Source organism: Aulonocara sp. 'chitande type north' Nkhata Bay, linkage group LG8 (assembly GCF_057382095.1).
Source record: "Aulonocara sp. 'chitande type north' Nkhata Bay isolate Kocher_YH1m ecotype deep benthic linkage group LG8, A_spYH_male_GT1.1, whole genome shotgun sequence".
NCBI lineage: Eukaryota > Metazoa > Chordata > Actinopteri > Cichliformes > Cichlidae > Aulonocara > Aulonocara sp. 'chitande type north' Nkhata Bay.
The window spans coordinates 5,296,001-5,421,383 of record NC_141351.1 but is presented as its reverse complement, the minus strand read 5'-3'; the positions used below and the strand labels follow the sequence as shown (position 1 = coordinate 5,421,383).

The window sequence follows — 125,383 nt, the reverse complement described above, 5'->3', positions numbered from 1 at the left end:
ACATGCTGAGGAGGTAGTTTAGCCATTAAAATCAGCTGTGTTGGATCAAGGACACATCTAAAACCTGCAGGACACCGGCCCTCGAGGCCTGGATTTCCCACCCCGTCCTAAAGCAACCCAGGTGGTGCTGCTGAGAGAAACTACAGGAAATGTCAGTAAACATGTTCAGTATCTCACATATTACTGCAATATGTCAGATTGATTCCTTTGTCTTTTTTCCTTCCCTCACCCACAGCTGAAACTGGAGGTTTTCTGTTAAAAGGGAGTTTTTTCTTGCCACTGTTGCTAAGTGCTAGCTCATATGGGGTCATCTGATGGCTGGGGCTATTGTACAGAGTTTACCTTACACTATAGGGCAACTGTTGTTGTGATTTGGCGCTGTATGAATAAAATTTAATTCTACCGAAGAGCTGATCACCATTGTTAAAAAATAGATATATGTTCTTATTTGGTTTTTAACAGGCTTGACATCTTGTATTAGTTTCAGCGACTCTTTATGGGGCGATCGTGGCTCAAGAGTTGGGAGTTCGCCTTGTAATCGGAAGGTTGCTGGTTCGAGCCCCGGCTCGGACAGTCTCAGTCGTTGTGTCCTTGGGCAAGACACTTCACCCGTTGCCTACTGGTGGTGGTTAGAGGGCTCGGTGGCGCCAGTGTCCGGCAGCCTCGCCTCTGTCAGTGCGCCCCAGGGTGGCTGTGGCTACAATGTAGCTGCCATCACCAGTGTGTGAATGTGTGTGTGAATGGGTGGATGACTGGATATGTAAAGCGCTTTGGGGTCCTTAGGGACTAGAAAAGCGCTATATAAATACAGGCCATTTACCATTTATTTACCATTTAAATTTTGTGGCGTTTCCTATAAAGTTTTTTTTTTTTTTTAACCAGATGTGTTTAGTGGAGTTTCATGTATGCACGCATAATCAGAGTATAAGAAACAGGAAATCATCGCAATCATTGCTTTCGTGTAAGGTAACTAATACTCCTCAGCTGTACATGGACCCAAACCACAATATAAGAGAGACTGAAGCCCCTCACTGAAAGGGGTCAAGGGTCAAAGGGGGTTTCTTTTATTCGCCACCCATCTGTACCTTTTTAAATGATTACTAAAAACAGATTTACGTTTAAAAAAAAAACAAAAAAGAAAAACGATATTTTTTTACAATGAAAATGTTATTTCATTTTGGCTCTTACCCCCTGTGTTCAGCGGTCCACAGAAAGTGGGAGTATTTATACCATTAATGGTAACAGCTCAGGTCTTTCCAGCTCTTTAATTGCCCATTTTTGTGACGTGTTCACTGATTATTTAAAAACCTTGAACGCTAACAAAGCAGTCATAGAAAAAAAGTACAAAATTGAGTTTTATTGACAAATCAAACAAAAGTTTTTTTGTGAGTTTTAAAGAAAATCTGAAAGACTAAACGTTGCACTGGGTCGTCGTGGTCGCGTTCACCTCTTCTTGAAGCCGTACTTCTTTCGTTCATAGAACAGATCTGTTTTGGAGCTGCCCAGGTTTACAATCTTAGGACATCCATCTCGCTGGAGAGAGAAGAGAAAGACATTTTTTATCTTAAAGAACAAGTCTCTTGGATATTTTGCTGCTTCAGTATCCGGTGTCAAAGTGAAGAGAGGAGCGGGAAACTCACATCTTTCTCCTGGATGGTGCATTCTTTGCAGTAGTAGGCGTCGGACACACCAGGCCCCCCACATATGACGCAGCGCCCCTGATAGGAGCCGTAGTTACACTCATCGCAAATACGCACCAGTGTGCAGGGTCTGACGTAGGAATCACAGATGACACACTTTCCATCACCTGGACAGAGAAGAGAGGAAGAAGAAAGGTTTAAACTTACACCGGAGGAATTTGAGTTTAGACTTGTTTGTGCATTTTGGGGTTTTTTGGACTAAATAGCTGAGACAATAGGAATTTACAGATATAGTGACTATGTTGACTGTAGAGTTTACAAATAAAACAACAGCAATAAAATCAATGATTAAAACTAGAGATTAACATCTATACTCTGACTTATTTTCAAAAGCAAAAAGGTCATGTCTGCCGATACACCCCCTGGGTGGTCATAGAGAGTGGTGGGGTTGAGAATAGTTCCCTCCCTGCTCTTCTTTCTTCGTCCTCTAATCAGCGAACCAAGGTCAATCATTTTATAGTTTCGAACTGCGTTAAAATCTTTAGTCAGATCAAAAAAGGTTGTGCTCTACCAGACACTTCGATCCATACACCAATATATTGTAATCATGCATTTCCACCCTCATGTTTAGTCGCCTCTTTTGAGGTCTGGACACAGAAAGGTATTATTACTCTCAAAGACTTATATATTGACAGGCAATTTGCATCATTTACTCAGTTGCAGAACAAGTTCTCTCGCCCTGCGTCACATTTTTTTCATTATTTACAGATAAGAATACTCTGACGAACATAGTTTCTTAATTTTCCATCTCTTCCGGGAGAGGGGTCAATTTTTACACTCCTTCTGAGCTCCCCGGATTCTAAAAAGTTGGTTTCTGGTTTTGTGAAAGCTTTTTCAGAGTATTTAAATTTTAAATATGACTTTTTGAAGATGGCATGGGAGGAGGAGCTTGGTTTGCAAATTGGAGATGAGGTGTGGGAGAGGAGTCTGAGTAAGATTCATTCTTGCTCTATAAATGCAAGGCATCAGTTAATTCAATTCAAAGTAATTCTCAGACTTCATTACTCAAAAACTAAACTGCATAGGATTTTTCCTTCTATCAGTCCGATATGTGATCGTTGTAAACTTGGAGAAGGCTCTCACTCATTTATTTTGGACTTGCCCCAAACTGCATAACTATTGGTTGGACATTTTTAAATGTTTTTCTGATATCTACAATTGCACATTAGATCCGGACTCAATAACGGCATTGTTTGGATCTTCCTCTTCCCTTTTACACCTCAGCTCTGCTGCACAAACTACAGTTTTGTTCAGAATAGTAATTGCTAAGAAAATTATCTTGACTCTCTGGAAGTCAGATATTGTACCTCAATTCAAAATGTGGCTAATAGAACTGACTGCTCTACTGCACATGGAGAGGATTAGGAACACATTAGCGGACAATCTTAGTAATTTCTTTGTTGTGTGGCAGCCATTTTTAGATCATGTATTAAAACAAAGCTCTCTTTGATCAATCGCAAATAATTCAGTCTACCACCATAGCGTTTTATTTCTGTTTATTGTCAGTGTTGAAGTAGTATTTTTGTTGTTGCAGTGTAATCTTTTGCATTATATGTGTGTTTTTGCCCTTGTTGTTGTGTTGTTTTATTGGTTTTTTTGTTTTTGGGGGGGGGGGGGGGGTTGTTTTTGTGTCTGTTTTGTCTTTTCTTTTATATCAAAAAAAATAATTAACATACATTAAAAAAGTAAATATTACTGGTGTAATAAATAAAAAAAAACCCACACAGATTAAATACTGATTGTTATGAACGTGGTTATAAAAATACAATTAGGTGATTAAACTTGAAGTTAAATAAATTAAACAAAAATATGACATAAACAGACTTTAACACTAGTTTAAAATACATGCCGTTAGTTGTTCCAGATATTCCTCACAGATAAAACACTTACATTTCTCGCAGAGTCTCCCGATTGCTGCGGGATAGAAACGAAACAAAGTCAGTCAATGTGACAGGAATTCACACAAAAAACAAACCCCACTTTCTTCTAGCCACCAGAGCCCACAGACCTGCAGACACTTCCAGGCTAACACATTTTCAATGAAATCCACGCCATGTTAGCATGGATGCTAACGCTATGACCTACAAAACAACAACAAGGGACTTCCAGACTGCAGCAAAATCCACTGTGCCGAATACTGAAACGTAAAATGAGTCCAAACTTACCAACACCAGCTTGTTTTCGACAGAAGATCAAATCTGGATGATGTTTAGCCATCTTCGATTTACGTAGGTAAAACGCTTCTCTTTCTTTTTCTTCTTCTTCTGCTGCTGCAGCTGGTTCTTCTTCTTCTTTGTCGTTTTTTGGCAGTTGGCAAACAACGATGTGGTGCATTACCGCCACCAACTGGCTTGGAGTGTGGGCCGGAATTCGCTCATATCAAATAATCGGAAAATAAATAAAATAAATAAATACTACAGGATATATATATCCATTCATACAAATGAGTTTCTTTTAGAAACTGAAACAAAGCCATAAAACGTTCATATCTAGAATTCCTTTGCAATAAATCCTTTATATCTAGCTTAATCCCCACCAGATTTTGAATCAGTTGTGCTCTTTCTTCCTGATAATTTTGATTTTGGTTTAATTTATTCCACTGCGATTACATTTCCCTGTTTGACGTTGCCCTATAATGAACAGTGTACTGTTTAATCCAGTGTGGCCAAATCTGAATCAAGATATTATTGTCTCCTCTCTCCTGGTCCTCCCTATGCTTCTCATGTTTCTTGTTTTCCTTTGAATGGAATAAAACCATCTCCCTGTCCTCTCCTCCTCCCACAGCTTTTTGCCCTATTTCCCACATTATCTCTTTTATCGTACTCTTCATTTCAGCTTTGCTAATACTGACAGTTAAACTTGATCTCCTTTAGCAGCCTAATATTAATTTGATCTATTTGGATTTCTATTGTTTTCCGGGTTGCTGTCCATCCAAAACTCTTTGACTCCTTCACCTCCTTCTGCCAACAAGGTTTAATTGTTTCCATTGTGGGGTGATCTTTTCATGGGAAAATATGTTAAATGGTAAATGGCCTGTATTTGTATAGTACTTTACTTGGTCCCTAAGGACCCCAAAGCGCTTTACACTACATTCAGTCATCCACCCATTCACACACACACACATCCACACACTGGTGATGGCAAGCTACATTGTAGCAACAGGTGCCCTGGGGCGCACTGACAGAGGCGAGGCTGCCAGACACTGGCGTCACCGGACCCTCTGACCACCACCAGTAGGCAACAGGTGAAGTAGGACACAACAACCGAGACTGTCCAAGCCAGGGCTCAAACCAGCAACCTTCCGATTACAAGACGAACTGCCAACTCTTGAGCCACGATCGAAAAAATTTAAGATATGACACATTGATGCCATGTAAAGTAGTCAGTGTACAGCTCTAATAACAGTGTAAATTTGCTGTCGCCTCAAAATAACTCAACATACAACATACTCAACATCTAGACCGCTGGCAACAAAAGTGAGTACACACCTAGGTGAAAATGTCCAAACTGTCCCCCAAAATAGCAATATTTCGTGTGGCAACCATTATTTTCCAACACTGCCTTAAAGCGTTATGGCTTGCTAATCACCTGCATGTGCTCCAGAGCAGCGCATCTTGAGATGCTTGACGATTGCTCTCCAGATTCCTTCATCAACTCCTTACGTGCATTCATAGCCATCAGAGGTACAGTTCTCCAGATAAGATGCAATCGAGGCACAAACTATGTCAGCACGAGCAATGATTTACTGAAGAATTTAAAGAAAGACATCAAGCAGAACTTTGAAAACTGGACAGCGAGTTTCTCATCAACACCCCAGCACCTAGTCATATGAGTTGTGGCTGGGAAAGACAAATTATCATTCGCAAAGTGTACTCACATCAGCCCTTGAACAATGAGCCAAACAACTTGACAGCTCCTCTCTAAAGACATTCCAGTATGAAGTCATGGCAGTGATTAATAGCATTATTATTTTTTCCCTCCTCCCTCTTACCTGCTATTAACAAGTTCCTGTCTCTTAGGATTCTTGCTTGTTGGACATCCCCTTGGACATCTTCTTTTTCAGTTCCCTCGATACTGCACTTGGACTTAACTGCATGTTCTCATCCTCCTTCCTAAACTTCAGTATTATTTTGAATTCCTCTCTTACTATCTTCTTCCAAACTACAGCACTCCCTTCATCTGAACTTCTGCTATCGCCCGTTTCTAATTTGGCATTCCAACCAAATTTTCATCCTCTCCCCACTTACTACCTCGTCCTCGTCCTTTCCTAACTCCGTTCAGTCCTCTATACCCATATCATCCTCATCCTCTACCTGAGTCGACATTTCAGTCCAGTCACGACCCAGCTTATGCCATCCGCCGTTCACCTTCTTGCCCAGCTGCTGAGATCGGCAGCACCACCCGAGTCCATAACATAGAAAATTGGGGGCAATTTGACCAGTTCAATTCAGTTATTCAAATAATCTCCAGCTGCAACAGTGAAGTGGTTTACATGTGAATGAAAACCACCACAGCTATGAGTCCATGATCTAATACGAAGTCAGGTGAAAAAAAAGTTCACCCTTACTGAAGCAGTCATGTGAATTCAGAAGGATGCTCTCTGTTTCGTTATCATCAAGTTGTTTCTTAGTCGTTGTGTTTTTCCTGCTTCGTGCTTTTGTTTCAGTTACTGTTACTTCAGTTTACCACGGGCCCCGCTGTTCCCTGTGTGTTGTCAAGCCTCTGTCGGTGATGTTACCCGATTTTAGTTATTTCCTGTTTCATTTTGGCAACCTTTGTCCAGTGCATTTGGTATTTTGTTTTACCTTCCCTGTCTTCTTTTCCTCATTAGATGCACTTGTGTTTCCCGTTACCTGATGTGTTTTTATTGTGTCAGTCTCCCGTTTGTCCTTTGCCATGCCCTCCCTGGATGGTTGTGTGTTTCCTTATTTCACGGTTCCTTGAGATTTCTATTTTTTTTTTATTTTTTGCTTCTGATCAGCCACTCCTTGTATTTTTGTCTTTCTGAAAGTTGAGCGTTAAAGCTGTCCTTTGAGCTGATGTTCTGTCTCAAGTCGTGCATTTGTGTCCACATCCTGCCTGGCACACACGAATTTTGACACTCAGACTAGCTTCAGCTAGTGTTAAAGTTCATGACAGTACAAGTAGACTTAACAAAGATGGCTTGTTTGTAAGCGTTACCAGGAAAAAGCCTCTTCTCTCTATAAAGCAGCACAGCTTAGCCCTCTACTGCATGACTTGTTTAATTTTTTTTCTCCACTAAGCGGCAGCACGCTTCGTGTCACAGCTGGACGTTAAACTCCAAAGAAGAAGAAGAAGAAGAAGAAGGCCGCCTTACAGTTGTGTTACGTCATCACCGACCCTCACATCTTTGTCAGTGAACAAAATGGCAACTTACTGTCTCACGGTCGCTCGGCTCCAGGTAAGAGACAAATTGACTAATTTCATCGCATTTGTCCAGCCGAGGCGGATGCCACCTTCTTTATGAGATTTAATAAATCTGACTGAATGCTGTGCTGACCCAGTTCAAGCACCGAGAGGCTGAAGTGGAGAGATAAGCTGAGACACTGCTTAGTTGTCCAGGTCATCGTGTCCCGGCTGCTCTGAACGCATCTAGCTAGTTTGACTCAGGCTTAATAAATCACGACTATAGTGACTCCGTTTACCGGGCGTTACAGTGGCTGTTCGGAGCTGTCTAATGACCGTGGATGGCTCGGCTGTAATTGACAAGTTTTAGTTTTAACAGCAAGGTTAACCGCAAGGTTAGAGCTCCCCGCATACGCACAGAGAAGCAGCCTGCAAGACAGGGAAGTAGATATGAAATAACAGAACATATTCTAGGCCCAAAGCAAACATATTTATTCAGCTAGCTTTAAAGCCGAGTGATGTGTGTAATACATGCAGTAACCGCAGGTTTTCTTGTTGGCCAAAGAGACCAACAGGTGTCAAAACTCCCATTATATGAACCCGCATTGAACTGTCACTGACGTTTATTAGAAGTCACATGCGGCTTAAAGCGAGAGAGAAGCAATAATAAACACTCAACCTTGTAAATCAAGTCTCTCACACACATTTTATGGTTTTATTGAATTACTGTACTCACATTAAAGAGCTTCAAATTTTTGAGGGGACGTTTGACACTCTTTCCAAAGGTTGACAAAGTATTTTTGGCAAGTCTTCTGGGGAGGGGCGGTGACTCTCACATGTGACGCTTGAGAACTGGGAGCAAAATAGCATTCCTAAGTTAACTTCCCATTCTAGATGGTTTTGAGCTTAGCTGTTACAAATCCTGCTCTTCCAGCTGTGCCTCACAATGATTTTCAAAAGACGACCAAAGTGCTAAAAATATTTACACTCAAGTAAATCCAGATTTGTGTCGAGGAATGGTCATTCTCTGCTTTGTTGTTCTGCTAACACTGTGTTTGTTTTTATGTCTCCAGCTGGCTCTGGGCCATGGTGCACGGCGCCTGCACATCTCCACAGCGTACAGAGCGAAGGCCAAAGTGTCCATGAGCCGCTTTGAGCCCACTTCCTTCATCAGCTACGAGAAGCTCCAGTCCAACATTGACATTGTGCGAAAAAGGTCAGCACTACCCTGATCTGCTCTATATTTGCTCTGGCACACATCAATGTTTCCTGCAACACTCGGCTTATCTGTTTGAATGCTTGGACTGTAGTGTTTGTTTTCCCTTTAACAGTTTCTCGTCATAGTTGTAGTGCCATTTGTTATCATCAACTACACAATCCTCCCTCCAGGTCCCTTTTTTTAATGTGTTATCTGTGTTTTGGGAGATTGTAGTTCTGTCACGCATCTACTCATTACATTTTCCTCACTGAATCTTCTTCTGTTGGATCTTACAATCTCCCGAATATTTTTATTTATTTATTTTTTCCTCCAGGCTCAACCGTCCCCTCACCCTGTCAGAGAAGATTGTGTACGGTCACCTCGATGATCCCCACAACCAGGAGATCGATCGCGGCCGCACCTACCTGCGCCTGCGTCCTGACCGCGTGGCCATGCAGGATGCTACTGCTCAGATGGCGATGCTCCAGTTCATCAGCAGCGGGCTGCCAAAAGTGGCTGTGCCTTCCACCATCCACTGCGATCACTTGATTGAGGCTCAGGTTGGAGGACCCGAGGATTTAGCCAGAGCAAAGGTAAGCCATGTCCATTTCCACACTGTGGCGACTTCTTCTCATTAAAATATAACCTGAAACTGAGCTGTAGACGCGACTCTCTTCATAGGACGTGAATCACGAGGTTTACAACTTCCTGTCCAGTGCTGGGGCAAAATATGGCGTTGGCTTCTGGAAACCTGGCTCTGGAATTATCCATCAGGTATTTTTTACTAAACGTGCAAACAGAGCTTCAGTCAGACTATGACAGCTGTGATTATTGGGCTATAACAATGCTTTTTGTGTATTAACAGATCATCCTAGAGAACTATGCCTATCCAGGAGTAATGCTTATTGGCACAGATTCCCACACGCCAAACGGTGGTGGGCTTGGTAGCATCTGCATTGGAGTGGGTGGAGCTGACGCTGTAGATGTCATGGCGGGAATCCCCTGGGAGCTCAAGTGTCCCAAGGTTAGCGGATTGCAAAGTTCATCTTGCTCTTTTTTTTTCCTCTTTTTTTGTCATTTCATTAACGTTCTGTCTTCCTCTAAGGTGATTGGCGTGAAGCTGACAGGCACCCTGTCCGGCTGGACGTCTCCTAAGGATGTCATCTTGAAGGTGGCCGGCATCCTGACTGTAAAGGGAGGCACTGGAGCCATCATAGAGTACCATGGACCAGGAGTCGACTCCATTTCCTGCACGGGTTAGTAATCAAAAGCTTATGAGCTTGAAAGTGTTCATACAGTACAACTTCCTGTACCGAACACCAAGAAACAGCAGGATCGGAATGACTTGCTTAACCCTTGTGAGCACTTCAAAAATCCATCCTTTCATGATCCGCCCCAAAAAGTGCTCTAAAATATTATATATCAATATTTTTTTCCACTTTAAATGAGTCAGTCTTTTAAAACTACTTCTTCTTAAAATATCCATATCAAGTTTTAATTATATTTTCATTGTTTTAACCCTTTAAATCCCAGTTTGGGTACATGAGCGCCCTGTTTTTTAACAGAAAAAAACTAAAAACTTAAATATTTTCCATAAAAAACATTTGAAGTAATATTTGATAGTTATTATAACCTTTAGATGGTCCAAAGATTGGCACCAACATTCATTTTGATCCATTATTATTTTTTGTGCAGGAGCACATTTTTAAAAATCCATCCTTTCGTGACCCTCGGGACCAAAAATGGTCCCAAGTGACCCCAAGGGTTAACTACAGCCTGTCTGTGTGTGCAGGAATGGCCACTATTTGCAACATGGGAGCAGAAATCGGGGCAACAACCTCCGTGTTTCCTTACAATCACCGCATGAGGACCTACCTGAAGAAGACTGGACGTGCAGGTGTGTGCTGAGGTCACAGCTGATGTGTTGGCGTCCTTTTTAAATACATTCATAATCACCTAGAGAGTGATGGAGACCTGCAGAGTTGTGTCATTTTAAACTCTACTCATTGATTCCATCTCCACGTGTCTGTTCTCAGAGATCGCCGCTGTGGCTGATGAATACTCGGATTTGTTGGTACCGGATCAAGGCTGCGAGTATGACCAGATCATCGAGCTCAATCTGGACGAGGTGCGTCCCGTTTTAAGTTGAAACAGAATGCATGTAAAAGATGGCTATAGCCACTGTGACTTCACCAAGTAAATTGTATGTATTTAAAGAAGTTTGACCATCATGATGTTGGACACTAAACACACTGTTGACTTGTATTAGCTGATTTGAGGCCTAGTAGACAACTGCTCACCTAGTTGGTGCCTACCCATCACTCGAAGAGGCCACAGGCTTAATAATTGACCCTCTTAGGCTTAATACAGTTTTCAGACATGTTTTTTGTTGTTGTTTTTCTGTATTACTGTCAAGTTACATTATCACAGAATGGTCTGCTTTGTTGTCATTTTTCTGCCCCAGAGGTACTATCAGACTGTAATATCCCAGAGTGCTGTCACAGCTTTTCAGTATATCTCTAATTACCTTCTGCACCAACACAACTGATCATGACTGTAACAAATCAGAAGAGTGCAAGTGAGAGATGCATACACGCCCGTAATGATGAAGTTTGTGTGGTCCATTCAGCATTGTGCTGTTTGTTCGTGTAGCTGAAGCCCCACATTAATGGACCTTTCACTCCTGACCTGGCTCACCCAGTGTCTGAAGTCGGTGCTGCGGCTCAAAAGAACGGCTGGCCGCTTGAGGTGAAAGTTGGTACGTAACTCTCCACTGATGAATAAGCTTCAGGGCTTTGTTTGTACTTCATGTGATTATGGACTTCTAATTACAGAGCTCAGATTACAATTACAGAGCTCCTTTAGCAGTTACATAAAGCTACATTTAGGTGCCTGCTTATTTAGAAGGAGATGCGCATGTTTTGAATTGGGGGATTTTTACAGTAGATGAAGTTATAAAGTTGCTTTTTTTTTTTTTGTTTGTTTAAAAGGTCTGATCGGCAGCTGCACTAACTCCAGCTACGAGGACATGGGTCGTGCCGCCTCTGTGGCCAAACAGGCTTTGGATAAAGGCCTGAAGTGTAAAGCACAGTTCACAGTCACCCCCGGCTCAGAGCAGATTCGTGCCACCATTGAGAGAGATGGATATGTGAGTGTCGGCACACGGAAGCAGCGGAGAGTTGCACTTTCATTACCGTAACAACAGTCTAAAGCAGTCTAAATTTAACCCTTTTTTTTGTTTGTTTTTGTTTTCCTGCAGTCAAAGATCCTTGGAGATGTTGGAGGTGTGGTCCTTGCAAATGCATGCGGACCCTGCATTGGACAGTGGGACAGGTAGATGCTGTCTCAAAGTGTTTGACTGCTTTGACTGCATACCGAAAAAAATGTGTCTTAACTAGTGCCGTCAGCGTTAATCTCGTTAAAAGGACGTTAATGCCATAACCGCATTAACGCAGCAAATCTCAGTTAGCGAGTTAGCGTGGATTGCCCCGTGCGTGGGGCTGCACGGCGTCAACGCGTTAGCGCGGTTAGCTCGTTAATGTGTTAGTGCCGTCCAGCTCCACGCACGGGGCGATCCGCACTAACTTGCTAAATGAGATTTGCTGTGTTAATGCAGTTATGGCATTAACGTCATTTTAACGAGATTAACGCTGACAGCACTATTAGCTTCTATTAGCTAGCTAAAGACATTCTGTCTTCCCGTTCGGTGGGCTTTGGTTTTAGAGTGGCTGTTGCTCTGTGGAGCCTTGACTTGGAAAAGTGCAATCTTTTTGTTTGTTTCAGGCGCGATGTGAAAAAGGGAGAGAAGAACACCATCGTCACCTCCTACAACAGAAACTTCACTGCCAGGAACGACGCTAACCCCGCAACGCACGCGTTTGTTACCTCCCCCGAGGTAAACCCACAGCAAATCAGCCCACACTACACACAAGCCTCCTTTTCACAGCTTAAAGCTTCCCCTCTCCTCTCGTCCATCAGATCGTTACTGCTCTTGCAATCGCTGGCACATTAAACTTCAACCCTGAGACAGATTACCTTACAACCCCAAGCGGGGAGAAGTTCAAACTGGAGCCCCCAAATGGAGATGAACTCCCATCCAGGGACTTTGACCCTGGCCAGGACACCTACCAGCACCCTCCTGCTGATGGCAGCAGCGTCAAGGTGGACGTCAACCCTCAGAGCAACCGCCTGCAGCTGTTGGAGCCCTTTGACAAGTGGCACAGAAACGATCTGGAGAACATGCAGGTCCTCATCAAGGTGAGGGTCCTGAAAGGGCATTGGTCTGTCAGATTTGGCCCTCAAATTCTGATCAGAGTCAAAATGTTTATACACTGGGGTCTGTCTATCTGTGCAGGTGAAGGGAAAATGCACCACAGACCACATCAGCGCCGCAGGACCTTGGCTGAAGTTCCGCGGTCACCTCGATAACATTTCCAACAACATGCTGATCGGTGCGGTCAACAGCGAGAACGATGCTGTCAACAAGATCAAGAATCACCTGACAGGAGAGTATGGAGGAGTCCCTGACGTGGCTCGTCACTACAAGGTAAAGACCAGAAGGAATCACTGAGTCTCATTTAAAACCAGAAATCTCTTCTGACATGCTTTCTGTCATGTTGCGTGAAGGCCAACGGCATTTCCTGGGTTGTGGTTGGTGACGACAACTACGGTGAGGGCTCGAGCCGAGAGCATGCTGCACTGGAGCCCAGGCATCTGGGAGGGAGAGCTATAATTGTCAAGAGCTTCGCCAGAATCCACGGTACTGCACAAACACGAGATGAGCAGAGGAATCGTAGATAGTAGCGTCACTTAATTCGCACCTCAACCTGATTTTGTCATATCCTCAGAAACAAATCTCAAGAAGCAGGGCCTGCTCCCCCTGACCTTCAGCAACCCATCAGACTATGACAAGATCCGCCCCGACGACAAGATCTCCATCAGAGGACTTAAAAGCTTCGCTCCAGGAAAGGTGAGCGGGTGAAGAAATACTGAAAAAGCAGTCATAAACGCGACTGATATTCTTGCTAACAATCATGTCTTCTCCTTTTTTCTTTTTCCCATCCTTGTCAGCCTCTGACCGCAGTCTTAAAACACAGCGACGGCACTGAGGAGACCCTGCAGCTCAACCACAGCTTCAACGAGACACAGATCCAATGGTTCCAGGCGGGCTCCGCCCTCAACAGGATGAAGGAGATGCAGCACTGAGAATGAGGAAGATGATTGTCAGAGGGGGGGAACCGTGGTGAAGATTGTGAAGAATAAGGAGGATAAAGTATAATGATTATTTCATCGTCAGCATTATCTTACAGTTCTGGCTGATTTAATGTGTCTGTATGCCTGTAAGAGTTAAACGTAGAGCCAAGTGTGAAGCTAATGTTCACCGTGGAACAGTTTGCTCCGATGTTAAAATTTAATTCATCAGTACAGAGTTATTGTAAGCAGCCATGTTTCAGTGAATCATTGATAACCGGTTAGAGATTCTGTTATAACAAAAAAACGAGGGACACACTCGCACACTTTGACACACTAATCGGTGACATAATACGCTGCAAGCTGATGCTCTGCTGGTGCGTTTGCAGTGTAGAGGGCAATCACCTTATTGCTTTAGGATTGTGTTGACCTCTGCATGGCAATGTTTGGCTTCATCCAAATTGTCCCAGTGTTATTCCAAAGTTCACCCTAAACAGCTAAAAGCTGCCGTGCATTGCATGTCTAAGCCCATTTAGTCCATTTAGTGAAGGTCAAAATCCAAATGTTGTTAAGCCATATGCACGTATTTATTCCCCCTGAAGTTTAGCTCGTCTGCCCCCTGGTGGCCACGAGGATGTGGTTTGCTGCGTAGCAGGTCTAGCATCTTCATATAAATGCCCACTTTAACACCAAGTTTGACATCTTTTCCTTTATCTAGGAATTTGATCTAGGGCATTCTGGGAAACTTAGCTTAGCTGCAACATGTGGGACGCACTGAACATCAGATTACTGTGTATCTAACTGTGAGAGGGGGTCCTCTGTCTGGTTGTACTTCATTACAGTACATATTCATTTTAAGACCCAAAAGACGGTGTTACATTTCATGCTGTATTTAAAAAAAACAAAACAAACAAAAACAACAAACCACATGCTTTAATGCTGCTCGTGGATACAGTGACTGGCACTCTTTTTTTTTCTTTCCTTGCTAATATCACAACCACTATCCCTAAACTGTTCCCAGTCAGTCCTTGTGTCTTTACAAGATCAAGCACTTCAGCCGACCCACTCCCAGTTATTTATGTGTTACTTATTTATTTTTTTTCTGCAGACTTACCTGCACCTCTATAAAAGCACAGGGTTAACTTGGACCTCTTCAAACCTATATCGTCAGGTTTTTGGTTTAATTTTTTGTTTTTTTGGAGGGCTTTGGTTTGCTGCTTCTTTTGTTTATTTTTTTACTCCACCAATAAATACGATGGCATTGTTGGGGAAATGCTTAAAATAATTGTGACCAATCAGAGTTTTAAAAAACATGTTAATGAGGACACTCATAAGAAACCCAGACCAGTGATCTGTGAGGGTGTCAGTTTAATTAAAGGTCCCTCTGAAACCTTCACATGACAGAGTCTAATGCTTTTCCAAACTTCCTGGTACCCGATGAAGCTCACATCAGGTGAAGGATTTAACCCCCTCCCGATTCTAAACCAGTGTATGTCAAATGTCCGCTTTAGTGTGCTTTCTGTGTTCTCTTCCTCACAAATGATCTTTTCTGTATAATAGAAATGCAGTGGGTTGTACAAACAATAAAAATTCACAGATCTCACTTATTTGCCTGTGTTCTAGTGATGTGACTTCATATGAGCTGATTTCTTCTTTTCTCCCTCTTAATAAATGTTTTAAAAAAAACATCCTCACAATATATTTCACACATTTGGAACTAAAAAGGAGACTACAGAAAGCGAGGTTGGTCTTTGATTTCTGATATTCTGGATTGATTGAAGACCTTTAGATTCCTAAAGTTAAAAAATCTGTAAATAGTGGTGTAGTCAGATGGGTGTGGATCTGGGGGAATGTGACATATTTTTACACACGACTAACACTATGGTAACCTCATTTTTTTATTTTCTTTTTTTTAAATAAATCCTCTGGTCCTTTTCCTCTAAGCCAATCAGTTGAAAAACATGTTTGCAGCTATTTTAAACAAAGTGTCAGTTCTGAAATGTCACAGAAACACGGGATGGCTATAAAGGCCCGGAAACGATTTTCAGGGAGGAAATTTTTAGTTACAAGACAGTGAAGATGTGTAACTGCAAAAATACAAGCTGCAGCTGTAAAGAAATTTAAATACATATTTAATTCCTGAGATACTGTAATATAAGAAAAAGAAGTGAACACTGTCAATTTGTCTCTATGTAATAAAGAACAGCTGCTGTAGTAAATGATTTGGAGTGAAGGGAGCTTTAATAATGACCAAATTTCATCCATAATTTAATATTAAAGTGCAAACTCCAATGCTTTAATGAATTTGGGTTGTACAGTTAACAAAAAGAATCGTTTGCAGGTGCAGCTGCGCAATATAAGAGAGAACCCCAGCAAGCCTTTTTTTAAAGCAAGTGACTGGCGACCGTGGGGAAGAAGAACCCCATTTTCTTAAGAGGAAGAGACCTCTGGAAGGTTGAGGAGTGAGAGGGGAAAAGAAGAGCACAGGAGAGTAAACAGGACACAAATTATTGCAAAGAATGAATGAGAGGAAGGTCTAAACTCATGTCTTGTTATCAGACACAGGATAGCTTTCAGTCATCTGAGACATGCGAGCCAAGCGGTCCAGTTAAATTAGCTTTTGATGGAAAGCTGTCAAAGAGGTGCCCATGACCACTAATGAAATTGTGTCTTATTATTAAATCAAAGCTGACATGACTTTTAATTTTCAAGGACACTCAAGCACAGGCCTGTGACTCATATAAAACCATCTGTCTCACACTATTAAAGCACCAGAGACTGCTAAAACATTAAAAAACACGCTTCCCTCCGCGCAGAGAACAAAGAGTGGGGTGTAGGATAGGGAAGCCGTTGTTTTCACCACCAACCCCCCCACCTCCTGCACCCCCGCCCCATCTCTGCTGCCTCCTTTTCATTTGCTGCTGCTTTTTTTCTCTCCTCCTCCCATCCCACCCGTGTGCGCCGCGTCCATACCAAGATCCACTGACTTATCCGCCACATGTCCCCGCAGATTCAACTTCATAATTGTCTTACGCCACATTAAAGGACGGGGACGTGTTGACCTGACAGCTGATCGGCGCTTTTACAGTAAGTAATCGTTGGATCGATCTGGCTGATGGAGGGATTTACGCATCCAGCGCTCCTCTTCTCTGCGTCCGGCCGACGGCGGCGGTTTCTGGCAGTGTTGTGTTTAAATCTCTGCTTTCTAACCCAGAGCTAACATTTACTATAGTCTTCTTCTTCTTCTTTTTTCTTCCTCTGCGTGTTAGTGTATGTTAGGTGTGGGGGTTTTCTCGCCGTTAGTGGAGCATCCTCTCGCCTTCTTGTCTCAGGCTGCCACTGTGTGAGAATGTTCTGGAAACAAGCCGCCTGAAGGGCGCTTATTTGCTGCTGAATTATTCAGACTCCTCAGACACACAAATGATACTATAAAATCATTTGGGCGGTTTGTCTGTTTGAAAGGATGATGTAAAGTTTAAAGACAGGCTGTGTGTGTGTGTGGGGGGGGGGGGGGAGCTGACGTGTGTCCCATACTGATGCAGAGGACCACAGACGGCCACAGTTTCACAGGCAGGGAGGTGCTTTCTTTTTGGCCTTTTGTCTGTCTCCTCGGAGCTTTTGTAGCCCCCTTCCTTCCTCTAGATCAGCCTTCACCCCTCCTGGTTAAAATGTTTGCTCTGACGGTGCAGACTCATTAGACAAATCCATTTTAGTGGCCTACTCTCAGCCTAATATATGGGCCAATGACAGAGGAAGCTGTGCCTGTCAAGTTTCTGAATTATTCAGGCTACATTTTTGTGCTTTGTCATCCATCAGTCATGCCATCAGTCCTGTCCTCTGTGCCGCCGTGATGACAGATGCGTGTGTTCGTCACCATCACTGCATCAGCTCTGTCTATCCAACAGGATCCCCAGCAGAGCCCTCGCTCAGCAGCCATTTGCAGTGTTTTTCTTTAGAAAGTCAGAGATCAGAAGCACTGCTTTGAGGATGCTGTGGACTTGAAATCCTTTAATATTCACAGAAACCAGCACGAACCTTTAGAGCTACTCTTAGGCACAATTTGGCTTTTTCAAATCATCTTTAAAGCTCGTTTGGTGATTAAATTTCTAATATAACCATTTCATATTTCACTACATATATTGTCTATTTCACAATTACTTGGTCGGGGCTTACCAACCAGTGACACGGTGTCATGTCATCAGCATCTAAGAGGATGGAAGCCTTGCTGAGGTTTCAGCGAACCATATATTAAACAGAGGTAATTAGTTGCCTCAGGTGTGGGAGTACTGTCACTCTTCTTTTGTCCTCCACTTGTTCAATTTTCTCCCTTTTTACATAGATGTTGATATATGCCAAGACTTTCACCTCAGTACTGCAAAAGTACTATTTTATGCTTGTGAGCAATAGTTCTCGAGGATTTCTGAAGGTCTTTCAAAAGTTTTCTTTGGACTTTGAACCAGTGTCGTATCTACATATAACAGGCAACTTAGGAAATACCATTTTAAATGAAATAAGAGCTTTGACTGTCTTTCAGGAAACCTGTAGAACTATTCCTGAAGCTGCCTAGGAGAGTTCAGAGTGTGAAGAATAAAGATGGTCTCAAAAATCCCAGCAACATAAGCTCCTCCTGTAGCTTCTATTGATATTTCTGAAACTTGTATTCATTGTAATACAGCAGCCCAGTTGTTAACCTCTGCCTCAGGATCCTGTGGTCTAGTTCAAAGATGGCGTCAATCCCACTACACATGACTATATTTAGACTGAGAGTAAGAAACAGAAAGGGTGATATTGGATGGAGCCTGTGGTCTTCAGTCTGGCACACATGCGTCTCATCAGTCTTTGTCAAACATTCAGCCTGCAAGCCTCAGTGATTCACTGGGAGGTGCTTGCTGATGGTCCCAGTAACACACCCGCCCGCATCTGCGTTTGTTTGATAAACCAGGTTTTAGCGTTAGCCGTTTAACCTCTGTTGAGCGATGCCCCAAAGCCGTTTGTTTCATGAGCTTGCTAATATGGCATTCATCATCTAGTGGCTCTGAAACGAAGCAGCTCGTTGTTTGAATGCAGACCAATCCTGTAATGGATGTCAGTCCGGTAGAGTGCGGCACTTTAATCTAATAATATGTGATGAGGTGGCCTTCCAGGAGAGCTTTGATATTTACATCATAATGGGACCTTTAGGCTTTATTGGTTTAAGAGGTGATGTTTGTTTTCCATAGCCTGAAGGAATACTAAGCCTTTTCAGTTTATCAAACAATTTTAGAGTCACTGAGTTTGGAGATGCTATACAACAATACATGTATGCTAATGTTTATGCATTTTCTAAATTCTTATTGGGGTCATGATGTTTATAGTGCAACAATGTGAGTAAAGGAAAGCTTTAAAGAACACATTGCAGTTTCATTAAAGTTAAGAAAAACAGACTCCAGGCACATAATGACACTATATAAATTAAACTGAGCTGTATTTGTAGCAACACTAGCCAAAACAACTGAAAATGTGTCCATTTATCAGTATTTTTTACAAAATTTTTATTACAAAGAAAGCATTGTGCGTATTTGGACATACTGGGTTTCTCTGTTGGTTGTGACTTTTATTCCTCACCTTTGTGCCGATGACAAAGCCGTATTCTCTTTCTGGCATTAACCCTTTGTCTTGTTCCTTCACTTTAGGGTTTGCTCAACTCCTTCACCTGTAAGAGCTCTCCTCTGAAAAGCCTCCTCTCCCTCACCAACGCTTGTGCCATGCAGGAGGTGTGAACCCTCCTCCTTCTCTTTCTTTGCAAACCGCTGGAGGAAACCCAAAAAGAGAGCAAAAGAAAACCCAGACTCTAACAAGTCACGATGTCAGACCCTGACCCCTCTTTGCCGACAGTCCCCCCACTGCCCCTCACTTCTCCGCGCACTCCCTTGCAGCTCTCCTTTCCCTTCCTGAGGGAGGGCAGCCGGGTTTGGGAGAAGGAGAGGAAACCACCACAGCCCGGAGAGCTGCCTAGCCCACTGCCTACTAAACGTACTCGCACATACTCAGCGTGAGTACAAATAGCGCTATTGGTGCTCTCTCTCTGTTTTTTGTTTTTTTTTGACTAATGCTTTTGTAAAATAATTATGCTGTTTATTTAAAATGCACTGTCTCTTTTTCCTCTTTGCTTCTATCTCTCTTCCTCTACAGGACAGTGCGAGCTAAATCAGGTCCTGTATTTAAAGGGGTGTGTAAAAACTTCTCCAGGTCTCAGGGTCATGGATTCATACGGCCTTCCCACGGAGGAGAGGACATCTTTGTCCACATCTCTGAGTGAGTGGCCGCACTGAAATGTCCTGGTATCAAAGTTGTCTTTGGACTCACAGTGCAGTCTATTTAACATGCACAGATCAGCAGCAAGTAAATGTGGGTTACACAGAAACTACTAAGACTTTACAGTATTTATTTTTTGACTGTGTAATTTCTCTCTTTTTTTATTTATGTTTTTTTTTAATGATTGGAGTCAGCTGTGAAGTAGATGGCAATTGTACACTGTATATAAAAGATAGCCTCTGGGATTGAAAATGGTTTAAGCCTGCATTCTTTCTAACGGCCAGCAGAGGGAGACTTCTCCGGCTGTAAAAGCACATCTGACTGTAAATAAGATGTTAACCTAACTCATTTAATTTATGACCTAATAAACACTTTTCTCATAAGTTTATATTCATAATTGCCACCTTCAGGACTTATTTGGTAAAGCCATACATTCCTTTTTTAAATAAATTATGTTCCCTATTAGCGTAAACAAGATAATAAAGTAGACGTAGCTATGTGCACCAGAAGTAGAGCCCCAGAAATGTACGATTTTTAAGACAGACATTTGGTGAATTAAATAATCTGATATTCCGATATAGTTTTTTTTTCCGTTCAGACTCACAAAACAGAAACAGAATTCGCTGACATTTGTTATATGTTGTTATTTACTTATTTACACTCTGCCCATCTCTACTCAGATCAGGAAATTGTAGAGTGGCCTCTAGTGGACAAACTATACAACATCACATTAGCACTCACTTAAGGGTTTATCTTTTGTCTCTTTTTCACTTTTTATTCTTCATAACAAAAGGTGTAATAAATTATTTTTCTTCATAATAAATTAATTTTTCTTTGTAAACACTGATACAAGTAGATCAAGACTGGCCAGCATCAACTTATAATATCTAACTGCCATTAAATCAATCAGGCTCTAACCTTAAATACTTGGTTCAAGGGTCAATAATGACAAGTAAGTTAGTCTGAATTTGAACATTTAACATCTCAAATTCACGTTTATATTAACAGCAGTTGGAATCCCATGATCATCTTTTATATACAGTCTATATAGCACAGGTAGAGTCCTCCAGGTTTGGTGGAGATCAGTGGTGGAGAAATTTGAATGAAATCTTAATCTACCAGAAGTATTTCTAAAACTCAATTCTCATTGGCTGTTGTGCATGAACGTAGCAGCTTGGTCGGCGTGAAAACAAGTCCACAGACCTTGATTTTAGTTGCTTGATTTAAAGAAAGCACTCTGCAAGAATGTGAAAAAATGCTTTGTTTTTACTTTTTCTTTTATATTGTCTCTGTTTCCTGAACAGCATTGAGGGAGAGTACGTGCCTATGGAAGGAGACGAGGTTACGTACAAAGTGTGCCCCATCCCTCCCAAGAACCAGAAGATTCAGGCTGTCGACGTGGTGATCACCCACCTGAATCCAGGCACAAAGCATGAGACCTGGTCAGGTCAGATCATCAGCTCCTAGACCAGGGATTTAAGTCTCAGATCTGCAAAGGCGAAGAGGGGTTTAGACTTAATTTCAGATTTTATGTTTTGGTTAGGGAAACGGTAGGATCAGGTCTGGGGCAGAGGGATCCGAGCTCGGTGTGCGGTGGGCAAACGCTGGCCTGAGGTGATAGTGGTACAGAAAGTAAACTTCTAGATATAAAAGTTAGGGTTGGGAGTTAAGCTTTGAATGTATGTGTTTGAATGTTTTTATTTGGAGGCCATGATTTGATCATTTGTGTTTGAATATTTCTGTTGGGGGGGGTTAAAGGGGTTCAGGGTTTGGTGCTAGCAATTTTACTTTGGGGTAGGGAACATATTTAAGTTGGGAAATAAGTGGTTGTAAAGGAAGTGTCTTTAATGAGTTGGATAAAGATGTACTAGGGGCCAAAATGCATTTTGAGCTAATGAAACAGTTCAACCATACAGACTCGCACTCTGAGTTTTTGGGAGCAGCTCAGAGGACGTATGTGTGTACTTCCAATTTTACATATTCACACTGTGTGCCACCACTGCCAAGGTTCATTAAAAAAGTCACACTGAAACATTCATTTTAGCCATAATGTCTATGTTTACAACCGCAGAGGAGGACGAAGAAGAAAGATTCAAAGGAAAAAACACTTAAAAAATGCCAAGATTTTCCAGGTTGTTTACTTTTCCCAAATGGGAGCTATGAGTATACTTTCACTAGTAACTTTTCCATATTTGCAATTCACTCTTAATGCATTTCGGCCTCAAGTGCTGTGAGAAGTTTCACGTGTTAGGAAGATGTTTCCTTCTAAACATTGTAGCGCTACAGTATTTTTTCTATTTGCAAGTGTAGAAATCCAGTATTATTGTAGCCAGCTCCTATGACGGTCTAAAGTTTTTGTGGTAGACAGTGGGCATGTGGGCCTGCTGCTGAAAAAACAGGCCAGAGGGTTTGGGGTTGGTGGAGGAAATGGTCAGAGGGTGAAGGAACGGGCAGAGGATGGAGTGATCATCTGTAGTTGTGCTCGAGCACAGATGCAGCTAGCTTCGATGTGGGTGTTATAAAGCACGTGTAAGGAGGATGATTGAGATTAATGTCAGCAGTTCTCACTTTGTGGGTCATGAGGTGACGTCAATGATCTTAAAGAAATAGTTTAACACTTTGGGAAACAGTTATTTGCCTTACAGATTATAGGACTGATTTCTCCTTCAGGTCAGGGTTTCCTACTCTCACGTTTCTGGCGTGTGACAAATGCTTTAACCTTCAGTCTCATGCTGCTGGAATGAATCTTATTTGAAATATAGAAAACACAAAAAAGCAAGCTTCTGAGTTTCTCTTTTATAGAAAAAAAAGTTTAAACTAAGCTTTCCGCACACAATACAAACTCTAAACATCAGGCTTTTTCCACTGTTTAGAACCAACACTGATCCAGAAACAGTGGAGAGTGCAAAAGATTGTTAATGTGCTTATGTTTACAAAGGCTTGCCAGCAAATGTAGCCTAATCTGTGCACAGGAATCTTTTTAGGACTCTTTGTCGAACTATATCAAATACTTGCATCCTTATCGGGCACAGGATCACCTGCAGCTGTGTTCCACAAAGTGAGAGAGTGGTTTCAGCTTCATTACAGCTAATAATAGCTTCAGACACTGCGGTACTGAAAATGGACCATTAGAGCCTAACAGTGAATCACCAGTTAAACCATTTGTTACATAGCTATTCTCAGACTGAGTCCTATGCTTTATTAAAAGTCTGGATTTCTGCTCAAATTCAGTGACCATTGTTAGCAGTAATAAGTGAAGTGATGTTTACTTTACCATGACCTCTAATCATTAAACTAAAAGAACGTGATAGCAGTTAGCCTAGCAGCAATGAAAATATATTTTCCACATTATATTTTCTACTTTAGCTGATAATTTATGTGTGATAAATATGAAAATATAGCAAGCAGCCACAGCATAGCCTAGCATAGCATTAAGACCAGAAAAAGGGACAAGTAGTAGCCTGGCATTTATTTCAATTATCCTAAAACTTTAGGCTAAGCTAACCAGCTGCTACCTGATTATATAAACTTAGCACAAAACGTAAAAACATTTCTGTTTGATTATTGTTTCTTTATTGTAACAATGCTTCTTGACAATAAATCTCATACCAGCGGAAAGTCTGCTTATTTCCCCTTATATGGTACCACATTTATAAGGACAATGCTTTTGTGGGTTGAGCAGCAGAGTGAGTATGTGGCTTGCGCCCATGTAACATTTGCCAAATCTTCTCTGCCAATACCAAACAGTTTATTCTGCTATTGACTTTTGCTTGGTGTTGTATGTTGGATTGGATGATTGAAGTCTGAAGAAAAAAGACATATTAACAATTTAGTAGCATGTGGATGAACCGAACACAGGAAACTCAACTCTGCTGCTCAACCCATAAATGTACAAATGTAGTGTCATTAAAAGGGAAATAAATAAGGACTTCTAAGTGTTTAAGATTTTTTGCATTGTTACAACAAAGAAATAATCAACCAAACACAAATTTCCTTACATTTTGTGCTGAGTTTATGTATATGTATGTATGTACGGAGCCGTGCTGATCTTTTTATGGAGCTCTCAGCATGTGAGTAGAAAAGCAAATTTCAGTAAATGTTGAACTATTTCTTGAAATCATTCTCTCAAGGCCTCCTGGAGGGTCAAGCTGAGGAGAATGTGTTGATTTTTTTGTTAAATTTAGATGGCAGGTTGAGCATTTGAGAATTTACTGTAGAAAATCTCATATGTCACGGCAAATGACTGTAGAAAAAAACAAAACAAAACAAAAGAGCAGCAAATTTATTTATTGACCTATTTATTTTCATTTGTAACTAGGAGAACATCAGGCATTTGGTAATTAAAAGCTGCATTTTCAAGTACTTGTGCAAAACTAAGCTTGTTTGAAAAACACTGCACACCTCACTCTTATGATACTACCCTGTCAAGATCCCTTTGCTACGGTCTATGTCGTTAACAAGAGGGGAAAAAACCCCTTTTCTTAACACAAGTTTCTAATTTCTATGTAATCTTTGTCTAATTTTTAATATAACTGTGTGGCGTTCGAAATGACAAGCAAGTTTTGTTTGTTTTGGAAGTCAGCATGTTCTCTACGGTTTGTCGTAATCTTCATGTAGGATGTGTTAATTCATCATGCAGTAACACAGTCGGAGCCTTCACAGAGGTATCGTCAGATATCCTATGCATCTTTGATTCTTCTTCGTTTAATTATTATTTATTTATGGGGGGGGGGGGGGGGGGGGGTTGGGCCGCAAGTGTGACTTAACATCATTGTAGCACACTATATCTGTGTAGTTTCTTTACTGTGGGAGAAAAGAGTTTGTGTTGGCGAGCACTTTTATTTTTGTCAAATCACTGTGACACCTGTCTTTTGTTGTTAAGAAAAAATTTCAATAAAACTTACAATGGTATTCACAAAAGTTGTTGTTATTGTGAGTTCCTCCATCCCTTACTGGTGCTGCTTCATAGAGAAGTAAGTTGGTAGGTATTCTGAGAGCCGTCTTACTTTGACAGGGTTTTTGTTTTTTTTTCTTTTGCTGTGAATCTTGGGAAATATTTTAATGCATTTGTGTTGTGCTTGTTTTATGTCCATATCCTGCCCATTAGAGGGCGTCCCAGCAGAAATAATCTTCTGGTTCATTACATAGCTGTGTGTGGTAGATTTAAGTAAGTAAGTATAAATTATTTATACATCACATTTCACAGATAAAAATCACAAAGTGCTTCACAATAAAACCAGAAATACAAATAAAATAACATAAAACAGTGGAAAAAAAAGTTAAAAGCTTGTTTGTATAGAAATGTCTTCAGCTGCTTTTTAAAGGAGTCAATGGAGTCTAGACAGTGTAAAGACAACGGCAGAGAGTTCCACAGCCTAGGTGCCAGTGCCTGAAAAGCCCGATCCCCACGTGTTTTGAACCTAGTACGTGGGACCAACAGTAGCCTCTGACCTGACGACCTAAGTGCTTAGGATGAAGCATGAGGTTTCAACAGGTCAGAGATATACTGGGGAGCTTCACCGTGCAGAGCTCTAAAAGTTACAACTAAAATTTTAAAATGAACCCTAAAATTTACTGGCAACCAATGAAGAGAAGCCAAAACTCTTGTTTGTTCCGGTTATAAGTCTTGCCGCGGCATTCTGTACAGTCTGAAGGCGATTCAGAGCTGATTTGTTGAGACAAGTAAAACGACCATTACAATAATCCAAACGAGAAGAGATAAAAGCATGAATAATCATCTCAAGTTCTGCCTTTGACACCAGTAGTCTGAGTTTAGAAATGTTTCTTAGATGAAACTATGAAGCTCGACTGAAGCTCGCACACAAGAATTTCACTCACATGTGCTGTACCAATGTACCTGCACATGTGATGTGACAATAAAAGTGATTTGATTTGATTTGATTTGAAATGAAGGGTCTAAAGGACTGAGAGCAGGAGCTATAATCAAAGTTTCTGTTTTTATCTGCATTTAACTGGAGAAAATTATCATTTAGATCATGGGGGCGATCGTGGCTTACGAGTTGGCAGTTCGTCTTGTAATCGGAAGGTTGCCGGTTCGAGCCCCAGCTCGTTCGTTGTGTCCTTGGGCAAGACACTTCACCTACTGCCTACTGGTGATGGCCAAAGGGGCCTATGGTGCGATATGGCAGCTTCGCTCCTGTCAGTCTGCCCCAGGGCAGCTGTGGCTACACCTGTAGCCTCCACCAGTGTGTGAATGTGAGCGTGAATGAATAGTGGAATTGTAAAGCGCTTTGAGGTTCTCGAAAAGCGCTATATAAATGCAATCCAAACTGGTTTGATTTCTGACACAATTATTTATAAAACTGAGATGTTTTGAAAGAACAGTATAACTGAATGTCATCAGCATAGAGATGATAAGAAATATTATTGTAACGTCTGATAATTTGGCCTAGAGGGAGTATATGCAGCAAAAAGAGAATCAGACCTAAAACAGATCCTTGAGGTACCCCAGAAGGCAGAACTGATGTTTCAGACAACACATGATTCATACAGACAGTAAAAGATCTCTCAGATAGATACGACATAAACCATTTTAAAACAACACCAGTAATCCTGAACAAGTCCTTCAGCCTATTTATCATGATGCTGTGATCAACAGTATCAAAAGCAGAGGTGAGATCCAAAATAACCAGAACGGTGTCTGCTGCCATCAGAATGTCACTAGACACTTTAAGTAAAGCGGTTTCAGTGGAGTGCAATTTGCAGAAACCAGACTGGAAAATGTCCAGAACGTGAAAGTCACGGAGCAAAAAAGAAAGTAAGTGGGTTGAAACGTCACACAAACCCCAAAAATGGGAAAAACAGGAGATATTGGATCTCAAACAGACAGCAGACTTCTATTTACCACGATCGGTCACTTTCAACTGCTCGTTACTGCAAATATGTAATTGGGCAATCACGTGGGAGCAGTGATTAGTGCCTTTGAGCATGTAGATATGGTCAATATAAGCTGCTGACCCAGCAAAATGAGGAAGAAGGTGATTTCAGTGACTCTGAATGTGGCTTGTTCTTTGTCCCAGACGTGCTGGACAGACGACCAGCATTTGCAGCATTTATAGAGTAGAGTCTGAAAAAGAGAAAACATGAGCAGCAGTTCTCTGGCTGAAAATACCTTGTTGATGTGGCTAGAGGAGAATAGCCAGAGTGCTACAGATGGGCTACAGCTGCTGAAGAACGCTCCTGTCACCTAAGGATAGGAAACTGAGTCTACAATTTCACTGACACTGGACAACAGAAGAGAGACAAAATCTTCTCTGGACATTTTCAAAATTTAGTATAAACAACATGACAACATAGATCCACCCTGTCTTGTATCAGTGGTTCATGCTGGTGGTATTTTCTTGGCAAAGCTTGGGGCCCTTAGTACCAGCTGAACATCATTTTACTGTTATATCATTGCATTAAAAGCTAATCTGAAGTTTTCATAGTTCCACATTACTGAGGTGGCTGTTATTTAATTAGTGGGTTTCATCAGTATCACAAATGCTTCCATAAAATATAATAAAATCATAAAATAGAAATGCGCAAGGACAAGAACACAACACAAGTGCAATACTTGACTACATGCACCAAGTCAGAGTTGATTACTGATCAAGCAACACCACAGAGATAACCTGTAATTAGTTATAGATGCTTTTGGGCTTCCATCTTAATCAACAGTGACAAGAAAGTTCATCTGTTAGACAACAACAGGGAGGGAGAAACGATGAGAAACAAAGTTGTGAGACATCTAAAACACATACTACACTGGGTAAGTTAGCAGCTCTTTCATATTCAGCATTAGCGCAGTGTAGAACATGTGAAAAGCATCTGTGAATACGCCCAGTAAATATACAGTAGTACTTTGGGATGAAGCTGAAAGTGAGTGAAGCAGAAGATGCTCCAGTTATGAAGAAAAATCAGTAAAATTGATTTTTAAAAAATGTAGGCAGGAAATGAGCAGCAGAAAGAAGAGGACTGATTCATAAGTACTATGTTTGTTTAGTTCAAATGTGATGTTTACACTGAACTGTCTTTAAATCCTGAACACTGCAGCCACATGTCATCCAGCAGAGAGCGGTTTTATGGGAATTCAGCAGCGCCACATGTGATTACTGTGATTAGGGCCAAACAGCAGATCAGAACATGAATCATGAGCTGTGAAATCAACAACCAAACAAAATCAGTGAAGATGCCTGGATATAAAACAGGAACAGGAACTCAATGAAATTAAAAATAAAATTAACTTTGTCAATGATCCCAGAATTTTCCTCTGCTGCTTACAGCTTGTAGTTGTGGAGAAAACCTAAGTGTAAAAGAATAACATAGTTATTGCATAGCTAATAATTAGTTTATTAGTATATTATTACCATTATCAAACGTTACTGCCAAGGTCAGGTTGGCACTAATCTTTGTGTTTATGTTGAAAGGAAGTAAAAAGGTGGGTTTTTTGTTCACATGCTGATCGTTTTGACTGTGCGTGTTACTGTGGAGCTGCTCAGACCATTAAACATGAGAGTTAACTGACTGTGTGTGCATTCATGTTAATTAAGGTGAAGAGGTAGTGCTAACTGAGAAAGGGGACTCTCAGTTTAAAGTTGTCACCGGTGAACTGAATCATCAGCGTATGTGTGGTTTCACAGCCAAGCCATCTTATCTGGTATTGGTTTTATGGCCTGAACAACCTTTGATCTTCTCTTTTTTTCCCCTTTCTTTGCCGTCCTTTCCAGACAGGAGTGAATCAGACGTCTATAAGCTGTGCGTTTGGCTCTGTCTGTGGCACGTAGACACGGATGCCTGTTGTTGTGTAAGAACTAAATGAGGTTTTTTTCTCAGCTGTGACTTTGATTTTTCCATCATTATATCCTCTTTATTTCTTACTGACATTTTTGGCAATTTGTCTTTATTTGTCTATCTCCATGCTGGTGGTTTCTCTTAATTTAAATGATGAATTTTGCCAGTCAACATATGAGTTTTCATGTACAGGTAAACCCAAATCTGCATCATGATATTCCAGAGAACAGGATTTGCTTTCTGCCACTTTATTTTACCCAAAAGGAGGATTTTAAATAGTCAAGCTGTGAGTGAAGTACAGACCTCCAGCTGTAATTCAAGGGGTTTTTAAAAAATTAAAAAATTTGACATTAACTGAAGGGATATAGATTGTCCTAAATTTTCAGAGGCTAAAAATTCATCGGACAATTCATTGACCTGGAGTTACAAAGCCAGGCGAGGTCGGTTCTCTTATTATTTCATGACAAGTTAATAAGATAAAAGGGGCATCATTATTCTGGAAAACCTCAACAAACCTGTCAGCGAAATAGCAAAAACTGTAGTAGAGGACAAATCAACACAAAAGAAGGAATGCACTGGCCAGTACAGCTATGCCAAAAGAGTTAAAAGATCACAGAAGACTGCTAAAGTGGACGATTACAGAAATATTACCTCGATTAAGAAAAAACCCTTCAAAACAAGTCTGTCAAATATAAAGCCAAGGGCAGAACTGGGCTGGCAAAGACTCCAATCTGGCTCAACTGGAGAGCTTTAGAAGATGAAGGAAGAATAAATATTGGACTACATTTTTATAAGTTTTATAGCTTTAACTTTACTGATAAAAGTGTCCCATGTGGCCATTGACGCCTTATTCTTTGCTTAAATTAAGATATCTCAAGGATTAATCTTTTTTTTTCTGGGCCGTTTTCCTTTTTGCCAATTGAACTGTATTTCTGCACAAAACAATTTCATGGTACGATTCTCCATTAAATTAAATTTGTGAGTGTAAGACTATCAACAAACTTACAACCAAGCCATGCTCTGCGTGTTTGCTTTAAGCTTTAATTTATGCAGGCCATGACACAGCGCTGACAAGGTTATATGGCCTGCGTCTGTGTCTTTAAAGGTTATATATTAACATGGTGACATAGAAAGAACAGGTGAGTAGCGCTTAGAGGAAAGTTGAAAGAGGAGCAGACTTTCGCACAGGATTTATTTTTTCTTCAAAGCCTTGGTGGATCAGGCAAAGCTTTAATCAAGGCGATCATAAGTTAAGAGTTTTCCGAGTGTTTTGGTGACTTTACTGAACTGGATTCAGGATCGGTGGATACCATGGACTCTCTTTAACGGCTAAAAAACAGAAGCACTCACCTCGGAGCTGAGAATGGGCTCGGGAAGCTGGTTACTGTGTTTGTTCATCTTTGGAATTCTTGTGGCATCGTGTCCTGGTGTTGGACAATGTGGGAGTGGGATTACAATCAACGTTATACTGTTGGATGATGAGGACTCTCCCTGGAGCCTCCAGTATGTGGAAGGAGAAATACTGAAGGCCATAGAGAAAGATTCAGCCATTAATGCTGCCCAGGGTAATGAAATTAAAAACTAAAACAGAAAACAAACAAACCACATGACAAATCCGCACAAAATCAGACCTTTTGATCTCTCGCAACAGCACTCTCTATATACAGTATGTATATTGGTACACTCATGTTTATAGATATTGATAATTTAACACATATGTCACTGACTATTATTGTTCATTTATATTTACTGCTTTGCATACTGTTCCTATTTTCAGATTTTCATGTTGCTTTTCCCAAAAGTAACAATTTTAAAGCTGTTTTAGGAATTATTCAGGGATTTCACTATTAAAGACTAAAAAAGTATACAAGAAAAGTAAAGCTGCTACTGTTAACAGATATTCTGTAGTTAGTTTCATAAACTAGCAGATTAAAGATCGTTATCCTATTAATTACTAGTGATGTGCGGATCGATCCTGAAATATCGATTCCTCCGATACCAGTCATTTATGTTCTAGAATCGATTCTCACATTAAAATATCGATATTTTAATAATTTTGGGTAAAATTGTAGTTTATCATTAACAGGAACACAGTGGAAAGAAACTATAACATTCGGATTGTCTACATTGGTAGGAACTACTTCCTCTTCCGCCTTCCATAGTCATGTGCGAAATACAGCTGTATAACTGTGTCGCAGCCCCTTTGCGTGTGCACTCACAACAATAGCTGAGCGTAATTGGAGTCATGTGCTGACGTATTTTGCATCCACAAACAGCCGAGACGTGGTTTGCGATACATGTGGCAAGAAAGTGAGGTGTTGTGGCAACACCACTGACCTTGTCAAACACCTCAGAGTAAATCATATCACAGAATATAACGAGCGTATGTAGAGGCGAACTGAAGAGGAGTAGTGGACAGGGACAGGTGCTGCTAGGGCGAGACAGACGTCTTCCACGGAGTCCTTTAGTGCTGCAGGCAGGCAACATGCTCAAATAGCGCACAACTTCAGTTTTTTTTTATTTCTATATGATGAACTCTGCATTATTAAGTGATAAGAACAAGTAATCTGATGTCCCGTAATCATTATGATGCTATAATTTGAGATTAGGGATGGGTATCGTTTAGGTTTTATCTGATACCGGTGCCAAATCGGTACTTTTGAAACGGTGCCGGTGCTCAAACGGTGCCCAAACCGGTGCTTAAAGAATGGAGAACACAAAATTGGTCCAAAAACCTCTCATATTCAGCTGGTTTTTTGTAAAAAGATAACAATGTTAGCCTTTTCTGCAGCTATGGGGCATATATGGTATCACTCTTGGCTGGAAGCAGTGCTTAAACAATGGAAAAAACACAAACTTTGTCCAAAAACCTCTCATGTTTAGCTGTTTCCCTCTTTTTCTTTGGTCATTTTAGCCTTTTTTGCCAGGGTGAAGGGAGTATCTGCCATCAAACAAGAAGACAGCCGCATGTAGCTATGATGATGTTTGCTAGTTCACCTTACATGCATTAATGTAATAACGTGGTTAGCCTACTCAATGTAAATTACACACGAACAACATTAAGCTACTCACGCAGAGAAGAACGGCTGCTGCTGCCATCAAATACGGCGCATTTCTCGGCTTTTAAAAAAAAAACGCTATGCGTCGCCAGGTGTTTCATCGGATTCGAGGTGTTACCTCCTTTGACAGTATCACAGTATCAGCTTAAAGCACTTGTTGCAGGCTGCTGAGTTTGCATATTTTGCTGTGAAGTACAGCCAGACTTTTGACCGCTTTGCCTTGGGCATTTTTAATCTGTAGCTCTGCATAAAAGAACGTACGTACCTGGCCCCGCCTACTATCCTCGGAAACGTAAAATGATTGGCTAGAAGTGTATCACAGCTCAGGAAAAAAAAGCACCGAAATAAAGCACCGAAATGTGCGCTGCTTTTCGGTCTGGTTACTACCGTTTATGTCAGAACCGGTGCCATCATGGCACTGGACACCGGTACCCATCCCTATTTGAGATACAATAAAAGATTAGAGTTTTTGTACAAAGTATCGGTATCGGATCAGTATCGTCGATACCACCCTGAATTTTACTTGGTATTGGATCGGAAAGGAAATCAGTGGTATCGCACATCACTATTAATTACAAGGAAGCTACCTGCAATGCTTATTAGCTTACTAGCATAAAACGCTTGTTCTACTAAGCTAGGAGCTATCTTATACTAGTTTAGCCTGACTTTTGGTCAACATGACAACATACAGTTTGGTGTTATTTTTGACTCACCCACAGTCTGCAATGATGCCATTATGCAAAAAGTATTGACACCTATTATTTAAGATAATTAAACATAAAAGGTTTTTTTTGGCTAGCAGGAATTTTTTATCTAGCCAAGTTTTTATTAAGTGGCTGTTAGGAAAGCCCTGTAGGGTTTATTTCTAAGCATTATCAATAAAACTTAAACAGAATGTCCCAGTTTATGACACAGGTAATCAAAAGTAGTTGTCTTGTTTGCCAGCTGAAATTTGTTGGTGTTTTATTTTTATTAGCAACTATGATTTTTCAGCTGTAGCTAGCTATTTAAGCTTACATGATTCTGTGTCTTTTACTGTTGTGGAGTGTAAACTTCCCCAAATTAATAGATTTTACATATATGGTAGAATTCAGGGCCTACTTCCTCCACACACACACACACACACACACACACACACGCACGCACACACACGCACACACACACACATTTTATTTCTCTTTAAAACAAATCTAATATCCACATACACACTGCAGTTCAAAATGGAGAGAAAGTCAAAACTAACATCTGGAACTTTCTTTCTTTCCACACACCCAAGATCCAGCTGTGACTTTTAACCTAACTGCGAATTTCAGTGGGTTTGACACAACCTTATACTGGTACCGAGGCTGCCGGAGCAGTTCATGTGAAGCAGTTGCAGAGCTAAACAACCTGACGGTAAGTAGCTACAGTTTTATATTAAAAAATAGAAAGAATATTAGCATGTTGGATGCACATATACATGAGCTTGTGTAACCCTGAGATCTTGCTTCCACAGGACATTCATTTATGGGTTTATGCACCTTTTAGTTCGCAGACCTGCTCTCCTCATTAATGCCATAGACACCTTTTTTGTGCAAGACCACAAATCAAAATAAGACTATGCCAGTCTCAGTAAATCTCTGTAAAAACTTAACAGAATCACTGCTAAGCCAACGAAAACTATTATTTCACTTCCTTTCTGAACACCCCAGTTTTCCTTCAACTACTGTCAAAGACATGCCTTGCTTGGCCTGCTGGTATTTGCTGTCTACTGCCGAAGTCCCACACGACAGCCAAGCTTGAGTCGACTCCTGCTCCAGTTTGCCCCCATGGCAGGCACGGGACACCTTAAGGCCACAGCCCCTTGCAACTGCCTCAGCTAAGGAGGTTCAGAATATGTGTCACCCCTCACCCTAAAAATCTTTTCTAAGCTTTTCCAGAGGTTGAGCTGAAGATCTCCTGGACTAGGGGCCTCTGCCCGATGCTCCCAGCGTACCTTTACTGTACCACTTGGTAGTTACTTGACAGCTCAACTCTCTACCTAGCCAAGACATCTGGTCCAGATGTGATGATGGGATTACAAAATCAAATATCAGTACCGAGTGCACTTATGAATACCCTTTGCAGGCCATTTCCCAGCCTTCAGCCCTCCAAGTTTAATTGTTATTAGCATGCAACATAAGAATGTGAACAATGAAAACTCCCAGCTGGAGTCCGCAGCTGGGCCATCTTCTTCCCCCCGCTTATGCGTTCGGTGCATAAGCGCAAATGACGGTCAGGACCCGTCCCCCGACTTGAGAGCAATCCTCTTGTCCACTGGGTGAAACCCAAACATACAGGCACATTGAGAGCATCTGACATGGACCCCTCTTGAATGCCTCCTAGGTGAGGTTTTTAATGTCCAACTAGGAGGAGATTTGACATATGGAAGAAATTCTCTCAACTGGCTTTGAGAACAGCAGGTTGCAGAGTAGCAGTTGGATAGCTAATAGAAGAAGGTCTGGGTGTTTCCACCTCGTGCTTAGGAAAAAAGCATGTATTTTACTTTAGAAATATTTGCAAATTATAGAATTTAATGAGATAAATCTCTGAAAAACACTCCACAGCCATGAACAAGACACAAGTAGAAAAGAGGATGATGTTTGATTCAAATGCACTTGATTAACTTATCATCAGTAAGTGCGAACACCTCTATAAAAGCAGAGGTTTTAACAGTTTGCTGGTCTGGAGCATTCAGGTAATGCCAGGATTAAGACAATGCCAGGAGTAGATGTTCCAGCAAATTCACCCAAAGCCCAGACCGTGCAATGCTCAGAGAAACTGCAAAAAACCCAAGAGCTACAACCAAACACACCTTATTAGCACAATGCCCTCATACTAACTGTCAAACACCGTGGTGGAGGGGTTCTGTTTGGGGCTTGTTTTGCATCCACAGGATCTGGGATCGTTGCAGTCACTGAGTTGACCATGAATTCCTTTTAAGATGTGAGGCCATCTATCCAACAGGTTAAAAATGGTTCATGCAACAATAATCAAAGCACAGCGGCAAATCTACAACATAATTGCTGTGAAATGAAAGGATCAAAGTGCTGCAGAGGCCCAAAGTTCAGCCTGCCTGAAATTCTGTGTGAGCAACGTTCTAAAGAAGATGGGGGCAAAATTGCATAAGAATGATTTTAGAGATAAAATGATGACAAAATCATACAGAAAACTTCAAGGTATTCCTGCTGAAGGCACTTGTACAAGCAGGGCTGGGGTCTCAGTTTAACACGAAGTCTTTCACATGATTCTATATAAGGTCCTATATAAATTCCAAGTAATGTCTTATTATGCACCACACCTGAGATTTTGCACAGTTCTATGGCGTATTGAGTTTGTCTGAGTAGTGTAGTAAACAGATGTTTGCTTGTTTGGTTGTTTTTTGCCTTGGTGCATGCTTCAAGTTTGGAGTATGGAGCATGTAAAATGTTCAAGTTACAAGGCTTTTGGATATGTTGCATCATTTGCGATTTTATCTGAGCAGGTGTTGTAATAAAAATATTTTAGACTTTGTTACACCCTGATGACTTTATTATGTTATATAGTAAAATAAACCTGCTGTCCCACAGTGAGAACATTTTTCCACAAACCACTTCTAGTGCAAGGAAAACAGGTCGATTTCCAAGAACCTGGAAGAAAACAAGAGTTTGGGTCTCAGGAGTTTAAAGATCAGGCAAAATTTACATAAAAATCTGTGAATTATTCGCTGTATATGTTTTTATTTTTGCAGGAATCAGGAAATCTGGGATGTGCTGTGCTTGGACCCACGTGCACCTTAGCTACTTTCCCAATAGTTGAGTAAGTTCTGAATTTTTCAAGGACATGATTCTGCCAATAAGCTTGAAAAGGACACTTCAGATTTTCAAACAGGTTTTGCCTGTGTTGCACTATGCTTATCGTTCACCCGTTTATCATAATTAGTCGATACCATTGTCTCCCACTCTTTTTTATTCTCTTCTTCCAGTAAGGAAGCCGGCATGAGTCTCAGTAGACCCATTCTCTCAGCGGGAAGCTTTGGTCGCTCGTGCGACTACACCTTCAACTTGCAGCGACTCCTGCCACCTGCACTCAAGATCGTTGACTTTGTCAACCAGTTCTGGAAAGAAAACAATGAGCTCAAACCTTCATGGAAGGCAGCGTATACTTATAAAACAACGAACCCCACAGAGGAATGCGTTTGGTGAGTAACCCATCTTTAAGGAGAGACTCATCTGTTGTGAGCTATTACAAAATCTAATAAATTATATTTTTAATTATATTCTAGTTACATTTTTAAATGTAATAAAATGTTTTTAATTTAAATTATGCATTATATTCATTTTCATCTTCAGGTATGTAAGTGCAATTGAAGCGACGGGCGATCTTGCCTTAAATATTTCAATAACGTCTCTACGCAGTCCCACAGAACTGCACAGCGTGCTTACATTACGCAACAGGACATCCAACTGTAAGAATTTGATGTATTTTTCTCAAACAAGATTGAAAACCTCTCTGTTTTCACAGCGAGACATAACAATGGCTTCAGTTTGCTGGGACAACACACACAGACAGTTTGGATTCTATTTTCCTAAGAGAGCCCAGGGCCTACAAAGCACATTTAATTCAACTATTGAGTTTGTTAACGCTGTCATCACGAGGGAGACTCGGAATTTTCTGTTTCAGAAGGAGAGCTAGCTCGAGGGCCATAATAGCTTTTCTTTGAACTTCCTGCTGCATATTTTTACGCCACATTATGAAGGGTGAATTAAAAAAACATCAACAGTATCAGGCTATGCTTGATGGCTTTAGGTTTTGGTATTAACTTTGGTTTCAAGGTTGAAGAAGTAATTTAAATGGAAATCAAGTTTGTATTTGAGTCCCAAGGCCAACTAGGCAAAAAAACAGAAGAAAAAAAATAACTGAAAGACTGTTCTGTTACAAATACTTCTCCGCTGCAGTGTTCATCATGTGTGGATCACCAATGGACCTAGTGGAAATTAAAAACGGCTCTAAGGCTGCGGACAGCAGTGATATCGCCTTCATCCTCATTGATCTTTACAGGTTAGTGCTGTTGAATCATTTCACTTCTGTTCCTATTTATTCCACTTGTTTTCTTTTTCTCTAACCCCACAGCAGTGATTCACAATCAGTACTTCAGGAAATTTTTGCACATGTAGAATTTTTCATCAGACCTCTGCTGATTCCTCTACACAGTGATGTATACTACACCAACACATCGTCGCTGCCAGAAATGAAGAACGTGTTGGTGCTCACCATGCCGAACACCCGAAGCTACAGAATCAACCCAGACCTTAAAGACAACAACACGGTGAGCAAACCAGAAATACACAACTTCTCTCTTTGCAGTGCTTCTGTAGCAATACAAAAAAGGTTAGCTCTGATTGGCTGTTTTTGTTCCGCTCACTCTGAATAATCAACTTGTAGGGTTTTAAGGGAAAATAAGGGATTAACAACACAGGACCATGCCAACCAGAAATGGACCTCGGAAGAGTTAATAATAAATGTTCAATGAAATATCATTAAATAACGTCTTCACTGAGTAAAAAATATATAAAATAATTCATCACCTGTGTAGTGAAGGATGCATCTTAGAGCTCCTTCACTCAAATCTAAGGGCTGTACTGAGAAAGTAGTTCCAACCATCTGTCTCTGTCTGTTCCTCTGCAGATGAACGACTACATGGCCGCGTACCATGACGCAGTGCTCTTTATTGGCCAAGTGATGAGAACAATTTCTAAACAAAATCAGTCTCAGCTTCACAGGACGGAATATGTGAATGTAAATTACTTCAGAAACACCAAATTTACTGGTAAGGCAGGTGGAAGATAACAGCGAGGAGGGGGAAGTGCTTGCATACAAGCTGCAAGTATGTGTATTAGCAAATACACAAGAATTTACACAAGTTAGCATTTAATACTTTTTTGGCAGCTGCAGATAGTTGCAGTTAAGCATACTGAGCAAAACAGTAATAAATGCTAAAATTAGCTCGTGAAAAGTGGGAAAACACCATCCACCAAAACACTAATGAGCTGATCTCAGAGCAGACATGGCTACTGTGAGGTCGAACAGATGGAGGCTGTCAACTGCTATCACTTCTTTGTGTTTTCATTGACACAAAGAGTGTTGGTATAACAGCCCGCAGCTGTAAGCAGCCGGTTGTGAGTGCAAGTTTGACTGAGAGACGCATTAAAGGTTTACAGCTGACACACACGGTGAAATGAAGCGAACAGAAGTTTAAAAACGTTTGTGTGATTCTGCTCAGGGATTGCTGGGAATTATACGCTGGACGAGTACGGGGACAGAGACGTGGCTTTCTCAATCATCTACACCACTACTGACAACAAGGTATCTTTTTCTCCCGTTTTCTTTTTTGGCATTTAGCAGTGAATACACGAAGAAAAGATTCAAAATAAAACCTTACTGTGCTGCATCTCTTGCTTCTGGTTTGATGCTAAAATGTGTCTTTTTGTTTTTTTCCTCCCCTCTTGTGTCACACCCAGTACGATATTTTATTCACATTTGACACGGAGCGCAATAAAACCACAGTGGTGGAGGAGGCTCCTAAGTTCATCTGGGGGAAAAGACTTCCCAATAACATGCCAGACAGCGGTACATCGAAAGACACACACACACACACATACACATGTTTAGCTATATCATTGAGTTCAGTGGGCACAACCTCAAAATATGTCTTAACCTTAATATTTTAAAGATTTATGTTAAGAGAACTTCCTTTTTTGTCCTCTAGATAGAAGGCATGTCCACCATAATGATTTAGATCTCCACAACAAGGCCTGATCAGTTTGCATCCACTCAGTCAGGTCGTTTTCAAAGACTTGCACTAATCCAGGTTCCGGTGAATTATATGTAAGGCTTCAGCTGTGGTTTAAGCACCTCTCTGTTTGTGTCCCTGTTTTCATTTAATAAGCATTAATGGTGGGTATGAACAGGAGGAAAAGTTATAGCAACCACAAACTGCTCCACGTACATCAACTTTTGCATGTTTTATATGAAGTGGTTTTATGGCTCAGTTCTTCTTTTGTTTCCTGTAGATGACCTCCTCACAGCCCTATCTGAGATAAGCTTAAATATTATGGCACTTGAACGCTCGGCCCATGTTTATCTTTTGTCCTCTGTGTGTCAGAAGCATCGGCTTGGAACTGAAATGGTGCCTCTTTTTTGTCTTTATTACTGCAGGCCCTGCGATTCACAACATCATTGTGATTGTGTTGGCTGTTACTGTGGTCGTAGTGGCCACGATCGCCTTTATTTTCTACAGGTATGCCGTAGCACATGGAACATGAGAATAACGGAGTTATTAAGTGTGTGGCAGATTTTAATTAAATGTTTGGATTCTCTGCAAAAGGTCATGAATTTACATAAATGATTTTGGCCCCATCATATAATGGCATATATAGTAGTACGGTAGATACACTGCTCCAAAAATTGCAGGAAAACTTTGAAAACACGACAGCTTTTAATGAGAAAAAAAACACAGTGGATATTCACATTGATGGGGACTTGGTAATGTGTTAGGAGTGATAAAGTGCCCCAAAATGTAATGGAAATGTAATGATCAACCTACAAAGGGCTGAATTCAAAGACACCCCCAAAAATCAAATTGAAGAAAAGAAGCAGCAGGCTAGGCCACTTTACAACATGCTCCTGATGAGATAATGGATGGTGTCCTGGGGGATCTACTCCCAGATCTGGACCTGGGTGTCACTGAGCTCCTGGACAGTCTGAGGTGCAACCTGACAGCTTCAGATGGGCTGAAACTGAAACCAAAGGTGTCAGGCAAGTGTGGAGGCCAGACATCGGTATCATCGTCCAGAAACTTCCTGCATACTCTCAGCATATAAGGATGGGCATTGCTGTGTATTCAGAGGAAGATTTCATCCTGATACCCGATGCCAGTCAGGGTCTGTAGACATCTCTGCGTCCCTCTATGTATATGCCTCCCCAGTGCATCACTGACCCACCACCAAACCAGTCATGCTGAAGGATGTTACAGACAGCATTGCATTCTCCACGGGTTCTCCAAACCCTTTCACTTCTGTCACATGTGCTCAAATGAACCTGCTCTCATCTGTGCAATGCACAGGGCTCCAGTGGTGGACCTGCCTGTTTTGGTATTCTGTGGAAATGTGAATTAGGCTCCACAGTGCTGGGCAGTGAGCACAGGGCCCACTGGAACACGCTGGGCCCTCAAACCAGCTTCATGAAGTCTGTTCTGATTGTCTGGTCAGAGACATTAACACTAGTGTCCTGCTGGAGCTTTGACAGTTCTCATCTTGCACAAAAAAGTGGGTTAAAGATCTTCTCCAGGCCTGTCCAGAGTAACTGTCTGTGTCCTGAAATCTCCTCTGTGCTCTTGAGACTGTCTCGGGAGACACAGCAAACCTTTTGTAAATGGCACGTATTAATGTGCCAACATGGAGGAGTTGGACTACCTGTGGAGCCTCTGTAGGGTCAAGGTATCACCTCATGCCACCAGGAGTGACACTGACCCCAGAAAAATGCAAAAGTAGTGAAAAAACCATCAGAAAAGATGAAGAGGGAAGAAAGGGGGAAGAAACTGAACTAACCTCCTCTAAACTGACCAGATTAGTGTCCCAGACGTGTAACTGGCTTGATGCTACACTCTGATTAAAAGGTGCTACAATTATCTTTTAGAGCTGTGTATATACGGACTTTCAGGTTACATGAAAAATAATCTGAAAGTCTGTATGTACTATACAGGTTATAGCTCTATTACACTCTCTAAAACATGGACTCATGACATGAAATTTAAATTGAAAGCTGCCTTTTATAAACATAGGAGTCAGATGCTTTTCGTGCAACCAACCTTTACCAATAATCTCCTGATGCAGTTTTTTCTTTCCCGCATAGACAGAACAGAAGAGATCGACTGCTCAGGAAGCGCTGGTCCCACGTAAACTCTGATCTCATCACGCTGATGGAAAATGATGACATCAACGTCATCTCCCTTAATGTAAGTGAAAACACCTCAGTAAACACCTCAGTCAAGTCAGCTTTAAGAATGCTGTGACAGCGACCTTCCTCTAACCCCCGTTAGATTGAAAGTAAGAAGAAAAAGAAGTTCAAGATCCGCTGTGCGCTCTACGATAAGAAGGTAGATGGACAGCATCCTGCAGTGTTTTCCAAATCAGTCAGCATCTAGTGCTTTTGCACTGATGAAAGTGAGTTAGCAGATGTAATCTGGTTGGTGCTTCTGCAATATTTCTTTCAGATTGTGATCTTGAAGGAGCTGAAGAACTTGGATGGGAACTTTGATAAAACCCAGAAAAGGGAGCTCAATGCGGTAAGACGTCTTATCACACTGAAATCCTTTTACTGCCAGCCCTCTTTGTTAATGTTTATCCAAACTCACTAGCACTCCACATGTTTGCCCCCCCTGCAGCTATTGCACATCGACTACTACAACCTCACAAAGTTTTACGGCACAGTCAAGTTAGATCACGGTGTCTTTGGCGTGTTTGAGTATGGCGAGCGAGGCTCGCTCAGGGTACGTGTAGCAAAACTTTCAATTTAAATCCATCTTCAGGTCTCAGTTTAAACACAGCCGTCAAGAAGTGTGAAGAATAAAAGCGTATTAATGCAGAACTGGGGTGTCTTTTTCTTTTTCAAGTATGTGCTGAATGACAAGATTTCATACCCAGAGGAGACCTTCATGGACTGGGAGTTCAAGATCTCTGTCATGTACGACATCGCCAAGGTGAGAGAGAAGTGCTCGACTTTGCCCGTGAGCAGAACAATTATCAAAGTTAAGCATTTGCAAGCATCACATGCGGTGTGTGGCATGATAAGAGACCACACAAGTGGAGATTGACTCGTTACTCGCCGCCCTGAGCGGAAAAACGGTCACGTGTATCTGCCATAAAGCAGCAGCATTCACTAAACACCATAAATCATTACAGAGGACAATGTAATGAATGACAGGATCGGTTTTTGTACTGAGAGCTTGACATAGTTAGTAGCAATCTGTCTTAATACATAACTGAAAAAGGGTTATGAAACTTAGCGTTAGTCAATATTACTCACCATTCATGCAGCGTGACATAAAAGATCCCTGAATAACTGGTAATAAACTTTTGTACCTGATGTAAACTGCAATGGGATCACTTCACCTGTTACCGTATAATAAACTGAACCCAGAACATCATCATCAAAAAGAAAGGAAGGTTCGCTCAATCCTGACACTTATTTCACGTGAGTAATAATCGTTTACTAAAACTTTAGAAGTTCTATCAAAAGCCAAACGGACAAACTGAGTGTAATGTGACTGCCAGGATTACACAGCGCTGTGCAAAAGTCCCCTCATGTCTTCATAGTTTGCTTCCAAGGAGCCAGATTTTGTTGCTTTGTTCAAACGACTCTTAAGCAATAGTTTTGCAGGCTTTCTGAAAATCTTTTAAAGTTTTTATTTAGACATTGGCTGCTTTTTCACTCATTTTTTGTCCAGTAGACTATGCAAGCATAAAAAAAGGGATGAACCAGTGTTGTATCTACACATAACAAACAACTTTGCAAAGAACCCATTTTTAAACTATCTTTAGTCATGTTGTCACTGTGAGCTGAAGGATGGACAAGCATAAAGAAAATGGATTTATAGTTTCAATAAGAAGTACATATAGTGAAGAGGCCTCCTTATCTGTAACAACTGTGATCAAAACAAAGCCATTAAAAGACTGTGCCTCTAAAGTTTGATCAGTTTGATTGACGTCACAGTGCGATAAACAACTTGGCAACTTACCAGAAAGACTCAATATTATCCCACTAGTTAATAATTAAATGATTAAACATTTAAAATGTAACATTTAAGTGTTGGTGGGGTTTTTTGTTCTAAGCTTGTTGTTTGATAAGTCAGACCCTGTGAAGGCACAGTAAGCTTTTATATAAGTATTTTTTTCTGGCTCAAAATTATTAAAAAGGTTTGGTTTAAATGAAGAGCAGGATTACACAGGTCTGCAACCAAAAGGTGCATAGGATCTTTTGACTGCTTCTCATAGATTTTTACTCACTGAAACGAGGAAAAATATTTTAAAAATTCAATTTTGTCAGGTTTTCTTAATTCATGTTTTTAGTTTAATGTAAACTCTTCATGTTTTGCAAAACCAAACTGTATGTAATGGAGGGAAATGGAGGTCATTTTTGGATTCAGCACCCTAAAAAACATAACATTTACCAAAAATATCCCATGCGACTGAAAAAATAAATTGTTTTTGCAGACCTGTGTTATGGGAGCTGCTGTTGCACTTGCCTCTGCCTGCCAGCAGAGGTCATTAAACACCAGATTACTCACCGCCTCTTTGATTTTCCATAAATCTCATTACTTCCACCAGTGGAAGGTGTAATGTTGCTCTGAATCCTCTGTGCAGGGCATGTCTTACCTCCATGCCAGTGACATTCAGGTTCACGGTCGCCTCAAATCCACCAACTGTGTGGTGGACAACCGCATGGTGGTGAAGATCACAGACTTTGGCTGCAATGCTTTTCTTAGCCCCTTCCAAGGTGACGCCGCAAACAAAAATCCTCCTGAAATATCTTTTTGTTCTCTTCTTTACCTGCTAACGTTTGTCTGTCTCCACATCATCCTGTCAGACTTGTGGACAGCTCCGGAGCATCTGAGGAACGATGGCACGTCTCAGAAAGGAGACGTCTACAGTTTTGCCATCATTGCGCAAGAGATTGTTCTCAGGAAGAACACCTTCTACACTGAATCCTGCTCCGACCGATCAGGTTTCCAACACTCAAATACAACACGTGACAGTTACAGTCATTCTGTTTGCAAATGATCATCTCTGCACCACCAAGTTCAGAGTGAAAGAAAGAAGACCTGTTTGATCCGGAGCTACACTACAATGCCATCTGCGTCTCTGTGTGTTTCTCAACAGAAAAACTGTCCAGGCTCAAGTCATCCTACTTCAGACCTGATCTTAACTTTGAGACGGCTTCAGAGAAAGAATTAGAGGTTTTTTTTTTCCATTCATGTGCCAGCTTTATTTTATTTTCAGCATCTGTTTTGTCTGTATTGTATTCAAATTGTTCTTTCCTCCTGTAAGGTGTACACGTTGATAAAAAGCTGCTGGGACGAGGACCCAGAAAAAAGACCTGACTTTAAGAAAGTGGAAATTTATCTGGGGAAAATCATCAGGTAATAATGCTCTCTTTATGTTATTGCTGTTTTCAGCTATCAGTGTGCATGTCCTGGTGTAGCCTTTATAGTTTCTGGGAAACGGATTACAGATTTCTAAATATATCTCCCTCCTCATATCCCTTTTCTTCTCCTCTTCATCACTCCAGTAAAATCCATAATCAGGAAAATGAGAGCTACTTGGATAACATGATCAGACGGCTGCAGATGTATTCCAGAAACCTGGAGTACCTGGTGGAAGAGAGAACGGCTCTCTACAAAGCTGAGAGGGATCGAGCTGACAATCTTAACTTTATGCTGCTGCCTGGGTTTGTTTACACTTAAAGAACAAATGCACATCATTAGACACATAGAACAATCAGGACATAGATGCTAAATCATTCATGCACTGTTAGAGAATTCGTTTTATTTCTACATTAACAGTGACCAGCACTGAGTTTCAGTGGTTAGCACTGTCACCTTAAAGCAAGAAGGTCACCCCTTGCCTACGTTGGTTTTCTCTACGTTGGCTTGGTTTCTTCTCAGAGTTCAAAGACATCCATGTTAAGTTTATTGGTGATTCTAAATTAGGTGTAAATGTGATTGGCCGTGTATGTACTATGCCTCCAAAAACAAGTCAAAATTTGAAGAAGAAATATGCTAAAAATGCTAAGTGGCTGTAAAAGTTCAGCTAAGCATAAATTGTTGGATTGAATATTTTTAATGGGTAGTATACATTTATAGCTATATAATTTTTAAAAGTGAATATAAATTTGAGTTTAAACAGCATAAACTATTGGATTAAATAGTTGAAATAGATAAGTTAGTAGTTACAGTATATAGTTTAAAAAGCTAGCATAAATTAATGACAATAAATGATTAGAAAGGTTACTTTAAATTGTTTGACTGAATTGTTAAAATAAGTTTTGTAAACTGACGGTTAAAGCGTTTTAAAAGTTAGCATAAACTACTGGATTAAATATTTTAAATAGGTAAATTAGTGGTTAAATAATGTTTTCAGAGTCTCCTGCATGGGGTGGGAGATGACAGCTTAGCCACCATTGTCCTGTCACTCACCACCTCCACTGGGTCCATCCTAACACAGAGCTGGCCCTGCGGATCAGCCTGTTCAGTCTCTTCCTGTCCCCGGCAGAGATGCTGCCACCCCAGCAGACCACACTGTAAAAGATGGCTGAAGCCACCACAGAGTCATAGAAGGTCTTCTGGAGTACTCCAGAAGACCTGAGACTCCGCAGCAGGTACAGCCTGCTCTGCCCTTTCCTGTAGAGGGCGTCTGAATTATGAGTCCAGTCCAGTTTATTGTTCAGATAAACACCAAGGTACCTGAAGCTGTCAACATTGCATTTTATTCTGTTGTATATAGTATTTTATTCTATTCTATTGTGTACAGTATCTTATTCTTATTATCTTATCCTATTCCAGTGTTTTTTCTTAATTTTTGCTTCTGTAACTTTGCACTGTCCACTTTCTGCTGTAAAAAACAAACAAACAGTGGGACTAATGGAGGTTATCTTATCTGATCTTATGTTAAAAAATTAGCATTAATGAATGGCTATAAATGGTTAAAAAGTTACCATACATTGTTGAATAAAATTGTTAAATGAATAGTTAATACAAACTGACTAATAAAAGGCCTAGTCTAATAGTAACCCTATTAATTAAAAGCTATATAGTTTTTAAAAAGCTAACACAAATTAATGGTTAAATAGTTACTAAATTAGCATACATTTGTCTCTTTAAATGGTTAGAAATGTTACCTTAATTATGAGTAAATAATTGAAATAATTAGTGTTAATTAATGATCAAAACGTTAGTGTAAATTAACAGTTAAATGGTTGTAACAAGTAGCATTATTGAACTGTTTAAAAAGGATAGTTATTTAAAAATAAACGATACATGGATGAAATGGATGAATGAACTGTTGGGGAAACTTGGGGGGGCCTTTGGTTTAACCAACTCAAAATCAGAATGAAATCTCAATGGAAAAAATGTCTTTTCTTTATTATGTTTCTCTCTGTGGTTAAAAGCCCGGTGGTTAAAAGCCTGAAGGAGACCGGGGCTGTGGAGCCAGAGCTGTACGATGAAGTTACAATATATTTCAGTGACATAGTTGGCTTCACCACTCTGTGCCAGTACAGCACGCCGATGGAAGTTGTGGACATGCTAAACGACATCTACAAGGGGTTTGACAGCATCGTCGACCACCACGATGTGTACAAGGTATTGGCAGGGATGAAACCGAAGACATTCAGGCACCCGGCAATGAGCACGAACATCATGGTTTCCTTTACTATCCTCAGGTGGAGACAATAGGGGATGCCTACATGGTTGCTTCTGGTCTTCCAAAGAGAAACGGGAACAGGCATGCAGTGGATATTTGCCGCATGGCGCTGGACATCTTGGCATTCATGGGCACCTTCCAGCTCCGGCATCTTCCCGGTATTCCTGTGTGGATACGAATCGGTGTACACTCAGGTCTCTTCTTCTTTGTTTTTCATTTTTTAAACTAGTCATTTTGGCAAATCAATTCACCTCCTGCTGATCTTTACACTAATTCTTCTGTCTCCTGGTTGTTTGTGGGTTCAGGTCCCTGTGCGGCGGGCATCGTGGGAATAAAGATGCCCAGATATTGTTTATTCGGAGACACGGTCAACACAGCATCTCGTATGGAATCTACAGGACACCGTGAGTGGACACATGTAATGAACAAACTGATTTACACTGACATTTTCTCCAGCCGCTTCCTTTGTTCTCGTTATTTTACATGAATGACTTCCCGTACATTAGTCTAGCGCAATTATAGAAGCCAGCAGTCAGCCTAATTAAATAAAGTGACCACAGCCAAGCTCTGTTGTCTTTCTTTTTATCTCACAGCCCTGCGGATCCATGTCAGTCAGCCTACCATAGATATCCTGGAGAGAACAAACTGCAAGTTTGAGTATGAGATGAGAGGGGAAACATACCTGAAGGTAAAGGTTGGTCTCTACATTCAATGTAGCAGCATGTCAGCCAAATTAAATTGAGATACAGTGACAAAAACCTTCACTGCGACACTGATGCCAGTGACTGTGATGAATATGTGGGGTTTTTTTAGGGTAAAGGCACAGAAACAACTTACTGGTTGACAGGTGAAACTGGTGAAGACTACGATCTTCCTACTCCACCCACAACGTGAGCAAAAAGGAGATAAAATCCTTTCACATGCAGCTCCGCATCTGAGATTCACTCTTTCAACACGGTGCTTTCTCTTCCAGTGAAAACGTCCAGCGGCTCCAGCAGGACCTCGCCCACATGACCTTGACGTGTTTGGAGCGTCGCTCGCGAGGTTCCGTGCGAAGGAAGAAGCTGCTACCAAGTCAGAGCAAGGAGGACACCAGCGACCAGGGGTCAGAGGTCGAGTCTGAGAGCAGCCTTCCCGAGTACCTGCATCTAGCCACTGTGGATAACACACTCAGTACCTTCCTGTAGAGCATGCTGTAACTATTTGCCTGTTATTGCATATAGAGCAGGGAATCAAGCATAGAAAAATGAGGAATTAAAAGTCCTCAAATATTCACGCATTATTTCCTGCCATCATTTTGGGTGGTTGGAAACGGCGGGTGGAAACTTTGTACTATGTAATTGATGTAATGCTTTACCCACTCAAGTGTCATAGCTGAAAGCCAAAACCTTAGATTTGTTCAGTGCAGATTTTTTTCTATAACCAGTTGGGGGATTTTGTTATCCTCCGTCAAAAGAAAAACGGTCAAAAAGGGCATTTTAGGCCAACTTTGAAGGTCTGGTACTCTGCTAAAACAAGATTTAGCATATTTAAGGATTCATTTTTATCCAAATTTTGATTCCAGGCTCAGCTTCTAGCTCTTTTTCCTTTTATGCCAAAATTATTTTTTGCTACATCTGTATTTTTACACCTGTGAATGTGTAATAATACGGTTCGGAAATTGATCTACATACATCTATAAAATAGTGTGGAAACCCAAACTGAAGTTATGAGGGGTCAAAGACACTTGGAAAAATAAAGAATGAATAAATAAATAAATAAATAAATAAATAAATGCACAAAATTTCAGCACCAGTTATATCGCAAAAAACAAACAAACCCAAACACAGCTGATGCTCATGTGGTCAGGTGGCAGCGCTTTTGGATTTGATTCACTTACTATGGGATGAGCCAGCTGCAGCACCCTCGCATGCCAGTGCAGATGCTGCTAATGGCCTGTTCAACTAACAAAACACAGGAACACGATAAGAACAGAAGAGGCCGTTTTGCACAGACAGAAATGCAGGTTCGCCCTTTTTGTGCATTGTACAGTTTGGAAAAGGTTTTAGAACTACAGTAATACATTTGTATTTGTAATATATCCTGTTGTTTTTGTCATTAATGTTCATTGATTGTTTCTGCTGCTTAGCTTAAAACTGGGTTATTCTATTTATGTACAGCGCTTAATGTGTATTTGTTTCCACATTTGTCAGCCAGTAAGTAAATTATAGGTCTCATAAATATCTATAGACAATGCTTATAAAAGTCACAACTCAGCACCATCTGCATTTATTACTTTAACCAAATGACGGCCAGTTTTTGACTCCGTATACATCTCATGTCATGCAGAGGAGGCTGTATTGAGGAAGCTCAGGGAGGAAGATGCTGCACTGCAGGCCCTTGAAAAAGTGCCTTTGTTATTGTATAGAGCAGCAGTCCCCAACCTTTTTTGCGCCACGGACCGGTTTAATGTCTGACAGTATTTTCTCGGACCGGCCTTTAAGGTGTTGCAGATAAATACAACAAAATAAAATGATACGACCAAGACAAAAACTGGTATTTTGTAAACACAATAATGAAAGCGAAGTCACTGTGTAATTGTGTAACTTTATTAGCAGCATCCTCCTGAAATGCGCCGCAACAGAGTAACATCAGTCGTGTCCAAATTCATGGGCTGCATCCTCCTGAGGACCCGGCCTTCGCGGTCTACGTAGGCCGGGTCCTCAGGAGGTCGGGTAGGCCGGAAGTAAACTGCTGTGAAATTGGACGGTCTAGCCTTCTGATTAGCGTCACTGCTGTGTCGGTGGAGTTTAATAAACTCGGCTGTCTGCTCCTTGCTATCTAAAATATAACAGGACACTGGCGTAAATTCTCGACCATTTCGCACTTCTGTTTAATCAGTTTTCTGTTTGACGTTTATTAATCGCCCGGGTGGGTTCCTCCTTGGTGTTCACACAGCTGAATAAAGTTTTATTTTATCTAATCTAATAACTTTAATCTCAGCCAAACCGATTTACTCGCGAACAAATAAAACACTGAAAAAAGCCAAACAATAACATTTTTAGGTTGTCTAAGTGACTTATTTATTACGTTTAACCTGAGTAGCGAAAGCCCGAGGTGATCTGAAACTAATGTGCCGGGAGTTGTGCCATTCTCGGCGGCTCTAGTGATCCTCGAGCTCTCGGCTAGCTATCGAGCTGGTGGGTAACAGACGTCTCCGAAAACGTCGAAGCACTTTTGCAAATATGCGATATCTTGATAAACCGAGCAGATATTTGAAGTTCTCACCTGAAAATATGTTAAAAGTTTATTTTGTGACCCAGAAAGATTAATAAGAGTAATTTTAAAACTTAGTAGCGGCTGCGAACTGCAGTTTGGCCCACCATGAATTCTGGGATATGGTGGGCCACGAAGGACACATCCGTGAAGAGGACGCATTTGTCGGCTGCATTCGGAGAGTCAACGAATTTGGACAGCCTTCGGCGACCATCCTCTCTGGTCGCTATGGTAACGCACAAAAACATGTCTTTCAAAATAAGACAACTACAAAACAAATATAGAGTGCATGAAAATATATAGAAAATGTATTCATAACACAAGGGAAAAGACCCAGGGAAACAGAGTTAACGATAAAAACCCTGAAAACCATCAATTTCACTCCTGAGCCTCAACTCTCGCTCGTGGACCGGGGGCTAGGGACCGCTGGTATAGAAAGCAGTGCACAGTGGGCTCATTGTGATCAGGGCAAAAAAAACAAACAAAGACTTTGTACCTTAAACCAAATGTTTATTTTTGTTGACAATGCTGACATTCATTTACATTAAATTTTAAAAAAAAGAAAAAAAAAAAAGTACATTTTCCTTTCACTCTGTTGAAGATGTCATATGTTCAGGACCGCATGAAGTCCAGTTTTGAAACTATCCAAACACTGATTCCTGAAGCCCGTACGATTCATGCGTCACACATGGATCCGTTTCATGCTCACAGACAGTAAAGTGGCTCTACAGACAGCAGATGAAAGAATCTCCAGCATCAGAGAGAAATGTTTTTCTGTCCCGATTTGACGATGACAGATGTTTGGTTTTTTTGCACAGGCTAATGAAAGAGCTCTGCTGTGTTTACACATTAAGTACTAATTGTACAGCAAAAATGAAGTGAGGGATCAAGCAAAAAACAAACAGGGTACTGTAACAGGACATGCAAATGGAGGTTTATACATTTAAGTGAGCCAAGACGAAAAACTTGGAATCAGTAAACCTGCTGATTATACAGTATGTGCTGTTTGAGATCGTCAGGACAGTGAAACAGAAACACTATTCTTCAAGTAGAAACGAGCAAAAGTACCCCCCCACACGCATCTAAAAACAAACGGCCAAATTCTTACAATGTAATATTCAAAAAGAAAGTCTAAGAATAAATTAGACATCAAAACTTACAAAACAATTAAAAAAAGGTGGTGCTTTTTATACAAAACATCTTAAACCAGCTTCACCTCATGCATGCAGCTGTTTGGTGTGCACACTTACTCTTTATCTCTACAGGAACACCTCAGTAAATGCACGAGAAGACAAAGTAAAAACAAAAAGTGAGATTGTAAACCATCTACTGTAAAATATTAAAAGCAGCCACTTAAAAACGCATGGAATAACAGCTACGATCATGCTGACATGTCTGTTTTGCTGCTTGAACTCAAGGCACTGAATGAATTAAAAGCCACAAAGAGGAAAAAAAAAAGCCGAAGAAATGAAATCTTTTGGTCTTCTCTGTTCTGTCAATATCACTGTTATGAGTATCGTACGCAGTAACTGCAGGCTAACTACACATTTAACATTTACCGTGTTCTGCTAATCCTCCTAATTAGGGATCGGGAGGATCCCACAGGTTGAGGATATGTTTTCTGATCAGTGCTATAAATGGAAAACAAACATGGAATATTGTATTTACATCCCATTTATTTTTTTTTATGTTAAATTGATTTTATTATCAAAATGTTAGGAGATAGAGGGGAAGGGGAAAAAAAAAAAAAAAAAAAAAAAAAAAAAAAAAAAAAAAGGTTGCCGACCACGATCTTATTTCTCGATTGTCTCAAATTTGTGACCCCTGCACACTTGTTGGCTGTGTGTTGCTGGTCAGTAGGTGTGCTGTAGGAGCTAAACAGCAGGAGGTGAGACTAAAGCTGCAGGCAGACGATGCTTAACACGGCTGCTGTAGTCTCAGAGGCAGAAATAATCCCTCTGGGCTTGCGTTCAATCTGAGAAGCGCACCAAATCTTAATTTGAGGCTGAAAACAGACCAATAACTTACATCACTTACTCCACAAATGTACTTATTTATGCATCCAAGAAGTGCTGAGTTGCATTTTAATGTTAGCATCTGTTCAAGTAAGTGTTTTCTTATAAGCTACAGCGTGATGTTGGACTATCCGGTTGTTCAGTGATGACGCGACGAATCCTACTTCCGGGTCTAAAGTAGTCTGCGTTTAATATGGCTTTTGTGTTGTTAACATGTTTAATGTTATGTATTTTCTTCTATTTGATCTCAAAAAGCTCCTAAAACAGTCAGTGATCCCTGTTGTCCTCCCTCGGCTTTTATTACCACTAATCATTTATTTAAGCTCAGTTTTTAAAACCTTAGGATGTAACTACAGCCCAGCCTATGCAGCAGTATATGAATGACTAACCTCGTATTGTAGATGGATTATCTCAGTTGTTCTCCTGGCTGAAGTTTGGTCCTTTTACAGCATCCTGCCATGCGATTACATTTGTTCCTGACCACCGAGAACACTCACGGTAACTTTTATCGAGTGGGAAAAAAGTTAGCTTGTTTATATTATGCTAACATAGCTGTGTCGCTAGCGGTCACCTAGCACATCATTATATACCAGCTAGCCCAACTTCAGTAACCCGACAAACGTCACTGCTGTTTAGTTTTCTGTCTTCATTTATGCTGGAAGTGATAACAGAGCTGTACGTTTTAATTTGTTTCCAAAACCCCGCAGTCAGGACATGCTATATTGTATTTAGATAGAAGCTAGCGAGCTAACTCCCTGCTAACTTCTAACTCCGTTAAATGTCATAAATTCATTTTCATGGATGCCTGGATGTTAAACTCAATTGTTACACCTGGTAGAGCAGAACGCTGATCATTTTATTAAAGATGAAAGACTTTAGACAGTTTTTCAACTCTCAGTAATGCCATAGTGATCGTTTGATATATGGACCTGCAGCGGAGTTTAGACCCAGACACGGCTAGTGATGTCAGACTGAACAACCGGATAGCAGACCTACTCTAAATTCTTATCTACATGCTTTAAAAACCTGCTGTTTTATAACTAATGTATAACCCTTTTGGTTTCACCCTAACATTCACTAAGTGCACCTCCTGAAATTTAATAAACACCAAATGTGAGTGGTGTATTTGCAGAGTGATGCCTAGAGCTATAAGGAAATTGGCCACAGTCTCGTGCATGAGTCCAAATGTGATCTGTGGTGTGGTTCTTGCATGTTCACAGCAGAGGTTGTTAAAAGTCACGTGGCTTTCTTTGACATTTTATTTTCAGTCATACACCTGCACTGCAGCAGATCTGCTTGCTGTGGGGCCTTTATTGGAACTAAAAACAGGATATGATCACTAATATTACAAAGCTGTGGTACACCAGACTCATCCTTGCCCCCTTCCTCCTCCATGCCTGCTTTTTAAGCCTTTCCTGACTACACCAACGTCTCCAAGTCTGTTGAGGCCAAAGCAGGAACTGGATCCCAGCCATGGCAACAGACCGAAGCAACACTGCTGTTGTGCAAGGTGATGCAGGTATGCATCAGCACAAACAAGGGATATATGTATATACGCGCCCATGTGTGTGTGTCTGTGGGCAACAATGTAGAGCAGTTTGTGTTTTCACCAGTGCAGCGTGTGCACCTTTGTAATGTCCAGAAAGTGTAAAATTGTCCCCACAAGCACATTTTTGACCTACTTCAGTTACACAGTCCAAACCAAGAAGTGGCTATGCTAACACACAAACACACACCCTCCTGAATGACTGAGAGCAACAAATTAGTGGACTTTGAGTTGAGCTCGTGAAGATTTAATTACTTGAGTACGCTTGAAGTCATCTTTAAATAAGGCTGATATGGGTGATTTAACACACTTTTGCTCTGTGTGGTCCAGCAGCTGCTGGCAGGTTTTCTTCACAACCAAGGTGATTTTTTTTGTCATGAGAAAACCTCGTACCAAACTATGAAATACTGTCAGGACTTCAGCAGAGTCGATGGTCAAAGACTGGGCAACAATTGCATAAATCACCGGGATAGCTGCTTCATTGGGAAATAAAATGATGCAAATCCTGTGCAGCACAGATGGGACAGCTCCTCCCAGGTTAACCAAGACGAGGCCAATTCTCTCCTGTCATATTAAGAATCAGCACCTTGGTTCAGCCAGATCTAATATGGCTCTTTGGTCATGATTTACTAAGCTGCACTACTGCCCTTGGCAATATAACATCTGCACAGACACAACACATGAGCATGTCTGTAAATTAAGGTGATTTCACTTTTTTCTTTTTTTAAGATGGTATTGCTCCATTGCGTTAACAGTGATATTAGACATTTTTGGATGTTTGCTAAAACTAACCAGCATTTTGTCAATGAAGTGGCAACAATGCTACGTATTGCGATGACTGTCCACGGACAAAAACACACAAATGCCATGTACAGAACATGACAAGCATAGGAAAAATAAATTCTCGTGATTTCTACATCCGGGACCCGTGGATTTGAAAAAGCTGCAAAATGAAAGACAAAACGACAAAACAAAAACAGACATTAGAGATTGGAAAAGTGCAGACATAAAATCTACAGTCACTGCAAACAATCTAAGCTATGGTTTTGGCTGCAATGATGGCAATGATGATGAATATGTTGAGCAACTGAGAATAAGTGACTTAACTATCACGCATAATGACTGGAAACAACAAAACAAACACAGCCATCTTCGCTACTTACTACATACGAGTGTGTGTTTTCTGCTTTGATATTTACTGAATTTTAAATTGTGCAAATGTTAATTACACATGTGTGTGACTTTACACTGACACTGTATATGTATGTGAACAGACTGGGAAGGACATCTGAAGACTATTGCTGCACTGAAAGGTCAGAGATATTCCATGTCACAGCATTGACAATGAGAGCCCATAGAGACGCAGCTCTCAATCGATACATGTGAGGCTGTGTGGGGAAAGTGACATTTCCAACCAAGCGCCAATTAGCAAAATTCATCACATTCTCTCACACACATGCATTTTATCGAAATCTGTTTTCCATTTAATCACAGTGACAAATAACTACATATAAAAGATGGTCTTGGTATCTTGATCACAGCTGTTTTTTTTCCTCTGAACAAGAACTGGTCATATTTGTGTCAAATTACCAGCTAACCACTGTGATTGGTGATCGAGTGCTAACACAAACTAATAAATAACAATAACAATAACTATTATTATTATTATAATAATACTGGTTACTTTAAATGTTATACACAAAACATCAGTGCATGAATTAAAAAAAATACTGACACAGTGCTACACCAAATCCCAGGGGACTACCTTCGCGAGTTATCGTGTTCACAAGATTTTCAAAAAAACTTGACCTCTGACCCTGACCTCACTGAAATTTGAACTCCTCTGACATATTTACTAGTATTCATTCGAAAAGTCTAAGTTATCGTGTTCACCCCATCAGCCTTTTTACAGTTAAGGGGTAAACTTGCAGATAAAGAGGAAATCGCTTCGTTCTTGTCGTTAGTTGCAGGGACACTACTGGCATGTTACTTTAAGAGCACATTTTGCATGCTGGTATAACAAGCATATCTGTAAATATAGGACCAATAGCAATTGTGCAATGGTGTAAATAACTTATAATTATCCTAAAAATATAATACAAGTTAACTGGTCCTGTGCTCATGTTGGTTATGAGCACAAGGCCTCCATCCTAGTCAAAGTAAGAGTTTATTTTTGTTGTTTATGGTCCAAATCATGATTAGCGATTATGCATGTGTTATATTTTGCCCATGTTTTTTAATGTGTTACAATCATTGCAACCTTACAGTTTTCAACCAGTAATCTAAATGCAACATTCACTTTGACCTAGAGCTGGGCGATATAAGATTTTTTCATATCACGATATGTTTTTTTCATTTCAGGCGATAACGATATCTATCACGATATAAGCCAAATAACTATATTTGTAAGATTTAAATGTGCCGTTGCTCACAAGTAAAATGTGAAATAATCAGCAGCTTGTTTTTATTTAAATATTTATTTCCCATAATAAGTTCAACAGGGTAGATGTACTTAAGGAACATGAGACTTTTTCAGATAAATAAAGGCAAATATTGCAAACTACAAAAGAAAGGCAGCCGCTAAAGCGTTTAAGTTTCAAAATAGAACAAACGAAACAGACTAAATTGTCAATTCCACTTAGAAACAAAATATTAATTCTAAAAATAAATCTTAGTTTGTTTTACAGAAGAACAGACAAAACTGACTAACTTTTGTCAATATCAAATAAACTGAGAACTAAAAGGAAATTCTCAATCTGTCCTTGTTGTATAGCTGAGCTTTTCAAACAGTTTTAACAGTTACTTTAGTCTGACAAAAGCCGAATGATGAATTAGCGCTTCCAGTCAGAGACTGAGGCTACGTCCACACGTACACGGGTATTTTTGAAAACGGAGATTTTCCGTTTTCGTTTTAAAAAAATAATCCCGTCCACACATAAAGGGAGAAATGAAGGAAAACGCTGCTATGAACATGCCAAAGCAGCAGGTGGCGCTAGATTCCTAACCGTGCAGAAATGTTGGCCAATCAGAAGTCTAGAAGCCTCGGTGGGAAAAAGTAAACAAAGCTGGGGCATAGAAGCAGAACAGAGTCGTATGTGTGGACGGACAGTAACTGTGTGTATATGTAAGCATTTAAACACTGCAGAGAGTAGAATTAACAGTAACAGTATTGTAGAAATTCATTTCACCGAAACAATAACGTGGCGCACAGTGTGACGTCAAAAAATGCGCACACCTTTGACGCTGCGTTTTCTCCGTTTTTCTAGTCCACACGTAAATGCAAAAACGGAGTTTTCAAAAATCTTCGTTTTCAGTGACCAAAAACGCCGTTTACGTGTGGACGAAAGGTGCAAACGCATAGAAAAATCTGCGTTTTCAAAAATACCCGGGTACGTGTGGACGTAGCGCATGCACCAGTTTATTGTATTTCCAGACTTGCTTTCGGCACAATTTACAGTGCACGCTACTCTGTTTTTTGTCAGACTTGAAATAGCCGAAATACCTTCACACTACGGAACTTCTGTGGCTCTTCCGTTCGACAATCTCTCCGGCATTGGAACCATCATCTGTTTTCTCTTCGGTCACGCTCGGTTGATTTTTCTAGTCGGCACACTCATTTCCTCCATTACCCGGGCGGTACGGTGGCTGGCTGCTTCCCAAACAAATACACATGTGCGGCTTGGCACTTGTGCTGTACGGAACAAGTCACGTGACGTGACGCTGCGGCTGTGATTGGTTCGGCTCTGCGCTACGTAATTTGGATTGGCTGTTTTGTTTTTTTTTTGTTGTTGTTTTTTTAAGAGGACAAGAGCGGCGAGGTCTATCGCGATAGTTTAATTTTTCTATCGAGAAAAGGTTATATCGCGATACATATCGTTATCGTTCTATCGCCCAGCTCTACTTTAACCAAATGCACAACTACATTTGGTCATTTTAACATGGGACTGACTCAATGAAGAAAGAGCTTCAGACTGAAACAGAAAGGCAACTGTAAGGCCATACTCAATGCTGTGCCATGAAACCTCTTCTATATTTCTCACAGACATCACAGACATATAGACACACACACACTAAAATCCACTACATCTACCCACTAGCACATCTTTTGCACAGTTCCTCACCCAGTCAGGCATCTCTTTGGAACAAAGAAACATGACTCCCTCATTCTCTAAGCCACTCATTTGGTGTGGTATCTCTCCCCCCCTCTTCCTCCTCCTCCTCCTTCGCCGCTTCCTCCTCCTGCATCTCTGTGGGCTTCATTCAGCATGAAGGAAGGAGGAGAAAATACAAAAGGGGAAAAAAAAAAAAAAAAAAACGCGACAGAAAAATGACAAAAATGAGCACACGGATGAGTGTCAGTGAGTGGACAGTGAGAGGCAAAAAACAGACACAGATATATATTAATATATCCACATGAAGGAGGAAGAACCAATACAGTAATGATTGAGAACTGCAGGAATGAAAGGCAGAGCTGTGTGAATGATGGAGTGAATGTGTTTGTGAATGACATTTTGAGGGGAGTGACATTTGGAGCTTTGAGTGGAGAGGCGCAGGATCAAAGCACACTCATATCACCTTTAATGAGCTGAGAGACCTCTACTCTTTCACACATCGCGCAACAAAGCAGAAATACACACATACGAACACAGCTAACACACAGCTTAGCAGCTTCTCCCCATAGTGTATTTTGAAATATACTTGTGTGTTCATGCAAAATATCGAGACTCACCTTGGTTTTGTGACTCTGCTCTGTTCCCAGCCCAGATCCGGCCGTGTGGAGCTCCTTTGATACGACGCACAGGAATTCAGCCTGATCCTCTGTTCCATAGCTGTACGACGAGCCGATGTTCACCATCTAGAAAGAAAGAGACGCAGATGCAGAGAGAAATACAGAGCAGAGAGGGACAGAGACAAAGACACACAGTGAGTATCATGGGGACTTCCAGCACAGGAGACAGAAAGTGGAGATCCCATACTACAGCTAAGGAAGGTTGCTTTTGCTCATGCATGGCTGGGGGACGGGGGAGGACGCAGCAGTAGATTCAAGCGCTGTGTACTTGTGGAAACAGCAAAACAACTGCGGGTCAGCTCTGCTGAAAAATATATGAAAATCATAGCTGTGCAGCATGCAGGGGAGCCAAGTGCTAAAGCAGAGGAGTGGGGGAGGGACACAGGGTCTGTGTGCGATTTTTAGCCTACAGTGTTGTAAAGGCTGGCCAGTTTAACGCCATGAAGTCTAGAAGTATTAAACATATTAACAGGTCGTCTTTGGAGATGTGGCCAATAACAGACTGACATTACAACAGACAAGAAGGCGTGTTTATTTGACAGAACTGGTTCTCCAAAATCAGTATCATAATTTTAAAACTATAAAAGTTTACGATTTCTTTAAGATTACAGGTTCTGGGACTAACTCACACGGACTCACTAGATTAAAGGGGCTGTTTAATGGCTCAGTCACGCTAGAGTACAAATTAAATGGCAACCTCCTTTCAAATAGGCGACAAAAAAGGTTGCCCAGTGACTGCATCAAATTCAGCGACCAAATGTAAGTAGGTGTGGGGACTAAGCGTTGTCTGGTCCCCATAGGTGTCTTTAAATAGTCGTGGTCCGACACGGACCGACTGCAATCGCGCTCAGATGTCTGCAAATAACTGCCGTGTAATTTATAAAAGGCAGACAGATTGCCAAAACATCGCAATCAGTCTGTCGGTCTGAACTGATGAGTGCAACTTAGTTCTGATGAGTCTATTTGCCAGACGGGGACTTAACTAAACTTGATGTAATTTGGTTATTCCTACATTAATGCGATGTTGCTGAGTGCCTGTCATCCTGCAGTTAAACTCTCGTCCTGGAGCAACTACGCTTCCATTTATGGAGGAACTTCTGAATTTCTTTTCTAATCTGTGTGGTTCTGGTTAGACTCTGAATGCAAGTAGTTACTATGAATTTCTATTTATTGTGGATTTCTGTATGCACAGCAATAGCTTTGCAGGAGTTGGACACAAATTTATGATTTCCACTGATTTGTCACAGTTATTTGCCATATTATCACAAACGGATGATACATAATTGCCAACTTCACCCAATTCAATCACAAATTCACAGCAGACTGATAGAAGGTTGACTTCGAAGGAAGTATTTGGAGACCTGGTCCCCAGCTTCCAAGCAACCATTTCAAACTCCACAAGATTGCCAGTTGATGGCACATGGATGTAATTATTTTGCATGTGCTGTTGTCTCCAACCACCGTTTTCTCTAGTGTCACTGTAACATTAGGCCAGCAAATCAAGAACTAGACTAAGGGCATAATCTAGGATTTAATGGAAAGTTCAGATTGGGAATGCAAACAGCAAGGCTCGGGTCAGGACCGAGGGGTTAGACCAAGGGTCACGGTTAAAGGGTCAGCAGCAGCGTGAGTCCAACCCACAGTCCAGAGCAGTCCGGTGCGGGGCTTTCTGCAGGTGCGCACGCTGACCTGCTCAAACTTCCAGCCGTCCGACATCGTGGAGACCATCTGAGTCAGCTCCTCCTCCTGGCACTGCAAAACTCGGTAGACATGCTTGGGGGGCACCTGCTAGTATAAAAGGATGAGAGAGGAAAGAGTTGACGATGCAGGAAATGAATGAAAAGGAAGGTGCAACCATTTCCAGAGATACAAAAAGGGAAGTAAATACTGACACTGCTAGACTGAATTCTATGAATTTTCCAATAAGGTGCAGTCATTTCATATTGCATAACATTCAACGCTCTGGATTACCAAATCCTATTTGGGCAGTTTAAAAGCCAGCACCACTATTTTCATATTTCTGCACAATATTTAACCCTGCTAGGCAAACACGAGCAGTGAGTCCAGTAAAGAACAGTAGGATAAGGGGAGAGTGGGAGTATGTTCGAGAGGGCAGAAGGATTATATAAGAGTGAGTCCAACCATCCCGAGAAAAGCAAAGAAAGAAGAGAGAAGGCTGATGTACAGCAGCGGCCTCTTTATAGAAGCACCCGGGGGAACAAAATCATTAATAAAGGCTGAAGCACTGAAACGCTCAAACGTCTATATCCTATGACTCTAAACAATACTGCAATATTTAGCACAGGACATGTCAGAACAGCTAAATACAGTAAATATTATATGTTTCAAGAGTAATAATACAATCAACATAAATGTGATATACTGCGTTTTATAGTTGGAAGCTCAGTGATTCACTGTTGACAGGTTGTGCGTTTACCTGTGTGGCTTTGGAGTCTCTCTCTACGATCCTTTCTTTAATCAGTTTGATGAGCGGGGTGATGTTGTAAAATTCGGCCTCCTCCAGGACACCTGGTCACAGAAGAAACACTCAACTCAGCTGCTGTGTGACACTGTAGTGCAACATTTCCACGCCAGATGACCTCAGCTGCACCCTAATCATGTTGCAAACCAGTCCAAGTAAACAGAATATTCTTTAAATATTATTGTTTAATATTCAGCTAAACATCATTCATATTTCAACCACTGTATACTCCTTTAAGCTAACAATTTTTAATTCTACTTTTGTCCTTTATAGAACATATATTTAACCACATCACTCTACTATTGATTATTAGTCCTGGCCATCTGTTAACCATTACTGTCAACCGTTTCTTAATTATTCATTAACTGATTTTAGCTACCTCAGTAGAAGACTTATACATTCTTCAGACATACCAAATCTTCATATAAAGTGCACAAATTCAATTAAAAACACAAAAGCAAAAGAAAGGCATCAGGGAAAGATTGCATCATACTGCAACAAACGTGCTAGTATTATTCTTATTTCTACTGGCAAGCAAATAAGACAATCATGCAGACCTTCTTCAGCGAGCTCCTTGTTGTAGACCAGTTTGCCATGCCGCAAGTAGTTGAGGATGGGGCCAAAGTAGGTAGGATCCCTATCAATTACATAAGCTCCAGTCTCATCCTGTTACAGAAAAGAGTCAGAGACAGACAGAGGACAGTCCATTATATCATTACTGCATTTTTACAGCCTTCATAACACATTTCCTCATGTTATGAAGTGTGGAGTTTTTATTTTGCATTTGTGCATGTGATTCTATCTGAAGCAATGTAGATGGTGACATGTTGCTCAAGAACTGTCTGCAGTCACTCTTGTTTGTTGCTTGTGTTTTACTACTGTTCACGCTTGTGCTACTTTCTTTATTCACCTCTTCTCTTGGTTTCACTTCGTGTGTGCGTGTCTGTTCCACTGTGCGCTCCACACTGTGTGGACTGAACTCAGATTTACTCTGGTAACAACAGCTGTTTTTACATGGGAACAAAACAAAACAAAAAAAACCCTACTGGTTACTGAAAGTCAGCGTAAACTGTGTGCTCATGTGTGTCAACAGCCTACTTCACTTGCATCTCCAGGCTACATGTGACAAGCTTGCCTGGTTGTTATGTCATGACTCCTATCCCTACACATATACGCTCATCCTGCCTGTGCTCTTCTCCATAATGAATGCTTGAAGCACATCGCCCTTTAGAGTCGAGTTCATAAAAGAGCCACTGCTGGAGGAGTTCAAAAACATGCCAATAGGAGATACAGGCAAAGGCATATAAATTAAGGGGAAAAGGGGCGGGACTTGTTGGAAATTATATGATTTTCAAATGCCGAATTCCTCAGCCCAAAAAACAAACCATTATCTCTTGATAAGAGAGAGTACATCAGAGTTAGCTTTTCTACAGATTTAACCATATACCAGCATTTGGCTGGTGCTATATACAGAGCTATTCTGCGTCTCCATATATAGACTGAAAGGACAGTTAATGCAGTAAGTCAATGAGCAGGAAGATATCCAGCTAGATAATGAGAACATGCTCCAGTCACATGACTGATTCTTTTTCTGACTGCCTGCTCAAGCAGTAACAATCTTGGCCTGTAGCAGCATCTTGTGCAGATGGATGTTAGCACTTTTATTTGCGTGTTCTGCATGCACATGCACAACACAGCCCACTATAAGAGTAAGTTATATGGTCAGCAATATTGTTGCTTCTGCTACTACTACAAACAAAAAACCCTCAGAAACAGCAGCACTGCTGGTTAAGCTCTAGCTCTGTTATAGTAGCATTTGCTGAAAACGGAGAGTGAGGAGTGTAAACACCAGTGTACTCCTCAGAGCACTCTGTAGGATGGAAGGAGGTGGGGATGGATTAGATGAAAAACAGGGGGGGTAGGAGGACAACAAAAGATCAGTAGAGGACAAAAGATTAAAAAAAAAAAATGCTATGAGAAAAACAAACAAACAAGAAAAATACCCTGGTTTGGAAATAGGAGGTAAAGGAAATTTCTTTGTATTAAAGAAGGTTCAAAGAAACAGGTGGACACTGTCACAGACATGGATGAATAAGACATATGGGTTTTACACATTTGTGTATGTGAGCAAGAAAGCAGAGATCAGAGTTGAAGACCAAGAGGCACCGTGTATAAACTGAGTGCATGTTAGGAGAGTATGCGTTTGTACTGAAAAACAGTGATTAGAGCGTGAAAAAGCTGAGACTGCAGCTCCGGGCATAAACATAGGTACATACAGACACACTCGACATCCTAAATGAGCAGAGCTGCAGTGGAGGACAAACTGACGCCTCATCGACGTGACTTGACTTGACAGTGTGGCTATAACAACACGAGGGGAAAGCTTTCTGAATTGTGTCACAGCCATCACTTGAGTCTTGCTGTCTTTCTCCATCTGCTATTGGTTGATTTTTAGTATTATTACTCTTACTATACAGGTGATCTCTCTCTATCTACTGACTGGATGCCAAACTAAAGCACCAGCACCTCAGAGAAAACCAAATTAGCACATTTCCCTTTGCACTTCATTTACAACCAAAAACGTTGTGTACATAAGAACCAAACAAGCAAAATAAATCCAGTCATGACTATCAGTCCATGCTAATGTAAATTACACTGAATTGCCTGGGTGCGCTATTTTTCATTGGCGGAGCAAAACAGGCATTTTAGTTTAGCTTTCAGACATTTGATCCTTATGTCTTAAGCGTTTATAGCAATTGTTTATTACAGTTGCATAACGCATTATGAAAAACTAGAATGAGTTTCTCTTTACTTCACCTCATGTTCTGCTCCACTCTGTGTGTATTAGTTTCACCATGTTACACACAATGAAACAGTAAGCAGAGGATCACAGCAGAAACAATAGCAGGGACTCTCACACTGAGCTAAAATGAGTATGAATAAAGTACAGAAATAACAAAATTTTAAAAATGGCCTTTTTTATGAGAGGTCACTTTCTCAGTTTCATTATTGTGGGAAGTCCAACAGACTCAAAGGGAGGGAATCAACAGTTATGACATTTAGGTACTCATTAGTTGATGAGTTAATGGTTTACACAACATTTGTTCAGGGAAATAGGATGCGACTCTATAACACTTCCCTGTAGCGGTAAGGACGTCCAGTAGCCCATCGCCTATAATCTAACAAACCCCATTCACCTTTTAAAACATGCGCACAACAATTACCTCCTAACTAGGGATGGGTACCGGTATTGGTTCTGACATAAACGGTAGGTACGTACATTCTTTTAGAGTTACAGATTAAAAACGCCCAAATGCGAAGCGGTCAAAAGTCTGGCTGTACTTCACATCAAAAGATGCAAACTCAGCAGCCTGCAACAAGTGCTTTAAGGTGATACTGTGCAAAGGAGGTAACACCTCGAATCTGATGAAACACCTGGCGACGCATAGTGTTTTTTTAAAGCCAAGAAATACACCGTATTTGACAGCTTGCTGCAAGACCGAGCACATACTGCGGGTGTGGTGCCTGTTATCGGACCCGGAGTTAGCAACATCCCCCAAGAGCCCGAAGAGGAGAGTCCTGGCCCCTAGCCCTGCCAGTGTAGCAGAAATGATGACGGATGATGATGGCAGCAGCCGTTCTTCTCTGCGTGAGTAGCTTAATGTTGTTCGTGTGTAATTTACGTTGAGTAAATGGTAAATGGCCTGTATTTGTATAGCGCTTTTCTAGTCCCTAAGGACCTCAAAGCGCTTTACATATCCAGTCATCCACCCATTCACACACTGGTGACGGCAAGCTACATTGTAGCCACAGCCACCCTGGGGCGCACTGACAGAGGCGAGGCTGCCGGACACTGGCGCCACCGGGCCCTCTGACCACCACCAGTAGGCAACGGGTGAAGTGTCTTGCCCAAGGACACAACGACCGAGACTGTCCAAGCCGGGGCTTGAACCGGCAACCTTCCGATTGCAAGGCGAACTCCCAACTCTTGAGCCACGATCGCCACAGGCTAAACACGTTATTAAAATAATGCACGTAAGGTGAACTAGCAAACACGGTCGTAGTTACATGCGGCTGTCTTCTTGTTTGATAGAGTGATACCATATAAGCTCTATAGCTGCAGAAAAGGCTAGCATTGTTATCTTTTTACAAAAAACCCCAGCTAAACATGAGAGGTTTTTGGACAAAGTTTGTGTTCTCCATTCTTTAAGCATTGGTTCAGCACCATTTAAGCACCGGCACCATTTCAAAAGTACCGGGTTGGCACCGGTATCGGATAAAATCTAAACGATACCCATCCCTACTCCTACCTGTATCTCAGTGTTAAAAATACTGAAAGGTTTATTTTTCCAAAAAGTTGTGACCTAATGCATTTTTCAGGTATGCCAGGCTATCAGTGCATCTCAGTATATGCTAGCATACAGAGTCTCACAGCAAGTCCAGTTTCTTTTTCTACACTGTACTCCTTGTATTGCTGCTATAATATCTGTGCAGTTGAAACTATTAAGTATTACTAAGTATTATTAATACTATTAGTAATCCTCAGTCTTGGTGAAAATAAGAGATAACACATTCATTTTTAGCCTGTCTATGAAATTCTGATATGAATGGGGGCAGGAGTTGTGATAAAACTCTAGAAATAAGGGTGATTTCTAATTACGGATCAGTCTAATTTATGGTCTGTGGGATCAAAGATGGCCTAGCTAAACTACTGACTTCTCAAGTGCCAGTGACACTTTTCGTGTGGGAGGCATAAAATAAGCTTGGTCGCATGTGCCTTTTTTTTGCAAACTTTCCCAAACACCAACTACACATTTGTAAGCATGTAAAACACTGCCCCATCCTATAGCTCTGACTTATTTTACCTGTATATGTATCAATCTAATTATACAAATAAGTTTAAGGAAACAGGAATAGCAAAGAAAGTTGTGAAATCCTGCCATGGGATATGGTTAAAACACCCACCAACCTCTTACTGTGTTCTCAGCCTTCAATTTGTGCATTTTCAAATTTACAAGTTTAAACAACTCTGAAGCAAAAACCTTGCCTCTAGCATTTTTGGAGGCTGTGTTGACACTGTGGGATGAGATGGGTTTTGTGGACAATTAATAAAGTTAAAAACTTAATTAACAAAAAATTTCATGCATACGTGCAAATAATCCCTAAACCACAGAACCTGGCTGTGTTGTTATGGCCCACAACCAGTCATCCATGGTGTAATTGGCTTGGGATGGTGCGAGATCATCCACACGGATAAAGGAGGGGAGCCCTGGGTTTGGTTGGGTGAGGAGGTAGAGCATTTTAAGTGCCAGTAATCTCATTAAAACAGTCGCACGGAGACAGATTGTAAGCGTCTATGTGGAGGTTTAAAAAAAAAAAAAAAAGACAGACAGGAGCTCCTAAGTGCAGACATGCAAACGTCTGAGAGGGAGGGGTGGGAGGATTGTCCAGCACCTAAAAATCAGCTCCTCTCTTGAGCAAAAGAAACACAGGCTGAAGTGCTTTTAACTGATTTGGATTTACAATGTTCTGTGTGGTAACTAACTCGAGGGGTGGCTCGTTTCAGCTTGATGTTGGCCAGTTAACAAAGTATGCTGACACACACACAAAAAATGGTGAGGCAGCGCTCGAAGGATAGCCTGTGTTGCTCCAAACTGTAGAAGTGTGATATTTGCAGTCAGCTGATGAGATGATGTGACCTAGTTTTAGCAGGCAGTGTCTGTTTGTTTGGTCTCCAATATCAACTTTCACGTCTTAAGAAGTTTGACAAGCTGAGAGGAACAAAGCGCACTCACTGTTAAACACTTCCTTTAAAAAGAAAGACGCAGATTTTGTTTTAGAGGAGGCTAAATTGAGCCAGATATTTTCAGACCAACTGTGCATCAAATCTGCTCCCTCTTTCATGTAGTTAGCTGTTAAGATCAGTGCATTACTGATTCACAAGGTCCGTCAATTTGTCCCGCATTTAATTCTGGGAATAATAGCACAAATAATTACTGGTTACTCAAACTCTTTTTTTATTTTTAGGCTACTAGAGTTGAGCCCTTAATCTTCCAGGAATTACAGTTTCTTTCTGGACTTTGAAAATGAAGAGTTCCTGGGTATAAAACAAAAACATTTCTTGTTATCACTGCAGTATTAACTTACATAATGGATTAAGTAAACAAGGACTCAGGACAGACAACAGATGATACGTTTCTCGGATCTGGCAAAGCCTTTATAATACCCCGAAACACATCTCTCTGTGAAGTCCATCTATAGAGCAGTATGTTTTGCTGTATAAACATTAAACAATGACTCAGATCGTTACGCCACCGCGCTCCTCTTGCTCCCAACTCCCAGTTGAGGATTCAGAGTCTCACTGACAGCTCAGTTCCTGTTTTTGAGCTGCTAGCAAATGGGTAGTAATCAGAAGAAAAAGAAGTTTACTTAAGTATTCTTCTCCGTGGTTTGAGACTCAAGAGTTTGTGATACAATGCATAAATTAAAGGGCACGAGCAAAAAAAAAAAAAAAAAAAGCATGAATGTAAAACAAAGTGAGTCAACTACCAAGAGCGAGAATGCAGAGAGGACAAGAAAATAATACAGGGAGGTAGAAAATAATGAGGAGGAAGGAGAGTGTTGGTGTGCGTCTGAATATTTGTGAGACACAGAAAGAGAGATTACATGTGTGTCATCAGGCAGCGCAGAGAAACCTCCTGTCAGGTCACAGCTGAAGGTCACACAGGAATATTCTTTCCATAGCACCCAGAGGTGCAGCAGGGGAACAGTCATCACTGCTGCGCACCACAATCCCACTCAATCCTCTGCGATTGTTATTTCTGGATCTGTCGCATATTCAGTTTGTAACCTGCTTCAGTGACTGCACATGTAATAATAATAACAGCATAAGCGATGTGGCAAATCATCAAGCCACATCTTGATCTTAAAGGGAGGCTCGATTCTAATCCTAAGCATGACTTGATGCAGTTTTCCCCGCTGGTTTAGTATTTGTGTCACAGTTTGGGACTGGGGTGAATACCACATGTAGTCGTACACTATGAGCAGCCACTAAAGATTCAAACACCAGCCTAAAATTCCCCTGCTCTCCCGCATTTCCTGTTTTTCCTGTAACAGTCACAAAAAAAGAAAAGAGGAAAAAAAAAATCTTAAAATAAACCTTTCTAAAGGTCAGGAATTGACTGGCAGGTGCACAATGTTCTCAACTGAAACATGACATGTACTTTTAGAAGGGTGAATTTCTTTCTATTTTGGTCCACTGCTGTTCCTGACTAAAAAGTCAATTCAGTCGGGACCACTATAATCAAAAGGAGATCGCCACTTCCAGCTGCAGTAATTTGTATTTGATAGCATGGCTCTGCCCTTCCGCCATGTGCATACATGGAAAGCTGGAGGCAAGAAGAGCAGCAAGAAGAGCTGGCAAAACCCCGCTAAATACACATTTAGTCTGATAGGGCATGAAAGGAGAAGCTGGGCAGAAGGCAGATTGCATAATGGCTTGCAGGTGCCCCACAGCTGCAAGGGGGGTTAAAACCAGTTAGGCCCCATTCACATAGGCTTAGATACCGGTTGGCGATCCCCGGTTACGGTCTGGTATACTAGGTTACTGAGCGAAAATTCCCCAGCTGGTTGATGAATGGTTGCTCACAGCAGCTACTCAGTGGTTAATTAGCGAGGGTCTGCAGACAAATCAGCAACTTCCATAAAAACTATCAGCAATTGTAGCAATCTGCTATCACCCAAAAGAGCCGCAAGGAGGGTTTTTTTGATGAATCAAAACTAAGCACAAAGTCAGCAATGACCCTTAATGACTAATCTAAGAATATATTAAAATATATATTTTTAGCCCCAGGATTGTTGTAATTTGTCTGAAATTGTATGTATTGGTTCACAAAATAAATAAAATTTCAAGGAGTGCTACAACAAATTATTGATTTACAGATTGACCTACACAATTAAACATCAAATCATTTAAAAAGTGAGAAAGAACCTATGCAGTTTCCTATAGTCTATGGCGATGTGGTGACAAGAAAAACCAAACAAACGCTTATCCATCTGTCAGCCGATTAACTGAATATTTGCAACCCTACTTTTAAATTGCTAATTTGAATAACTAATTAATATCTCTGGAGTGCTCTGCTGGCCCATGAGTTTAACACATTCACCATGTAATTGTATCATCACAGGTTTGTGTTCAGTCAAGGTCTTTTATTAATCGTTACCACCTGCTTCATTTCCTGCCAGCTCTCTGCTGTGCTACCTAATGTACTGTAGTATAAAATTACACACCACTGATCAGACAACTCCTCACCCCCTCCTATTTTCTCCAGAAAAGCTGAAATTTTGGCAACATGGAGGTATTCACCTGCCTGCAGCATTGTATCAGTTTACAGTGGGCTGTGGTTCACGAGGAGGACCTCCCCCCCCACCCTTTGTCATACTCATGCATATCAAAGTCCATGCAGCATAATAGAAATCTGCATCATTCATGAGTCTTTCAAGTCCTTTCAGTCTACATGTGACAGCCAGACTCTCCCTCTCTCTTACCCTCCCCATAAGATGCCAGCTGTACAGCTACCAACTGTGTGGCTCCCTGCAGAAGAGGAGGCACGTGTTCATCCATCTGACCCAAGCAACATTCACATGAAGAAAAGCAGGAGAGTGGAAGTGCTTCAGACTGCACGTATATCTCCTGGTTAGTGGGCTGCTCCATGCCTATTTGGAGCTGCAGGAGTGGATTTCCGGGAGAGGACAGATGCAAGTTTTAGGGAAATCAGTACTCATGTTGGAGTGATATCATGGGATACAATTCCGTACTTTATGGAAACAGATGCACACGCATTTTATAGAAAATAATCGCCATTTTAGACCAAAGCAGTAAGCCTGTTAAGATAAATCGAACCAATCGTGTGTTAACAGATGCCTCAACGATCTAAGCTGTTGTTAACTTCAAGCCGCTGCAGATAGCAGGAGTGTTATCAAGAGATCAAAAACCGCACCAGTGTCTCTGTTCTTAACAAATACAATTGCGTGCCACAACACGAATGGTGTGCAACGTCTATTGTAATGTACTGTCACCACATTCGTTTTCATAGAAATCTGATATATGGCACAATGTCACTTGCCAGTACCCAGAATAATAGCGTCTGAGACAAAGTAACTATCAAACTTAAATGCTCACAGGACGTTGAAACCATCACAAAGAAAATAAGTGGAGGAGGTGCAGTCCCAGCTCACCCGCTGCTGTGACAAAATAATAGTTATGTTTCGCCCGGAGCGAAGCACCGTTCAGCGGGGGTTAAAGCGTCCTGGCGGGGCTTACCGTGTCCGAATGCAGGTCCTGCTGCTGGCACAGCCGGTACAGGAACGAAGTTTGCTCCTTGAGGAGCGTCTGCCGCGTCGTGAGGAACACCGTGCCGCCAACGTTGAGGCGAACCCACTTCCCGTTGTTCCCCCCGTTAGGGTTGATAACCGAGCCGTTACTGATGCTCTGCGACGCCGTCCCGCCGGATTCTGTCGAGCTGGCGGTGGCAGAGGTCGCGCTCTCTCCCGCCTCGCTGTCTTTGTTGTTATTATTGTTGTTGTTATTGTTGTTGCTGTTGTGGTGGTGGCAGCCGTGGTGTGTCGACAGTGCAGCGGCGTCCGCCGGTTCCCGCTGGTCCTCTGCCGTCGTTGCCATTTAGGAAAAAAAGCAGTTGGACACAGACCAGATACGAGCGCGGTGGACCCCGGACTGTTGCCTCGGCTTTTTCTCTCAGCTATCCAACCGAGCATGCTCCGCCCCCAGAGTGCCCACTCAAAGCAAGCTGGTTAAGTTACAGGAAGTTAACCACACTATGTCCCAGAGACACTTTCAAAGTAAAAGCTGTAATGGCCGCTACAGAAGAAAATAATATTTTCTAATCAAGTTTTAAAAATGTTAAATTTTATCGAGGCAAAAAACAAAACAAAAAAAAACTGTCTACGCTGTCTAGGTTTATACTTCGCTTTTGTCATCTTACACTAATGAGTGATGAATTTAACCTTCCCTTAGTCTGGTGGTAAAAACACATTAGGAACTGACAAGTAGGTAAGAGTAGTTGAGAAATCCTATTTGTTATGCAGTCAAATGTTACTTAAAATTGTTACTTGAGTTTATTCATTTTCCCATAGGTACTATACATGGCAGTCAAATGCAATTATCATAACTTCTCTTTTTTGTCAACCAGATCAGAAACGTGAACCTTTTGTGAATATTTTATTTTGAAAATAACATCTTTTCCTTTCATATTTTGCACAAAAACAGTTGTTGTAGTTTTTGCGAATTTTATTTCTGTTTATATAGACAAAATGCACCACAGGTTATAATTTAATTTAGTATAGTTAATATTAATGCAAACTTAGATAATTTTCTTCCACAATGTGCAAACCTGAGTAGATACTGCATAGAATTGAACTCAAAAACAAAAATACTGTAATTATAATAAATATAAAACGAACAGGATTTTCCTGATGGTTTAAATCCAAACGTTTGTGGAAACTTTACACAGAGTGTTAAAATAGCGCAAACAAGCCGACAATCCTTATGCCAGTTCAGAGTACTCTGTCACTAATAGATAGATGCCGTGAAATAAGACCAACACAACACTACATCACAAACACCTCACTGCATCTAGTGGCATCTATTTCAGTATACTTCACTTTGATCATTTGTTGTCTGTTTTTAAAATGGATTATTAAATTATTAATTTAAAAAAACACCAATGTTGGCAAAATAATCAAGTTTTTTACTCTCTGTTTAGCTGCACCAACAGGATTTTCAGTGTTGTGGCGCAGGCTTTGTGAATTTGAACACAGCTACACATGGACGCATGGCATCTTCCAGCTCTGTGCTCTTATGGCTTGTCCAGCATGGGCCTCATGGTGATAAAGGGAAAGTTGTACGTGTGGGGGAGTCCCTGATGAATCGTGAAGTTAAAGGACTGCCATGAAAATGGGTGCAGACCCCCCTGGGTCGTGGGGCCATTTATTGCCTCGGCGACCAGCTGGAGCGCCATCTGGTAGTCCGTCACCTATACCGTGACACAGAAATGAGGAGGGAACAGGAACATGTGAAAGAAAGGTAATTTAATGCTTCTAATCAAATCTTGTTGCTTCATTTGAAATACTGGCTTCAACCACTGCACAATTTAACTTAAACTGAACTGAACAGAAATCTACACATAATTAATGTGAATGAATCTTATTAACTTTGGAGAGTGTTTTCATATTTTGCCAGCAGCAAATATATTTTTTCACTTAATCTAGGAAATATCTAACAGACAGATTAGCAACAGTGTTTGCACACACATTCACAAATGCTAGAGGTGATAACCTGGCCTTTATTCTAATACCACCAGGTGATATGACTAATATCACCTGGTGGTATATCTTGTTTGGGGCATCTATATTTGGACACTAGATTTACATATCGGTTTTATTGTCGCCATATTAGCACTGTGGATCACAGACAGCAGTCTAACAAAAAGATATACTCACTGATTTGTGCAAGGCATCTCGGTTGTTTGTGAGCATATTTGTCCCAGACTGATTAACAAGGTGCAAGGTTTGTAATTCACTGTGATATAAAAATGAATGCTAGCTTTAGCAAGTAAAAAATTATAGGTTTAAAAAAAAAAAAAGGTTCTTACTGGATGAGCTCACTCTGCAGTTTTTTATTACAAACAAATACAGAACAGCTGATGGGCAGATCAAACTGAGAATTTGAGCGCAATGCTCAATTCTGTGGTATCAACTTGTCAATCACAGGTTAGACACGCCCTGAAACACACCCTGATATACTCCCTGTTTTACTCTAACGTAGAGAATCAACATCTTGCTCTATTAAAAACAACACACACCTAGAAATAGTTAAACAAATAACAAAAGGAGTAAAGAGAAAAACTGCAGCTTTAAAAAAAACAGGGAATTTAAAGGGCATGTGACAGCGGTGACTCTTTAACCAAAGGTTATATCGGCAGACAAAAACACAAGCAAAACACATGCTGTACTTTGTATTTTGTTTTTATCCTCACACTGTAACAGAGCTGATTCTGGCCTAATGTGCTGGTGTCCTCTGACCTTAGTGTCGTAGCAGCCCCCTGGCCGTGGCCTCCTTGGTCTCAGGTCGTTGCGGCAGCAGATGGTTTTGCAGGGATGGCCCTTTGAGTAGGGATCTTTCTTGTAGTCTGAAACAGAAGCAGTCTGACGTTTAGTCATGCTGCTTTCACTTTGACGGGAACAAAAATATCCTGGGCTATTTGTGTTTTCTGTGAAGTGCTTTGAGCTCCAGAGCGGACATACAGCGCGAGGAACAATAACTCTGTTGTTTCACCTACTGTTGTATCTCATCATGCGTTTGAGGGAGCTGAGGTCGGACACCTTGGCCTGGTCCCTGCGGAGGATTTTAGCTCGGGGACAGAGATCATAGGAAAAGTCTTCCCCGTATCTTTTCCACATCACACTGTACCCACTCAGGTTGTAGATTTCAGCATGAAATGGTATATTGTATGACGGCCAATAACCTGTTAAATGGAGCACACTGGAGGGGGAGGTCACTCAGAAATCAACAACAGCAGTAATCACACAGATACAGGTGGTTTCTTACCTCTGCGTAACGCCCGAGTCTGATCGGAGTGCTTGACTTTGCCGGGAATCTGCTCTACAACAGTCAGAGCTCCATCCCTGATGCTTTTACTCAGAGAAATCCTGCTCAGGTCCACCACCATGTACTGGCTGTTATATGTGCCTGAAATACAAAGGAAATACAGATCCACTCCTTCCTGTCCCATGGACACTTGGATTTTGTGTGTCAACAAATATTGGAGGGATTTTGTGAGATGTGGTACAACTTTATTTACCTTTACTCACTAAAAGACCAATACTGAAGTAATGTAATCGGTCTAGGTCATGTTGCTGCATGTTAGCTATCCTACTGTAAAATGAAAGCTTACATGTACAGTCTCGCATGCACCTGAGGGATTTGGATCTAGAGAGGGAAGCACATAAACTTTTGGCTTATTAGATACATATTTGCACATGCCATAAAAACCGAAAACATAACCCGATCTGAATGAAATGACATCACGGTCTGCAGGTCACTGCAATAGCTTGGCAGGATGATGAATCTGAGCGCCAATTCTGCTGTTTGTTAAAGAGCTGTCAGTCTCAAGAACACCCTGTCCTGTTTTCTCCTCTGCCCTCCATAGCAACGTGATGTGAAAGATCAAAGCATCCTTCCCAATTAACACACACAAGCATTGTGTAATTGAGAAGAACGATGTGTTTGAGAGACTGCTAAATCTCTATGGACATGTGTCCTGTGAATTTTTGCATTGCCAGCATTACGTCTAAAAGCCAGAAGGCAGGGCAATAACAGCATGCATTAGTGTGAATTAGTGGCTCCATATTACTTACTTACTTACTTTGGCTTACTTTGGTTTTGAATAAAGCCTCAAAACTCAACTTGCCTTAATTGACATCACTGAAATCTCACCTGAGTTGTATCTGGAGAAAACCTGCGCCCACTCCTCTCCGCTGTGCGCCAGACCGTTAGCCAGTCGGACCCTCTGCCAGGCCAGCAGGCTGTGAGGGCTGAGCTGAGAGAACAGAGAGGCATTGAAGACGCCGATGGAGGTCTGAGTCATCAGCAGGCCGCTCCCAAGGAGGTAGAAGTCATCCAGAGACATCAGGAAGCCTGGAGGAGGAGAACACGCAGCAGGTTTCTTTTTGACAGTCAACAAAGGAGTGGGGGAGGGTTGGGGGTCATTTGATAAAGTTGGAGCAAACCAACGGTGTCGTGATTAGATCATCTGCAACTCACAACATGCTTAACTTGTATTTATTAGCAAATGGAATAAGTATCTTTAACTCAACCAGTGATTTCTGATTTTTTAAAGGCATTTTAAGGTTTTTTAAGGTACTACAGTAATATTAATTTGTTATTAAAATATATAAAGTCAAGTGAAACAATCCTGCTTTTTATGATTACTTGTCTTGTTACTTTCATTTATATAGCACATATAAAAAGGGAACAGAGCTTTTAGTTGCTTCTTCACATGTGTGGACCTCTGATTATGTGCTAATGGACTCTGGAAGGAGATGCAGGCTCCTGTTGTGCAATAATAAATATTAATTTGCCAGTTAAGCTGATAAATGAACAGCTCATGTGGGACAGACAGATAAGCAGAGGTTTTGCTGTAAATGCATTTTAAAAATCATTTATCTGTTAATTTATTCTGAGGTCTGTTTATTAAAGTGTGGCTTAATCCAAGGTGATTTTCTCCTATCATGACAATAAAGTAATCTTGCCTTGTCTCAAATGACTGCATGCTTCCTGAAATGATTTGCACACAGCAATAAAAATGATGTTCCCTCAGCATTTAGCTCTGATGAACTGGTGGTGTATTAAAGTATTTATATTTAATGCACCATGTGCATTCTAATATTACTCTCTATCCACTTGATACGTAACTGTATGCTAACATGTTTCCCATTGTGGTCACGTGTTAGTGCTGTGCTCATCACCAACAAATGTGAGCACTTCAATAAAAGCATTATTTTATAGAGTTTGTGTGTGCTCCTATAATGCCACAATTTCTCCCAGTAGTGGATGTCACAGCAAATGTGCAAAGAAACTGCAAAACATCCAAGTGATACATCACAAACTCTACAGGCCTCAGTTACCATGTTAAATATTGACATTAAGCACAGTGCAATTAGCAAAAGACTGAACAAGCAGTCTTTTTTTTGGAAGGATTTCCAAGAAAGAGCCTCTTCTCTCCAAAAAGAACACTGGAGCATGCCTCAATCTGCAAAATTGTAGCTAAATAAGTCACAAAACCTCTGGACCAAGAAGACCACAAGACCGTAGTGTGCAGCGCTACATTTGCTGAAAACCAAACACAGCATATCAGCACAAACACCTCATACCAACTGTCAACACTGCGGTGGAGGGGTGATGACCTGAGACCTTTATGGTCACCGAGTCAAGCAAGAACTCCTCTGTGTGCCAAAGTGTTCTAGAGTCAAACGTGACGACATCTGTCCGATAGCTAAAGTTTGGCTCAAATGGGTTCATGCAACATGTCAACAATCCCATGCACAACAACAAATCTACAACAGAATGGCTAAAAAAAGAAAAGAATGAAAGTTCATAGACCCAGTCAAAGTTCAGACCTCATCCTGACTGAAAGCTGTGGCTGTACCTCAGGAGAACACCCCCAAACCTCAATACACTGAAGAACCTTGTAAAGAACAGTAGATTGAAGTTCCTTCACAGCGACGTGAGAGTCTTTTAAAGTCATAAAGAAAACAATTATTTCAAGTTATTGCTGTTAAAGGTGCTTTTCATGCTGTGAAAACTTTATTTTCATGTGACTTCATAACTTTTGTTAAAGATATGACTATCACGCTCATGAATCGCAAGTACCAGATGTGTTATCAGCATTCCTTTTCCGATTGCGTGTATTATAATTATTTCAAGTTTCATCTTGCCATACTACTTTTATGTAGAGTTACACCAGGTAGAATTACTCTATACTACTTTGTATTCTATACATGAAAAGGAAAAATAATAAGCTCCTCTGAAAAAACACATCCAACTCCTGCACTAGAAGTACAATATTAATATTATTAACAATAGAAGCCAGATGTCTTTGAATATTTCCACCACTGAGACTGCCCAGCACCTCTTCTTGTTCTCATGGTGCCGACCTGCAGTGCATGATAAATCCTCAGTACTGTTAGAGGGGAAGCAGCTTAGGAAGGCCGCAGAGGGCACACATCACCTCTGCTGACCCCATTGTATTTCATCTCTTTGTTTCAATATAGTGAGGTGATATCCTCGGCCTGCTGCTCTCTAAATATAGTGCTTTAAAACCACTTGTGTCCTGATAGGACTGTAGTCCACCAGAGGATTTTTTTATGGCCTGGTCCACTTGACAAATCTTTGGCCACAAAATTTCTCAGTCTCCTCTAACTCTACAGCGAGGGGAGTATAGCTCCGTTCGAGCATGTGCATAAACACACGCGGGATTCAGTGTTTTCTCATTACTGCCTAAGCTGCATGCTTTGCAGGAGAATTGTGTCGAGTAGGAAATGTTCATTGGGGATTTGGGTTAATTCCTAGATGTCAGTGTTCATATTTTCCCTTGTGGATTAAGGATAAGAAGTTCACCTCCCCTCGGAGCTTTTGCAAGAAAGAAGTGAGGTCTGTTCTTTGAAAAACCCTCTTCTTCTGCAAATTGATCTTTTTTTCTCGAGACACATTGATTATTTGAGTATATTTATGCATATAAGTGTGCGGTTGTGCGGCTCTTATACTGTATGTGATATAGTAGGAGTGTGTGTACCAGGGTAGCTGCTGAACGACATCTTTCCAGTGGCTACGTGTGTGTCAGACACCTTGAAGTCCCAGTGTTTATAGATACGCATGGTGGCTGCATAAGTATACCAGCTAGAGTGGCCAACTAGCAGGTTCTCAAAGCCTGGAAGAACCTGAGATACAGAGAAGAGAGAGAGAGAGAAACATCTATATTTTTAAAAGAAACAAGACACAATCAGTGAATCATAAAAGAAAGAGTTTAACGTGGATGCAACTTTATTAAGATACATTAAAGGGGTCTTAAAAAATCCAGTAGCACACATCCATTTGAACTTTGTTCCATAGATTGTTGTACGTGAAAGAGGAAATAAGCCCCTTGCAATGGCCTTTTACACTCATCTAAAAGAAGAAAATCCTGCTCACAGAGGCCAATAAAAGCAGTTAGGTTTGTGTTGAGGTTTTCCCAAGGGCTCCCTCACATGAGCCAAATGAGCTTGGCCTAACCTTTATGAGAGCTGTGCAGTGGCCCATTCCAGGCATCCTGAAAGCGCCGGACCCTGCGGAGGAGTTGGAGCGAGGTGTCAAAGCTGGGACAAGATCCAAGAGGTCACCGACACCATTTAGAAACTGGACCGTGAACGCTGATAGAGGCTGTGCAGGAGGGAAAGAGCAAGTGGCAAGAGATCCATGAAATGACTGTGACAACTCTCTCACAACCACAAACACACACATACACACCTCCCTGTGTTTGCTTTTGGCCCACAGTGCAGCTCCTGCGTGGAGTCCATCCAGCTGAGCCAGGATCAGTCCCATATGCCTCCACAAGGGGTCACTGTTTCTCCTGAGCTTCACCTGCTCTCTGGCCCACTGGTCTTGTTTGCTGGGGTTTATTCAAATTTTAGAATCAACGTTTATCTCTTGATGGTGCAGTTTTACATCACTCTAACAATCAATAGGTGCATAAATATAATTTGTAAATTCTGTATAGACAGTTGACAGTTATGAGGCACTATCATAGAATGTATATAAAAGATGGATGTAGACGTCGGCTGCCTAAAAGAGTCTTGTAAAGTTTTCAGCTAAGCTTTGCTGTCTTGAACCCAGGTGTGGCGGTTAAGGTGTGAATATGACAGAGAACTGACGCATACCACTGCATGCTTTATATTTACACAGCTGTGAATGAGAAAGTATTTGACTTTCATAACAACAACCACATCACCAGAATTTATCAAGTAAGACTTAAGACTGAGCCCATAAACTTAGTGTTTCCTGAGGTCACAGATTAAGTGAGCATTAAGATAATTTCCCTAGACTTCTACACAGTCTTTGTGCCAACAGGAGAGTCACCTCCTGCAGGCTATTAAAAGCAGAGAAGGGCTACACCCATCTTTTATATACACTCTGTGCACAATACTGGTTAATCAAGCCTCTGAAAAAGCATCTTGAAGGCAATGGAAAACAAAGAGAAACGCTTATAAATCTAGTATTAGACATGGGATTACTCTTAGCTTAATCCATGGCTTTGATTTGATATAATTTAACACTGTACCTCAAAAAGTTTTTCAAGGGCTCCAGAACCTTTTCATCCTTGATCAGCTGAGGGTACATGTTGGAGTAATGACTGAACATCTGTCTGCAATGGAAGGAGAATAAGCAGTGAGGGATTAGCCCACATAAAAGCAGTCCACATGTTACAACCAGAGCTAGCAGCTACACCTAATAAGAAATGTAATCAAAGTGTAACGATATATTAACTGAAGTTAATATTGCTGCCACATGATTGGCTCACTTGAAAATTGCATTTATGGTGCTTAGTGTATTTTCATGCTTGCACTTAGCCTGTGCTGCTCACCCAGCAGTGAGGTAACCTTCCAGGTAGCCAGCCAAGAAGAAAGTGGTCTCATCTTCCTGAGTGATTCCTCCATAGCCTGCATTGATCTCCAGGATGCCCCATCCTGAGAGGAGCAGAGTGTCATTGAAGTACCCATAGGCTTCCCCCTCCGTCTCCATCAACCCCTCCTTCAGGATCACACTTTTCTGGGCAGCATCCCAGTGCACAGTGGCCTCTTGGAGCTCTACCATTGTAGAAGGATGGGTTACATGCTTGAGGTTAGATAACACACATTATGTAAGATAATGTCATGACACCGATAGAATAATTACAACAGCTTTCTCATGTGTTGCTATTTTCTGTCAAATTAATATTAATTGCATATTAATATTATAAGAACACTAACACAATGTTGTGTTCGTGTCCTTGCTTGAATATACAAGCATTTTTTTCAACTTACATTTGTTAACATAAGTGTTACAAAAACATTTTAAAAAAGAAAACGTGTTTAAATGCATTTAAATGGCTATGGTATTTCGAGTTACATGTTCAAATAGTGTTACATTTTAAAACTGTTAAATTTAGCCGGGAGAGAACAAAGTAACTGTCCATTAAAGAAAAGCTATGTAAGATATAACCATACGCCTTCTTTTATAGCGGTAAATATATTTATTTTGTGTTTAGCGTTCAGCTAGAGTTATAGGGATATAAAATTGGTTCCCGCCGTGTACAGACACGCCACAGTAAGGTTACTCACGGTAAGTTTGGAGCTTGACGTTCACTCTTCTGAATACATCCGTGGATTTTGTGGATACAGCTAAAGTGCTCAGCAGTACGCAGAGTGCCATTCTGCGTTTTTCCATGTTAGCCGTGGAGGTCTGTGTTCTGCCTGCCTCTCGCCTAGTTAGACACACATATTCTTCAAACGTACCGTATTAGGATTTATATGTGAAGATTTTCTTCTACAGACAACGAAGCACTTAAACTGTGTCTAAGGTGCTTGTTACGATAGCGAAAAGTAGAACACCCCAGATGGGACTCGAACCCACAATCCCTGGCTTAGGAGGCCAGTGCCTTATCCATTAGGCCACTGGGGCCGTGTACAAAGTAAGGCGGGGCCAGTGTATTTTAAGTACAGCCGTAACCTACTGAAATAGTGTTCGTATTATCTTTACTTTTTGTACATTATCATTATCTGCATTGTGCTGTTCATAATAGTCAATTTAATGTATGGAGTTATTTTTTTTAATTATATGAGCTCATCCGAATAAAATATTAAAGCGTCGTACCCCAAAGACGGTAAAAGATCACCATGGTGACGTTCCGTTACACGGGTTGTTCCATTATCATTCAGAAACAGGAAGATCTTATGAAATTCTAACTAGTAGGTATTAAAATGTGAACACGATACCCCCCCCCCCCCCCAAAAAAAAAAATGTAAGACGATGGATTAAATTTTAGTTTCTTTAAGGGTATTATGGTGGACATTTTTTCCCGAATAGTTTGTGCGAAAGTCGTGGAATGTTTCAGGATTGCCCACTTTGGACAAATGGAAAATTCGCACTTGCGCAGTGGCAAGCATGTTCTGCGAGAAACGGATTCAGGCGAACTTAAATAAATACCCTGTATGGAGGTAAATATGTTAGCTGTATATTTAAATTGAAACAGCATTACCTAAATACTCTGAGAGGCAGGGGATAATTTCATTAAATTGTGAGATATAAGTAATTCACGCAGCTAGCCACCTAGCATTAATTTGGTCGTGCACCGCTAACGACGGTAAACACAGTGAGAAGCTAGGTGAAGCTAGCGTTATCTTAAAAATAGTAATTCTCTTTCGGGTGCTGTCTCTGATCTAGGACCTTAAAAAATCTCTGAGGATGCCTCTGTTTGGAAACCCATTTAGTCCTAAAAAGGTTCCTCCACGTAAATCCGCCTCCTTGTCCAGCCTCCACACGGTGAGCTAATGAATTTTAGCATCATTCACACACTGGAAACACTAGTTGTACAGCACGTTCGGGGGGGGGGGGGGGGGGGGTTAATCTGCATAACACCCTGAGAGATAGCATTAACCGTTATTTATACCTTTTTATCTTTTTTTTAGTTGGATCGTTCAACTCGAGAAATAGAGCTGGGCCTTGAGTATGGCCCTCCTGTGATGAACATTGGAGGTCAGGTCTTGAAATTTGAAGAGGGACAGTGGATTACAGGTAATGGGTTTTCTGAATAATTACCTTTTAGTTCTCTCTCTCTATGTGTGTCTGTGTGTGTTATTATCTGGTTCCTTGTGGCCAACACAGCATAAACGTTTTTTTTCTCCTTTGTGAAACCAGAATCTGGTGGAAATGTGTCTAGTAGGGAAGTTCAGCGGCTTAAGAAAAAAAATATCCAGCTGGAGGAAGAGAATAACGTATTAAAACTAAAGATTGAACTTCTCCTGGATATGGTAAGATCAATTGTCATTACATTGTGAGTAATATTATGGATGTAATATTAGGCTCTGAGGTAGGAAAGGTTTTTTTTTGCCTCCTCTGTAAAGCTGTTATAACTGCATAATACTTCTTTTTTTACAGGCTGCATATTATATTTAAGTTATAAATGTAATTACCAGTTCATTCAATTATATAACGCTTACTTTTTCTTTTATTTGGCTTTTATTTATATCTTATGAACTTTTATTATATAGTTCCTATGTAGAGCACTTTGTTTCAGCTGTGGTTTTTTTAAAGTGCTTTATAAATAAAGGTGATGATGATAATGATGATGATAACCCGGTTTGTCGCAGAAGGAGTAAAATAGTGATCTTTAATCTTTTCCTTCAAGTTAACAGAGACTACCGTAGAGTATCACCTGATGGAGAAAGAAGTGGAAGAAGTCAAGACTCAACATCGAAGAAAAAAATGACAGATCTGATCTAGTGCCTCCATTGAATAAAGCGTTTTCTTCCAAGTAAATATTTTTGTATCGATAGATAACAGGACAAAAGTAATAATATCATCCATTTTCCTCAAAATGAGGATTCTTGTGTGTTACATTTTACTCTTTATTTTCCGCTTACTGTATGTTTTCTGTTTTTAATTTGTTGAATTATTTCACCTTAAAAACCTTCTTTGTTCAATACACAGCCAATTTTCTACACTTTGTACATTTGTATGTGATGTAAAACCTGCTTTTTAATATAATTTTTTTTCTATTTTCTCTTTGGATTAAAAGTAAACTCCATTGACAAAAGGCATTTCTTTTTGTTTGACTTTCGGTTTTTAGAAAATAACATTTGTGAATTGTTGGATTCATAGCAGCTCTAAAAATATACAGTAACACAATAGAAAGAATAAAATAAGAAAAGTAAGGCTTCATTCACTATTACAGCTTTTCATTCAGCTCCACTTCCAAATAGAGCAAAACCCTCATATACAGTATGCCTTCCATATACTTACTGAGCAACTTTTGGGTGGTCAGAATTATTTATAAGTATTTTTAATACATAGCATACAGAGCTTCATTTTTTGTACATTGTTTTTTATTTTATTTTAACAAACAGAATAAAAACATGCTTTTGAAACAGGCTCAAACCCGTGAAAGGAAAAGGGAAACCGGAGGTGTTAGATTTAATTCTTTTATTAGTTTTAATAGTGCATAAACCTGCACAAACTCTGAGGCTGGATCTGTATCTTGAATGTCAGCATCTCCTTCCCAACCGACCAATAAAGCCTGATTTATGCGTGAATTATGTTATGTTGTTCAGTCAGTCATAGGTGTTTATTGAGCACTGTATAAAATTCAAATAATCAAATATACGATTATGATTTTATTTATTTATGCATTATTATATTATTAAACAGATAAGCGTTACATGCCACTTTTATGAATGATTTAAGTCTCTTTATCCAATTGGTCAATGCACCTTTCAATCAAATGCGCAGTGCAGCTTATAGTCCCAAGTGCGCATGCGTACGTCTCCGCGAGCGAAAGAGGCGTCTGCCAATAGCGGGAGAGACGAAGTACTTTTTAGTCTTTTCATCTAGCACTTTAAATCACCGGCGTTTCGAGTGAACTGTTGTATTATTCTTTGACGTTGTGGTGGACTTTTATAGAACTCACCTATAACAATGCCTCGTGGTGGTAAGTATTAAAACGAAAATTCACATAATGTGCCTGTTTTTGCGAGTACATTTTAGCTAGCGGATCATTAGCCCTTTGAATTCACACATGCTTAGCATGTTTAGCATGCTACATAGTTAGCATAATGTAATTTGCCGGTAAGAACGGTTTATTAAAGGCACCAGAGACGTACCGATATCCAATTATTTATTTGTTCTCACGTGAGCTCAGATGACGACTTGGTGTTAACTTAAACCTCAATAGTCTTTTTTTGTTTTGTTTTTTGGTTGCTTGCTTTTAACCGCTAATACCGTGCGCAGAGAAGAAAGCATCCGGGTCAGTTTACATACATAATCAGTTATTGAAATTTCTATTTGGAGGTTGTCTTTGTACCAGTTTACATCACAAATATATGGTCAAACTATTCGGGGTTTTTTTCTTTGTCTTTGTCGGTACGTCCTTCTAAGTCGTCGGCTGTTAGATTTTCCGGTGAGGGGAGCTGGCCCTCTATAAACGTCAGTGTGACTCATCGGCGCTCACGGTATCTTCTCTTCACGCAGCAGGCTGTGTGGATTTCTGAAGTCACGTTGTGAATTGTGTCATCAGCCAAAGATGGCTCTGGGCACTTGTTCTCAAATATAGGGCTACATGGTGAGAGAGCACCAGTATTTTTTTCATAGTTGTGTCTACCCAGTGATTAACTTTGCAGGTTGCTTATAAGTTATCACCCCCGCCCCAAATAGCTGATTGTATTCTCAGAATGGTAATTCTGTTCCTCTGGATGCAGCATTTTCAGTGGGAGCACGCTTTTGTCGCTTATTCAAACGACTTGTTTAATGTTTTATGTTGCTAATTAGGGCTGCACGATTTTGCATAAAATGAGAATCACGATTTTTTTTTTTTTTGGCTTAGAATTGAGATCACGATTCTCTCACGATTTTCTTTTCCAATAGGCTATAAATATTTATTGCACTTATTAACTGCACATCAACTTCGTAACAATTGAAACTGAACATAAAAACGATAAATAAACATAAAAACAACAAATGTCTCACGTTTTGTTGTTGCCGCAAAATGTTGTACTGCTTGAAATTCCGTCTCCACCTTTGCTCGACACTGCGTGTATAGAGCAGGTAGTGCAACAATAGAAACGCACTGTGTAGCGTTTGTCTAGGCCTAGGGTGTTGATCATTTTCCTAAATCCCTCGTTTTGCACAGTGTTGATGGGAGCCATATCTTTGGTCAGGTGATAAGTAATAGCCTCCGTAATGTCTTTGTGCCTGCGGAAGTTCGACGGGTATAGGGAAGCGCTGTATAAGGTTCCCGTTATTGATGTTTGGGTGGTTGACCGGGACGGATTTTCTCCTGTCACTTTCTCGTCATCCCTGACGTGCTCTCCGTTGTTTTTTCCCTGCTAATTTTAGCATCACACGGCACAGCTTCTGTATCACGTGGTATAAGGCTCCGCCCTTGTCATTTGTTGAGCAGGAAGAGAGAGCGCTTGTTTTCATGCAGATTACGTCCCGCATCAAAATGCAGTACAATAGTCGTCGTCGTCGTATTTTTTTTTATTTTTTTATTTTTTTTTATTTTTTTAAATCGTTGTCATTTGGAAATGAGATCGCACATAAGTATGAATCGAGATCGCGATTTTCTAACGATTAATCGTGCAGCCCTATTGCTAATAGATGGTCTTTTTGCTGCTGACAGCTTAAAAATTGTCTTGCAGGGAAAAAGGGCCACAAGGGCCGCGGGAAGCAGTTCAGCAACCCTGAAGAGATTGATCGTCAGATGAAAGCCCAGCGAGAGATGGTGAGTGAAACTTGTTGGGGTTTTTTTTTGTTTGTGTGTTTTTTGTTTTTTTTTTTTTTTGTTTTTTTTTGTTTGTGTGGTTTTTTTGTTTTTTTTTTGTTTTTTTTATAACAAATATTTGATTACCCTAAAAGACATTAAGTATGACTGTATGTGTATTTTAACAGGAAGAAAATGGTGGTGTAGAGAAAGAGGGCTCTTCAGAGTCTGAGGAGGAAAGCAGCAGCGACGACGAGTCTGAGGTGAATGTGTTATTAATTTGTCAATGGGTGAATATGTGTGTGTTTGTGTGAGAACCTGAAAATGCATCTTTTTTGTTTTTCACTGAATGCTTACTGTCAAAAGCACCGTTTAGACCAGGGGTGGCCAAACTCAGTCCACGAGGGCCGGTGTCCCTGCAGGGTTTAGATCTCACCTTGGGTCAACACACCTGAATCACATGATTAGTTCGTTACCAGGTCTCTGGAGAACTTCACATGTGGAGGAGCTAATTTAGCCATTTAAATCAGCTGTGTTGGTTCGAGGACACATCTAAAACCAACAGTCACACACAGATATGTTGTATACATTTGGCACCACACCATAAATAACATGATGGATGAAGAAATGTCTTTATAGGAAAACAACTACACCCAAATGATTCATTACAACTACAGCAGTACACGGTTCTTAAAGGTAGTTTGTGTAGAGAATTTGATGCAAGCCCTGTCATAGTGATTGGTGTTACAAAGGTTTTTCTTTCTTTATGTAGGTTAGAAAGAGGAGTGGAGTGGAGGGGCTTATTGAGATTGAGAATCCCAATCGTGTCGCTCAGAAGAGCAAAAAGGTAGCTGAAGTAGACGTCAGCGCTCCCAGAGAGCTTTCTCGCAGGGAGAGGTGGGTGTCAAACAAAAGATGTTTTGGTTTGTGCTTCATACCTTTTCAAGGGGACTAAATATTACTATCTTAATGTATCTTTTTCAGGGAAGAGATAGAAAAGCAGAAATCAAAAGAGCGCTACATGAAACTTCATCTTGAGGGTAAGACTGAGCAGGCCAGGGCTGATCTCGCCAGACTGGCTATCATCAAGAAACAGAGGGAGGAGGCTGCCAAGAAGCGAGACGAACTCAGGAAAGGTGAGAATAGTGAAAATTGTGCAGTGTGGAGAAAGTATACACCTTGCTGCTCATTTAAATAGCTGCTTTAAAAAAATATGTCGTTTCTGAAAATGTGCATGAGTGCACAGAACCACAGATTTATCCAAGATTTATTTCAAACTACATCTCTGTAACATCTCTAAAAGTTTGTAGATAACAATCTATCTGTCTGGAGCAGAGTGACTGCATCATGCTTGTTTCTGTGGCTTTTATATTGTGAGTAATGGAGCACTTTGCATCCTCAGTGAGTTGAGTTGCAACACAAAAGCTCCAGAACATAATTCAACATACCCTCTCTGGCTTGGGGCTGTAAGAGGATATGAGATTTGTTTGTACAGGGGGGGAAAAAAAACTTTCTGTGTAGACAAAGTGTTGTACTGCCAGAGAATACAAATGCATTTTTCTGAAATGAGGCAGGGCAGGAACTTCTAAGAAAGCGCCAGGATGTCAGATGTTTGCAAGGCTTGCTGCTTTAGTGTGCCGTTCTCATAATTACAATAACCAACAGGAGACTTTATGACTCGGATTGTTTGGATGGGTTTTATGGAAATGTTTAGCACTTTGAAATTCAAAGCTTTGCACTGTTTTCTTTTTTTTGTCATTTTTCATCAGAGAAAGAAGCGGAAGAAGCCAAAGCAAAGCGCTAGTCCTCCACCTGAAAGCTTCGCCATGTACTTCACTCTCAGAGGGATGGAGGGAGAAGCAGAGGAGAACGGGGAGGGGACTATTATGGGTAGTGTCAGATCAGGACTGCTCTTAAACTCCTGTACCTCATTTTAAATCAAAGTTCGTGGGGCTTCCACGGCAAGAGAAAACAGGTGGAACAAAACAAGATGAAGAGAAATGGAACATTTGGAATGCCTCCAGGTTTCTTTAAAACTCCTTCAAGGTTCCAGAGGAGACAATCGCAGGTTTTCCAAGTGCTTCACAGCCTCTTCATTGCTCCACACCTACCAGGTTTTTAATTCAAAAGCTGCTGAAGTTATTTGCATTCCTTTTGATTTGTGCATTTTTTTTTTTTTAAAACAAGATTACCTAATAGAAGTTTACTGTCATGTAAAATTGCATGAGGATTTCTTTGGTGCTTTACTTTTTCTCCAGTTTTAACTGTTTTGTAAGAACTCAAATCAGCGACAGGAGAAGGAAAGAACATTATTAAACACATGAACTGATATAGGAAGTACACTCTGGATTTTACTACTTTGTTCTAGGTTTAAAATGGTATGCTGCAGCTCAGTTATCAGAAATCAGTTGAGTTGATATTTTGCATAAACGTTTCCTCATTCTTCTCACTCCATTAGAGTAAAGTCAAAATTTCCAGAAACTGCTGTCCCCTTTTTTTTTTTTTTTTTTTTTTTTTTTTTTTTCCCCGTTTGCCATTGATATGAAAACAGATTTTTAATTGGAAATTTACAGAGTGGAAATAATTGGCTGTTGTCTCCACCACAGCGAGACATATTGTTATTTGGTTTGTCTTATGTCCCGTGATTGTTTTCAGTACTTTCTTACCTTCAGTCAACTTACTGTTCATGTTTCTTGGCCTTAGACCACCAGGAACAGCCCATGAAATTCCTTTAAAAGAATTTTTTAATTTTTTTTTTTTTTAATTTTAATTTTTTTTTTTTGGGAGGGAGGTGATGTATCTGTATTTAAAAGTTTAATCTGAAACATCCTCAGTATTTTTGGCCTTACGCTGTTTCTAGTGACAGCTTCTGTATTTCTGTAGCAGAGTGTCTTTTGTCGCCTTGTTAAAGTTTACATGACACCAGCTCACTGTTTTTTCTGTAAGTAAAGTGCTACAGTTAACATACACATACTTTCTTAGGTACATTACCACTCAGCAGTAATGCACTTATATACATAAGCACCTCTAAAAACAGCTTCCAGATGATGGCCCGGCTCCTCTCACGGAGCAAAAAACCCCCGAATGTTATTAACTTCACAAAGAGGATTTTCTGCAGGGCAGCTGAATTGTCTAGACTGAACAGGTGAACATAATAAATTGGTCATTATGTGGTGCGTTGGAAATTATCTTGAACAAAATTATGGTGTTTTCCACGATGTTCACTGGACAAAATGTTGAAACCATGAGGTGTAAGAGGTGTTTTCCCTCATGTATTTGAAGTGATTTGAAACAATAAACTGATCAGCTGCGTTGCTGCATCTAATTTAAACTGCAAGCATTGGACTGTTTCATCTGCTCACCTAACACGGTAAAACATGTTGTTCTGATAAACGGATTAATTTGGATGGGCCTGAAAGTAATGGCGCACTTGTGCCAGATGCCAAACTATGTCCAGTTCTGTACAAACGTCTCAAGCCACTCCTAATTCAAAACGTATATATGATAATAGGTAAATGGGTGCAGTGATTAAATATAATATGCAAAAATAAATGCAGTAAATGAGGCAAAAACAGTTTATGCGATTCTAATGAGCTTGAAAATCAGTATTTGGGATGAGTGCCTTTATTCTTCAACACATCCTGAACTCTCAGGCACCTTTCTTGTCATTTCTTTAAGTAGTCTTCAGGAATAGTTCTCCAGGTTTCTTGAAGGACATTCAAAGGTCTTTGTTCTGCTGTTTGTCAAGATGATCCCACACTACATCAATAATGTTGAGGTCTGGACTCTGGGGTGACCAATCCATGACTTAAAGTGCTCCATTGTCTGTGTTTGGGATCATTGTCATACTGAAAAATGAAGCTGTTACCAATCAGACACTTTCTGTATGGTATTACATCAAATGGTGCTTTTTTTGCATCAAGAATTCCATCAATTTTGACAGGATCCTCAAAATCAGCTTAAATGCAACCCCGAACCACAACAGAGCATCCATGTTTTTCAGATGGTTCAGGACACTGACTATACTTCTGAGTTATATTTTACTGTATTATACCTGTTAAACTGTGTTATCTTTGGTATTTTTCATGGCTTCAGCTAAAGAATTGGAAAAAAATGTTTCTTTAATTTTTTTTCTTGATAGGTTGTTAGTAACAAAATACCTAAAGATACAACTTAAATATCATACTTCATATGCAGACACAACACTAGTTTATTCTTTGAGCTGAGTTACTCAAGGTTGCCTTAAAGCATGACCAAAAAACCAAAAAAGTCTGGGGTGGGGCGAGGGGTTGCTCAAAATGTTTGCACAGTGTTGCATGAAACCCACAGTGTTGCAGAAATGTAATTTGACTCGAAGCCAAAAGAAATGGTCAGGAAACTGCTAAAAATAAAGACTCAGTTTGTCATGTGCATTTTGACAATGCTGCCACCAGGCTGTAGCATGTGGCAGTTGAGGGCTGGTTCAATCTCACTTGCACCCTCTGATCGATTTAGTGTCAATGCTGAAAGAAAAAAGAAGAATAAAATCTGGAAATGAAGCTCAGGTGCCATTTCACCGTGATCCAAAGGGAGAACTGTCATAGCTCCCTCCTGGAAGGTATTTTGGAGCAAATACAGCAATATTTTTAAGCGTATTGCATTTCACTGCAAATCCTACACGTGCAGTTTTTAACCCTCAGCGAATGAGCAGTGAAAATAAAGATCATTTATCTACTGTTTGCAAAACACTACACAAGTAACAGAATAATATCACAAAATAACATCAGAAAAACATAATGGCTGTGATAAGCTGATTTCATGTGCCTCCTAGTTGAGTTATGAAGGGCATTTTGTTAAAATCGCAATGTTGATCTACAAACACTCTACAAACTTTAATGTAAAACTTTAACAAGTACAGTAATGTTTAATTTTTTTTAAGGCATCATTATTCATTTCTAGTTAATTCATGGGATTAACGTGTCCTTACTGTAGTTTTTGTTTTTGGTAACAGATTTCGTACTAAGAGTGTCTGAGCCCAAACAGGAAGGGGAGAGCCCTCTGTGACTGCTTGCCTAAATCTAAAGTCAAAGTGAAACAAGAAGAATAAAAACATCTGTGTGCCATGAATGGAGACATGATTTGCAATCACCATAAATTTAAGAACAATAAATCCCAAATTATAAGAATGGTTCTCGAATCCAGAAACGGAGCTAAAAGAACGAGTAAAGTAACTTCAGACACGATTAAAGGCGAGTTACGCTTATTTGACGCTAAACTTAAAGAGACTGCAGAAAGTCAGTGCTGTGTTTACAAAACAACAACCAAAAAAAATCCAAAAGATCTAAAAATGTTAACCGAAAAGGAAGCAGACTACCTGAAGCAAAAATTAAAATGCCCAGATTTTTAAAGAGGAATAGAGTGGACTCGTTAAAATGGAAATAACTTTTAAGCTGACAGGAAAAAAATGTTACAAACAGCAGCTCAGTTTCCTCTTTCGGCCATTTCACATCCTTTTTACCTTAGTTTACAGAACTACACATTAACCACAGCCGTGCCTGAAGGATATTTTAAGTGGGCGAGCATCATTCTAATTACAAGATGCAACAAACAAACGCAGCGCTGCGCAAATTATTCCTCATGAGATATCCGTCTGCAAAGGCGGATCAACCTTTCATGTAGTTAAAAGTCAAATGATACCTACACAGTCCCACTCATTCTTCTCTGTCACATCATGCGTCATTTTAGACTGTCAAATCATAGTGTGACAATGCAACAACAAAAAAAAAAATCTCTCTTCCCTCTCACAGCCTGCATATCATCTGTGCAACTTCCTCATTCGCTGACTTGTGCTCGACGTGACTTGAGAGCGTGCTCCTGAAACGAGAACGAAAACTGAAGGCCAAAACACGCATGCATAAACACACAAAAACCAGACAAAGCAGAGGCAGAGCCACCGGTCTGTGCTTTCTCTTCCTGATGCAGTAACGCAGCCTGGAGCCTGTGTGGACTTTTCCTCCACTATTTTTTCTTTTTTAATTAACAGGATACCTTGCTGAGTCGATCAAGAGTGGGTAGGTCAGGTAGAAAGGCTGGTTGGACTCTGCTGCCAGCATGCTCCGGCAGTCTCTGAGCATCCTGAAGCAGTTGGGCACTGCGACAAGGTAAGCCTGAACTTGTATTCTGAATGTTGCATTTAAACGACATTATGATCACATTTAAAGTAAATTTAAGGTCTTCTGTGGCGCCAAACGTTGCGTCGTGTAAGACAGATGTCCCTTGAGTTACATATTGCCGCATTAGATAAAGAAATCAGTAACCACAGCCGTGACCATAGTGTAATGAATATACATCAGCTTGAACAGTAGTATTCGGTGGCTATCTGTAGGGAAATATCACTGAGACTTCTCTGCTTTATTTTTGTCATTTATGCTCATCATATACTACCAGCCACCTTAATGCCACTCCTGCTATCAGACTACATGAAAAATTATCCACCGCTGCGTTACTAATACGATGGATCGCTTTACTTTGAGACTTTATTTTCTTTAACGCTAAGAGGGAGGGGAATTCTCAGTGCAGTTTTCGTATCAGTTTGATAATCTGATTTGGTTTTTTGTATGTTCTCACTTTCAGTGTGATGGAAGTGTGTAAAGTAGCTGGTTCCTCTTTAAAGTGACTCATACTGTTTGGATTTTGAGGGAAACCTCGGACTCAGAGCGGCTGAGCACTTCTGAACAGAGAAACTGACTCAAGGTTGTGGTGAATGTTAGAAACACACTCTGGAAAGATGGTGGCTCTTTGTCAGGAGGTTGCTTTTAAATTGCTAAACTGATATTTCAACAGTGCAAACATTAACTGGAAAATAAAAGCCTTTGTCACAACAGTTCTCTGGGCTTTTTGAAGGCTCTTCAGCTGATTCACATACTGCTCGCTAAAGCCTCGTTAGAAATTCAGTGGAAGGGTGTCTGGCAGGTAGCTTATTGAAAGGAAACGGGGAGAAAAGGCTGAGGTATGCCTAATTACACAAGAAGTGGACTGAGAATTGTTGGGTCTGATGGAGTGTTAAATCCAAATTTGAAATTCAGGTCAGGAGAGTTTATCTGTAACACACGGTGGAGGCTCTGTCATGGTTTGGGTCTGCATTTCAGCGAGTGGTGTTGGAGAGCTTGTCAAAATTGATAGAACTCATAGATTTACTGGACTTTAGCCATGTTGCACGGGGAAAGTGTTTGATTGACTTCATTTGTCTTCAAGACCCAAACACGTTGTCAGAGCAGTATCAGAACACAGTGGAATAGTAATGCACTGGGCTCTATAGATCCCGGACCTCATCACTGAAGCAGTCTGGGAACATCTGGACAGAGAACAGAACAAAAGACCAAAATCCAAAGTACAGCTTTGAATATCTTCCAAGAAGCCCAGAGAACTATTCCCGAAGACTACACAAAACCTGCATACTAGAGTTCAAACTGCCCTGAAGAATAAATATGTCATATGAAAAATAGACTTGGTAGTTATTCAAAACTCTGTTTTTGCCTTATATACTGTATTTCCATGCAGGTTTGCACATGTTTCAGTAAACACCCATTTCCTGTTTTCCTTGCAAAAAAATGAAGTAATATGGGATGGCTTAAGACTTTTGCACAACACCTTAAAGTTGAAAGTAGGTGCCAGATTATGTTAGGCATTCCTGTGGTTGACTACCACTGAGTGACTGGCGTTAGCAAAGAAGTGGGTGACTAAATCATGCACCTTTGCGCTATTTGGTTTTCTTGGTACAAGCTTGCATGCAGCAGGGCTAGAGGAGTGTGGTTTCAGGCTGTGCTCCCTTTACCTTTGACGCATTCTGGTTTAATAATAAACTCGGCAGCGTGCATCTGCAGCAGGGCAACGTGGGCTCCAACTAACACGAACAGCACTTTTCACTTTGTACTGGAGCGTTGAGCTCTGATGAAATAAACACACATATAAATAGACATATTGCACACTGATCTAAACACATACACCTCTAAGGTCTCACATACAATTCCTAATAAAGTATATGTGCTCTAAAACAAGCACCTACTGAGGATTTCTTCTCCTTGTGTTGCGAAAGGCCAGATTTTAGATTCACGAGAGGAATTAAAACTATACCTTAGAAGTACTGAAGCATAACTGAACTCTTTGTGAACTGGGCTTGGTTTCCTTTCAGCTTAGCACAAACATAATGGCTGCAGTGACTTTTATCGGCTCTCTGTAGATTGCTTTGCCTCCTCTTGTGACAGCAGAGAAACTTGTGGTGTTGCAGTCCTCCCCACCTGGTGCTAAATAAACCACAGCACTACCCTACACGCCCATGCTTAGGCTCTTGTCATGGTGTCGCATGTTATTCAGGCCTAAAATGTCCTTTATCTTTTACCACCCCCACATTTAGATATATTTATGTCCCCCATGCAGAAGAGGCGCAAACTGCGAGGCCACTGCACTGAAACAGTAGGAAAGTCAGTTACCCGGTACAGAAATAACTTTATCACGTGGTGTGCTCAAATACACCAAAAAATTGCGATGACTTCTTGGTGAAAGTTTCATTTGATTTGTTACTGAAAGCAAGTCTAGTCAACTGGGGCTGTACTTTATGTTTGTGACTAATCAGCACATATTAATTAGCACAGCAACATGCTAAACTGAGATAGTCAACATGGTAAACATCACTTACCTGCTAAATGACTGTATATAAAAGACTGATGCCAGTGCAGAAGTGCCTTAAAGTGGCATTCTTTCTGATGGTCAGCAGGGTGTGATGCATCGTCCAAGTCCACATATATATGAGAAAGATTCATGACTATATTCATGATATTTCGGTTATGTTAGGTTATATTGGTGTTTCATGTGTATTACTTGATGTTTGGGTCTCTATATATAACTGGACAACTTTTGGATAGTCCCACTATCTAGTCTCACAAATGAGTAATAATGGCTGAAACTGTATTTTACCCGATTAATGAACTAGAAAACTAGATTTAACTGTACATCCCATGATTCAACAGTTTGTAGAAGTAGTAGTGTGAAGTACTCATTTTCTGTATGACTTTATCAGTTTCTCGTATCGTTACGGAATTATTTTGACCCACTCTTCTCTCACATGTCGTGCATTTCATTCAAGTTGATGTCTGGGCTTTGACGTGGTCACTACAACACCTTGATTCTTTTCCAGTCATTCTCTTGTAGGTTTGCTGCAGCGTTTAGGATCATGTTCTGTTGCATGTCCTTTCTGACCTAAGCTTTAGCTGACGGACAGATTGCCTCACGTTTGACACTAGAGCACTTTGGTGCACAGAGGAGTTCATGGTTGACGCAGTGGTTGCATGGTTCACAGATCCTGTGGCTGCAAAACAAGCCCAAATCATCACCCCTCCACCACCGTGCTTAATACATGAGACATTTGTGTTGATACTCTGGGTATAGCTCTGGGTTTGATTCTCTGGGGCTTTTGGTCAAACATGGAGCTGTCACATTGCTCCAGAAGATTTGTACTTTTTTCAGGCACGGCCACCGTGCTGAGCTGAATTGTTCTTTTTGTAGAGCCTTTCTGCTAAGAACCTTTCCAAACAAGCCACACTTGTTCGATCTTTTTATAGCTGTACTGCCATGAAGATGAAAAGATTACACAGTTTGTGTAATCTGTAGATACTAATTTAAATGTAGCTCTTGCGGTTTTTAACAGTTTCTCTGCTACTTATCCTCTGAATTCCTATGGAAGCAGTAATGGTGTATTTACATTTTTACCAGCCTTAAAGTCCAGGGCCCGTATCCCTAAAGAATCTTTGTGCAAAAAGTGGCTCCTAGCGGCCAAATTCTAAGAAAATTCTCAGAGTCATGACGTTTTCTTAGAATTTCCCCTAAAAGTGACACGACAATCCCAGTTAATATAAAAGCTATTCCTCAAGATTCCTAACGCTTAAAAGGGCTCCTAAGGCAAGATCTGCTAAGAGCAGGGAAGAGGACTTTTAGTGGCTTAGGAGTTCCCCTAAGCAGCTGCACAAAATGGCCAACAGAAGAGGCAGGAGAGATGTCCTGCAAACACTGGATGACAGGGAATTATTGAGACGCTACAGATTGGATCGTGCAGGAATCATGTTTGTGGTGGATCTCCTTAGAGATGCAATTACTTCACCAACTCGACGCCACAACGCTATTACACCAGAGACGAAAGTAATCACAACCCTGAGGTATTTGGCAACCGGGAAAATGCAACAATGCAGCAGTGATGACTTGGGTCTGCAATCACAGACATTGCTAAAAGCTGAGCGGTGTTACCCTCGTTAAGACCACACTGGACTTGTAACGTTGTGATTTCTACTTCATTAATGACAGCCCCTTGAGATAGGCCATCTTGTTTTCAACAGGGTCCATATGGGAGTGAAAGTACAAAATATGTCAGCTAGGATATTAATATGAGCAAATAAGACACAAATCATTATTTGAACAGGGTGTAATGAGTTTAAGTTTTCACATATTTTAGATTCTAATGTTAGGCTATAACCCCTACAGCTTACTATTCATTTTCCAGATATTTTCTTGAATGTGAAATATTATTTACAATTACAGTCAGCATAAGATTAGAGTGTATAATTATGTTTATTGATTTGAGGGTACATCCTTTGCTCATTATCACCAAAAGCTCATTCCTTGCTCAGAGTTCACTGAAAATGTTCTGGAATCACTTCTAAGCTAAAACTCCTGGCAAGGAATTTTTAGGTTAAGTTAGGAGCTCTCTGAGAGGATTCTCAGAATCTTTAGGGATACGGGCCCAGGTCTGGTTTGTTATGTCTAGTTTAAAATAATAATATATATGTAAAAAAAGATAGCAATGACTGAAATAGTAAACTTTAAACTTCAAAACCAGTGTGTGATGTCATGTTGGCTATGTTCATTGTGAGCACGTTAGCATGCTAATGCTAGCATTTTTCAAGTTTCCGTTTTAAGCACAGGTTACAGGTTGGTTTCAAACATTGAGACCGATACGATTTTTAAGTCAAAATGTACATTTCAAGCCCCTTTATTTTTTTGACATTTATTTCTTTTTAGCTACAGCTAACAGAATTCTTTCACATTTTGATTAGCCGAGTAACAATTTTTAGACCACAGAATATAAAAACAGCAGCACAATATCACAGTCCAAGGTTGCATGTTTGAATTCAGTTGATTTAAATAAATTTAGAAAACCCTGAATATCAACAGACACGTGTTATCCTTAGCTTAATTATATGTATTAAATCAGCGGTCCCCAACCTTTTTTGCGCCACGGACCGGTTTATGTCCGACAATATTTTCACAGACTGCCCTTTAAGGTGTCACGGTAAGTAACACCAGTGCCAGTACCAAAAAAAATAACACACGGGAAAGACCCAAGGAAACCGAGTTATCGATGAAAATGATTAACCCCGAGCCTCAACTCTTGCAGCCTGGTACCAAACGACTCATGGACTGGTCCGTGGCCCGGCGGTTGGGGACCGCTGCATTAAATATCATGCTAAAACAATACATTAAACAGCAGATCTTTTCTAAATTAATATCATTTTTTTGCAGGTCACAAGATGCTACCGACCTTCTACATGAAGACCTGGTTATGGTGAGAAAAATAATCTGCTTTACCCTTACAGATTTCTTTTATTCTTATACTGTTATGAATAACGTATTATTCAAGATAGAGTGTGGTTTATAGCCATAGCTGTATATTGTCAATGGTTACCACAGCGATGCTCTACTAGCTCTACTAGAGGACACATTCACTTACCACCCACTTTCTATTTCATGTAAATTTATGCAACAATAGCATTTTTCGTTTGCACACATCATTTATAGCAGTAAAATAATAAATTAAATACCATCATTCGACGCTCTAAGGTTCACCGTATGTGTGTTTGACCAAAGGTGGAGCAGAGGATTGAACCAGCCAGGAAGGCAGCTCAGGTCCTCCATAAAAAGCTGCAGAGCTGCATGCAGAGTCAACCGGGGCTGGAGGCCGAAAAACGAATGGTAGCAGTGTTAATGCATCTGTGTGGTTTATGGAAATGCTCTGTTAGTTACTGAAAAATGTCACATGTCCTCCTCTCTCTACAGAAAAAACTTCCTCTGATGCTTCTGTCTGTCAGCATGGCAGAAAGTCTGAAAGACTTCGATGCAGAGTCCTCAATCAGGTGACAGGTTTGATCTTCTGCAGTTACCCTTCCACCCCTCCATTGATCCATCTGTGTTCTGTACTTGAACTCCAATGCTCTTACTGACACTAGAGTCATGCAAAAACCTCATGACTGTAGTGTGGAGGTTTTCGAGTTTTCACTTCTGGGTGAAAAAAGAAAGAGGATGCTGTCTATGACTTGCTACCAGAGCTCTGTGCATCTGCTTTATTTAGAGTTTAGCGCTATAATAGGTTAGCCTGATGGGTTGCGTGCATGCCATTTGCTTTGTATATTGATTTATCTAGTTTAAATCTGAAGGAACATGCTTTTTTGCACTTTTAAATGAAATTTATAGCATGTCTTCTGATATATTTCCAAAACAGTATATCAGATTTGAGGTGGATATTTATCATGATTTGGTCGTGTGTGTGTGTGACAGGAGGGTGCTGGAAATGTGCTGTTTCATGGAGAAGATGCTGGCCAACATGCTGGCAGACTTTGAGATGAAAATGGAGAAGGAGGTCCTGGAGCCACTAAACAAGCTTAGCGAGGTGACAACAGCTTAATGTTCATGTTGCTGAACAGAAGATCAGTGATGAGCAAAACCAAGAATATGTTCTGATATAATTTAGGCTAAAAGTGCTTTTTTAATTTTTAACCCGTGAAGCTCCTTCATGAACAGAAGGGTTTTTCTCATAGTTTAGGCTTTCCTGTTGAACAAAATGACTCAGTTTGCATCAAACATTAACTGGAACCCCCCCCAAACTGTTCAAATGGTCATCAAACCACAACTTAACTGATGTACACTGAGGTGTCAAAACTTGTCATTATAGGTACAGAGGAGGTCGTTAAATGCTAGATGAGTTAACTACTTGTGCTTTTGTAGCCACTTGAACGTCATTGTTAAGTCTTTGCTATATTCTGCCCATCCCCTGTATGTGATTATTTAGAAATATAGACTACACTCATGCACAATCCTCTAGATGTAACTAAATGATCACATAAAATCTTTTTTTTCCCTTTTTGTGTCCATTTAGGATGATTTACCTGAAATTCTAAGGAACAAAAAGCAGTTTGCAAAGCTCACAACAGATTGGAACAATGCAAGAATGAGGTGAGGTTTTTAAACATCCTGCACTTTAACCACACACCCCACCCCACAATTTTTCAAATTTTTATATGTGTCGGCGTGTGTGTGTATGTGTGGTCAGGAGTCAGGCTAGCACTGGACCTCAGGCAAAGCAGGATGGGCTTAGGGAAGAAATGGAAGAAGCTTGGAGGAAGCTGGAGAGCATCAAGGTACAAGTGTTTAAGTCTGTTTGGAATCATTGGCGTCGTCTTGATCTCTGACCTTTTGCTGTTGTCTCTGTAGGACCAGTACTCTGCAGACCTGTATCACTTTGCAACTAAGGAGGATGACTACGCAAATTACTTTATTCGTGTGAGTCACCGTTACGGTAATGATGTGACCTTTTTCTTAACTTTGACTTTTGTTTCTTTTTATATCCACCGCCTCTGCTTCTCTCTTGGTCAAAAAATAGCTTCTCGAGCTGCAGGCAGAATACCACAAGAATTCTCACATGTTCCTGGATAAAAACATCAGCGAACTCAAAGAGGATCACAGTCAAAAAGGTAACCCGAGTTTTCTCAGGTCCGTGCGTTTCATCCGCTGCACTGATGTAATATTGCGATACGTGTCATCATGCCCTGCTGTGTGTTTTGCAGAGTCGTCACAAAGCCTCTCCAACCAGAAGGTCTACGGGGAGCCTCTGCTCTCACATTTGTCTCAAAGCAACAGAGAAATCGCGGCGCCCATCCAGGAGTGTATTCACATGCTGCTGAGAACAGGCATGAGAGAGGAGGTACCGCACAGTGTTCGCAGTCATAACACACAGACCCAGAAATATGCAAATTAAAAGTGCTTTCATTGCCCACTTAAATTGCTGTGCACCGTCCAAGCCTGAGTGCACATCATATTGCTTTCTGAGGTTATTACTGTTATGTAACTCTCAGGATTTATGCTGCTCTAAGCACTAATTTAGACACTTTGTATACTCTTGGATCACTATAATGCATCACATGGTCTTCTCAGGCTCACGGCTCAGCTATCGGCTGAATTGAGGAGCTGCACAAAGGCCCAGTGTTATATGAATAGTGATTCTTTTGAACCAAAGCTAGTGTAGCATCACAGGAACAAAGAAAAGAGCTCCAAATTAACATCACAGGTCCTATTTAAATCAACGTGTACGGGCCAGCAGCTCTGCAAAACTGGAGTCAGAGTTACTCACTAAAATTAAAAAGAAGTTTAGAGCATTGGTGTGTTAATGTTTGTTCATTTGCAGTAACTACAAAGTACAGTTAAGATTGATGGGAAAGTAATCAGTTTTGCATGTTAAGCACAAACTGTATGGGCAAACTGAAAGGGTGGAAAAAAATCAGTGTCTAAACGTATATAATCAGTAAAGAGGGTGTTAACACTTTCTTTCTGAGCCGTGGGGGCTTTCCCTGGTTATGTTGATTTGAACTGACTGACTGCTGGCTGGTTGCGACTTCTACCGCTCGAACGCTCTTTTTTTTTCTCCCGTTTTTCATGAACCGTCGTCTTTCCTCAAGGGTCTGTTTCGCTTGGCCGCCGCAGCCTCGGTGATGAAGAGGCTGAAGACGTGTCTGAATCAAGGGACGGTGGACCACAGCGAGTTCAGCATGGACCCTCACGCCGTGGCAGGTGAGGCTGTGCCCTCTTCCATTTCCCGTCATGAGGGCTCTTCCTCATCTGGCCAGCCAATGTGACTTTCACAGCTCATTTTAACAACCCAGTTCCTCTTCTGTTTGCTCCAAGTACAGCTTCCTGTGAACATCAAAAACACCACTTCAGTGCGCTAGAATTATTTATAGCAGTGCAATATAAAAGCGTTTATTAATGGATTATGTTGAGAAAACAGCAAGAAGGTTAAATTCAAAATGGAATATTTTGGGTTAATAAATATATGTGTTTTTATCTAACGGTGGGATTTACTTCTGAATGTGTCGACAGGAGCTTTGAAGTGTTACCTCCGAGAACTTCCCGAACCTCTAATGACGTTTGACCTCTACAACGACTGGTTTAAAGCAGCAGGGTCTGTACAAAATCGATTTCTACATTTCTCATTTTGACTGTGGTGTGTTCCTTAACTCTGACCTCTGACCCCATAGGGAGAAAGAGCTGTCAGAGAAGCTGGAACAATTCAAGATACTTCTAAAGAAACTGCCACCTGAAAACTACAACAACCTCAGGTGTGTAGTCTGTGAATAGCTTTTTTCTTTTTTTGCACTCACACGATCAAATGTTCTGACGAAGAAGTTGTTGTTTTTTAAATTTACCTAACTGAAATATTTCAGCAGTATTGTTGGCTCATGAGTCATGATGGCTCTTTGTTTTGTATATATATAGTATGTGTGGTTAAGACAATATAAAAAAGATGTATTGGGTTCAGTTTTGGCCCTTGTGTTTCTGCTCAGATGTCTAGTTAGTTTTTAATGTGTCTTGAATTAGCTTCTGTTGGTCCTGTGTATGGTGGACCTGAGAGGTCAAATGCACTGCAACCTAAGAAAACACCAGCAAATAGAAAAAACACTGCAAAAACACACAAAAACACAAGACACACCCAATAAACAACAAAGGAATTTTAGTAAAACACAATAGAAGTGAAAAAAAACCCCTGATGTTTTGTGTAATGTGTGTTTTAATCACATGATTCATGTAACTGTGGACACATGCCTGCTGTTAGCCCTTTACTGTTAGCGTCTCACTTCTGCAGCGTGCTGTCACGTTGGAGCTTTTGCTGCCATTTTTCCTCTTTCCTTTGTGTTTTATTTTACTTCCTTTGTGTTTTATTTTACTTCCTTTGTGTTTTATTTTACTTCCTTTGTGTTTTATTTTACTTCCTTTGTGTTTTGCATGCTTTTGCAGAATTTCTCTATTTGCTGCTGTTTTCTTGTTTTTGACCTTTAAGGACCACCATACCTCATCAACTAAGTCAGCGAACTATGCATCAACATGTTATCATTATGTGTGGCTTAATAGTGCTGTGCAATACTGCAAATTTAGGTATTAATCTGATACCGAGTCAATACAGGGCCAGTATTGCTAATACCGATACAAATAGTGATACTTTTAAGGCATTTTATGTTTAGGGAGAGCAGTGTGACTTATGGGATGACTCATCAGCACATTGCAAATTCTGAACACATTTTAGTGATCATGAAATCACTGTGTGTACTTTTTAGACCTGGAATATAAACGTACCTGTCCCTCAGTTACTTAGAGTCAGCTTCTATTATTTCATTGTGCATGTTGGAGGTATAAAAGTAACACCACTGAGTGGGCTACCCAGTGAACTTAAAGCAGAGAAACAAAGTTTTGATCTGATACCACTCAGATATATCTGCCCACCTTAAAAGGCTTAACATTTGGCTCATACTACCCTTATTTCAAAGCACAGCCTCAGTGTTGCTAACATGGCAGAGGAAATCAACAAGTCTTATATTTATTTCAATTTTCATATATCTTGTGTTAATATGTCTATAAGTCTTCATTTTTTTCTTTCCATCTTCTTTTCTTGCTTATCAGGTACCTGGTCCAGTTCCTGTCTCTGTTGTCTGAGCAGCAGGCTATAAACAAAATGACACCAAGTAACATCGCCATCGTCCTGGGACCAAACCTGCTCTGGCCGCGAGCTGAGGGGTACGTGTGTTTAATCATATTCCAAGTTATTCCTGTTCTTACACTGTTAACAATATTTGTGCTTTATGTGAGTCCTTCTCTGCTCTCTCAATCACTTTGCCTCGTTAGGGAAGCTGCTCTCTTTGACATGGCTTCAGCTTCTTCAGTCCAGGTGGTGACAGTCATTGAGCCTCTTATTCAGTACAGCTCTGATCTCTTCCCCGAAGGTAAATGCACTCTTAATGTAAACTGAAAGCTGTTCTTTGAAGACTTGTTGTTCAGCATGGCTAAAAGATACATACACTGATGCGGGGATATGATATGATACAGAAAAATGAAGAACTGGGCCCTTAGACATGTATGTGACTTAATTATCTGGTAAGAAAGCCAGATCGCAAACAATACAGATCTTCACAGAATCACTTTTACACAATATCAGTTGCTCTGACTGAGTCTGCTGTTAACCACAGTTCATGTGTGGGTGGGTTTTAATGTAACATATTTTTTTCTTTTCGTATTTGCAATAACCACAATTATTTTATTGTATTTTATATCTTGCTAAAAACACGAGTTGCAGTTAATATGAATGTTGCTTTGTTCTGTCAAGAATACGGGAGAAAAACATGGAAATGAATAAAGCCTGTGTTATTTTTCACCTCTCTGCAACACCCGCTCAGAAACTTAGTACACCCTTAGATGCACCCTTGCACAGGAAACTGTGCATGTGGCAAGTGGAGCAGGTACATCAGCTGAGTGCAATGAGTAAGACTCTTTTTATTTATTTGTTTTGATCAGCTCTCTCGTTCGAGATCCCAGAACTTCCCGAGGTCCTGGATGCGTCTCTGCCCTCTCCCGTTGTCCCAGAAAAGGGGAAACTGAGCAGAACTGTTTCCTCCTCTTCCTCCACAGCCTCCTCGTCTGCATATCACTTCCCTCTTTCCAAGACAAACAGGTACTGCGTAATAAGTGCAGTAATCATATCAAAGATATTTATATTTTAAGATATGTTATGATATGATGTTAAATATTCAGTGGCTACAAATGCTAAAAAGTGGAAACTCTTTAAAATACTTGAACCTGCAGCACAGCCTCTCAGGACAGCGGCGTCTCCTTCCTGGTGAAATCTGGCTCTGTGAGCGGCCGCAGTGGCACCTCCACGTGGGGCAGCCCTGAAGCGGAGACGGCAGCACCTGCTCAACCAAACAGGACGCCCAGCAGCTCATCCTTGACCGATCCCGGCCCGTCTCCGGCCTCTGACTCTACAGCCGCGTCCAGCTCAACAGCAAACCAGAACCCGACTCCGCTTCCCAGAGCAGCGGGATCTGCGACAAACTCAGGCCAGGCCCGGAGTCCCACCCAGAGGCAGATCTCAGAACAGAACCCGCTCGAGCCAATTTTGGAAGCACCGCCAGATTCTCCCAGGGCATTAGTGAAGATCGCGTCACCGTTTAAACGTAAGTCAAAGGTTCAGTCAAACAGGTCGAGCTGGGACTGCCTCTCCAGAAGCACTTTCAGCACTTTAGTTTTTCATACGTACACACGAGACATTACATTACTCTAATATAAGCTGACGCAGGTGAAGCTGGGATATCCTATTACGCATTATCTTTCAAATTTTAAAGATCATGATCTCAGTACATAAAGATGAGATCATCAGGGTAATTTTTACCATATTATAAATATCCCTACCAAAGGAGCTATTTTTGGACTGAGCGTATCTCTATCAGCACTTACTGTTTCTTTTCCATTGTAGAAAGCTCAGTACAGACTCGTTAGTCAAAATAGTGGCTTGGTAATTCGATGTATTTTAATATGAGGAAAAATACATCTACCGCTGTTATTTTAACAATCAGGATGTACACAGGAAACAGGAAGTCTCACACCGCTGACCAGAGTATCAATCTTTAGGTTCATGCGTCATCTCTTACACTTTTTTAACTGCCTCGCTGGCTGAAAGATGTTGCCTTATAAGTATCGTGCTGTTCATCTATCTACCAAACCATTTTTCCTTAAATGCAGTGCATTTCTATAATAGCTTATACAATGTAAAGCAACTGGGTAGTCACATACTTCCACCAGATGTCGAAATTTGATACTAGAATTTAAATGAAACTCTGTCAATGAAGTAAACTAAACACATAAATCAAATATAGTTGAATGAGAAATTACATATCTGTACATATCGGCTAAACATAGACTGTACGAGCACTGAAACCGTAGCTAAACCTGACACATGTATATAATATAGTGATAGGTTTATAGTCTATGTAACATGTAGAGTGTGTTAACCTCTAGAGCAGATTGTAACAGACATGTGATTTATTTGGTGTTAACTGCTGTATTAGGAAAAACAGATTGCATATAATTGCCATTTTAATGCCTTTCAGTTGCAGACTGATATAAGACTGACTCAACATGTCAACATTTGGGGCAGTGTTGCTCAAAAATCTCATTTTACAGCAGAAAAACCGAGAAGTGAGATAACTTTATCTTACTGGATAACACAGATAATGACGTCTTTTAAATATGAGGACATAAATTGCAAAAGAGGTGATAAATTGCAGTATGTGATTTATTGTTATATCACATCGTGTCTGGTGTTTCAGCTCAGGCATTAAAAATGCGGCTAAATCTGTCTTTTATTTACAGTGTATACCACAGATATAATTCAGTTGTTTAAAGTTTGTGATTTTCGCTTTCAGAAGTGCATGACTTCTTGTACTCGTGCGCTCAGTGCTGTCATTCCCCCCCCCGCTATCTTTCTTACAGCAAGGAGAACTTTCCCCCCGAGCAAGTCTAACCAGCCAAACGAGCAGGTCACGGTTCAGTTCTTCAAACCAAAACTGCCGCCACCTCTCAAGTCACATGCCCCTCCACCCCCGATTGCACCTGCGACGGTTCCAGACACTAGGCCCCATCCGACGCCTGCACCCCGAGGACAGCAGGCCAGCATGAAAAAGCCTCCTCCGAAAAAGCCTGGACTCAAAGCTCCAAACTGCCCTCCACCTCTTCCCCCACCATCACAGGCAAAAGAGGTTCCTTCTATGGCACAGTGAGAAACAAACGTCCCTCAAAGTTCTGTTATTGAGTCGAGCAGAACAGCCGCTGAAACACTTTCATATTTTGTCATTAAAAAAAAAAGACAAAGAGTGCTGGGTACGCTTAGATTGTTCGGTTAGTTGATTTTAAGTGTTGCAGATTTTTTCCCCCGTAACCAGCCTAGTAATTTTATTTATTCTGATGGTTTTACGGTCAGAGAAAAAAAATAGACCTATGATAAATGAATTCACAGCAAAAATATTTTCCTGTTTTCCTGTGGAATTGTCCATAAATGTACAAAACAATTGTATTTGTGTAAGCTATTTTAGTGTGGGAAAACTTTTTTTTTCTCTGTTTTTGGCATTTCACTTATTAAACGATACCCCACCCATAAACCGATAGTGGCTGTGCTCACTTTGAACAGTCCTCGAAAATTCAAACTTTTTACAGCAGTGTTTTGGGGTTTATAGAGTGTGTCTGGAATATTCCTTTAAACCAACTTGAAATGAATGCACAACTCATTAAAAACACCTTTATTGTCATTTTATATTTTTGTAGTATAATTGCTGGTACTGGCTGCAGCATATGGATGTGAATTGCACTATGTACTTACTGCAGGTGCTCATACTGTATGTACATATTCATAGGAAGTCAGCAGATATCTTCATGTGCAGCTGTATAAAGTAACATATGCATGATGTTTCCTCTATTAAAAAAAAGCAATACACGGGTCGGACTTCATAATCATAAAAAAGGTGCACAGATTATCTATATAGGTCTGCAGCATACAATGCACAATATATAATTCAGGCTTTAGTTGCATCTAGCAAATACCAGTATTACGCGTAGTATTACATTGGTCCACGTAGTGTAATAAATGAGATCTCTGATTATCTGATGAGACTTTATACTGTAAGTTCTGGGATTTCCCCTTTTCTTCTGTTCTTCCCTTTTTTCTCCCCTGCTAGTATATTCCTGAGTAAAAAGAGATTGTAGTGATAGCAAAAGTTTGTGTTAAGACCAAATATATTTTTCCAACCCCTCCGACTTCCTTTCTGTGTTCTCATTAGTAATCTGGTCTTGCACCGGAAGCCTTTCCCCCTCGTATATGAGGAAGTGTAAAAAAGGATAAAGTGAACGTCAGGCGTTGCAACTTCCGCGTTGAGTAACGCTGGGCTTTCCTTTGATTGTAACTACATTCGCTAGTACATCCGCACTTTCCATACCCTCCATTGCTTCAGTTATTTTCCTGTGCAGAGCAGGAAACGTGCAGCAGCCAAGTCTTTCACTCCTTTTAGGTACATTCAGCAGCAGGTTTGAATCAAAATTTTATATCCTCGGAGCACGATTGCATAGAAGGAATTCTGTATTAAGGGCGAAGGGTGTTAAGTTTCCATGCTCGTTCTGTCAGCAGAACCAGCCTTTTGTCAACCACATGATGATTTTACATGATTGGTTTGATTGGACTTTCAGAGGAATTACACATCACATTTTTTTAAACAATTTTTTCCAACACGTTTGATTTTCTGAGCTCAGACTTTAATTTCGTCCTCGTCATCCATATAACTGTAGGATATTTTCTTCCTTGGCTGGCTCATGAACTCTGAATCTCCGGTCTCAGCCCTGTTCTGTCCCTTTAAGAGGCCGGCACCATAGTGACGAGCGAGCACGTCTGTAGCACTCTGAAATCGTTTGCTCTCCATCCTTACTCCCATCATTCCCCTCTCAGAAGACCCCATCACTACATCAGGAACTTTAACAGAAAGCCCGACTCCATTCGACTCCATTGCGCTCCCCTCCTCCTCTTCCCACTGGGCCCCATGTGGGATCTTTCCACTCCCACAGTCTTCCTTCAGCAATGAATCCACGTATGAGATTGTGGCCAAGGAGTCCATTTCTGAACCTTCAGCGGTCAGCCCGCATGCTGACCCTATCTCCTCTCCCTCCCAGGTGTGGCTGCGCTCCTCCGGGTGGCCATCGATGAGGCTAAATACCTCGCTCATGAGGGAGGGGCCAAGGTCAAAAGTGAAGGTATCCAGGGAGGTGAGGGAAGGAAGGGAGTCGGAGAAGGCAGTGGTGCGACAGGGGTCGGAAGTTTCAACAGAGGCGGAGCAGGTGGACAAGATGATGTCAGAGGGGTCGGTCAGAGAGCCGCGGTGAATGTTGGTGGAGCAGGAGGTGGGGATGGAGATGGACGGCTGCTGACGCTCGGAGCGCGAAAGGCGAGGCAAGGTGACAAAACCAGACTCCAGACCTGAGCAGGAGACACATGAAATCCATATATCAATAAAAATCTGCTCAATCCAGAGGTTACAAAGAAACCTCTAAAGCAGTAACAAGCTCAACCACAGAATACCAAAAAAACAAGATGAATACAAACAAGTTAACTCTGCATTGAAGAGTTTGCATATGCAGCTCTTTAAAGTAGATTGATGCAGTTGCATGACTTTACATTCCATTCCAGCAGGGGGCAGTGTTTATTCATATTGCTTCACGATTAAAACCTGGCAAAAAACCACTTCAGCATCCAAAGTGCTGACTTGTCCCGTTCTTGTGAACAGTGAATCATCGGCCCGATGCTGCCAGATCACAGAATAAGTCACGCACTCACAAAATGCTGCCTGCAGGACGAAATGGGTAAATTACAGCACTTCTCAGTGCCAGCTGTATCGAGCCAAGAGTCGGGAGGTTTTCATTTCAACCAACGAAAACAGTTACGGATTTTACAGTTTGCACATTTTAACCAAAGAGAGAGAAAGAATTAAACCAGTTTATGGAGGATTTGTTTCAAGAAAACGTGCAATCTGTCATAACGCAACATAACTGGAAACTTAAGTAGCTTCAGTTCCGTTATTATTTTAAAGGCTTTAGATAAATAAAAATGTTTGCAGACATCAACTCATATCCAGATAAAAACATCACACATACCTATATATAGTTATTTAAAACCTGTTTTCTTTCACTTTCACTGGTGATCTGATCACATTTCAGGGATTAAAGAGGTCAGGAACTCAAATACAATCTGATCACTCACTCATCATTTAAAGGAACAGATATGAAAGAAACTGGATTCCTTTCACTTAACTATAAGATTTGATGTCAATATGCTAAATATGAAGCTGCAAACAGGTGATGGTTAGCTTAGCTTAGCAAAAAGACTGTAAACATGGGCAAACTGCCCCCTTGACTCTGTTTAAAGTTAGGCTTAAGCTTCAAATCTCATTTATTAAGAACAATGAGGCGTCCTTTAAGCTTTTTTCTGATCCTTATTGTTTCTAACAATATCTAAAAATGTAAATATGTTTCTTTAAATTTGAAGATCATGAAGTCACTGAATCATTAGACAAATAAGTTAATGATAAAGTGAAAATTTAGAAAGGTTTAAAAAAAAAGATTTTTTTATATTCACCAAACCCTTCACACACACACACGCACACACACACACACACACACACAAAGCAGGCCAGACTGCATCAGCCATGAGTGTGGTGTTAACAGGGGTCATTCAAACATTCAAACAGCCTCCCAGACAGCTCGCTGCCAGCTCTGTCTGGATCTAGGTGTGTTATCAATGTAAACGCTGCTGATTAGAGCCAAGGTGATTCATAAGGACATCTGGGGCAGTCTGCCTCTAGATCTCTGGGTACATGATGGATTCATTTCACTGCACTTCAACAGATGATCCCCACATTCCTACAGTTCCTAGTTAACGCTGGAACACTGTGCTGGAACTTAACCTATTTGACTTTCGCCCACATGAGACATTGTTTACCAGTGATGTCATTTAATAGAAAGGAAGGCACTTAGGGACAGCTTAGTGATTTGGTCGTTAAAGGATTCCTGAAGGACTGGGCAAAGGTGAGCCTAAGAGCGTAGGGACTAGGGCCTGAGCCTGAGAAGTCCACGAATTACCCAATTAGTTTCCCACAGTAAACCGGGCTCAACTAGTGTAACATTAGCTTATATAGCAAACCTGATTTGTGGCATTTATGGTCCCATGTTGGGAGAGTAATTATGTGAAATCAACCCATGCAGAGGCTACAGAAACAGACTTGTGTGCACGACTATAAAGCACCAACAGCGCACTGCTCGTGGTGACAATATCCATAAATTTATCTTGAATACGACTCTGCTAGCCGGTATACTCCAGGGTACTAATGACCATTTTGTTCAGTGTATTTACAATATTTATTACAAGCAAAGTACCATGGCAGTACCTTGGAGAAAATCAGCATTCATTTAGTGTTTCTGTCCTTCCGATCACTTACTGAATGGAAAATCCGTCTCTTTACCCGCTAATTTCTAGTTTTCCTTCCTGATGTTTGGTGTAGGCTGGTAAGGGCTAATAAGAGTGATAAAAGTGAATCAAATTATGCCACACATAATCATTTGATCCATAAAAACCATATCTCCCACTCACCATAAGAGCTTTTCTTCTCCTCAGGCGTGTTTTGAGAACTGGGGAAGAGCACTTTGGTGGTGGGGCTTCCATTAGGCATATCCACATCCAGCCTGGGCAGGGAGATGGCATTTTTGATGATGGGAGAAATGGCAGGAGGCGGTGGAGAGAAATCCTTGGATGCCTCTCTGGGTCGACTATCAGAGCCCCTCCTAATTTGACGGAGGGTCCTGGAGAAGAAAGCTCCGATCTTGTTGTCGGGACTGGAAACAGAATCAGTTTCCCCATTGTTCCCGTTGGCAGTCCCGCCGTGATTGCTGAGGAAGGATGTGTCCCCAAATACATCGCCACCGCGGCCCACGTGCATGGTGTGACGGAAGTCTCCCAGAGGAGGGCTAATCATGTCCACTGTTAGGTCTCCTTTATGGCGACGCTTGCTGTGGGAATGTGAGACCAGACCCTTCAGACCTGACAGCTTTTCCTGAAGATTCATGATCAGAAATCAAGAATGGCTCGGATCTTCTTGAGAATCAACTCGAAACAATTTCTGGAATTGCCTTTAGTCCCACAGAAAGGTCAAACTTAACAATAAATTTCAACTTCTCTCCTTTTAGAGTTTTACCAAAGTCACTGACAGTTCGTCAGTCCAAAGTATGGACCTGGAAAATAGCTCTCAATGGTTATTCCGAGATCTGAAGCTGTGTCGTTTTTGAGGCTGAAACGTACAGTGCCAAATAGTTCACTAGAATAACATGTCTGTTTATTATGTACAGGCCAAGTTCTGTCCCAGTCTTTGTAGCTTGTTGACATGCATAGCTGGCTGAATTAAACAGGCACAAATTGAGGAGAACACTATGCAGTTGTGTTCCTGGAGGCAGCCGATCCAGTTGGAGTGTGGTCAGGTGGAATGGCTCGCTTTGGGCTTTGGCTTTGTCAACATCAGCTCAGAAATAGGTCCAAATCCAGCTGCAAACGGTTCTGCGGTCACACCATGGAGCCATCTATTGAAAGTAAAAACAGGGAAAAAACATCTATCTTTAAAATGTAGACAGGGATGTGCTTGTTTTTAAGGTATATTGAAAGAAATGGATCACACTTGCAGTTTGTAATGTGTAAGCTGAGATTCAGAGAGAGACCCTGGTGCTTTCTGTTTCTGGATGCTACACGGCGTTGTAAAGTACAGTAACTTTTCTTTCTTTCCGCAGGTTTTTTAAGATTCTGCGTTCCAAGTGTCCGCTGGTCTGGAACCATCTAAATTTAGACCACAGTTACTGCTCCGTGAAGCAAACCAAAGTCTGCTTCTTATCCATGAGATGGGTGTACTTTCAGGGAATTCCTGCTTCCATTTTGTCCTGCTTTGTCTGGAGAGCAGGTTACACAAATTTCATTTTACACTTCCCTGGAAAAATGACTCTCAAAAAAGCTTTCAAAGCAGGAGCAGCAGGCCTCATTCAGCAAGCTCACATTTGTTTATAAACAAGCAAAATATTCTCAGGGAGATAGGAAGAGATAATGAAAATATCCTGATAAGAAAATTACTGTTGCTATCTGGCTCTAACACCAGATTACTGCTGTATAGAGCTCCCAGCAATTCTAAGTATAGGCGATGTGCTTTGTACAGTAGGGGGAAAAAGTAATATGTTAAAATGTTAGTTATTATACTCTTTTTTTTTTTTTAAATACATCTTTCACTATCCTACCTTTTCCCCTTAGCTCTTTAGTTGTACCTTCTCTGAATTTTGTTATTAGTCCAAGTTTAATCCTTTATCTCTTTCCTTCTTTTATATTTTTTCCAGTGGCTCCACAGTGTAGTGGTTAACACATTTGCTTGAGATTCCAGGAGAAGACGCAAATCCCTGGGAAGGTTGTGTGAGGAAGGCAACCCCTTGTGGCTGAGGGAAAAGAAGCTTATAATTATATTTCTTTTCCATGTTTTCAATGTCTGCTTCGTTTCAACATCAGGAAATTAACAAGATTTGTCAAATTTATCTGAAGAGTTAGGGTTTAAGCTTTTAATTTTTATTCAGGTAATATTAATCAGATGTTTTATTTTTCTTTAGAATGTAGCAGGATGGCATTATGTAACCTTTTGTAGGAGAAGCTGAAATATTTTAACATAAATGAGCCTTTTCTCAAGCACCACATTTCTATCTCTATAGCAGCATGCTGCACCTCTGCTCTACAGGTCCCTGCTTCTGCTACATTATCAACAACAGATGAATGAATTATCTACATTGCAAGAAACTGACTTTCACTTTCAGCCCCTGGTATCTGTGGCCGTAGATGACACGGCATTGAAGACATGATCTGGATGCTGATCTGTTCCAACTTTTCATGACGCTGGAAAAAGACACTTTTTGACAGTGAAAACTACTGTTAACTACATAAAAGAGAAACGCGTGGATGACATGTGTCTCTAAATAAATGTTACGCTCATGGTTTGTAGGCTTTGCAAGTCATGGCACTGCTGCTGTGATGGGCTGACAGAGAGGATCAACTCTAACCTATTCACAAGTTAGAACCTGCACTCCACGATGCTGTAAAACACATCACGGGGACTCTTAAACTACTCACTAAATGAGACACTAGCAGACTTTGCCTCCTTCGTAGTATGGAGAATTGAAGATGAGGGTAAAAGAGCAGCAGGCTGCAGATGAAATGCAGCAGGAAAGCAGAAAAACCCATCATCAAAGCAGAATGTCTTCTTGTAAATATTCTGCAGTGGAATATTTATTTATTCTTTTTTTCAGCTTTGTGTTGCTGAAATTTGAGATGATTTCCTGTTAAATATTGGCACAGCTAGACAAATAGCATTAAGCAGAAGGGAGATTTAATTCTGGCTGTTTTTGTCATCTGCTCTGACAAGCTTCAGCATATATAGGACTCTTTATGAATAAAAAATAAAAACAAAACATAGCCCAATCTGATGCCAGATCATCAGTAATTAACAACAGCTAGCAACTAACTTTTTGTACTCCATTTTAATTATGTAACATAACTGATAATCCTTTGCTGCCTTTTTTCAGTCCTGCAGTTCCCCACTTCTCTAAGTCTGTCTTGGCCCTTTGTCATGTGTTCGTTGCCAGCAGAGTAATTGATATTCAATTTTAAAATATTTTAATAGCATGAGCCAACCCTGACATGGACTTCTCGTTCTCTCCACTTTCCAGATGCAGCGTCTAAATATCAGTGGGCCTCCCACGTGTGCACAGGCCCCGTCTGGCTTCATTAATGACTGGCTATGGTTCATGAAATGGAGATTGCGTCAGGTCCAAGGCAGCCTTTCTAATTTGCTCCTGACCGCAGTCCCAGGCCCTCCGCTCCACTTCCCCTGGCTGCCGTTTTAAGAGGGGCATCTGGGTGTGGAGGGGGAGGAAATATACCACATACCAGCGCCGAGTAAAGCCATATCAAGGCTTGCAAAGGGACACAGAAGGACCGCTATACCGAGGTGCGATCTTAAATCTGAGACAGCGTGCAGGCCTGCAAGAACCTGGTAGATGCTCCCATGAGCGGAGCTAAAGCAACAGGCTACCTCCTTGATTAAAATAAAGTGCGTGTCGTTAGAGACAATAAGGGAGTAATTCCAAATAAGAGGGAAATATTCATCTTAAGTTAGAGAGAAAAACCCCATCCTAATTGATAACCTGCAGCATTACCGGAATACCGCACACATGGAGGCATTAATTACTCTGGCTGTGTACTTACGGAAAGCTCTGCTCTTTTGTTTCTGCCTGTAATCCTGTTAAAAAAAACCTTTGACCACAGCTCAGAGGGGGTCGGTCCCTCTGACTCATGTCATGTACTTGAAGCCTCCGGGCAAAGCTCAACAACCCATCCACTGTCCTTCTTTCCTCACTGAGAAACTTATTCGTGTGCGCTTGCTGTTTTCTGCACACTCCAGTGAATTATATAAACAGCATGAATTTAAAACAAGCATCAAAAACACATTAAATGGTAATAAGTCTAATGCTATAATCCAGGGAGCAGTCTTTGTGCATTCGTCTTAGATATCAGAAAAATAGGGGAGCACTTGACAGCAGGGACTTGGACATACCCTGGATTATCCCCTAATCCTTCATCTCCTCCATTATCCTCGGTATGGCACCTCTGTCTGGGCAGAGCCTGGCTGCTTCAGCTTGGAACCACTGGTTCTGATTTCTGCAAGAGTTGAAATACAATACAAATGAGTCGGAGGGAAGGAAAGAGTGAGTTTAAAGTGAAGTAGGGTAAGAAGGAGGAGTGAAGGGAGAGGATGGCAAATGCAGGCAGAAAAGAGGATGAAAGGGATAGGTGGTAGGAGGAATGAAAGAAAGCGAAAAGGTCAGCTGAGGAGAAAGCAAAGGGAACAAGATGTGAGAGGATGATGGCACGCTGATGGATGTTTATGAGGAGAAAAGAAGGAACGCAGGCTGTGACATAAGGGAAAAACAGTGGGATTGGTCCACAACCTTATTAATATAATCACTCTTTCAACAGCTGTTTTATGGATAGACTCGTCTCACAGCAGAAACTCTGACTTGTCAGAGCAGTTGAAAGCACAGGTTTATTAAAGATGGCTGGATTCCACTTGTGGGAGAGATCCCTTTATTGTGGACAGGGTTAGCATAGGACATTCGCTGTTCCCAGACAGCGAATCTCAGCGACTTTGGTGATCCAGTGTCTGAGACCTATTAATGTGAGTATCATTTTATGTGGCCCAATGATGAAAATTGAGCATCAAAGCACTAAAAGTTGTACCTAATCACACTTTTATATTCAGTTTTAAGCTGCTTTTCTGGCGAAGTTACTGTTCAGGGGATTCTCAGAACAACATTTCCATGTCACTGTGTACAGTATTTTCCTGAGGTGGCTTTGCTGGATATAAACCAGAGTAACCACAGTCTAATAGGAGCCGTGTGTGTTGGTTGTTGTGTGTGCACGAACACATTCCTGAACATAGCATCAGTCGGTGGAGTCTTTACTACTATCAAACATCCGTCTCTTCAACCTCTCCTCTGATTCAAACCATGTTTACGTCCTAATCTCCATTTTTTTCTTTTCATTTCTTTCCTTTAATTTGTCTTTCCTTTTTAAACTTTGTTTCTTTCTTCATTCTGCCTCGTTCCTTTGTTAGTTTTGTTTCCATTTTAGCTTTCTTTACCTCTAATTGCTCCTTCTTTGTTTTCCTACTCCTTGAACGTCTTGACTGACTTATGAAGGATGTAAAAGCTTAAATATAACAGCCGTCAGGCCACACACACACTTCTTTTCATGGCTGTAACTCAAAATGTTTACTCTGCTACAGTTTGTCTTGAGTAAAATCAGCGGCAGACTTTGCGTTTTATCGTGGCTTTTCCCCTCCCTGCTCTCTCTCTCCCTTCTCATGTCCTCCACTCACTAACCCCGCTAACCAGGTGAACAAACATACAAGATAAGGCCACATTTTTCAGGGTCAGTCTTTGGCTTTCAATTACCGTCCTATTTTCACCAACCATACTCAATTTGAATCCAAGAAAAACACTGCTACACTTCCTCCTCAGTCAAGAAAACATTTTCATGCTTCAATAAATATCCATACTGTCCGAGCCTCTCTGGTTCCTCCATCTGCTGGATCTGGCAGACCTAATTTGCCTACTTTGTTGGATATTTTCTGTTTTTATCTCTTTCATACTCATAGATGCAGTTTTTTCTTTACTGCTCCTGCACTATTTTTGGAATATTTCAAGTTTTGAAATAGTCAATTTACTTTCTTTATGAGCATAAAAGAATACACAAACACTACAAACCACACATAACTAATATTCACTGTACAGTATATATGAATTAACAAGAACAAGACATTGCAGTATTGAAATTAGCTAGTGTCACCTTTTAGCGGGTGGCTTTTTCCTTTTGGTTTGTTTGCTAAGCCTAACCCTGTTTCTTACTCCCGCTGACATTGCCAAGTTTTTTGTTCTTCACAACACGTACATCATTAACAGTGTTAACGGTGGCAGTTATACTCCAAAAAGTCTCAGTTTTAGTTTGCTGCAGGCAGTTTTCCTATTCTAAAGCTACAGCTAGCTCAATAATTAAGCTAACATTAGCTGCACAAGCTGGTTCGCTAATCAAAATATATCTGCACATATATAATGTAGCCTATAGCAAAATTAAATCAGCTGAAAAAAGTTTTTTACTTAACAAAATGTATTAAGTAATCTTGTTTAAAAATAACCTCCTTAAATTAAATGTGTTTCAATTAAATTCTGAAGAGGAGAGAATCTGAAATTTCTGTAATATTTTACTCCCAATACGAGTGATCATTAAAGTCTTCTGGATAAATACACACAACAAACATCTATTTTCAGGCCATCTGTTATGGTGTACAGACACCCAGTATCACATTGGGGAAGTTCTTTAGCAATCTTCTTACATGTTATGTTAAATATCATTTGTGTTTCTAGTTCAGCAGTTCAGGTTGTGTTAGATTAGCTAAGCTGTGACACCACAGGTGCAGTGAGCTGCAGGTTTGCTCATGATTCCCACATTGAGTCAGATAGTTATAGTCAGAGTTTAATACTACAGTAAATAACTTAGTCACACAGGCACATAACCAGTTGGTCACCGAGTAGCAACCACTGGTTCCTGGGGAAAAATGAATATTTCCCAACGAGTTGTGAGTGGTTGGTGTGAAATTGACAGCTAAGTCACACAGGACAAAAGACCAGCCAGTGACCCCATGATAACTATCTATCGGGAACATAGACTCTGGCTTGTTTTCAAACAGTTGTTAACTACTTGCAAAGTGGTTGTAAAACCAAAGACAGCAATGCAAACTGTACAGTTAGTCCATTTACCTACAAAGTAAAAGTTGCTACTTTTAAAACTTGTTGGTTTCAGACACAACTTTTACTTTGAAAGTGCTCAGTGAGTTGCTAGTTAGAGAATTTTTGCAGACAAGGCAGCATCTTCCATGCAAAATACGGTTAACTGTGATAATTTGTGAGTGAGGAAAGGAACCACAAGGAGATTTTTGCGGTACAACAACCACAAAATCTGTCAGCAACTACTCGCTAAGTAGTCGGGAATACAAATGTTTCCCTACTGACCAGAGGCTACCAGAGGGTCACCAACCAGTCTCTAGGTCTGTTCACTAGGCCTAAAATACAAAGTTATGAATTAAGATGAATTAAGAAGTTGTCTCAAACAGGAAATTTTTCCATCATTGTTGGAAACACTTGATTTTTGATTTTTTATGTGTGGCGGTGACTCTTAAAAATCTTATTAAAAACTGTCTCAAATATAGGTTTGGTGGCTACACATACAATAACCACAACGTGCACAGATGGATCCTTCACTTCTATGTTTGATGCTTACATTATATTAATCGATGCTGGCTGAACCTCAGACCTTTTAGGCTGCAGATGGTTTATCTTTCCATGAGCCAACAGCAGCCAGCAGTGGCCAGGCAGCTGTTGATGAATAGGTTTGCCATTTTCAGCCTCTTAAAGATTTGGTGTAGACTTTAACCAGTGGGTTGAAACTTGTTGCGTGGTGTGAAAGAAAATACGGCAACTACATTCACACCTTAGTAACTGACCCTTTCCTGGTTAGTTGCGTCAATGACACCTAAAGGTCACAGAGTTTCCCTCAGAGGAATGTAGGACTCAGGTAAAAAAAAAGAAAGAAACATGAAGAGATGAAAGCAATGAGGAATGTATGTACATGTTTACTTAATCAAGTATGTTTTCAAGAACTATGTCATTAGTGCAAATCATGTGGGGGGGTGTACAGAAAACTCATTACACTGCATGTGTTAACCATCTGCTGCTGCGTACAGTACTACAGGATGACAATATCAAGGCAAGTACTCAAGGAAGATATACTGTATGGCTACCGTGGGGAGATTAATTGAGGGAATTACAGAGCCAGTTAAACATGAAAAGGTCAAACACGGTACAGACAGGTCCTCAGAAAGGAAGGCTGAATCCATAACAGCATGTGCTTTATTGGATTTTAAGTTATCATCGCCAGTGACACGGCTGGATGATTATCGACCACCTCAGAGCACGTTTGCCTACTGCAGTCTGTTTTATCACTGCATACGTGTTAGTGTGAGTCTGTTTGTGTTATTTAACAGGGTGGGCTCCCTCAGGGGCTCTCCTGCAGGACGTAGGGTCAGAAGGCCACTCGCCTTAACTTCACCAAGTCAAGTTCCACTGAATCAGTGCACATCCCTGACATGTACAAAAATTGATAGGTTACGTAGTGTGACTGCTGTAATTACAAAGTAGCGTGATCAAAATCAAAGCACATGCCAGATTTTATTTTGACCACGGCTGCAGTGGTGAAATGATATACAGCTGCTGCTGGATATAAATATGCTGCTGAAAAGACTGAGTTTCATGTCAGACGCACAACAAAAGCCCTTATCCTGTACAGTGTGACCACTAACAGCTGGGCTTCAGTCAACATTATTACACGTCTTAAATGAACTGCCTCAGCCGTAACTGAACCTGGATTTACTTCCCTTCTCTCACCACTGGAAGAATTTTTTGTTATAAAGTTAATTAAACAGTATATTTAGTTTTTTAAAGGTGCTGATAATTAATCACATCAAACCACAACAATAATGTCAGCAGGCGGTTAGTAAGTTCTTTTGATTCATGTCCTCACCGAGCAGGTAACGTATCCAGATAGAGGCGAATTCAAGTCCCTCATAAGATTGTAATGCATTTCTCACATTGAGTTTATATATTCATATGACATAACTGCTGTAATATACAACAGAAATCACTACAAAGTCAGTGCACTTACTCCACACGCACGCTTAAAGTCTCTGCGTGGTTATCTAAAATAAAGTCATATCGTGTTCCCAGTAACTTACCACTGCGGAGCTCTTACTTGGTCGTATTCATTTCTTCACAATAACATATAATGGCTAAACGTCCAAAGAGAATATAAACTCACCTCAGCAAACTTTAAAGCGCAGAAACAGTGACCGCTTCCCTCAGGTTTAATTATTTTTCAGTGGGCAGTGCTGTGTAGGTTGGGGTGGTGTGAGCGAGCCGCTGGTGCAGCCGGACTGTCCCGCTGGTGCGCCGGGTGTGAGGAGCGGGGCAGCGCGGAGGATGAGGAAAGGGGCGGGCTGAGGTTCAAATAGCAGCGAAACCATTAGAGAGCCGCGACGGGAGCTCCTACATTGCCTCATGCTCCGCTTCTCTGTCTCTCCCCAAAGTGGGTTTGTGTGCAGGTTTTGACGCCGTGATTTTAGAGCCAGACTGAGGCTTTCTGACAAATGTGAAGCCTACTCTATCATGACATAAATATATATATGTAATATAATATATATATATTTTTAAAGAAACTACCCGCAAACTCTGGTCAACTGGGAATCATCAGACTTTATCAGCTGAGTATCTGCTGACTTTGCTAGGAGGAAGTAACCTCCTAATTATGAAATTGTTTAGCAATGACATTGTCTTAATAAGTGATTAATATACGTCAAACTAAGCCCAGTGAGCTTCATTGAATTTTAAACCAGGGGTTTTCACAGAGTTAGAACATTTTCCAGTAAACCCTTCATCATCCTGACACCACCCCTCACAGCACCAGTAATGACTGAGTAACATGACAGATGGACTTGATGTGTCACAGTATGTGTCACATATCAGAGCGTCTACAACGTGGGGATGGTACCACGGACACAGTGTTTATGTTTTAACCTGTCTATATGCACTTTAATGATGCAGCACAGTTTTATAATTTATAGCAAACTATTCCAGAGGAGCCCTTGGTTGCTATGGGTTGCAGATTCCTTAAAATTTACAACTTGAGTTGTGGCTGCTAATTTTGCTAACAATATCGTGTCAGCCATGAAGAAGATGTGGTCATAAAGGGACGGACATGGTCAGCAGCGACACTCCTGTAAGCTGTGGTATGCTCACTTGCTACCGGGGACCCCAAAGTACACCAAGAAAGTGTTCCTCACACCATTACCATCCTGAACAACTGATAGAAGGCAGTTGTTAGCCTGTGTGAGTCATTAGCCTGAGGAGCTGACAGGAACAACACCCAGTGTGGCCTTCTGCTGCTTTAGCTCATCTGCTTCAGAGTTGAGTGTTCAGAGATGCTCTTCTGCATGACTTAGTCGTAACGAGTGGTTATCTGAGTTACTGTTGTCTTCTGAAGCAGTCTGACCATTCTCCTCTGACCTTTAATATGAGGCATTTTCACACAGAGGACTACTTCACTGGATATTTTCTCCTTTTTGGGCCATTTTCTGTGAGAAATACAGATGGTTGTGTGGGAAAATTCCAGCAGATCAGCAGTTTCTACTCAGACCAGGCCATCTGGCACCCACAACCATGTTCAAAGTCACTTAAATCATCTTTCCTCCCTATTCTGGTGCTCAGTTTGAACTTCAGCAGGTCGTCTCAGCCATGATCACATGCCTAAATGAGTTGCTGCCATGTGATTGGCTGGTTAGATGTTTGTGTTATAGATCAGTTGACATTTATATCTAATAAAGTGGGGGAAAAAGTGCATGCAATCAACCGGCGTTAGACTGGTGTTCTCCTTTAACTATTGGCAACATAACTGTGGGGTTATATAAAATTTTGAATAAAGTCATACAGGGCTATAAATGTTCTGTTGATACAGCTGCACACTGACAAAAGCACAGACGAGTGACAAATAGAAAGGAAAAAAGCAACATAAAATGTCTCACTAAGGTGGTGCCAGGACATTTTCTCTCAAAAATATTTCCGTATTTAGTGATTTTTTTGTTGGTTGCGAAGGATGATGCCTAACGTATTGGTCCAAATTCTGTCCTAGGCTTCCAACTGGAATCAGAACTGCTGAGTGTGAAGATCGCAGGATATGATTCATGCCATTTTCAGGTGATCAGTAACAAAAGCTAGTACTGATTTGCAGTGATCCTTTTCTGTAAGGGGATAAGTGAACCAAATTTATGCTAAGTTTCTCCACAGCATCATAGAGCCCCTAGATTGCCTCGCTATAGGGGTCTAGAGATAGTTTTATTCCTTTAACTCGCCTTCAGTTAAATTTCTTACACGTGAGACATTTAATCGCACTAAGGGTAGTTTTGTATTTCAGCGGTGTTTCCAGAAAACAGTTTGAACTGAAATCCTGAGACATGACACCCGTCATTCTCATTTCTGTGATTACTCAACAGTCAGAAAAGGGGAGTGGAGGTTTGTTGGTCGTAGGATAAGTGCCTGCTATTTATGACACAAATGTTTTTTACGTTTAAGTCTCTTAACTCTACAGCATAGCATTCCCATCATAGGGATAAGTTGGTTTTACTCTAATGCACTCTGAGGTGAGTCGAGTTCTCCATAAATGTCTCAGCATGTTCAGCTTTAAACTCCAATTAAATTAACTACGCCCCAAGTGCAGGGCTTAGGCAACAGCCTTTGGGAGTCCAGTCCCATTAAGCGCACATGACAATGGTCCCAGGCTGACCTGTCCAACAGGAAACAAGGCCTTATCAACAGGAACAGAGTCCCCATCCCGTCCTCAAAGGCCAGTAAAAGGCCCGTCTGTCGTTAAAGCTCAGGGGTGGCCTGCAGCTCTGCCAGCTCTGGCACTTCAGCTGACGACACCACAGCCACATTCCACTCGCGAGTGAGCTTAAACATTTCCAAACCCCAGGTACTATTCACACACAGGGGCACACACACACTTACACACACACGAGGAAGTATCGCAACTTGGAAAACTGCCATCATTCAAAGTTTCAGAAAACACTGTCCTCACATTCCCAAAGGCTTAAGTTGGCCTTACACATTCTGTTGAATATAAAGTTGCTTAATGCTGCAAATCTGCTCTCAAATATCCACGTTGGGGTTTTTGTTTTTGTTTTGTTTTTTACCAGATTTCAAGGGCTTGATGAGTTGCTGTTGTTCATTAGCACATAGTTGAACATGTCAATATGACAGACGTTGTTCATCTGTCGGCCATTCTGATCTGAATACCGTCTCACATTTGCAGTCTTGGTCCGTTTCAGGAGCTTCGAGATGAGCAGAGAAAACCAAATGGATGAAATTTGGTTACTTGTTGCTGATTGGTCTATGATTAGTACATTAGCTGATTTACAGTGTGTTTGGTGACAAAGGGCTGAGCTCTTTAAGCACAGACACTGTTTAATACACACCTCTAATCTGTCTAAACAGTACCCGGGGGTATTCAAGGATTTGTGTGTGTGTGTGTGAGAATGAGTGACTGCATGGCTGTGTTTGGTCTGTGTTGTCACCTGCTGCCTTTGCCAACACTTCCCAGGCATGAAGTGTTGTTTATGCTGCTGCTGCCTTCACGCCAGCCTCAACAGAGATTTGCTCAGATGAGCGAACAGGCATCAGATTCATTCGCAAATATTCACTTGAATGCTTTTGGTTTATGTGGTCAAACTGGCGTTTCTTACGGAGAATCGCATTTTTTTAAAATGTGACAAATTTTGGAAAAATGACAGTTTATTATATTTAGTTAGCACGTAGGAATGCAAACCATCACTTAAAACACTGACAGATCACTGAATAATATTAAGTTTCTCCATTCAGCAGACCCAATGAAAAATAGCCTTAACAATGAATTGATGCTACTGAGAAATGTTACACTTTTCTTTTGTTATTACTGTGAACATGGATGTCTGTGATTTGTTGTCCCAGTGGTGTAAATAGAATTAAGTGTGTCTGAACATGGAAAATACAGAATGAATTTGTTTGGTGACATTTACTTTCAGTTACAGTTTAAAATGCATTGGAAGTGCCAAATACTTCCTCTTTTGGTCATTGGCTGTGTGATGGCCAAACCCATGGCCACACTCCAAAAGTCGGTAACTCCTATGTATTTTCATTTCTTCATTTGAACACAATAACACATGTAGTTTCCAATAAGTTTACTGATTGGTTTGGATACATTTGTTCTATTTGTAAGCGCACACATTTAGTTTACTTATGTATTCATACCAGTTCATTACTTTGTTGGATTTTTGACTAACCTTTGTTTCTTTTACTTCTCACCTGCCATGATCCCTGGGCATTGTCAGACAGAAGCTGGTGGCCAGGGTTTGAAGCTGTTAAATACAAAGAGGGATAATTGGACCGCACCACCACTTCCTGCTGAAGGGGAGAATGTATGTTTTCTTTAATTAAAAACAAAGTATTTGTACTTTAAATTAAATATATATTGAGTTTAGGGTTCAGTAGTTTTGATTTTCTTCTTTGGTCTTTAGTTTATTAACAAACCAGACTGTACTGCGTTGTTTGTTGTTTATGATGTGTTTTGTTTCAAAGTGTTGTTTTATTTATCTCACAAATAATAATATGCTATTTTAAAACTTTCCTTTTAGTTTGAGCAGTGTAGTGTAACTAACTTATATATAGTGCTTTTTTGATTTGGATGAATAAAAATAACACAAAATGTAATTGTCCCAATTGCCAGTCTTGGCAGCCGGGGATCAGTCCGCCAGGGCCTTCGCTCCTGGCCGCCGCCCGGCACACAATGCACCCGACCCCTATGGTGCCTCCTGCGGGTGATGGGCCTGCGGGAGGATGGGCCCATGTCCCCTTTTCGGGCTGTGCCCGGCCGGGCCCCATGGACTAAGGCCCGGCCACCAGACACTCGCCCTCGGGCACCCTCCCCGGGCCTGGCTCCAGGGCGGGGCCCCAGTAACCCTATCCCGGGCTGGGTAAACTGTTCCCTCGATGTTTTTCTCATAAGGGTCTTCTGAATCGCTCTTTGTCTGGTCCCTCACCCAGGACCAATTTGCCATGGGAGACCCTACCAGGGCGTGTTGACCAGGGGGCAAATGCCCCCAGACAACATAGCCCCTGGGATCCCTGGTACACATAAACCCCTCTACCACGATAAGGTAGCAATTCCCGGAGAGGGCAGTGGATGAGGCAAAGACTCGGGTGTAGGAGGAGTTCGGAGAGGCCATGGAAAAAGACTCGAAGAGATTCTGGCAAACCGTCAGGCGTCTCAGGAGGGGAAAGCGGTGCTCTACCTGCACTGTGTATAGTGCTGGCGGAGCGCTGCTGACTTTGACTGAGAAAATTGTCAGGCGGTGGAAGGAATACTTCGAGGACCTCCTTAATCCCACTGACACGTCTTCCGAGGAGGAAGCAGAGTCTGGGAATGAGGGGAATGACCCGCCAATTTCCGGAGGCGAGATTCCAACTACAGGGGGATCACACTCCTCAGCCTCCCTGGGAAAGTCTATGCCAGGGTGCTGGAAAGGAGAATTTGTCCGCTAGTCGAACCTCGGATACAGGAGGAACAATGCGGTTTTCGTCCTGGTCGCGGAACACTGGACCAGCTCTTTATCCTCTCAAAGATACTTGAGGGTGCATGGGAGTTTGCCCAACCAGTCTACATGTGATTTGTGGACTTGGAGAAGGCATTCGACCGTGTCGCTCGGGGTGTCCTGTGGGAGGTGCTGTGGGAGTATGGGGTGTCTGGCCCATTGCTACGGGCCATTCAATCCCTATACAACTGTTGCAAGAGCTTGGTCCACATTGTCAGCAATAAGTCGGACTCGTTCCCGGTGGGTGATGGGCTCCGCCAGGGCTGCCCTTTGTCACCGGTTCTGTTCATAATTTTTATGGACAGGATTTCTAGGCGCAGCCAAGTGGCGGAGGGCTTTCACTTCGGTGGCCTCAGAATCTCATCTCTGCTTTTCGCGGATGATGTGGTTCTGTTGGCTTCATCGGGTGATGGCCTCCAGCTCGCACTGGAGTGGTTTGCAGCCGAGTGTGAAGCAGCAGGAATGAGGATCAGCACCTCCAAATCTGAGGCCATGGTTCTCAGCCGGAAAAGGGTGGAGTGCCCACTCCGGGTCGGGGATGAGTTCCTGCCCCAAGTGGAGGAGTTCAAGTATCTCGGGGTCTTGTTCGCGAGTGATGGGAGAAGGGAGCCGGAGATCAACAGACGGATTGGTGCTGCGGCTGCAGCGATGCGGACGCTGCACCGGTCCGTCGTGGTGAAGAGGGAGCTGAGTGTAAAAGCGAAGCTCTCAATTTACCGGTCGATCTACGTCCCTACCCTCACCTATGGCCACGAGCTGTGGGTAGTGACCGAACGAGATCGCGGATACAAGCAGCGGAAATGAGCTTCCTCCAAAAGGTGGCTGGCCTCTCCCTTAGATATAGGGTGAGAATTTCAGCCATCCGGGAGGGGCTCAGAGTAGAGCCGCTGCTCCTCCACATCGAAAGGAGCCAGCTGAGGTGGTTCGGGCATCTGACAAAGATGCCTCCTAGGCGCCTCCTGGGTGAGGTTTTCCGGGCATGTCCCACTGGGAGGAGGCCCCGGGGCAGACCCAGGACACGCTGGAGAGATTATATCTCTCGGCTGGCCTGGGAACGCCTTGGTATCCCCCCGGATAAGCTGGAGGAGGTGGCTGGGGAGAGGGAGGTCTGGGCATCTCTGCTTAGGCTGCTGCCCCTGTGACCCGGCCCCGGATAAAGCGGATGAGGATGGATGGATGGACAAAATGTAATTAATTTTAATTTGCAATACATTTTTATAGTTTGAGACACTCAGACCTGCATTAAAATATTTTAAGTTTTCATTATAAGTTGTAACTAGTTGTTCACTAGTATGATTTATGTTCTTATATGTTTACATAGGGGAGGCTTTAGCTCAGGAGGTAGTGCAGATCACCTACCTAATCAGAAGTCTGTGGTTTGAGCCTGGGCCACTCCATTCTGTATGCCAACGCAAGATACTAAACTCCAAGTTGCTCTCCGATGGATTCAGAGTGTAAATGTGTATGAATGTTACATTTACATCAAGTAGTTGATTGCAGGAAAACAGGTGCTTGTGTGAATGGCTGAACGAGGCATGTTCTATTAAACACTTGAGGTAGACTAGATAAGGGCTACACAAGAACCAGTCAACCATTTACATATATTTTGATCCTAAAACTTGTTCTTTTTATTAAGTAAAAAGTTCATATTCTAAACGAAGCTTTTTCCATTCATAATACACCTGTGCAAACTGGTTTTTAGCACCCCGACACTGCTGATCTATTAGGGTTTTCCCTCACAACAATGAATGGGCTACACCAGATGGACTACAGCCCAGGAGCAGAAGACCACACTGTCTGTGAAAACTGGGGCTACAGTTCACACAGGCTCACAACATCCATCCTGCCTTGTATGAACAGTTCATGCTGCAGGTGGTGATGGAGATATTTTCTTGGCATATTTTGGGTCCCTCATAACAAACTGAGCACAGTTTAAACACCACAGCCATGTCCTTTGTGTATCGTAATGTAATTAATCAGTATCTTGCTGCTATCACCCTGCACTGGCCTGATGAAATCATGTTAGAAAGCATTAATAGATTTGGACTTTTAACTGCAGTTATCTCGGTTGATACACTATCAGCATTAAGTCAGCACTTCAGTTTGCAAAGCTTGTTGAGATGTTACAAGTAAAAATTGTATTTTGTTCATCTGCAGACTCATGTGGAGGCTGTTTTCTAGATTTGTTTTTCCAATAAATTTTTGTTTGGGCTTGCTGGTTGTCTAGATTTAAAGACTGCTCTCTTCATTGTTGCTGGAGGTCGAGATACCAAATATTATTCCTGTAGATTTGCCCGAGTATTATTATTATTATTTTGTAAAGACCACTTTCCCAAGCATCTCATCTCTCTTCTGCATCAATTTTTAATCTTTTTTTCTTACACAGTCTCAGATCCTCCTGTTCATCCCTATGTTTTTGCCACCCTCCCTCTCTTCTAGGCTTCCCTTACATCTCTCTTCTGTCTCCTTCCTTCACCCCATCCCAAGATAAACAACCCCTGTTCTGAGGCATCTCAGCTATTTGCTCAAAAAAGCTCACAAGTTTTTGGATGCCGTTCAGGACCATGTCCCCGAAAGGAGGCA

General features: G+C 41.1%; 10 protein-coding genes and 1 non-coding gene across 25 annotated transcripts; 6 read left to right on the top strand and 5 right to left on the bottom strand.

The window, feature by feature from the left end:
• Positions 1–1,337: 1,337 nt before the first annotated feature.
• On the bottom strand, positions 1,338–4,049 carry phf5a (PHD finger protein 5A). Its single transcript, XM_086302916.1, has 4 exons — positions 3,866–4,049; positions 3,591–3,614; positions 1,641–1,807; positions 1,338–1,533 (listed from the first exon to the last, which is right to left on the bottom strand). The coding sequence occupies exons 1-4, from the start codon at positions 4,032–4,034 to the stop codon at positions 1,444–1,446; spliced, it is 450 nt and encodes a 149-aa protein (XP_086159042.1). The 5' UTR covers positions 4,035–4,049; the 3' UTR covers positions 1,338–1,443.
• Positions 4,050–6,977: 2,928 nt separating this feature from the next.
• On the top strand, positions 6,978–15,062 carry aco2 (aconitase 2, mitochondrial). The gene is made up of 17 exons (XM_086302915.1): positions 6,978–7,122; positions 8,141–8,283; positions 8,600–8,858; positions 8,947–9,039; positions 9,131–9,289; positions 9,371–9,521; positions 10,058–10,162; positions 10,302–10,393; positions 10,918–11,023; positions 11,256–11,413; positions 11,525–11,598; positions 12,049–12,160; positions 12,244–12,522; positions 12,620–12,811; positions 12,892–13,024; positions 13,113–13,234; positions 13,336–15,062. The coding sequence occupies exons 1-17, from the start codon at positions 7,087–7,089 to the stop codon at positions 13,468–13,470; spliced, it is 2,349 nt and encodes a 782-aa protein (XP_086159041.1). The 5' UTR covers positions 6,978–7,086; the 3' UTR covers positions 13,471–15,062.
• A 1,315-nt stretch (positions 15,063–16,377) lies between these two features.
• csdc2a (cold shock domain containing C2, RNA binding a) lies at positions 16,378–24,020 on the top strand. The gene is made up of 4 exons (XM_086302914.1): positions 16,378–16,542; positions 19,128–19,486; positions 19,627–19,749; positions 21,054–24,020. Exons 2-4 carry the CDS (start codon positions 19,299–19,301, stop codon positions 21,214–21,216), a joined length of 474 nt encoding a protein of 157 aa, XP_086159040.1. The 5' UTR covers positions 16,378–16,542; positions 19,128–19,298; the 3' UTR covers positions 21,217–24,020.
• A 5,683-nt stretch (positions 24,021–29,703) lies between these two features.
• Positions 29,704–50,791, top strand: gucy2cb (guanylate cyclase 2Cb). 3 transcript variants are annotated; one of them, XM_086302900.1, is made up of 27 exons: positions 29,704–30,107; positions 32,878–32,996; positions 35,350–35,417; positions 35,584–35,799; positions 35,951–36,066; positions 36,557–36,659; positions 36,813–36,927; positions 37,287–37,428; positions 37,882–37,964; positions 38,120–38,228; positions 38,817–38,898; positions 40,512–40,614; positions 40,699–40,755; positions 40,873–40,944; positions 41,044–41,148; positions 41,272–41,358; positions 43,022–43,154; positions 43,245–43,382; positions 43,538–43,614; positions 43,706–43,797; positions 43,947–44,105; positions 45,825–46,017; positions 46,098–46,272; positions 46,384–46,482; positions 46,672–46,766; positions 46,892–46,968; positions 47,052–50,791. In XM_086302900.1, the coding sequence occupies exons 1-27, from the start codon at positions 29,906–29,908 to the stop codon at positions 47,263–47,265; spliced, it is 3,231 nt and encodes a 1,076-aa protein (XP_086159026.1). In that variant the 5' UTR covers positions 29,704–29,905; the 3' UTR covers positions 47,266–50,791. The 3 variants fall into 3 exon arrangements, with proteins under 3 accessions (XP_086159026.1, XP_086159025.1, XP_086159024.1); XM_086302899.1 differs by having other exon boundaries at positions 46,672–46,772; XM_086302898.1 differs by having other exon boundaries at positions 43,022–43,382; positions 46,672–46,772.
• A 295-nt stretch (positions 50,792–51,086) lies between these two features.
• Positions 51,087–70,121, bottom strand: kctd17 (potassium channel tetramerization domain containing 17). 7 transcript variants are annotated; one of them, XM_086302908.1, is made up of 7 exons: positions 69,488–70,113; positions 60,723–60,831; positions 60,121–60,212; positions 59,325–59,468; positions 57,624–57,749; positions 57,016–57,148; positions 51,087–53,837 (listed from the first exon to the last, which is right to left on the bottom strand). In XM_086302908.1, exons 1-6 carry the CDS (start codon positions 69,842–69,844, stop codon positions 57,056–57,058), a joined length of 921 nt encoding a protein of 306 aa, XP_086159034.1. In that variant the 5' UTR covers positions 69,845–70,113; the 3' UTR covers positions 51,087–53,837; positions 57,016–57,055. The 7 variants fall into 7 exon arrangements, with proteins under 7 accessions (XP_086159034.1, XP_086159038.1, XP_086159033.1 ...); XM_086302907.1 differs by having other exon boundaries at positions 52,167–53,837; positions 59,325–59,471; positions 69,488–70,111; XM_086302911.1 differs by having other exon boundaries at positions 52,286–53,837; positions 59,373–59,468; positions 69,488–70,109.
• A 219-nt stretch (positions 70,122–70,340) lies between these two features.
• Positions 70,341–79,718, bottom strand: plbd1b (phospholipase B domain containing 1b). 4 transcript variants are annotated; one of them, XM_086302903.1, is made up of 11 exons: positions 79,096–79,621; positions 78,360–78,582; positions 78,057–78,140; positions 77,246–77,387; positions 77,012–77,158; positions 76,536–76,680; positions 73,679–73,879; positions 72,791–72,931; positions 72,522–72,707; positions 72,219–72,371; positions 70,341–71,216 (listed from the first exon to the last, which is right to left on the bottom strand). In XM_086302903.1, the coding sequence occupies exons 1-11, from the start codon at positions 79,199–79,201 to the stop codon at positions 71,119–71,121; spliced, it is 1,626 nt and encodes a 541-aa protein (XP_086159029.1). In that variant the 5' UTR covers positions 79,202–79,621; the 3' UTR covers positions 70,341–71,118. The 4 variants fall into 4 exon arrangements, with proteins under 4 accessions (XP_086159029.1, XP_086159027.1, XP_086159031.1 ...); XM_086302901.1 differs by adding an exon at positions 79,628–79,718 and having other exon boundaries at positions 70,342–71,216; positions 72,265–72,371; positions 77,012–77,387; positions 79,096–79,238; XM_086302905.1 differs by having other exon boundaries at positions 70,345–71,216; positions 72,265–72,371; positions 78,360–78,462.
• Positions 79,363–79,435, bottom strand: trnar-ccu (transfer RNA arginine (anticodon CCU)). The gene has a single exon. It is a non-coding gene; the product is annotated as a tRNA-Arg (tRNA).
• Positions 79,719–79,804: 86 nt separating the features above from the next.
• cby1 (chibby 1, beta catenin antagonist) lies at positions 79,805–82,064 on the top strand. The gene is made up of 5 exons (XM_086302897.1): positions 79,805–79,971; positions 80,198–80,296; positions 80,443–80,548; positions 80,672–80,784; positions 81,162–82,064. The coding sequence occupies exons 1-5, from the start codon at positions 79,966–79,968 to the stop codon at positions 81,240–81,242; spliced, it is 405 nt and encodes a 134-aa protein (XP_086159023.1). The 5' UTR covers positions 79,805–79,965; the 3' UTR covers positions 81,243–82,064.
• Positions 82,065–82,283: 219 nt separating this feature from the next.
• pdap1a (pdgfa associated protein 1a) lies at positions 82,284–87,561 on the top strand. The gene is made up of 6 exons (XM_086302896.1): positions 82,284–82,460; positions 84,169–84,251; positions 84,419–84,493; positions 85,003–85,127; positions 85,215–85,366; positions 86,000–87,561. Exons 1-6 carry the CDS (start codon positions 82,448–82,450, stop codon positions 86,032–86,034), a joined length of 483 nt encoding a protein of 160 aa, XP_086159022.1. The 5' UTR covers positions 82,284–82,447; the 3' UTR covers positions 86,035–87,561.
• Positions 87,562–89,455: 1,894 nt separating this feature from the next.
• On the top strand, positions 89,456–105,350 carry sh3bp1 (SH3-domain binding protein 1). 4 transcript variants are annotated; one of them, XM_086302893.1, is made up of 18 exons: positions 89,457–90,370; positions 95,778–95,820; positions 96,123–96,227; positions 96,312–96,388; positions 96,810–96,921; positions 97,408–97,484; positions 97,582–97,669; positions 97,743–97,811; positions 97,912–98,002; positions 98,096–98,232; positions 98,984–99,095; positions 99,405–99,486; positions 99,563–99,643; positions 100,980–101,093; positions 101,202–101,299; positions 101,868–102,024; positions 102,156–102,526; positions 103,842–105,350. In XM_086302893.1, exons 1-18 carry the CDS (start codon positions 90,321–90,323, stop codon positions 104,126–104,128), a joined length of 2,151 nt encoding a protein of 716 aa, XP_086159019.1. In that variant the 5' UTR covers positions 89,457–90,320; the 3' UTR covers positions 104,129–105,350. The 4 variants fall into 4 exon arrangements, with proteins under 4 accessions (XP_086159016.1, XP_086159019.1, XP_086159017.1 ...); XM_086302891.1 differs by having other exon boundaries at positions 90,042–90,165; positions 90,253–90,370; positions 100,980–101,299; XM_086302890.1 differs by having other exon boundaries at positions 89,456–90,370; positions 100,980–101,299.
• On the bottom strand, positions 104,630–117,607 carry cdc42ep1a (CDC42 effector protein (Rho GTPase binding) 1a). Its single transcript, XM_086302894.1, has 4 exons — positions 117,442–117,607; positions 112,568–112,671; positions 108,532–109,511; positions 104,630–106,365 (listed from the first exon to the last, which is right to left on the bottom strand). The coding sequence occupies exons 3-4, from the start codon at positions 109,001–109,003 to the stop codon at positions 105,644–105,646; spliced, it is 1,194 nt and encodes a 397-aa protein (XP_086159020.1). The 5' UTR covers positions 109,004–109,511; positions 112,568–112,671; positions 117,442–117,607; the 3' UTR covers positions 104,630–105,643.
• Positions 117,608–125,383: the final 7,776 nt, after the last annotated feature.

Coding starts and splice junctions, on each gene's coding strand:
- phf5a (XM_086302916.1), bottom strand. CDS start 4,034: ATGCACCACATCGTTGTTTGCCAACTGCCAAAAAACGACAAAGAAGAA. Junction 3,615..3,865: donor TCGAAAACAAGCTGGTGTTG/GTAAGTTTGGAC, acceptor TCTATCCCGCAG/CAATCGGGAGACTCTGCGAG. Junction 1,808..3,590: donor CGGGAGACTCTGCGAGAAAT/GTAAGTGTTTTA, acceptor TTCTCTGTCCAG/GTGATGGAAAGTGTGTCATC.
- aco2 (XM_086302915.1), top strand. CDS start 7,087: ATGGCAACTTACTGTCTCACGGTCGCTCGGCTCCAG. Junction 12,161..12,243: donor CGTTTGTTACCTCCCCCGAG/GTAAACCCACAG, acceptor CTCGTCCATCAG/ATCGTTACTGCTCTTGCAAT. Junction 12,812..12,891: donor ACGTGGCTCGTCACTACAAG/GTAAAGACCAGA, acceptor TGTTGCGTGAAG/GCCAACGGCATTTCCTGGGT.
- csdc2a (XM_086302914.1), top strand. CDS start 19,299: ATGTCAGACCCTGACCCCTCTTTGCCGACAGTCCCCCCACTGCCCCTC. Junction 19,487..19,626: donor CGTACTCGCACATACTCAGC/GTGAGTACAAAT, acceptor CTTCCTCTACAG/GACAGTGCGAGCTAAATCAG. Junction 19,750..21,053: donor ATCTTTGTCCACATCTCTGA/GTGAGTGGCCGC, acceptor TTTCCTGAACAG/CATTGAGGGAGAGTACGTGC.
- gucy2cb (XM_086302898.1), top strand. CDS start 29,906: ATGGGCTCGGGAAGCTGGTTACTGTGTTTGTTCATCTTTGGAATTCTT. Junction 35,418..35,583: donor GCTACTTTCCCAATAGTTGA/GTAAGTTCTGAA, acceptor CTCTTCTTCCAG/TAAGGAAGCCGGCATGAGTC. Junction 46,018..46,097: donor ACCACCACGATGTGTACAAG/GTATTGGCAGGG, acceptor TACTATCCTCAG/GTGGAGACAATAGGGGATGC.
- kctd17 (XM_086302906.1), bottom strand. CDS start 69,844: ATGGCAACGACGGCAGAGGACCAGCGGGAACCGGCGGACGCCGCTGCA. Junction 59,472..60,120: donor GAGACTCCAAAGCCACACAG/GTAAACGCACAA, acceptor CTTTTATACTAG/CAGGTGCCCCCCAAGCATGT. Junction 57,750..59,324: donor GCACCGGACTGCTCTGGACT/GTGGGTTGGACT, acceptor CTTTCTTTCTAG/ATGGTGAACATCGGCTCGTC.
- plbd1b (XM_086302901.1), bottom strand. CDS start 79,201: ATGGAAAAACGCAGAATGGCACTCTGCGTACTGCTGAGCACTTTAGCT. Junction 78,583..79,095: donor CGTCAAGCTCCAAACTTACC/GTGAGTAACCTT, acceptor CTACAATGGTAG/AGCTCCAAGAGGCCACTGTG. Junction 76,681..77,011: donor ACTGCACAGCTCTCATAAAG/GTTAGGCCAAGC, acceptor TCTGTATCTCAG/GTTCTTCCAGGCTTTGAGAA.
- cby1 (XM_086302897.1), top strand. Junction 80,549..80,671: donor AGAGGGACAGTGGATTACAG/GTAATGGGTTTT, acceptor TTGTGAAACCAG/AATCTGGTGGAAATGTGTCT. Junction 80,785..81,161: donor TTGAACTTCTCCTGGATATG/GTAAGATCAATT, acceptor TTTTCCTTCAAG/TTAACAGAGACTACCGTAGA.
- pdap1a (XM_086302896.1), top strand. Junction 84,252..84,418: donor TGAAAGCCCAGCGAGAGATG/GTGAGTGAAACT, acceptor GTATTTTAACAG/GAAGAAAATGGTGGTGTAGA. Junction 85,128..85,214: donor GAGCTTTCTCGCAGGGAGAG/GTGGGTGTCAAA, acceptor TATCTTTTTCAG/GGAAGAGATAGAAAAGCAGA.
- sh3bp1 (XM_086302890.1), top strand. CDS start 90,321: ATGCTCCGGCAGTCTCTGAGCATCCTGAAGCAGTTGGGCACTGCGACA. Junction 96,389..96,809: donor GATGCAGAGTCCTCAATCAG/GTGACAGGTTTG, acceptor TGTGTGTGACAG/GAGGGTGCTGGAAATGTGCT. Junction 98,233..98,983: donor GAACAGGCATGAGAGAGGAG/GTACCGCACAGT, acceptor TCTTTCCTCAAG/GGTCTGTTTCGCTTGGCCGC.
- cdc42ep1a (XM_086302894.1), bottom strand. CDS start 109,003: ATGAATCTTCAGGAAAAGCTGTCAGGTCTGAAGGGTCTGGTCTCACAT. Junction 106,366..108,531: donor GGAGAAGAAAAGCTCTTATG/GTGAGTGGGAGA, acceptor TCTCCTGCTCAG/GTCTGGAGTCTGGTTTTGTC.